Below are 140,051 nucleotides of genomic sequence, written 5' to 3' on the forward strand. Positions count from 1 at the left end.
TGTCTTAGCCATGACTGTCCACAAACCAACAGCAGAGAGCTTCTGTTTTCCACCTGTTGAGTTGATTAAAACAGCTGTTCCCAATGAATCAGGGTAATTAGGATGCTTTAGAACAGGTTGGACTATTTGAAATGGTATGGAACTTTGGATTTTCCCATAGACTGTGTCAGTTTGCAAAGGGTATGAATAATTTTAGACAAGCCATTTTTTTGTTCAAATGTAAATAAAAGCTGAGAAATATTTTTTTCCACAATGATGCCTCTTGTAAATCGTCTTATTATCTTTTGGGAGAAGCCTGTGTCTTTTCCGGTAAAAAAACAAAACAAAACAAAAACTTGCTGGTTAAATAAAATTAACTTTAAGTCAGAATTTGCCAGGGGTATGAATAACTTCGGGCTTGACTGTATCTATCTATCTATGTATGTGTGGGTGTATAAAAAATTATTTCGTAGTTGACACAACTTGCAGTTTCTGAATTAGTTCATTCAACTTACTATTTTAAGTTTTCACTGTCTGAACTAGAGTATTTGCCCCCTCAACTTAAAAAAACGTGTCTGTGTTTAATCAGTTCAACAGCAATATCACGTTCTGAACAACACTTAGAGAACTCGTGAAGACCGCATTGCAGAGAAGACGTTCGTCAGCCATCTTGATGAGTTTCTCCACAAAGATTGGAAATCTCAATCTACGAATTTGGTAACAAATATTTGCATTTAACGGTTTAATACGTGTAAAACGTATGTGGTCTAAGAAAAGTATAGATGATTGTACGTGTGCTATGTAACATATGTATATTATTTTATATATAAAATGGAAAATGCACTGGTGATTTTATTGACATTTTTTGTGATCAACACAATAAAATAAAGTTAGGGTGACCATATTTTATTTTAGTTTTTAAAAATGAGGAGGGTGGGGGGGGGGGTATCTACCACAGTTTTATCACAGGTAGAATGCAAAATGTTTCAATACAAGCTTTTCAGTCAAATGGAATTTATGCAATATTTCAAACTTTTAACCCACGGGAGAAAATCACCCGCCACAACAGTTTAAAATCAGCCCAGTTCCGTGAAAAAAAAAAAAAAAAATGCAGATTTGGCAACCCTAAATCCAACACGTGCTGTGCTGCATCCAACGCGATTTAAATACTCCGAACATTCATAGCGACTTTGTGATGTGACGAAAATTATATTTAATATTAGAATGTTTGCGGGAGTGGGATTAAGAAAACAGTCCCGCACAAGGCTTTAATACAAAAACGCACACAATGAATGGCGACTGTAGAAAGAAAAAGCCGAATCCCGGACGTTTTGGGCGATTAGGAATCCTGGCCAGACGCATTTTCAGTCCAAAAGAGTCCAAAAAGACGACATGTCCAGGGAAAAGAGGACGTATGGTCACCATAATAAAGTCCAAACATCAAAATGCAGGTGAAGCATCTGAAATCAGTAGCCTATGGTACAATTGTGTTCTTTTCTTTAAAATACATTGTATGCCAGTGTTTCCTTATGTGGCTTTTAACCAGAACTAAATTTGCGTTTCAAAAGATATTTAAAATATGTTAGGATGTTAAATATTTTTGAAAGTTTCCATTACCTAATGTATCAGGCTAAAAAGCATTTTACAGTGGCATAGCAGATATTAAGATTGTATCTTTTCCTTCAATTTGTTTGACCAGGTCTTCCCTCAAAACAGAATTAATGACTTGTTACTCAGTGTCTTAATTGTAAGACAAATGACCATGTGATACAATGCTAATTGATTGAAGACAGAAATTCAGTTTGGCTAATTGAATGGCTCAGGAAAAATCATTCAATCTAAAGTGTGTTGCGATCCTTGAAAACTCACTGAAGGTTAATTAGTTTTACCTTAGAATCAATAAAATAAAGTAGAAAGAAAAACCAACCGTATAACCTTTTGGTTATGTTCCTATTCACATGGTGCAACTCCAAAAATTTTAGATTTTATTTATTTTGGGTGATGTGATTCAGCGTTCTGTATGAGAGAATGTTTCAAACTTGATATTTGCAAAATCCTTGACTGTTAACTTTTAGCACAAAGCAACAAAAAACAAGCCAAAATGATTTCTTTCCAATATACAGGCCATTCGCCCCCAAACCAGACACTGAAACATCAGAAAATTGGTAGCAATTTCAAGCATTCCTTATTTGCTTTCAACCCAACTGCTAGCATGCAGTCTGCTGAGTGCATAAGAGATAAACCAGTGTCACAAAGTTAATTGCATTACTTAAAACTGTTGGCCTGGCGTTATCAGCTGGATGAACACATTTATGATGGATGTCGTCTTTGGACGTAATTCCAACATGGTGTGATAGTAATATAATAATGCTTCTTTGATTCTCACTAAAGTAAATATGCAGATTTCCACCACATTCAAATAAAGACATGTCATTTTGCTATCATTATAATGTTGAATAATTAGAGACAGTAGTAAAAAATAAATTCAAATCATTAGTGTGCACTTTCAGGATCATAAATAGCATTTAAGAAAAATGAAAAAGGTGCTGCTGCCACCTATTGTTCTATTATTGCACCCAGTTCCAAAATAATTACATTTCCTGCAAAAAAAGTGCAATATTGACATTGTAATGCTTTTTTGCTTTTGAAATTTTATGCTCTGGATGGTACTGTCAGTAAGGAGTCATTTGAATTTTTTGATGGGCTTTTTGCTTTTAATGACAGAATCACCGAGACCAGAAAGAAAAGTTGAGGAACAAAGAGGGGAAACAAGAACAACATGAAGTCTCCAAAACTGCATCCGTAAGAGGACAACTCCTTACATCAGGAGCATGTGCACTGTTCACTTTGTTATAAGGTATGACACTTACACATTCACAAACTGTTAGGAAGCCATTCTTTTTACTAGATATTTTGTTATGAAGATAACAAATAGATAACCTCCACTATTGGAAAAAGTGTAATGGTCAACATGAATTTTCTTTTTATTACTTTGAATTATTATTTATTTAGAAATCACTTATGTGGTACATCAAATTGAATCAGACTGTTGATAACAGACAAGTAAAGATTGCTTCAGGAAACATTACCATACAATATAACATTCAAAGAAAGAAGAATAATTATCTTCCTTTTTGCCCTGAAAGTAAATTCAAGATCTATATTTAGGGATGTATTATTGTGTATAAATATGTATTATTAATATAAAATATATTTATTTATTTATTTTTTTGTTCTTTCTTTCTTTCTTTCTTTTTTCCTTTCTTTTATTTTTAAGGACATAATTAATGACTCCATTTCTGGTAAAAATAGGTTACAAGATTGCATGCCTTATAAGCCAATCAAATTATAGCCTGTCATTAAATCACTTTTTGAGTTGTATAGGGTTGTTTGAACATTCAAATAAAATATAAATGAGCAGTGGCATAAACAGAATATGTCCTATTGCTAAATTGGTTCAGACCTCTCTAATAAACCAGCAATATTTTCATGTTTTCATCATAAACTCTGAAATTAATATTTAATGGAAAACGCATTGAAGATTAGCGACTTCATTAAGCGATTAAGCTGTTTCCTCAAAGTACTGAAGCATCTTCTCTACTGACATCAACCCCCCCTAAAAAAACACCCTCTTTGCTCCTTTCCAGTGTAGTGCTATGTTATGTTTTTTTTTTGGGGGGGGGGGGGGGGGTATTTTTCTAATTGGTTGCCATAGCAACCTGACCACCTGAACGATAGCATCATTCAAAAAATTGCAATCAACACACTCTATACAGTCAGCTAGTTCAAGTGTAGTGACTACACAAACACTCCCTTCCTTTAAACCACCCTGTCTAGAGGCCAGCTTGCCAAGGGCTTGTGTATAATCCCTCTTTCCAGTGAGCGTTCCCTGTTGTGCCTCCAGATTGTCAGGATTCCCACTGAGCTACACCCCTGGTCTTATCTGACACGTGGGATCAAGCTATGGATGGGTGTTGTCTGTGTGGTCATCAATAGATGGAACATTTCTGAATTGTTTCTGATGGAACAAATGCCAAGATCTGTCATGAAACTTTAGATTGGTTGTTAATGCAAACTGATATTTACAGTGTCAAACTACTTGGCACAAGCTGATTGGTTCATGTTGCATATGCAGCCATACGCTTGCTGAATTACATTTAAATGGCTGGTTAGTATTCACTAGAGCATTTCACAGCGTGCCTTTTAGAGTTACTCTGAAACCCTCCACCTTCCCCAGCTCCACCTGTATAGCTGCTATGGGTTATTATATATGACATTTTTGCTGAATTTTATGTTGCTTCTTGCATGTTTCACAACACTTTTATGAAAATCACGGACAGCTGAGTTCATAAGTTTACATACACCTTTGGTTCTTAATACTGTGTTGTTACCTGAATGATTCACAGCTGTTTTTTTTTTAGTTTATGAGTCCCTTGTTTGTCCTGAACAGTTAAACTGCTCGCTGTTCTTCAGAAAAATCCTTCAGGTCCCACAAATTATTTGTTATTTCAGCATTTTTGTGTATTTGAACCCTTTCCAGCAATGACTGTATGATTTTTGAGATCCATCTTTTCACACTGAGGATGTTTTAAATGCTCACTGATGCTCCAGAAGGAAAAAAATATGCATTAAGAGCCAGGGGTGTAAACTTTTGAACAGAATGAAGATTTTTCTTATTTTGCCTAAATAGAATTGTTTTTTTCATTTAGTACTGCCCTTCAGAAGCTACAGAAGATACTTACATGTTTCCCAGAAGACAAAATAATTTCCATTTACCCTGATCTTCAAATTCAAAGTTTTCACCCGCCGGCTCTTAACGGATTGTGTTTTCTTCTGGAGCATCAGTGAGTGTTTGAACCTTCTGTAATAGTTGCATATGAGTCCCTCAGTTGTCCTCAGTGTGAAAAGAAGGATGTCAAAAGCATACAGTCATTGTTGAAAAGGGTTTAAATACACAAAAATGCCGAAAAACCAAAGAATCTTTGGGACCTGAAGGATTTTTCTGAAAAACAGAGGCAGTTTAACTGTTCAGGGTGAACAAAGGACTCATGAACAACTAAAAAAACACACACACAAAAAAAAAAAAAACAACAACACAAAGCTGTGGATCATTCAGGTAATAACACAGTATTAAGAACCAAGCGTATGTAAACTTTTGAACGGGGTAATCTTTTTATAAATTCTACTATTATTTTCTCTTGTGGATTATATGTAAATGTCTTTCATGTGAAATATCTTATTCAGGTCAGTACTAAATAAAAAAATAACATTTTGTATGATCCCTCTTTTTGGTAAAATAATTAACATTTTGCAGATTCCGCAAGGTGTATGTAAACTTTTGACCTCAACTGTACCAACTTCTATAAAGCTAACCGATAATGTTAATGAAAGCAAATGTGAAATAAATATGCAAAGCATGCCATTTTAGTTTTCTTCTACACGTCTTTGTGCTCTTTTATAATGATGGGACTGTGTTCGAGTTTCGACTCATTTCGACTACCAGGTGAGCTAACGAGCAAGTTAACTAGAAAAGCCATACATATGGTGCTGGTTATGTGATGCAGAAATCAAAATGTATTAGTTTACAAATCATGCACTAAGGTAAAAGCATTTTGAGGTCATAACAACACCGTAGAAGGAATTGTGCTAAAGTACATCTTTACTAATCAATAATCTGTATTCATAATTTAAGTTAAAAGGAAATGTTGGTGTTTTACTGTTTCTGGTGTCCATTTCACCTGGAAACTGCAGTGAATTTAATTAGTTTGGAGTTTTGCAAAAATGTAGGCAAGCTTTATGTTGCTTTTTTACAGCTGATTTCAAATTGGTGATCATTTTCTGTATCTACATTGGTCTTAAATCAAATTAGCCAAATTAAAGTCGGTAAGTTAATCAACCTGTTCAGCAGTCCTGCCTCCATACAGTGATTCCGTGTCTTTCCGTGCCCCCGCTCTGTTTGTTTTCTCATCCCTGACCTGTACAGGGATCTCTCTTCACTTGGCTTGCTGCGGCTCCCAAACGCCCTCAGATCCAGCCATCTGACAGGGGTGAAGTGAGGGAGCCTGGGAAATATTGATGTTGAGACAACTTGGGAGGAGAACGTGAAGGTAGAAGAGAGCGAGACGATGGAATGGAGGAAAAAGGGAGAAGGGAGGTGGAAGGGGGGTCTTCCTGCAGACAGGCACTCCTCTAAGCAGCTTTTCCTCTGGAGGCAGGGTTGCATGAGGTCACAGAGGGATTACACTTTTGGCAAACAGGAGGGAGCTCCTCTCACTCAGGCTTTTGCAGCAGCCAAAGACTGCAACTCCCCCATGACTCGAACCCGGCTGTAATAAAGCCAAGGCCGGCTTGAACCTACAAACAAAAAAGCCAACAGCCTATCGATTGCCTGCCGCCAACTTTCACACGCCTGTGTCGAAAGGTCGCCTCGGCATAGACAAGCTCCGAGCAAGGCTGAGTAAAAAATCCCTTTACTGTTTCAAACTAGACACATCTTGGGTTTGAAGACTACATTTTTTAAATTTTAATCCCTGACCCTATTATACAATTATTCAGGAGGATTACGGCTACTCTCCTCTTAAAAATGGATCAGATGCGATTCTGTTTTCACTCTCTCGGCTCACTTGCAGAAATAGATACAGCCTTAAAATAAAATATGATTGCTGTATTCAAGTATCTGTATGACTAAATTAGCCAGTATCTGGCAGAGAGATACAGTGTGACCTCATCACCCTGGAGACCCACTTAATCAACTTTCCCTTTCCAGCAGAGGTCAAGCTAAGCAGAGGTTCTCGCTGGCCTCCAGCCCTGCTTTGATGTTAATTAAGATGCGATAGAACATGGAGAGGATTCATTAAAGCCAGAGTCAATCTAGTGGCACAAAGCTGCAACATGGTGGACTTAAACCACCTCCAAGGTGACATCCTCCAGAGTCGGACACACATCAAACCCCAGCTTGTTGTTACTCTTGGTAGAGCGACCCATAGTTCATTGGTGGCTAAACACGTGATCGGACATTCGCCATTCACCTGCAGGGGTGTTGAAAGCATAGCAGCACATGACCCACCTCGGTCACAGTGGCCACTTAGTAAGCGATAATATTCTGTCAGCTGGTCAAAGTTTGCCAAATAAATAAATATATATTGAGTGCATCAGTTGAGTTCTGGAAGTACAAATCCCATTCATATTCTCCATAGGCAAACTGATTTTAAATGATAACCTTTGTAGACAGATCTACTGTGAACTCCAAGGCTGTTAATCAATGGTACAAGCTATTGTTTAAAGGGATGGTTCGGAGTAGAATTGACTTCATTGCTATGCACTCCGAAGCCCATGTAAATACCCCATCCGAAGTTTTTTTTTACCTTAGTCAAACATTTATGGAGATATTAGAGTTTTTCGAATTGCTTGTTACAGGAGTGAATGGTACATGTGATGTATCTCGTAAATTGCACCACTAAACGTGCAAGTAATCTTACCAAACTTGTACAGTAGTGTAAATAGGTTATGTACTCACAAAACGCTGCATCGGAACATTTGTAAGTTCACCATGAGTGTTTTAAAAACACGTTTTAGCCGATCCCTACTAGTCTCAAAAACTACAAATGGCGACACGTCGACGTCACTTCCCTGGTTTGAAAAAAGCACGTAAAAGTCCTCCTACAAGTTGACATGCACACAGATGTAGTAGGAGGACTTTTACGTGCTTTTTTCAAACCAGGGAAGTGACGTCGACCTGTAGTTTCTGAGACTAGTAGTTCTCGGGTAAAACGTGTTTTTAAAACACTCATGGTGGACTTACAAATGTTCTGATGCAGCGTTTTGTGAGTACATAACCTATTTACACTACTGTACAAGTTTGGTAAGATTACTTGCACGTTTAGTGGTGCAATTTACGAGATACATCACATGTACCATTCACTCCTGTAACAAGCAATTCGAAAAACTCTAATATCTCCATAAATGTTCGACTAAGGTAAAAAAAAACTCCGGATGGAGTATTTAGATGGGCTTCGGAGTGCATAGCAATGAAGTCAATTCTACTCCGAACCATCCCTTTAAGCCATCAATTTGCATTTTTTTAACCTATTTTATTAAAGAGTAGGTCATATGGGTTTTCGAAAAATATATTTTTTGCAGTTTGTAAGGTGGCTATCCTTCAATGTAAACGGTCTGAAAAGTTGTTAATCAAAAAATGCATTATACACAAAGATATAGTCTCTCAAAAGAAAGGGTCAACTCAGAATTTTATCTTTGTTGGCTTCTAATCTTCTTTATTTGGACTAACAAGCATTTCTGAACCACAACCTCACTGCTGAAAAAAAAAAAAATGCTAAAACCAGCCTAGGCTGGTTGGCTGGTCTTAACTGGTTTAGGCTGGAAGTAGCTGGTTTTAGACCAGCTTGGCCAGGCTGGGAAATGGAGCAAAACCCCTCTAAAACCAGCCTGCTGACCAGCTATGACCAGCTAAAACCAGCCAACCAGCCTAGGCTGGTTTCAGCTGTTTTTTTCAGCAGGGCTATAAGTACGGTTTGTACGTTATGTGTACATTTTCAAGTGAGTGCTTAAAATATCTATTGTGCTAATATGTAAGGGTTAAAAAAAATGTTTTATGTCATTATTTTAAGAACGTATTGGTGCACTATATTATTTTTTATGTAAAGGTGCTTAGGGTTGTCAGGTTTATTAAAAATCATGTTCCGGGGTGTAAAATACACCGCGTTCCAAATTATTATGCAAATGATATCTTACTCTGGTTTTCATAATTAGTCAATGCAAATGACAGTCAGTATAATTTTTAAGTCATCAACCATTAGGGTATAATTCGAATTTTATTGAACAAACCTCCTAATGATAACAGTATTTATTTCAAAAATAAAAAACTGAAAATGCACTGTTCCACATTATTATGCACAACAGAGTTAAAACATTGTATAGGTTGTAAAGAACTGAAAATGGGCATTTGCTGAATTTGCAGCATTAGGTGGTCATATTTACTGAAATCAAAAGCTATTTCAATCAAAAACATCCTAACTGGGCAAGTTACATCTTACCATAGGACCCCTTCTTTGATATCGCTATCACAATTCTTGCATCCATTGAATTTGTGAGTTTTTGGAGAGTTTCTGATTGAGTTTGTTTGCAGGATGCCAGAATAGCCTCCCAGAGCTGCTGTTTTGATGTGAACTGCCTCCCACCCTCATAGATCTTTTGCTTGAGGATGCTCCAAAGGTTCTCAATCTGGTTGAGGTCAGGGGAGGATGGTGGCCACACCATGAGTTTCTCATCTTTTATGCCCATAGCAGCCAATGACACAGAGGTATTATTTGCAGCATGAGATGGTGCATTGTCATGCATGAAGATGATTTTGCTACGGAAGGCACAGTTCTTCTTTTTGTACCATGAAAGAAAGTGGTCAGTCAAAAACTCGACATACTTTGCCGAGGTCATTTTAATACCTTTAGGGATCCTAAAGGGGCCAACCAGCTCTCTCCCTATGATTCCGGCCAAAAACGCCACCTCCTTGTTGTGGTCGCAGCCTTGTTGGGACATGTTCCATCCACTACTCCATCCATCTGGACCATCCAAAGATGCACAACACTCATCAGTAAACAAGACTGTTTGAAAATGAGTCTTCATGTATGTCTGGGCCCACTGCAACCGTTTCTGCTTGTGAGCATTGGTTAGGAGTGGCCGAATAGTAGGTTTATGCACAACTGCAAGCCTCTGGAGGATCCTACACCTTGATGTTCGCGGGACTCCAGAGGCACCAGCAGCTTCAAAAACCTGTTTGCTACTTTGTAATGGCATTTTAGTAGCTGCTCTCTTAATCTGATGAATTTGTCTGGCAGAAACCTTCCTTATTCTGCCTTTACCTGCACGAACCTGTCTGTGCTCTGAATCAGCCTCAAATCTCTTCACAGTACAATGATCACGCTTACGTTTTCGTGAAATATCTAATGTTTTCATACCTTGTCCAAAGCATTGCACTATTTGACGCTTTTCGGCAGCAGAGAGACCTTTTTCTTTCCCATATTGCTTGAAACCTGTGGCCTGCTTAATAATGTGGAACATCCTTCTTAAGTACTTTTCCTTTAATTGGGCTCATTTGGCAAACTATTTATCACAGGTGTCTGAGATTCATTTCAGTGATCCAAAGAGCCATGAGACACAATACCATCCATGAGTTTAATTGAAAAACAAAAAACTGTGTGTTTATGACACTTACATACAATTTGCATAATAATTTGGAACGCGGTGTACACGCTTTTTGTCGGGGTTCCCCTGGATAAATTTGCATTCCTAGGGGTTAAATTTGACGTTATTAGGGTGCTTCAACCCGCAACATCAAAAACCAGCTGCGGACTTGGCAACACAGATGGTGGCGCTCGCTAACTTGCTCAAGTACTCCTCTCTCTGCCAATCACAACAGGCTTGGCCAGCTGACAAATCAGAGCAGAGTAGGCTTATGGAAGGGAGGGGTTTACAGATATTATGGTCAAATCTGATTTCAAAATCATTGACAAATGGCTTTATGTATAAATGCAGATACCTTACCTTAGATGCATTTGAACCTGCTGTTGTCGGGACTCCAACACAATATTAGGAAACTTTGAAAAACCATACGACCTGCCTTTTAACATTCCAGGTAATTCCTGGTGAAAACCATATTACCTGTTAGAGAATCTGAAACAAGAAAATTGCACAGTGTATAAACTGTAGTAATTTTTAATCTAATTTTTGTCCTTTTGTCAATTTTGCTTCAAAAGTTTGAAATGCTGTGATTAACTTGATTGGTTGGTATGTTTATAGTTTATAACACTAACACCCAAAAATGAAAATTCTCTCATTAATTAATTACTCACCGTCATTTTGGCCAAACCCGTAAGACCTTCGTTCATCTTTGGAACACAAATTAAGATATTTTTTTATAAAATCCAACAGCTTTCTGTCCTTGCATAGACAGCAACGCAACTGAAACGTTAAAGGCCCAGTAAGGTGGTAAAGACATTGTTAAAATTGTCCATGTGACATCAACGGTTAAACCTTATTTTTTTGTATTCAACAATTTCTTCTACGTGTCAGTCTTCATGAATGCAAGGAACGCGTGGAAGCGAAGTTTTTTTGTTTTCTTTTCACACAAAAAGTATTCCCGTAGCTTTATAAAATTAAGATTAAACCACTGATGTCACATGGACTATTTTAATAATGTCCTTAATCCTTTTATGGGTCTTGAACATGTCAGTTGCATTGCTGTCTATGCAGGGTCAGAAAGCTCATGGATTTCATCAAATATATATTTTTCTGTGTTCGAAGATGAACATAGGTCTTGCAGTTTTGGAATGACACGAGGGTGACTAATTAATGACAGAATTTTCATTTTTGGGTGAACTATTTCTTTAAACCCCTACGGGAAAAATAGCTCCGGAACCAAAGTAGCTGAAAATGTGGGCGGCACTGATGTACTCTATAAGACCCTATATCAACCTTTTACAGTTCATTATGCAGACTTTTTCTCTTTGCATTTGTGCTATTCATTTTTCAAATGGAATTTAGACCCTAACTGAACCTCCTGACAGAATGGCTCGTAATAAATCAATCAAACCTCTGGCTGTATACATGGATGTAGGGGAGGAAATCCATACAGATTGCCTGCCTCCACCAGCATTACGGAACAAGCCTGAGAGGGAGAGATGCCGTCCAAGGTGCTCCATAGCTCCAGGGCTAACAGTGATGAATGGAGCTCTTAATGTCGGCAAACACTTTATCTCTGCTTCATCTGTTTTCATTAGGCAGGACCAACCTTTGGCTTGGACGGAGCGCTCTAGCACTCCCAGGACTGCTGAAGGCAAAACTAAGGTGGAGAGCGCTTCGCTTTTTTAGGCACAGGCAACCTCTCTTTTGGATGCCAAAGGGTTAGAGTCATGAGCCTGCTGTAATCAGGAATGCAGGAAGGTTTTGAGACCTAAGATGAGGTCTAAGAGGCATCTGAGAGATATTTACACTGATCAGCCACAACATTAAAACCACTGACAGATGAAGTTAATAACATTGATTATATCGTTATAATAGCAGCTTGTCAATGGCTGGAATTTATTAGGCAGCAAGTGAACAGTCAGTTCTTGAATTTCAGTGTTGAAAGCAGGACAAATGAGCAAGTGAAATGAGCAGTGCCTTGCTAAAGTATTCATACCCCATCTTTTTTTCACATTTAATCTTATGCCTTTTTGTTAAACTGCTTTGAATGACTTTTTCCCACATCAATATACACTCCATACACAATGTGAAAGCAAAAAACTGGTTTTCAACATTTTTGAAAATTTATTACAAATAAAAAACTTAAATGATTCCATTGCATAAGTATTCATACCCTTATCTGGGACACTTGAAATTGAGCTCAGCAGCATTCATATTGCTTGCAGATGTTACTACACTTTGAGTGAAGTTACCCTGTGGCAAATTCAATTGAAATGGGTATGACTTGGAAAGGCACACACATCTTAATAAAAGGTCTAATAGCTGAAAATGCATATTAGAGCAAAAACTAAGCCCCGAGGTTAAAAAAAAAATGCCTGTAGAGCTCAGAGACAGGATTGCATCAAGCCACACATCTGGGGAAGAGTTCAGAAAAAAATATGCTGCATTGAAGGTTCACAAAAGCATGTAGTCTCGATTACCCTTAATGGAAGAAGTTTGAAACAACCTCAACTCTTCCTAGAGCTGGCCTCCTGGCCAAAGTGAGCAATTGATGGAGAAGGGCCTTGGTTAGACTGGTGATCATAAAGCTTGGTCACTCTAGTTGAGCTCCATGGTCATATATGCAGATGGGAGAAACTTACAGAAGGACAAACATCACTGCAACACTCCACTGATATGGGCTTTATGGTGGTGTGGCAAGACTAAATTCTTTCAGTGAAGACACATGAAACACACTTGAAATTTACACCCAAAGGACCCCTCAGACTGTGAGAAACAAAATTCTATGGTCTTGAGTCTGTAAAGGTGTTTCAGCTAAGTACTGAGTTAAGGGTATGAATACTAATGCAATGTACTTAATTCTAGTTTTTTTTTTTTTGGTAATAAATGCATTAAGTTGTGACAATTCCACTTTTGCTTTGTCATTGTAGTGTATGGAGTGTAGACTGATGTGGGGAAAAATTATTTAAAACAGTTTAGCACAAGGCAGCAACATAACAAAACGTAAAAAGAATGAAAGGGTATAAATACTTTCGCAAGGCACTGTACAACTGGGTTAGAGCATTTCCAAAACAGTCCTTTGGGGTATTTTCAGTAAGCACTTGGTAGACCCTACCAAGAGTGAACTGACGTCAAGACTCGTTAATGCACTTGAGGAGTGAAGTCTAGCCATCGGGTTTGATCATGCGGAAGAACTACCGTAGCTCAGATTGCTTTAAAACATAATGCTGGCTATGATAGAAGGGTGTCAGAACATTGTGCATTGCAGTTAGCTGTGTATGGGGTTGTGTAGCCGCAGAATGCTCACAATGACCCCTGTCCATTGGCGGAAGCGCCTACAACGGGAATGTGAGTGTTAGAACTGGACTATTAAGCAATGGAAGAAGGTTGCCTGATCTGATGAATCATTTCTTTTAGGTCAGGTGGATGGCCAAGTGTGTGGGTTTTGTTTGTTACCTGGGGAAGAGATAGCAGCAGGTTGCACCATGCAGGTTTCATAAAGGTAATTTTAAGCCTTTAAAAAAAAAAAAAAAAAAAAAACTTTTAAAGACCAAGAAAGAAATTGTAAAGAATAAGTTGAAGGGAAAATTTAAATGGTTAGTTCACCCAAAAATGAAAATTAGCCCATGGTTTACTCTCCCTCAAGGCATCCTAGGTGTATATGACTTTCTTCTTTTATATGAATCCTTACAGAGTTTTATTAAAAAAAAAGTCCTGGCTCTTCCAAGCTTTATAATGGCAGTGGGTGGGTGTTTTTGTTCAACAGTCCAAAAGTCGAATAAAGCGCATCCATCCATAATAAAAAGTGCCTCAAATGGCTCCAGGGGTGAATAAAGGTCTCCTGTAGTGAATCAATGTGTTTTTGTAAGCAAAATATCCATATTTAAAACTTTATAAACACTTTTCACTAGCTTGTGATAACTCGAATGTGAGCAAGCTGTTCCGGGCAGATGACATAGAATGTAGAAAAATGACAAATGCGGAAGTGTAGAGGACAGAGCAAAACAAAACAAAACACCAGTCACGAATTAGAAGTGCAAAGCGAGGATTTGTAAAGAAAAATCTCTGAGAATTTCGATATAAGCCAAGAGGAGACTGGTTTTCATTTGCTAAAGTAAAGAAACTGCTTATTTTGCGCCTGTAAACAAATGTCGGTTCTCGCAGGACTAGCATATTCTCACCGGACAGTTATCAGAAGTTAGAGAAAAGTGTTTATAATGTTTTAAATATTGATATTTTTCTTACAAAAACACATTTGCTACAGGAGACCTTTATTCACCCCTGGAGCCACTTGAGGCACTTTTTATTATGGTTATTATGGATGGATGCACTTTATTCAACTTCTTTTGAACACCTGCTCACTGCCATTATAAAGCTTGGAAGAGCCAGGACATTTTTTAATATAACTCCGATTGGATTTGTCTAAAAGAAGAAAGTCATATAAACCTAGGATGACTTGAGGGAGAGTAATTCGTGGGCCAATGTTAATTAATTTTGGGTGAACTATGCCTTTAAAGAATAAATTGAAGGAAACACAATGCATCAATATGAAACCTTGGGTCCTGGCATTCATGTGGATGTTACTTTTGACACGTACCACCTACCTAAAGATTGTTGAACTGCCACATTATGACAGTAGTGTTCCCTACTGGCAGTGGCTTCTTTCAGCAGGATAATGCACCCTGCCACACTACAAAATAGTTCAGAATTGGTTTGAGAACATGACAAAGAGTTCAGTGTGTTGCCTTGGCCTCCAAATTCCCCAGATCTCAATCCGATTGAGCATCTATGGGCAGGAGTAGGCAGGTCAGGGTTTAGATCAGGGGAGCCCAGACTCGGTCCTGGAGGGCTGGTGTCCTGCAGAGTTTAGCTCTCACTTGCCTAAACACACCTGCCGGGAAGTTTCTAGTATGTCTAGTAAGCACTTGATTAGCTGGTTCAGGTGTGTCTAATTGGGGTTGGAGCTAAACTCTGCAGGACACCGGCCCTCCAGGACAGAGTTTTGGCACCCCTGGTTTAGATCCAACTCTGAAAAAAACTCTTCTGTCTGTAGGCTTAGTAATCCTACAGACTTTTTTTTTTCTTATGTGGTAGAAATGGGCTTCCATACAAATCCCAACCAGAGATTATCTTACTATAGGGTGATGAGAGGGTCTGTATTGCTTACTATTGGAGAAAGCGTAACGGCTACCTTGGATCACATGTCCCTTATAACAATCACATTGCAGCCTTGACGTCATTGAATTTCAGTCAGAGTTGTGCAACACTCAGTCGACGTTTACGGATACCATAGGAATGAGTGCCGTAAGCTGAATCCCCACCTGTCGCGAAAAGTCAGTGAAAACAGCCTTTTTTTTTTTCGCAGTAAACTTTAACAATAGTTCAATCCAGTAAGTATTTTTAGTGTAAAACATGTTGAAGATTAGCCGACAGGCTGTCGATTCATAAAATAATAAGCCGTTTTCTCTAACAAGATGTTTATTGAGCATAGTACAGCCTCTTCTCCATTGACATCCATAAAAAAAATTGACTCTTTCCCACATACTGCCAGACTGGAAGAGTTAGGTTTAGCTGTTCCGCTTTTTGTCTCGAAAAGTCAGTGACTTCTCTTATAAAACAGCCTTTTTTTTTCGTGTTAAACTCTTAACAATAGTTCAATCCAAAAGTATTGTTTAGTGTAAAACATGTTGAAGATTAGGACATAGGCTGTCGATTCATAATGATTAGCCGTTTTCTCTAAGCTGTTTATTTAGCATAGTACAGCCTCTTCTCCATTGACATCCATTAAAAAAACGGCCTTTGGACTCCTTTCCCACATACTGCCAGACCAGAAGGGTTAGCTTTTGCAGTTCTGCTTTTTGTCTCGAAAAAGTCAATGACTTCTCTTATAAAAAAGCCTTTTTTGTGGTAAACTCTAATAGTTCAATCCAAAAGTATTGTTTAGCAGATAGGCTGTGGATTTATAAATTAATAAGACATTTTCTCTAAAAAGTTGTTTATTCAGCATAGTACAGCCCCTTCTCAATTGACATCCATTAAAAAAAAAAAAAAAAACGGCCTCTGGTCTCCTTTCCCACGTACTCCCAGACCGGAATGGTTAGCTTTAGCTGTTACGCTTTTTGTTGTGAAAAGTCAGTGACTTTTCTTATAAAACAGCTTTTTTTTTTTTTTTTTTTTGTGGTAAACTCTAACAATAGTTCAATCCAAAAGTTTTGTTTAGTGTAAAACATGTTGAAGATTAGCAGATAGGCTGTCGACTCATAAAATGATACACCGTTTTCTCTAAAAAGCTGTTTATTCAGCATAGTACAGCCTCTTCTCCATTGACATCCTTAAAAAAAAACGGCCTCTGGTCTCCTTTCCCAAAGTACTGCCAGACTGGAAGGGTTAGCTTTAGCTGTTACACTTTTTTGACTAATGATTGCAGGCTTGGTTTCTAGTGGCTTTGTCCCAGCTTACCTGGTAGAGACACCTTGGACTTATGCCACTTCCTGTGTTGTCATTTATTTTGTGCCTCTTTAACTTCTTTTGTACCTGAATACAACAAATGCAGGTTATGAACGTTGGGGGCATTAAAGTAAACCATGCACCGATAAAACAGACAACAAGACCTTTAAGATAATATGTGATGTAAGCTTTACTTTCAAATCCTGTTACATTTAGAACTGGCAATTTGAACATAAAGAATGCAAAACCAATAAAACCAAAATACAAAACGAAATAAAAAGTACAAATGATCTAATTACCAGTTATTGTCACAAACAACCCTGTACAGCCTTAAGAATGAAGTAATAAAAAAGCTTTATACAGCACATAACAAGTTTACTGGGTGCCAAATAAGAAAGAAAACAAAGTGATACTTGAGCCTTATTGAGTTGTAGAGTACAGCAAGAGATAAAGCAAACAGATTGTGCAGAATAACCCGCAAAGCTAAATGCAAAACGAGTTGGTCTTTTTTTTTCCGGACCCAAAAAACAAACAAAAAAGTAAGTGCTACAAACTAGAGATCAAGAGCAATTTCATGCATCTTTTGAAGTGCTAAAAAGGTAGTCAGTCTTGTTTGATGCGCAATGACGCTAAAAAAAAAAAAAAAAAAAATGCTGCTCCTTGCGATTAGGCAAACAGAACGCTAAGTATTAAGTATTTATAAATACTGGTATTGGAACAGAGAGCGATCCCTGTTGCGCTCCTCTTGCCCACACAACTGAGCATGAAAGAGCAGCAGCCATGTTCTTCTACATGATGAATACATGGTGTTCCAAGGCAGACGGACAAAGGATGTTGCCCGATGGACATTCCGTTTGAATTCATTCTATCAAAATGGGTCCTGAGGATCAGTTTCACTTCAACTCAGGCTCTCGGGCCACTCCTTGCCACCAAGTGGCACTAGAGCATAAAAGATAATGGGTTGAGCAGGAGCTTTATTAACAAGCAAAGAAGCTCCACTTAAAATACAACATACCACTAGACTGCATGCTGGGCATCTACATGAAGAAAATTAAATGATACTATGAGAGCAAAAAATACAAGTATAAGATAAGGATACTGTGCGGGGCCAAGAAACTGTCTACCATCTTTTAATGGCCTGCATTTCATTTATAAACTGGCCTTAAATACAGACTTTTTTGTTTTTTTTTCATCCGAATCCTCTCAATGGGCAAGTTAGAGGAGAACAAACTGAAGAAGAATTCTCTCTTTGCAATTCAAGGTTGACCTATCAAAGTAATGCTGCTACTTTTTTCCTTTTAAAACATCTAAGGTCAGCTGCATTTGAAAACTTTTGTGTGCCTGACGCGAATGATCTTAACAGGCCATGTTTTTATCCTTTTTCCCATGAATAAAGGCAGGAGAGCATTGTACATCTACGATGGACAACGTTCAAATTATTGATCAGATCTTGTTGGCTTGACGAAAAAAGAACAGTTATGTCAAAGACTAGCATATTTTAGGACCTCAAGTTTGAGCTTTGCACATGTTTTCTCTCTTTTAAGTAGAATTGGTTTATTTAGACCAACATATTGGCTATGCTAACTAATCAGCCAATATTTGGCCATATAGAGCTTATGGGTATCAGCTGATGTGTGTTTGGTTACTAAAACCAAACACATGCTAAGTTACTCTTTTAGCACCAATTAAAGTATATCCTATATTCTTAAAATAAATCCGTCTATCCAACTAATCAAAGTGCTCATCTGTTACAGTTCATCTGTTTTGAACATGAATTAAACTGTATTTGTATTTCAGAGCTTGCCAACATTATGGGCAGAAAAGCCTATGGATGTTTTCCATTTGAGAGCGATACTTTGTTTAGAAAAGTGCAATTTTTACAGCACTGTGCAAAACCGCTGTTAGAAATTTAGCCTGGCCCTTTGGCGTCCAGGGTTGATTTTAAACTCAGCCGTCCGCATTACACATGCCATACGATCCATCAAAACAGAGCAGTCTGCTGTTTGGCAAATACCTACAGGAAAAAGGCTTAGAATTTGTGTTTTCAACCATCGTAGCAGACGGGGGGAAAAAAAACAACAACAACACTAAATAAACAATTACTTAAGTAGCATTGAGGCTGTTTGACGAGGCAGTCGAAATAATTGGCATCAGGAACGTTTTCTATTGGGTGTAAGTGCTTTTGTTTGAAACATTTCAATTTTAAGTGCAATTAAAACTCAAAACACCGAAAGGGGAACATAGAATTATGGTACCATGTTTGCCCACCAATGGAAAGCCATGCTTCCAAAGATCCTACTTAAAATAATGGCTGCCTCCACATTGCACTTGAGAGCCATTTTCCAATGGGGTTCTCATAATAGCTTGTTAGTACAGGATATATATTTGTATATATATATTTGTATTTTACATTTCAAAGGCTCTTTCAAATGAAAAGTAATAATAATAATAATAATAATAAAAAACAACTAGAAGAACAAAAATTTTAAGACACAGAAGGCCACCGAGATACCATTGTTTTTCCATGATCTCACTTACCACAGTCCAGCTACCTCTGTATCACTTTAACATTAACCAACAGAAAGTACATTCATTCAAGTCATTTTGGAACAGGTTTTTTTTTTACACACAAAATTACAAAAAAGCTCCAAAAAGCACCATTGAATCGGCCTTAGTGACAGAATAATTGGGTCTTTCCCAAAAAACCTGTCACCTCATACATCTTGTTAAACGTACAGGTGCGCATTATATACGTTAGCTATGCACAGGGCGCTTGACTGATCACTTCTATCTCATGCCTACCGGATACGGCCCACCTCGGTTAGCTATGGCACAATTTGTAGCGACCAAAAGATATTGAAGGGCTGCATCGTGAGTTGACGACCACTGCGGTAGTGGTAATGATTGCTTTTGCCATTAGCGTGCCCTGAATGGCTTGTATTAAGAGAAATGCCATCAGCTGCGCCTCGCAGGTCTCGTAAAGGGCCTTATGCTTGTTGCTGAGGCGAGATTAAAATTTGCCGATGGTCTCGCCATTCAGCAGAACCAGTCAACGCCAACAGGCGTGGGGGGGAGAAGAGAAAAGAAAGACTACAAAACTATGTACAGCTTGATAAATTAACAAGTGCGTGGTCTGAGGCTTTGCTTTGGAAACGAGAATCGAAAGATAGCAATCCGTTTCATTGGTTTTTGTCGTGCCATATACTGATACGGAGCCCCTAAATGACTTCAAAAAACAATTGCAACACATAGCGAACATGCTTTCGGATTCCTGACAAAATGCACAAAAAAGCTTAGCGCTTGCGAGCTAATATGTTTCCTTTCGCCCATCAAAACGAATATAAAACTTGTAATAGATAAAGCACTGTTGTCGGATCTTCCGGGTCATTCACAATTCGTAGAGGAAAACAACTGTTGTAAGACCTCTTAGAAAAGAGCAACGGTTGGATTGCGATAGAACAGAAATCGAAATGCCTTGAGCGTGAACAGCTTTTCCTCTGATAAACAGATGGTTTACTATCGTTACTACTTCTTAGGGCAGCATTTTAACCTGCCTGTGGAACAACAGTTAGTGGCTTCGGTGACTGATGGTATGGGAGAAGAAGAAGAAGAAGAAGGGACGAGGATGGTCAAATGGTCTTAGCTCTCTCTGTCAATCCCAGGTATGCCAGGAAGGAGTGTTTGAGTGACGTGGGAGAGGGTGGCGAGGAGTTTGAGGGCGAGGGGCTGTGGAATGTGAAGCGGCGGGCCGTAAAGAGCGTGGTGAGGGGGATGAGGTGAGCCAGGTCACAGTTCCTGTACTGTTCCAAGTAGCGAGCCGCCAGTGTGGAGAACGTGCCGTTGGCCGAGAGGTAGCGCGTGGTTGGGGTGCCGTCTTGCTGCTTGCTGGTGATCGACAGGGCGACGGACTGCAAGGCTTGAGAGGCGGACAGGTTCATGAGCGGACTGGTGCTCCCGCTGTCCCCGCTCCCGCTGCTGCTCCCACCTCGCTCCAAAAGGCCCGGACGTGGCGTGCCTGGCCGAGCCTCACCTTCCTCGGCGCTCCCCTCCCCGCCTTGGTGCTTTTTAACGTGGCGGCTGTAGACGAACGGGTGAGTGGTGGTGAACGGGCACTGGGCGCAGCCGAAGGTCTGTCTCGGCGCGTGCTTGAGCCGCTTGTGGAGGTTGAGATTGTCCTTGCGTTTGCAGCTGTAGCTGCAGCGGTCGCAGTGGAAAGGCCGCTCGCCGGTGTGCACGCGCACGTGCTCGATGAGCTTGTTGGCTGTTTTGGAGAGGTAGCCGCACTGCTCGCACTTGTAGTGGTTGCCCAGGCGGTGAGCGCGCGTGTGCCTTTCCAGCTCTGCCTGATTGGCCCACACGGCTTGGCAGATGCGGCAGCGATACTCCATCTTGTAGTGCGTCTTCAGGTGGCCCTCCATTGCGGCTGGCCTGTTGGTGGAGTAGATGCAGAGAGGGCACCTGGTCAAAGAGACAGGAGGAGTAGGGTGTAGGACACAGAGGTGGAAGACATTTAATAATGCGCCTCCCAGATGAGAAAACACACTCTGTTGTCTTAAATGAAATGAAGAACACGCAGAAATGGACAAAGGGAAGGGATGAAGGAGGCATTTAGTGTGTCTTACCCTCTGTCGTGTATAGAAGCTACAGTTTGTGTGTTTACACTGCCACATGTGAGAAAGTGTGTGTGTGTGTGTGTGTGTGTGTGTGTGTGTGTGTCTGTGTGTGTGTGTGTGTGTGTGTGTGTGTGTGTGTGTGTGTGTGTGTGTGTGTGTGTGTGTGTGTGTGTGTGTGCGAATGGCTGTGTGGTTGCGGACAGGTTGGAACGGGAATCAGATGAAGGTAAATGAATAAATGAGTGGCACTTACATTTAAATAGCACCTTTCATCTGCTCAGGGCCCCAAAGCGCTTCACAAACCCTGCAGAACAGAATGACCTCAGAAAGCACACTGTGAAGGGCGCCTCTCTACCTCAACACTGAACTAGAGCGCTGTGAAATTCTCTTGCCCTGACTAAAAAAAAACAGCTGGGAAGCCATAATACAGCAAGAGTCCCATCAGCTGACAGTAAGCTCTAAAATTATTTGGGCACTACTGTGCTTTTACGTTTTGAATCTGTATTGTGCAAAGACTCTGAAGTTTGTCTAAATGACAATAAGTTCATAATTTGTAAATATTTGGTTGACCCCCCTAGCAGACACTGCACCCAGTCTTGGTTTTAGGTAAAAAGTTTACTTGAGAAACAATATGATGCTAGATTCTATCTAAGATTGGTTTTCAAAATGTTTTACTTTAAGTTTAAAAAGTTTTGGCACCCCATTGCCATTTTTTGGTTACATGTTTGCAGTATAAATCTATGGAAGCCTGTGAGATATAAACTCACAATTCTGACTTTTTTTCCCAGATTTAAGATCAAAACTTGCAATTGCAAGTTATAAAGTCAGAATTGCGTGATAAAAACTCACAATTGTGAGTTATAAAGTCAGAACTGCAAGATATAAACTCACAATTCAGACTTTTTTTCTAAGAGTTGCATGATATAAACTCAATTGTGAGAAATAAAGTAAGAATTGTGAGATAAATGCTCGCAATTCTGACTTTTTTCTTGCAAATGCAAGTTAATATCTCTTTATTATATCTATTATATATTTTTTCTTAGAATTGCGTGATACAAAATCAACTTTTTTCCCAGATTTAAGATCTAAACTTGCAATTGCAATTTATAAAGTCAGAACTGCATGATATAAATTCACAAGATAAATAAAGGAAATTTGCAATTCTGACTTTCCTTGCAAATGCGAGTTTATATCTCACAATTCTGACTTTTTACCCAGAATTAAGATGTAAACTTGCAATAGCAAGTTATGAAATCAGAATTGCAAGATATAAACTCACAACTCTGGCTTTTTTTCAGAGTTTCCTGACATAAACTTAATTGTGAGAAATAAAGATTTGCATTTCTCGCAAATGCAAGTTCATATCCTGCAATTTTGCCTTTTTTTTGCAATTTTTTTTTTCTCAGAATTGTAAAATATAAACTCACAATTGCGAGTTATAAAGTGAGGGGAAAAATGACTGATATGTTTTTAGAATTGCAGGTTTTGTTCTTACAATCCTGACTTAACCTGCAGTTGTGTGTTCTAAAGTCACAATTGCAAGATATACAATTGTGAGTTTATTTATCAGAATTGTGAGTTTATATCTCAAAATTCTTACTTTATAACTCGCAATTGCTAGTTTATATCTCACTACTCTGAGAAAAAGTCAGAATTGTGAGCTTGTATCATGCATTTCTGAGGAAAAAAATCTGAATAACTTTTTTTTTTTATTCAGTGGCAAAAACAGGCTTCCATATAATTCTAAAACACTGTTCTGCAAATTTTGTGCATGTAACTAGTAGGCAGTAAATTAAGTAAATGATACAGTTGTTCAACATAAACAACTTGTCTTTTTTCGTTTTTTATTACTTCTAAGTTTTTACCATCAAATGAATATAGAGAAAAGCATTAAAAGTATGTGTTTAGTAGCTGCTCGTGATTAAAAGCGAACCGTTTAATCTGAAAAACATGAGTCATGTTGAGGACTCGTATAGAAAAAAAAAATCTCTTTAATATCATAGCGATGTAATCTTCTGGCATGTCTCAGAACCGTTTGAGACTGGATTGATACAAGGTTGCTACAACTGCTTCAAGAAACCGCAAATGAATATTCCATCGCGTTATGAAAAAGCAACCTCGGAGGAGTAACGTTTTCCTATGGGGTATATTTACTGCTGCTTTTCTTGGTTACATCTTATATGGGATTATGTAAATAGCATAGAATTAGCAGAGAATCCCCAGAGACTATATGTCTAAGATAAGGACACTTAAGTACAGGTATTTATATACAAAAATATACAGTCCAGTTCCAAACTATGACACCTTGTATGGAATATTCATAAGCAGACATTAATCCAGCCAACTGGAACCCTGCTGTGGGAGAAAGATCCCGTGAAAAAAAAAACATGCAGTGATTTGTAAGCAGTCAGCTGCTATACATATACTGTAACATTAATGCCGACCACACACACTTAAACCTCAGAGTCATTGAACCATTACAGATTCAAAATGTAAGAACACATAGTCAAAACAGGAATTGTTTAAGATACTGACCAAGAAACACTCTGCACAAATGCATTATTGTTTGCTCAAATCCTGGGAATACAAAATATTATGTAATTGTTTTTCCAGTGTTTTTATATTTTATATAAGAGCTAACAAATAAAAAGAGAATAATAAACCATAGATTACATGCTGAGTCCCTTTCAAATAAGTTCCCATCTGATACATATGATGGTACATACGTACCATCTTTTTAAAGTTTTAATGAAAAATTTGGAATAGAAAATTCTCTTGTTCTGCTTAGACCCCAAGTAAAATACTGTTAGTTAAGTATTGCTACTGATCTTAGTTGATTTCCTCCTTTACCTGTGGTAATGGCTAAGCGCTCTAATGAATGATAACTACAAACTATCAAATGTGACTAGCATGGGAAAGCATAGCCATAAATGACAAGATGAGGCAATGAAATCTGAAAAACATGACCTTAAGACATGAATTATGTATGTCAAACAACTAGACAAATACAACAGAAAATATCAAAGACTGGACTTTGTGTTAAGTTTCAAAAGAAAAAGAAAAAAAAAGCCCCAAAACAAAAAAAGATCTTAACTTGGGGGGTCAGTGTGTCTTGTGAGTGTTTGGGAATCGAGTGTCTATTTGCTTTCAGATGAGTATTCATTGTGTTTAAATGTGTTGTTGTAACTGTGGTGGCGGTTATGACAGGCTGAGAAAGAACAGTGTGAACTGTAGCCTAATGGTCTTGGCAGTGGAGCTGCTCAACAGATGGACAAGTGCTGACTGGCTTGTTGTGATTTCTTCAGATATATTTTCACATGCGGGCCCAGACCTTTTGCTGTAATGTCTACCACAGGCTTTTCAAAGGAAGGGGCTCGTTCCTGAAAGTGCCTGAGATTTGTGAGCGCACCTGGGTAGAATTAGTCTCCCTTACTGTAAATAACAATTGTTAAGTGGAATTATGGAGAGCCCTATTTGCCTAAACATTGATAAGTAAAAAAGGAAAAGGTCTAAGGTCTGATTTTTTTCTTCTCTCGTTATTGGCGGCAGACATTGTCACATGGAGCATTTTAATGATGTTCTTACTACCTTTCTGTGCTTTGACCATGGTAGGCTGTCTAAAGGAGGGTCAGAAAGCTCTATCTTAATGTGTGAAGATGAAAGAAGGTCTTACAGGTTTGGAACGACAAGAGGGTGAGAAATTAATAACAGAATTGTAACTTTAAAAAGCTTGTATGATATTCAATTCTTAAAAGCTTCAAAAAGTATGGAAAAGAACAATAAATGTGGTCTATATGACTCATGTGCTATTTTCTTCTATAGTCTTCCAAAGCTATGTAAGGAACAGACCAAGTTTGTTATTCACAGAATAGGACAGAGAAATTTCTCTTCAAAAAAGCTGTTGAGAACTTGAGAACTGCTACAATTTTTTGTGAAGCAGTTTTGTGAAGCAGATAAACCGATTCTTTGACAAGATTTAGACTTTGAGAACTACTTCTCTCATTAACTCATATTAGGAAAGCTCATCTCCAATGAATAATCACTAAAATTATGATCTGTTCCTTACAAAAAATAACATATGTCTACCAAAGACTAGAACTATAATGCATGTTGAATAGACAACTTTTTTGCATTCTTTTTGAAACCTGGAAGCGTCCATTTATGAGATTTTATGCTTCTGTTGAACACAAAATTATATATTTTGAAGAATGTTGGTAAGCAAACAGTTGACAGCATCCATTGGCTTCCACAGTATGGAAAAAAGTACTATTGAATTCAATGGTTATCGTCACCTGTTTGGTTACCAACATTCTTCAAAATATGTGACCTTGGACCACAAAACCAGTCATAAGGCTAGTTTTTTTTTTAATTGGGCTTTATAAGTCATCTATTGATGTATGATTTGTTAAGATAGGACAATATTTGGCTGAGATAAAACTATTTGAAAATCTAAAGGTGCACAACAAATCAAAATATTGAGAAAAATGCAAATTTGTCCACTTAATTTGTCCAAATGAAGTTCTTAACAATGCATATTACTAATCAAAAAATAAATTTGGATATATTTATGGTAAGAAATTTACAAAATATCTTCATGGAACATGATCTTTACTTAAAATCCTAATGATTTTTGGCATAAAAGAAAAATCGATAATTTTGACCCATACGATGTATTTTTGGCTATTGCTACAATATACCTGTGTTACTTAAGACTGATTTTATGGTCCAGGGTCACTATTCTTTCATGCTCAACAAAGAAAGAAAGAAACTCATTCAGCTTTGGAACAACTTAAGGGAGAGTGAATGACGTCAGAAATTTCATTACTCCTTAAAGGAAACAAAGTAGTGTTGGGCGATATGCACAATTTTCATATCGTCCTATCGTCAGCCGGTGAGATCGCCGATACACGATACTATCGTGCTAATTTATTTAATGATATGTAAATATGTCAATATGTAATAAATTCCTTATTCGTTTTGTAAGGGTAGTGCATGGGACTTGTGACACAGTTGTGCGTGTACAGAGCGCTGACGGTAGTTCTGTTGGAGAGGTTCAAGTTTACTTTCGGTTTCATTCTCTGCTATCTTCAGTGAGTGGTGAATGTGCGTGCTTGAATGCAAATGAATGTATCTTTCTGTACCCATCATATTGCGATAATGTTACAGCTGTATGTCTGATCTTTATCATCAGTTCATGTTGTAGTTCAGTTCATATAGAAAGTGGAGAAGCAATGTGCGTGTAATTTACGTGCATGTTTAGCGCCATTTTATCGCATCTTAATTCTAGTTAAGGCATATAGGTGTTACTGAGGTGAATGTTTATGTTTACTATATACAGACGGATTCTCATATATCGTATTTAATTCAGCCTAAACCACATTTTACTACCTCTGTTATCCTAATGACTGTCTACACTTAATCTGTGTACACTGTATGATGAATAAATCTCTTACCCATTTTCACTGCACGTTTATACCACGGCAAGTTTCTGAGGCATCCTAAAACCGACTCTCCGCGCTGCATCGCTAAAGTTAGGTGCCTTTTTGACCCATAATAATAATAATCGTCTTACTATCGTCAAAGGCATTAGCAACAGGCGATATCTTTGACTATCGTCGATACACGATACTATCGTCTATCGGCACAACCCTAAAACAAAATACAAAAGACCAAAATAACAACTTTATTCAACAATTTCTCGTCTTTCATGTCAGTGTTCACTGTGCATCACGACATATGCGTGTGCATTCCTACATCAGAATGCATGCGTCATGGTACTCTCCTAACCGTGTGGTGAAAACTGGCATTGTTATCAGAAATTGTTGAATAAAGTCATTATTTTTGTTTTCTTTGCGCACAAAAAGTTTTCTCATAGCTTTGTAAAATTACGGTTGAACCACTGATGTCACATGGACTATTTTAACAATGTCCTTGCTACCTTTCTGGGCCTTGAAAGTGTCAGTTGCGTTTCTGTATATGCAAGCTCTCGGATTTCATCAAAACTATTTTAATTTGTGTTCTGAAAATGAACAAAGGTCTTACGGGTTTGGAACGACATGAGGGTGAATAACTAATGACAGAATTTACATTTTTGGGTGAACTATCCCTTTAATTGCTCACTTGTTCCTTTAGTTCCTTTGGTAAATTCAAATCTCTGACTCAGTGGAGTTGTGTGCTCATATATGTTTCAGGCACATTCAGGAACTCTCTGTCTAGATCATGCTTCTACTGTATGCAGCTCCACAGAGAGGTTACCCTGAAGCACTGATCGATGAACTTAACTCATTTATTTTGTGAATCCAGCCTGATCCTCGACCAATGCTCCGGGATAGACTCTGTTTAAAACATGGGCTGTGTCCTGTCTGAAGGGGTAGGGGCTGAGGTAGGGTGGGGGCGGGTTTTGTGAGGTTGTGGGGAGGCACGTGCTGTACTTGCTTTCCTTACTTGAGCCCTCCAGCGGGGACGGTGTGGCACTTCTTGTGCTCCAGGAGCTGCTCGGGTGTCTTCATGAACTTGTGGCAGACGTCGCACTCGAACATGCGCGTGATCAGGTGGATCTGTAGGTGCCGCTCGTACATAGGTCGTGTTTTACACACAAAGTTGCAGAAGACGCATTCAAAGCCTAAGGATTAGGTCAGAAAGAAAGAGAAAAATGTCGTTATCATCTTTATATATTATGTTGTTTTGCATGGGTTGGTTATAAGGAACTGGATTGTCAAAAATTAGACATTTAATTATATAGCTCAATGATTCTTTTAAATACTACTATATACACTACCAGTCTTTTTGGACAGTAAGATTTTTTTATGTTTTTTAAAGAAGTCTCTTTTGCTCACCAAGCCTGCTTATTTAATACAAAGTACAGTAAAATCAGTAATATTGTGAAATATTCAGCTTTGAAATTCAGCTTTGAAATCACAGGAATAAATTACATTTTAAAACATATTCAAATAGAAAACAGTTATTTTAAATAGTAAAAGTATTTCAAAATTGTACTGTTTTTGCTGTATGTTGGACCAAATCAATGCAGGCTTGGTGAGCAATAGAGACTTCTTTAAAAAACAGTAAAAATCTACTGTCCTTTGATGAATAGAAAGTTCAAAAATACATTTTTCTGGTAACAATGCAAAACTCTCTATGGTCACCTTCGATCAATTTAATACATCCTTGCTAAATAAAACTATAAATTTATTTTAAAAAAATACAATTTTTAAAAAACTTTTATAGAGTACTACATAAAAGCCTCACCTTTCTCTGCTTTTTCCTCTGTTCCTAGGCCTGAGCTTGATTGACTGCCGACAGAAGAAGGCGGGGCCAAAAGGCTTTTTAGTTCTTCGTTACCTTGGGCAACATCTCCACCTTCAGAGCTGTTGAGGGAGTCGCTGAGGGCTGAGAGAGAGGAGGAAGTGCTCTTGGTCTCACTGAGAGGGCTTCTAGAATTGAGACCTGTGTGGGTTAAAAAAAAAAGAAAGAAAGAGAGATATTATGGGTCACTTCCTGAATATAAGACAAACTCCGTATTTGAATGACATGATGGTATCAAAGACTCGGCTTAGCTTAAGCCATCAGAGAATTAGGTGGGAGCATCTCTCAGCGCTCAAGGTTTGATAATGAATTCTGTAATGAGTAAAGCAAAAGGCAGAAAAATCCTCCAATTGATCGAAATCCACCCAGTGAGCCGGGCTGGAATATGTATGCCTAGAGCAGTGCAATATTAAGCCTTAAAAGTCGGGAGGCGGGCTCTCTTCCCTAAGAGGCACTCTTGCGGGTTTAGCCTGACTTCTGTATCCAAGCAGCCAGAACACTCAAGCCTGCGCTCTTATTGATCTACGCTGTGCCTGAGAGCGGCAGGGAAGGGGGGCTGCCTAGGTCAGGGCTGCCACAGCTAAGATGGCGGGAGCATCTCAGGCCACGGCTCTCCCCTAGGGCTCTCAGAGCTCACGAAATGGCCGATACCAGCTCACACGCGCGCTTCGCTCACATGTTAAGACTGCCGTTTCTTTGAAAGAACGCATGCGGAATACAGAGTAGGTGGTCATGTTTAATCTTTTGTCAGCTGCAATGACATCTTTGAATACAGATGTGCTGTGTGACTCGTATGCGATATGAAGAGCAGGACTTCATCTCTGCGAGTGAACTTGACGGCCTCTATGAGGCTACTGTATGCGGTGGAGGTTGGACGAAATAGCAGGATGAATTAACGTCCAGCTTTAGCCGAACACCTGCAGTGTAAAGCAAAGCGCGTGTGTTGGAGAGAACAGCTGCCAGGCGGGCACCCTGGTGACAGCCACAACTCTCAGCCACCTTCCTAAGCAGGAGACAAAGAAGTGCGGGCTGGTAGGCGCTGACCTGAGGTCAGCCAATCTGCAGCAAGGGGTGTCTCTGGCAGGGCGCTAAATCGCAGTTGACAAACCAACTTGTTCTTTTGCTGTCACTCTCTGAGCTCACTGTTTTGCTGAAAGTGGACTCGAGCTCCGTGGCGTGAGGGTGAGTGTGGGAGACATGGCGGTGTTGGGCTACTTGGATGGTTAGTTGTGAGCGACTAGGGCTATCGATTTTTCAGCCTCCTTGGGTCTAATAACACAAGGCCTCGCAGTTAAATATAAACTCACACACCCACTCAAATGTGAACCCTCAGTCAGTTCCTCGACCGACTAAAAATGAACCCCACGCAGAACCTGAAGATTGAGGTGTTTGTCTATAATAACTCTGGTGAGTTTGTGTGTCAACAACATCCACCCAGTGATTCAGACCTTAAAGGGATAGTCCACCCAAAAATGAAAATTCTGTCATTAATTACTCACCATCATGTTGTTCCAAACCTGTAAGACCTTTGTTAATATTCGGAACACAAATTACGATGAAATCCAAGAGCTTTCTGACACTGCATAGACAGCAAAACAACTACCATGTTTAAGGGCTAGAAAGGTAGTAAGGACATCTAGGGCCGTCACAATTCCTTGATTCAATTCGAGTACTTAATTTTAAAAAAATCCTTGATTGATGTTGTGTAAAAAGTCTGGCAAAATATTGTAAGTGGCGCATTCCATGTACAAGAATCCATGAAACGCATTATTAGACCATTTTCCAAGGCTGCATGATATATTAAACCCATTTAAAAATCATAATGCTTAGAGCAGCTCTGTTCACATTAAATGTTGCTCCACACAAAGTTATCATTTAATTACATGTGTGGTGTGTCTCAAACTCCATCTTTGTATATTGTTGAGTTTGGGTCTATTATACTGTTCATCTGGGAACGCAACATCCGCCATTTCATCAGATCTATAGGGTAAATCATTTATAAACTTATGCAAACACAGGAGAATACTTCAATGCCTTTTTAAATATGCAAACTGTTCATTGCAATTTTAAAATAAAAGTTTAAAGGTGCCATAAAATGCATTGAAACAATATTTTAAATTGTTCTCTGATATCTACATAGAAGGTATATGGCATAGGAAAGGGCAAAAAATCTCCAGAAATGGTCAATTTACAACCCTAGGATTTGTCCCTAGAATGAAATGGTATGTTATTGCCTTATTTGGAAGGTTTGTGAATATTAATGATGAGCTCTGCTCTGATTGGCTGTTTCACAGAGCTGCTCATCTCAATAGCTTGCACATGGAGGAAATATGGATTGGGCTATGCAAATGTTGGGGGCGTAACTATTAACGATCGTGACTATTGCGTAATAGTCTGTGTTATGTTGGAATTGACCTATTTTTCAGTGTCTTCAGTGTCAGTCTTTTGCAAACACCAGAATTATATAAGAAGGAGGAAATGGTGGTGTTTGAGACTCATGGTATGTCATGTCCATGTCCATGTACTGAACTGCTATTATTCAACTATGCCAAGGTAAATACGGTTTTCCATTCTATGGCACCTTTAAACCCTTGCTTGTAGTTTACATGTTTTGATGTCCACATATTCAAGAAATTACAGTGGCTGTAGCATTTCTGTTGTAAAGAGTTGGCAAGCTATTAAAGATTAAGTGGACATTTTAATTAATGTTGTTTGGTCAATATTAAACAAGAATTAGATCAAGCAGTAAAGTACAGTACTTCGATTATGGTTAATCGTCAGAATAATCTACTGATTGATTGTATACTTGATTACCAATATAATTGTTAGTGACAGCCCTAAGGACATCATTGAAATAGTCCATGTGACATCAGTGGTTCAACTGTAATGTTTTGAAGCTATGAGAATAATTTCTGTATGCAAAGAAAACAAAAATAACTACTGTATTCAACTATTTCTTCTCGTGGTAGTTGCGTTGCTGTCTAAAAGCTCTCGGATTTCATCAAAAATATCTTCATTTGTGTTCTGAAGGTGAACAAAGGTCTTACAGGTTAGGAACGTCATGAGGGCAAGCAATTAATGACAGAATTTTCATTTTTGGGTGAACTATCCCTTTAATGGTGTAATTTCTACATCACCAGTGCCACCAAATGGAACTTAAAAAAAAAAAATACACTTATTAAACAAGTCGACATTGTGTTTGCGACTTTTCAGACCCCTTTAGCAAAAATTACCTAGTGACACACATCTAGCAAATCTGACAAAAATCTGACAAATCTGATTTCTTTGACAAGCCAGTTACCTTACCTAGTTTTCAAGACTCATTTACTCATTTACTTCACGCCATGTTCATTGTTTGGTCAATGGGATGCCCTGCCTCAACTCAACTTCTTGCAAGCTGACATGCAGACTTTAAGATTATTTATGCTAAAAGGCCATAACCTTGTAAAACAGAGTAAATATAAATACAATAGAATATATAATGTAATATAAAATGCTCCTGACAGTCCAGGTCTAAAGAGTACACTCAAGTTGTGCGACCAAAATATAGTTCCATTGGCAATAGTTGGGAAAATGCTTGCGGTTGTGCATTTTGCGAGGTGGCAATAATTAATTATCTCTAATTACGCAATCTGTACACACTAATTACATTAATCACAACAACGAATAAACAAATAAATAAACCATTTATTGTGAGTCCGACAACACACTGAAAACAGTTGGGTGTGTCCCATTCAAAATTTGTCATTTGTCTACTAAAAATAATTCTAGTTCCAAGTTTTGAGTTCCAAACTCTTTCGTTTTAGAAAATCATGACTCAAGCATTTTTTTAGTCTGGAGTTCTGCACTCAGAACTCACCTAATTACAACTTCAGCAGAAGCAGTTTGAGTTTCAAAAGAAAAATGCAAATATTATGATGGACTTGCGCCAAGGTTGACCAAGTGTTTAAAACAAGATCAGAAGGTATGTTAGGCATCGGCTAAAAAGACCAGGCTGGTTTGTACTGGTTAGATGCTAGTCTAGCTGGAGAACCAGCACTGGCTTGATGTACCCACAAAATTTAACCAGCTTGGAAAAGCTGGTTGACCAAGATAGTCATGCTAGTTGAACTAGTTAAGTGCACACACTAGCATCTAGGGGCCGGATTTACTAAACAGGGAAAAATTAGCATTAGAGCCATTGCTCAAAAACCCAAGATTTCAACATGTAATGTGTTAAATGTAAGAACAGTGAAGTGAGATCTTACCTGTGTGTCCTGCACTGATGTGAGCCTTCATCTCAGCCTCGTCCACTCCCACATACTCACAGGTGCTACAGCAAAGAGAGAACATCCACTGCTCTTTGTCTACATGAAGAGACATATGACTGACAAACTGAGCATTCAACTCTGTCTGAAAGCCGCAGACGTGGCAGCTGTAGTAGTAGGGGCAGTTTTTGAGCTCTGGGCCTTCGTTGGTAACAGCAGTAACGATCTGCTCGGCATCTGTGTTCACCAGTTTGACCGAGTGGATTGTGAGGTGCTGGTTGAGGTTGGCTCGGCACTTAGCCGCGTACGGACACAAATGACACTTATATTTCCTTTCTTCTGCGGAGACAAACAAGAAAGCATTTAGAAAGCAAACAAACAACATATACTCTTTTGTCAATAGATGATGTTTAGAAGGTGTCCCGTCTCCTATTCTGAGATCTTGCCTACTCTTGAGGCTTGTTGTTCCCACTGGACTTTGTATTTATATATTTATTTATTTTGTAGCCCAGACTGAGATGTATTTGAATGGACTGTGATCAGACGGCTCATTGATGCTCCTCAGGGACCTGCGGGACGCGATTGTTCAAGGATCAGGCAAGGCTGGTCATGGTTGTGCTGTGCTCCAGGGGAGCTTAGCGCTTGGGGAGACTTCTTTACAGCTTAGTAATTACTTAGGTACTTTTCCCACCAGGACTAATCAGTAGCCTAATCTCTTTAAAAGAAGGGTAATCTAGTCCAGTGAACCTTATTTACTTACTTAGGGAATTACTCGTCCTAATGACAACATACAACGTTGTTGGACATGTATGTGTACATGTGAAAATATAACATTCTACAAAGCTTGTTGTTTTCATTAACACTGTCTAACTGTTGTTTGTGAGCCAGCAGTCCTTAACCTGGTCTTTGTTTCCTCAGTCGCAATTCCGAAGTTCAGAACTTCAGAAGTTTTCTTCTCCATATAGTGCACTTCAAAGGTGACCAATGGGGTGACTGTTACAAGTACTTTAATTTTTTTAGAAAATGACTGATGGTTTCTCTAGATAAGATCCTTATTTTTCGTCTGGGATTGTGTAGAGCCCTTTGAAGCTGCACTGAAACTGCAATTTGGACCTTCAACCCTCATTTCAACCCCATTGAAGTCCACTATATGGAGAAAAATCATGGAATGTTTTCTTCAAAAACCTTACCCAAGTAATTTAAATGGGACATCGGATGCAAAATTTACTTTTACATGGTGTTCCGATATAAATGTGTCACAACCATGCTACAATGATAAAAAAAAAAAAAAAAAAAAATCCATTCATATTTTTTTAAATCCCCTCAAAAAAAAAAATTTTTGATTTTCTGAGCAGTATGACATGATACTGCTCAGGCTCCGCCCACGACCACTGACGGACTGTCCCGTATTTGCATATTTCCACTCTCAGCCAGTTGTCAGCGTTGTCCGCCATTTTCAAAACAAACAATGTCTCGTAAGCAATGCAGGTGTTTTGTATTTGGATGTAAAAGTGAACATAAGAGTCTTAATTTTCTTCCGCCACTGAGGACGCAGTGAACTAGTTTTGTTTTTGATGGTAATGTGTCATCGAATACATCTAAATTTGTCTGCACAAATCATTTTACTTTAGACTGCTTTCTAAAAGAGGGACAATTCAAGGCAGGTTTTGTTATGAAGTTAAAACTCAAGGATGGATCAGTACTCATTTTTCGTGATCCAGCTGCACCTCCAGAAGAAGCAAGTTCCAGACTTTATATTTTTTTTACGATTATTTGCAAATCGCCTTTCCTCTTCCTCTAAAAAGACAGGGGTGGGGTGAGCAGAGCTTATTAGCATTTAAAGAGACATACACTGAAATGGCTTGCTGTGAACAGAGCTGTTTTTGACAAGGTAAAAAGGGTGTTATTTTACATGAACATTGAGGAATTTTAACCAAAGTATGTTGCAGACATTTCATGAAGATCTTAGAATCATACCAACGTGGAAAATAGGCATCTGATGTCCCTTTTAACATTGTAGTTGTGATAACTTGTGATAACGTATGTATAAATGAAATACTATAATGGTCGATGGTCGACTGGTTTTTGTGAGCATGTATTCTCACCTGTATGTAGGGAGAGATGTCTGGATAGAGTCTGTTGGCGACCAAACACTTTGCCACAAACAGGGCAGGGAAAGAGCTGTTCGTTGAGTCTCCATTGGGCGAGTCCATTTCCTGGCTCACTACACACCTTCTCTGGATCTGGACACATTAGAAATCAGATATTATACAACAGTTAGTTCTGATTCTCTAATCTAGTCCAACAGCAATGGAATGTTTCACTGTTTGTATCGCTCTACTTGTCACTTTTCAGTGCTTCAGACCAGACTATTGCTCTTGTGACAGTTCTTAAGGAATAGTTCACCCAAACAAACCAAAAAACCCTGTCATCACCCACCCTCATGATGTTTCAAACCCGTAAGACCTTCATTCATCTTCAAAACACAAATTAAGATATTTTAGTGTTTGTGATTTAATTCCGAAGATGAACGAAGGTCTTACTGGTTTGGAACAACATGAGGCCGAGTAATTAATGACGGAATTTTCATTTTTGGGTGAACTATCCTTTTAAGTGATTCACATTTTCTCTCATTCCAGTTTGAAATCTTGAAATATTATAGCTAAAAATTCTTCGTGTGATTGCTCTAGACATCCTTGAGATCACAATTACATTTACTTCCTTAGATGAATTTGTCTGAGTTCTTGACATATCATATTCTTGTGAGACATGAGGACTACTAATTGCAGGTACAACCGGGAAACCAAGAGACACGGAGGTTGGGAAGAGGTCAGTGTGTGTTCTGTCCCTGTGTTGGATAATATGTTGATGAGTCTATACATCCAGATCAGGGAGCCAACAAGGTGTTTTTTATCTTGACATTGGACTGTGTGCTCCTTTTTCACCTTTCATTAGAAGAGCGAGAGAGGGGGAGAAAGAGAGAGAGAGAGAGAGAGAGAGAGAGAGAGAGAGACAGCATGCCACACAAGTGGAGGAGACCGGCTGAATTAACCTTCTGATGAAGGTGGTTGGCTCGGCATCAAATTAAAATGCAGCGCCACGCCTTTTCTCTCTCCGGAAGGAGGCAGAGAGAGATAAATAAATGAATAGATAAATAAATATATAAACCGAAGAGAAATTCCGTCATCATGCAACACAGCCCCTTCAAATAGATGTCTGGTGCAATATGAACGCCTGGCCATAATTCTGTAGAAAACAAGAGGCAGAGAAGTTGCCAAATGTTAAGCAATGTTTCTTTACGAGCCAAAACGGAACAGAAATATGTATACTTATTAAACAACCCCCAAATAAAAGCCTGCGGTTTAAAACTGAAAGGGTCTTTAATCATGTCAAGGCATTCAGAGATGCATGTTTTGGGTTTGTAGGTCATATCAATGACTTGAGTTTTTTTTTTTTTTTTTTCTTGTGCATGTACCGATGCATTCTGATCCGTTCAATAAACATTCAAGGGGCTTTTTGGATATGCAGCGGGTGTGTGCCCGTCCCTTTGGACTTGTGGTTTGCTCATAAATAGGCACATTTTTTTTACAAATGCTGTCATAAGCAATGCAGCCTCAGGATTGATGGGGGCATGGCAAGGAAAAGGGGGGCAAGTGGTTAGGGAGAAACAGCATTTTTTTGGCATATCAGAGAGGATTTAATGGTGGCAATTAAAGAGCAGATGCACTGGCCTTGGACGCAAGACCTGAAGGACATTTTCATGAGGCTGCTCGTATCTTCTGCCAGAGACAAAACGCAAAAGTCCTGACGGGAATAGTGTCTCAAAGTGGCCCAGTGGGAGGGGTTGTCTGACTTGACGGCACGCTTCCTCAAGGAGTCATAGGGAACGATGCTAAAAGTGCCCCTTTACTCCTCACACTGATCTTGGATGGAAGACGCTTCTAAGTTAAATATATACGTCTACAGGGCAATCTAATGTCAGGGTGTCAATTTCATTGTTATCATGCACAGAGATGCCAAGGTTTTTATTGGTCCTAAAGCACCCGTTAAAACTAATGTAAGCCATCTATCCTGTGGTAAGTTCTCAAATCCATCATTATTTTAAGAGACATAAGGATAAGTGATGTCTTGCTTGCCTGCTCGTTTTTACTGCTGATGTATTACTTACTTCAGAAAAACGAGGCACATTACTTCGGTTTTAAGCCAACGGGGAAAAAGTAGGGAAATTATGACCCAGAAGAAAGGTTTATTGCTCAGACGCTACTCTTTTATAGATCAATGGAGTTCTCGGCTATGTTTTAAATAAGTAACAACTTTTTCTCAGATTTTTCTTTAAAATTCCTTAGGTGAAATAAAAACAAACTACACTATCGTTCTGTTCGCATTCCAGAATAAACATTCCCTGAGCATTTTACTCACCCCTATCTCATCCAAGATGTTCATGTCTTTCTTTCTTCAGTTAAAAAGAAATAAAGGTTTTTGAGGAAAACATTTCAGGATTTTTCTCCAAATAGTGGCCTTCAATGGTGGCCAATAGTAGTAGACATAAAAGTGACATAAAAGGCCATCCGCCACTTTGACAGATTACACTGAGGGTGATCTATTGTAACTTGTAACTGTAATTCCAACCCCTGTCCAGTTGGTGGTGAGTGCGCTCCTGTGTGGCAGAGCACGGGATCCAGAACAAAAATGAAACTGTCACAAATCTTTTGCTATGCGTTTGATTACACACAGGCCAGTTTAAGCTATAGCAATCTATCACACCACATTGAAAAGCATCAAAACGTCAGCGCCGATAGCCTTATGGGCAGCGCGTCAACATACAGCGCCGTTGCGCTCCGGGCGTCCCGTGTTCGAATCCCGACTCCAGGATCTTTCCCGATCCCGCCCCCCATCTCTCTCCCACTTTGCCGTCTGATCTGTCCTATTGTAATAAAGGCAAAAAAATAAATCTTTTTGAAAAAAAAAAATTTTTTTAATTCATTTAAAAAAAGCATCAAAACTGTATTTATTGCTTGAATTTCATAATGAAATGGACAGAATTTTTTATATCAAAAGTAATAAAGCACAGAGCTTAGATATCTTAAGATATCTTAAAATTAATTTAAATATTGTTCTATAACTGTTTAATTTCATTATTAATATGCTAAATGAAATTATAAAAGCACAGCCTCTCTCCTGTTCTGTGATTGATTGCTTCAGACTCAGCGCAGCAAGCCTCATCGCACTGATTAATACAGACTGAATGGCGGCTCAAAACTTCCAAACGCTGTACGCAAACTAATGTTACGTCTCTCGGCTGCATGCATGAAGCAAACCGTGGCGTTAATGTAAAGGTAAAAATGATTAGTGTAATAATAACGAACTTGCGCGTGCCTAATGTATAACACTCGCGTATATCAGAGTCGTACATTAGGCACGCGTAAGTTCGCTATTGATTCACAAACTATGCGCGCTCTCGGGGCTCTGATCCCTATCATATTTTTGTGTGAAATTTCACAACATTTGCCTAGTTGTCCTAATTATTGTCCTGTGAGTGTTTTATAATGAATGCTCACCCATAGAAGAGGAGTGAGGCTCGGTGTTTATGAGCATCAGGCGCGCACTGACAGAGTTCACTGATCCCGTCTTCGTCGAACCTTCACATCGATGTGTTTCAACAGATTTAGAATGTATTTGCTGTATTTTGAATTCATGTATTAATTTTTTATTCAGTCAGTCAAGTTCAAAGGGATAGGTTTAGTGGTCTTTTGGTATCTCCCTGTTGTATGGCAGGTGCACTTATTTAAGAAAAAGTACTCTGAAGTTGCAAAGAATGTCTGAAGTATATATATATACATACATACATACATTTTTTTTAAAAGTTAGAATTGAGCAGAGGGTTTCTTTTAAAGATTATAAGGTACATTTGAAGTTTTAATTTAAAGTTTGTTTGAATTTTGAGTTTTTTTTATAACATGCAGTAGAAGAATAATAAGGCAAAACAAATGTTTTGGTTAATTAAAAAGGTTTAAAAATGAATACTTTTCATGTCAGGCATAGGGGGGCCTTGCAAAATTGACCGGAGAAGGAGGGGGGCCGCGGAGTAAAAAAGGTTGGGAACCCCTGCTCTACACGATCACAGCCGAGGAATAAGGGTCTTATGGAGTTAAAGAGTATAGTTAAAGGTTGTATCAGCGATTTCTAGCCTAAAACATAAAGTGTCAATTTCAGCTGACCTTTCTTCACGATCCGCTCGCTGCTTGCCCCATAAATTGTCTGTGAAAAAACCGCGTCTCTCTGGTCAGCCTAGGGTCCGAGATATGCCAAAAAAACAATCGGCACTACCAACCTTTCCACAGATAAACAAACAGTGTTCCAACCAATCAGCGTCAGGGGTTTGGTGTTGTTTGGTGTTATTTTTTTTTTTACAAAATGACAGATCATTTTGCTAGAGTAGACCCTTATCCCTCAGCTGGGATCGTGTAGAGCCCTTTCAAGCTGCATTGAAACTTGGACCTTCAAGCCGTTGGTTCCCATCAAAGTCCACTATATGGAGAAAAATCTTGGAATGTTTTCCTCAAAATCCTTAGTTTCTTTTCGAAGAAGAAAGAAAGATAAGAACATCCTGGATGACATGAGTAAATTATCAAGAAATATTTATTCTGGATGTGAACTAATCGTTTAATGTTAATATTATATTAGATCATTTGGGCTTAAATGAATCTAATGAGACAAAAATCATGTCACAAAATCATGTCGGTGGAGAAAACAGGTGAAAGCGGGACACTCTGAAAAAAAAAAAAAAGAGCATGCCAGTGTGTAATTTTTTTGGCATTCCATAAAAAAAGCAGGACGTTAGACATCCCAGTTTGCAGGAAGTGCAAAAAAGCGCTATTTGTACAGTTATGATTGAAAAACTCTCTCTGCCTCCCTACACTGGTGTTTGCGATTCATTTGCCAAAAATGAGAAAATGCAAGATAAACAAGTTAAAGATGAATTTGACTGACAGCTTTATTTAGTTTCACCACGTTTAACCATGATAATCATGTAGGGGAATTCTGATATTGTCACAGCAAATCTCTACAGTAACAACAGAGAATCTTGCCCTCATTTGACTTAAAGGGTTAGTTCACCCAAAAAATAAAAATTCTGTCATTAATTTCTCACTCTCATGTGGTTCCAAACCCGTAAGACCTTCAGAACAAAATTAAGATATTTTTGATAAAAATTCAAGAACTCTCTAACCCTCCATAGACAGCAAGGGTACATCAACAAAATAGTCCATGTTGAAAAACAATTGGTTCAATCATAATTTTATCAAGCTACGATAATACTTTTTGTGCGCAAAGAAAACAAAAAACAACTACTGATGTCACTGTGTACTTTTTTGCCGATGTTCTTGGTACCTTTCTGGGCCTTGAACGTGGTAGTACTGTTGCTGTCTATGGAGGGTCAGAGAGCTCTTATAAAAAATCTTTGTGTTCTGAAGATGAACAAAGGTCTTACGGGATTGGAACGAGGGTGAATAGTTAATGACAGAATTTTCATTTTTGGGTGAACTAACCAATCAAAGGAAAGTTCAAAATCAATCTATCAATCAGTAAAAACCTTCAAGTTGTTCCAAATTTAGAAAATCAGCAGAGGTCACAGATATTTTTCAGAATATCTTTTTTTGTGTTCCACAAATGAAAGAAAATAATACAGGTTTGGATCAACATGAGGATGAGTAAATTACACCAGAATTATCATTTCTGTGCAAAACTATTTCTTTATCCCCAAGCACGGTCACCTTATACCACTGACACCTTTAAGCGCCTGTTGATATCAGACTTCATATTATTGGCTGATGTTTTGACCATATTTGAATCTTAAAGACTCAACTTGATTAGTAGTGCCACACTACCAGCATGAATTAGCATCGCTAAAGCGCATAATTAAACAAGGGTGCCATGTGTGTGCCGTCTCCCAGCCGTCCCCCGCGTTGACCTGCGCTGCATAAGAGCTTTAATTAAAACTACGGTGGGTGTTTTGCCCTCTGCTTCAATCTATGAGCGAGTTTAGAAAAGGCAACACACAATCAGACACAGAGCCCTGAATCAGCCTCGTCACCCCGGGGCCCACGGTTCCACTGAGTCACAGCGCTCATCCGAACCTGTGCGTCTGACTCACGTCCCACCGAGCGGCAGTGCGGCGCGATGTGGTGCTGACAGTTCTGGTGTGACACAGAGCCTAGGGACTGCCAGGGAAAAGATGGCACCTTCCCACAATGCCTCAGTGGGGGGACGAGAGCGAACGAATGCCTGTGCAACGCTTATCACTCTCACCTAATACCTTCGTTTTCTCAATACTGATACATATTTCTCAGTCTCTCTCTCTGTTGAAAAGACTGCCATTGCTGGGAACCAATATATGTTCTGTGCAGTTTAATAGATACTTCTGTCATCATTTTTTTTCTACTGAAAACAAAAAAGATACACTACTGTTTAAAATGTTGGGGTCAGTAAGATTTTTAGGTTTTTTTTGAAAGAAATTAAGTTTTATTTTATTTATTTTTTAATTGATCATTTAAAATGTTACTAACATTTCCTATTTTAAATAAATGCTCTTTCCTTTTCTTAAAAAAAAAAAAAATCCTAAAATCTTAAAATAATTCCACAAAATAATTGAAGTAGCTCAGCTGATTTCAACACTGATAATAATTTTTTTTTACGCATATTAGACTGATTTTTTAAGGATCATATGACACGGAAGACTGATTGTAATTGCTTTGCCATCACAGAAATACATTTTAAAATAAATACAAATATAAAACAGCAATTTAAAACTGTAAACACATTTTTACAATATTATCTTTTCTGTATTTTTGATCAAATAAATGCAGCCTTGGTAAGCATAAGATACTTCAGAAATAAAATGTATAAAAGAAAACAGTTATTTGTAATTACAAACATATTTTAACAAAATTGTTATTATTATTATTTTGTATTTTTGATAAAAGAAATGCTGCTTTGGCAAAAAAAAAAAAAAAAAAAAAAAAAAAAAAAATATATATATATATATATATATATATATATATATATATATATATATATATAAATGTTTACAATTCGAAATAACAGTTTTCTTTATATATATATAAAATGTATATATAAAATAATAATAATAATAAAAATGTTTATAATAACTGTTTATATATATATATATATATATATATATATATATATATATATAATAAAACAGTTATTTTATTATTATTTTATTTAGTATTTTTGATAAAATAGATGCAACTTTGTTAAGATAAGAGACTTCAAAACTAATATATATATATATATATATATATAAATATAAATAAAAATATAAATAAATATATATAAAAAGAAAACAGTTATTTCAAATTGTAAACATTTTAAATTACAAACATATTTTAATAATATTGTTATTATTATTATTTTGTATTTTTGATCAAATAAATGCAACTTTGGTAAATCAATTTATAAGGCTTTTATTCTTACCAAAGCTATAATAATTATATTCTATAATAACTGTTTTATTATATATATATATATATATATAATAAAACAGTTATTATAGAATATAATTATTATAGCTTTGGTAAGAATAAAAGCCTTCAGAAATAAATTTTAAATATATATAAACATAGAAAACAGTTATTTTAAATTGTAAACATTTGTACAATATTATTTTTTTCTGTATTTTTCATTAAATAAAAGCAGCCTTGATAAGCATAAGAGGCTTTCAAAAACATTTTTGAATGGTAGTGTAATTAAAAATAAAAAAATAAAAAAAATGTGTCCATACAATAAAGTCAATTGTTTTTTGGACTCCACTGACTTTAATAGAACAGTCTAAAAAGTTATGAAAAGTATAATATTCCAGGTGAGTTAATGACATAATTTGTAGTTTTACTAAAACTATTTACTTCCTTGTTCAGTCAGCTGGATACAGGTTAACTATCCAGCAGACACAGCTACATTTGGGGTCAAAATATACAGAATTCATGACTCTGCAATAAAAAATAAGGCAATCCTGACACTTAATTGAGACACTAGAGCATCTACATCAATGCCTTGAAGTGGTTAATGGTTTAATTAATGTTATTAGAGAGAGAAGAGTCAGCCTCCGCAGTGATGCTGAAGATGACTCGGGGCAAGAGGCAAGGATAGAAGAGGAGTGTCACACACACACACACACACACACACACACACACTGAACACACAAAGGATGACACAGATCCAATAAGTATACTCATGCAATTAAGTGAAAAATACAAAAGTAAGATGTAAAAGCAGACAATGCCATTCATCTGATGCAGCCAAGAGCAACATAAAGGAAATTTTCACAGAAATGATCAAATTGGCCATACAGACACACACACAAACAAACACTGATTCAGTTTATCTTTTTGGCATCAATACAAAACTATTTTAGAGCAATTCATTATTTTTCAACCACTGATTGTGCTGTTAAAAATAAAAAATTAGAGCTCTTTGTCTTAACTAAGGAGTGGGAGTTACTACCCACACCAGGTCAGAAGATGTTAGACACTTAGCATTGAAGTGCCAAAAACATGAAGCAAGAGACAGACTTTGAAAGAGAAAGAGAGAAAGAGATGAAAAGGTAGACAAGGGTCATGGCCGGCTCTTATGTGATTTGTGTACGTCCGCTTTGTGTCTGTGCGCAAGAACGAACGCATGTCTGAGTGTGTAGTGAATTAACTTTCACGCACCCTGGACACGAAAAACCCAATCATTTTTTCATTAACTGGTGTAGGGAATCGGGCCAGGCGAGCGCAAACTAATTACCCTTTGCCAGAGGGGCCAGTAGAGGGAGGCAGGGAGTGCCAGCTGCCCAGTGCAGCGGTCTCAAAGCTGGGTGGGAGCACGAGGGGCCTCTGTAGCCTCGCATTAGATGAGAGGGGCAGCTTGTATGCATAGATCTATGTAGATGTGAGCAGGGTCCAAAATGAACACCAAATCCGCATAAAAATGACTTGTACCATTGAAAGGAACATAATACAGTGTCTACAACGAATTGTACAAAGTGTCATCTGACCATCAGTGACGTCAGAGACATACGAGTGTCTAATAAACACAGATGTTGCAATTCCTCATGTGTTCATTTTTTTTCTCCCGCAGAAATGTATGTGGGATATTCCTCACATTAAAGCGCTAAACTATATGTTAGGAGCAAATGTCATATCAAGTGATGTTTTTTTTTTAAAGGGGACATCAGATGCAAAATGTACTTTTACCTGGTGTTTGCATATACATGTCTTAGCAGTGTAAAAACATAAAAAAACAATTCACTTATTTTTTTATCGCAAAAACAAACCTAAACAGTCAACGTTATCAAGCCGTTTAGATTTTCTGAGCAGTATGATGTCGTACTGCTCAGGCCCCGCCCACAACTGTTGGCAGACTGTCCTGTATTAGCATATTTCCGCCCTCAGCTGTGCGCTGGATTAGTTTTGTTTTTGATGGAAAAGCGCTATGGAATACACAAAAAAACAGAGCAGTAGCTCATTATCATTTAAAGAGACATGGACTGAAACCAGCTCGCTGTGAACAGAGCTGTTTTTGACAAGGTAAAAGGGGTGTTGTTTTACATCACCACTGAGGAATTTTAATCAAAGTATGTTGAAGACATTTCACAAAGACCCTAAAGTATCAAACCAACTTGTAAAATGTTCATCCAATGTCCCCTTTAAATAGTACAAATAATGAAATATACAGTTTCTTGAACGGTAACTTACTCTGCATTAGCAGGTGTGACATAATGCCAATTTTGGATGCTGAATGTGAGTAAGTAAAAGGTCTGAGCTGGTGAAAAGGAGGTAGTCCTACCTTGCTGGGCAACCCTGCTTGAAGATCCGGCTTCAGCTGGGGAAGAGCTCTTGGAGCGCGTGCTGAAAGGTGATTGTCTAAAGCGGTCATCTAGGAAGGGGCTGGAAAATCATAAGCTACTATTAGATTGGATAAATGTGATTTCATTCAATTCTGGCAGTGTAATAGTTGCACAACAGTAAACCTACCTGTGTATACCGAATGATGCATTGTCTTTGTTTTCGTTAGCTTTACTTACTTTTTCTGAAAAAGAAAAACACAATTAAGTTAAAAATAGGCTTGTTTTTGTGTTGTACTTTGAAAATTCATATGCCACCAGTAGGTGTAAATAAGGCAACTTTTTGTTAGTAGAACTATTCATTAAAGGGTTAGTTCACTCAAAAATGAAAATTAGCCCATTATTTACTCACCCTCAAGGCATCCTAGGTGCATATGGCGTCCTTCTTTCAGATGAATCCACTTGGCAGTAGGTTGGTGTTTCTTTTTTTAACAGTCCAAAACAAGTCCAATAAAGCGCATCCAACCGTAATAAAAAGTACAGTCTTTAAAACATATTAATCACTTTAATCAAGCTTGCGCTAACTGTTGTACACGGAATCCGTTCCGGCGATTGATGTAGCACATTACATCATTGTAGGACACGTTGCACATGCACCTATGAGTCTTGTGAAAACCAACGTTTGTTTACAGGAGCAAAGGAAGAAAAGTTTCCTTACTTTAGCAAAGGAAGACCAGTTTCCTCTTGGCTTGTATCAAACTTCTCCAACATTTTTCTTTACAAATCCTCTTTTGTACTTCTAATTTGTGACTGTTGTTTTGTTTTGCTCTCTCCACTTTGCGTCCACGTTTGTCACTTCGTTAGTCATCGGCGCATGTGCAACTTTCTTAGTACAACAGTAAGCGCAAGCTGAAGAATTTTTACGTTTTAAATATGGATATTTTTCTTACAAAAATGCGTTGATTCACCACAGGAGGCCTTTATTTTTTTCCCCCGGAGCCGTGTGAGGCACTTTTTTATTAAGGATGCATGCACTTTATTGGACTTGTTTTGGACTGTTGATAGTAATATTCGCCCACTGCCATTAAAAAGCTTGGAAGAGCAGGGACAATTTTAATATAACTCCAACTGCATTCGTCTGAAAGAAGGAAGTACACCTAGGATGCCTTTAGGGTTGAGTAAATAATGGGCTATTTTTTTATTTTTGTGTGAACTAACCCTTTAATAAAGCTGACCATTAATTCATCCCTGATAAAAAGACAATCATTGCTGGTCTCCATGTTTCATTTTTGGGTATGATTTAGATGGTGGTATAAGAGAATGCAGTTTTTCTGGTAATGCAAGATGTAGTTTTACAAAAATTGTCATAGAACTGTTTTTCGCCATTTAAAATTCATTCGTCAAACAATAATAAAACTATTTTTTAGTAATAAAATTAACCAGTTTCAGTTAATAAAACGATTGTGCTTGTACACCAGCATAAACCAGCCAGGATGGAATTACCAGAATTTAATTCTTGCTTTCCAGTAAAAATATAAACATGAAATTGTTGGCATGGCTGTGATTCAGCTCTGATATACAGTATTAAATTTACATAAAATATAACATAATTAGATTTTGCCCTTAGCCAAATCTATTCACTCTGGAACAAATAATAGATTAATGAGACCAAAGACTGCTCTTTAGATTTACCCAAAAGAAATTATATCTTATGTTTAACCACTATAGAGACATCAGAGCCAGTGGAAATTTTCAGAAGATCTGGCCAGGGTAAGGCTGCTCTCGGCGGGTTCACAAGCACTGAACTTCCACTGATGCCCTGGAGCTCACATGTCCACTTCCAGAATGAACATTTTTGGATAATTTACTCACCAAATGTTCATTTCTTTCTTTCTTCAGTCGCAAAGAAATTAAGTTTTTTGAGAAAAACATTCCAGGATCTTTATCCATTTAGTGGACTTCAATGGAGCTCAACAGATTGAAGGTTAAAAATGCAGTTTCAATGCAGCTTCAAAGGGCTCTACAAGATCTCAGCTAATAAATAAGGGTCTTATCTAGCAAAACGATGTTGTGCTAGCTCTGCGATGCACATGCATACTCTGTGCACCCCGGTTCAAAACAGTTAGGGTAGGTCGAAAAACTTCAAAATCGTATGGCACTGTCGGTGGAAGTACCGACCCAGACCCAAAAAAAGGTAAAACAACGATGACGGACGATTTAGAAAAAATAAGGCTGGAGTTTTTTGACCTACCCTAATTGTTTTGAACCAGAGTGCATAGAGTACACATGCGCATCACAGAGCTAGCACATGACAAGCATTTGAGGTTAAAAAGTATTTTTAAGGAAATAACTGATCATGTTACTAGATAAGACCCTTATTCCTCGGCTGGGATTGTGTAGAGCCTTTTGAAGCTGCATTGAAACTGCATTTTTATCCTTTAATCCGTTGAGCACCATTGAAGTCCACTATATGGAGAAAAAATCCTGTAATGTTTTCCTCAAAAAACTTAATTTCTTTGCGACTGAATAAAGAAAGACATAAACATCTTTGATGACACAGGGGGGTGAGCAAATTATCAGGAAATTTCAATTTGAAGTGGACTAATCCTTTAATAATATTAAACAGTTTTACTCAAGTAAATTTCTGTTAGATATTTCTACTGGAAAAACAGGACAAAAATACTAAATAAAGGAAATAATTCTGCCATGCATGCTGATTTAAGACAGTCTTTTCAGCAGGGATTGCAGTGGTTAGATTTTTTTTCAACCATGTTTTGCCATACTGCTTTTAAAATCTCAAAAAACAGAGGGCAAAAGAGAACAGTGTCTTGTGTCTGTCTGTCTATCTGCCTGTCTTTCTCTCTTCTGGTGGTCTGGTAATGACCTTGCTCCCTGGGTGGCACTTCCTAAGCCCCCTCTCCCTGACACCCTCTCGGTCACACAGCTCACAGAGGATGGAAGGGCTCTCTGCGTTGCCATGACGATGCTGCACAGGAGCAAGAGGGAGAGAAAGAGAGAAAGAGAGAGAGAAAGAGAGAGACAAGGGAAGTGTGTGCAACCGAGTGTGCTTGAGCCAGAATGTTTGAGAACAATCTGAGGGAGTCGAGGGTTGAGGGGTTATACATACACACTGTGCAGCTACACACCACTCCCATGGGGTAGGGGGGGGAGGTGGGTGGGTGCGAATGGTGTGCGTGTGAGGTTCGTGTATAGACATATATACATGTGTGTGTGGGGGGAGGTTTTTTATGATCGGCTTCCGAGGTGCTAGATGGCATTTAAAGAGAGCCGTAGCTGGCAGCGAGGAGCGCTGGGGGCAGGTTTGTCTCTGCTAATCCTCAGAACGCTCTTGGAAGAAAAGCTCAATCCTGCCATCATTTAACACCACAAATATCCCTCTACTCTCTAGTGTGTCAGTGCAGCAATCAGAGAAGACGATGAAGAACAAAACCTGAAGACTGTTGCTGCGGAGAGCTTTTTTTTTTTAAAACGACAGTCCGCCTTTTGTTTCTTCTGTCATAGAGACTTACCAGACAATTTGAAAAGCAGCTCGGAGGCCATTTTGACAGATATGTCCTGGGAGAAGAGGTCATTTTGGGGGCGGGGCAAAGGATCTGGGAGGTTGACCATTGATTCCTTCTTCTCACATGCCCCTGAAGTGCTGAAGCCCAGTAGATGGGAGGAGGGAGGGGCCAATTCTAGGGGCGGATCCACTTCCATAGGCTCCGCCTTCACTATGACGTTCTGGTGGCAAGCTTCTTTGTTATTCTCTGAAAATGCAAATTAAAGTGAATGTTAATTCATTTGGAAATCTCTATTATAAGATTGATTCTAATTAGCAGTGCACGCTAAGGATAGAGATTTCAACAAACTTCTAAACCTAAATGTTAAACTTCTGCTTCAGGCAAAGATTTCAAGTAATGAAAGCTTTTTGCAGAAGTGGCCATTGCCATAAGTATATTTGGTAACTGTCTCGATGGTTTAAACATGTCTGACTCAAGACTAAAGTGGTGTCATTTGTTTATGTGATAGTCAGTGGCAGTCCTGAGGCAAAATTGGCATAAGGTGCTCGGATGCCTCTGGATTCTTCTTGGAAAAAGTTACTGCTCTGAATAAAAGTGAAACAGAGCAGCACAATCCCTTTGTAATTGCCACAGATCTGCCACAGGGGATATTTAATTTGTTTAGTTTTTTTTACGTTAAAAAAGTAATTCTGTTTATAATCCTTATTTTTACATATTATAATTGATGTAATGTAAGTGTAATCTATTGGAGTATTTACATGTACCCTTTTTATAACCTACTGATTATGCTTTTTATTCAGTTTTTTTTACCAAGCCTGGAAATAAATTACTTTAAATTATTACTTTAAATTCTTTCTTTCGTTCTCTCTTTCTTTTTATCTATCTACCACTGCTTAAAAGTTTTGGATCGGTATGATTCATTTTTTTTTTTAAATAAGTCTCTTATGCTCACCAAGGTTACATTTATTCAATCAAGAATACAGTAAAAAGAGTAATATTGTGAAATATTATTACTGATATGATTTCTTTGTGAATATATTTAAAGTGCCCCTATTATGGATTTGAAAAAAAATGACCTTTCATGCAGTGTGTAACACAGCTCTACGTGAATAAAAACATCCTGCAAAGTTAAATCTGAAAGTGCACCATGTATAAAGTCATTGTTTCTTAAAAGAAAGAGTCAACGTTGAATGACTCTGACTCTGAGGATGAAATCCCAAGCTGTTTTATATTGACGTCAACATGAAATATTAGCATATTGCCTGCCCACTTGTTGCGCACACAGACCTGGGAAAACTTCAACCTCCCCTACCTCAAACACTGTAGCTGATTCTTGTGGATAGCATCATGTCAAGACGACGCTGTGAGAGTAATTCCGTTAGGGTACAGTTAGGGTATGTCAAAAAACTCCATCCCAAATTCATCCCTACATTACAGTAGAAGTACCAACCCATTTTTACAAAGTGAATGTGCAAGGAGGGTCAAACACACTATACAAAGAAGTGTAAAACGTCGATGTAGGATGATTTTGAGGAGAAAATGAGATGGGAGTTTTTTTCGACATACCCTAACTGTCTTGAACTGGAGTGCACAGAGTACACATGTGCATCACAGAGCTAGACAAGTCGGGCATTTGTGGTTAAAAAGTGTATAAATATTATTTATTTTTAAGAAAATGACTGATAGTTTAGCTAGATAAGACCCTTATTTTTCGGCTGGGATCGTTTAGAGCCCTTTGAAGGTTTTTAACCTTCAATCTGTTGAGCACCATTGAAGAAAGAATGGAGAAAAAAGCTGAAATGTTTTCTTCAAAAAACTTAATTTCTTTGTGACTGAAGGAAGACATAAAGACAAGAATATCTTGGATGACATGAAAGTAAATTATCATATTTTTTTTTTCAGAAAATTTGAGTTATCCTTTAAAAATTGCTGCTCTCATGTACTCTGTAGCATGCAAAATGTGTATTTAGTTGTGTGTGTGTTGTGTTCGCTCCACGCAGCTTGTAAGTCTCTGGCTAACCGGCTGTTCACTCGCAAATGTGTCGATGAATGGTGAATGTTTGTAGTTGGAGTTATGATAAAAAATAAAGCAATACATTGGTGTACAAACTGCAGTGCTTTATCAATACGTTTCTGCGTTGGGCTAACGCATATACCATGGCTGTTTGGGTGTTTAATGTAATGATGATTAGCGTTTTGTTTTCGATATGCGCTGCACACAGTCGACCAATCACAACAGAATGGGTCATAGGACCAATCACCGCAGATTAGCATCACGCAAAGGAGGGGTTTGGAAAAATTAATCGTTAAGCGAATCGTGTTGGAGTTGTTGAGCAAATAATGTAAAAATAAATGCGTATTATAAAAAAATGAAAGTGTTTTTTAACATTGCATGTAAGTCAACCTGTTGTTGGGGACTCCCAAAACCAAAATATGAACCTTTCATAATCCACTTTAAAATTGTCATTTGTTTCTGTGATGCAAAGCTGAATTTTCAGCAGCCATTACTCCAGTCTTCAGTGTCACATGACCCTTTAAAAAGCATTCTAATATGCTGATTTGCTTTTTTTAACATTAAAACATTAAAAAAGCCTTTACCGTCACTTTTGATCAATTTCATGTAATGTTACTGAACAGAAAAAAAATCGTATTGACCCAAAAGTGTTGAATGGTAGTGGGTATCCTATTTTTATATGTGACCCTGGACCACAAAACCAGTCTTAAGTCGCTGGGGTATATTTGTAGCAATAGCCAATAATACATTGCATGGGTCAAAATTTTGGATTTTTCTTTTATGCCAAAAATCATTAGGAAATTAAGTAAAGATCATGTTCCATGAAGATTTTTTGTAAAATTCCTACTGTAAATATATCAAAATGTAATGTTTGATTTGTAATATGCATTGTTAAGAACCTAATTTGGACAACTTTAAAGGTGATTTTCTCAGTATTTAGATTTTTTCTGCACCCTCAGATCCTGATTTTCAAATAGATGTATCTCGGTCAAATATTGTCATATCCTAACAACAATAGAAAGCTTATTTATTGTGCTTTCATATAATGTATAAACCTCAGTTTTGTAAAATTTAACCTTATGACTGGTTTTGTGGTCTAGGGTCACATATTTAGAGTACTTCATGTATATTACATAACAATAATCAATAATAAATATAAGTAGCAATCGCATTCTAATGACCTGGAAATCACCCATATTTTCCGCAATGTACAAAACCAAGCAGCAGATTTTGTAACCCATAAGCCCCCCCGGTCAAAGGAAGCACAAACGTTAACACACTGTCATGTGCAACATATTTAAATTTGAGCCTTGTTGACTCATTTCGGTTTTAAACTGCTACAGAGACAAGGGCATCATTGAGATAAGGCTTTTACCAAAGGCGGTTAAAGCTGAAGCAGATGTCTATAATTTGGCTTAAAAAAGGGAGTTTGAAATCTGGTCAAAATGACTCAGAATGTTTTTTTTTTCTTACTCACTGCTCTAGGCCAAGCCAAAGTCACAAAGAAAGAGTATAAAAACGAAAGACCTCTTCCCAATACAAACATTTCCTAGTCCATGTCTTAAAAAAAGTAGACCAGAAGATCTAATTTGTGCCAATCGTACAAATGCCAAACTTTGGCACGAATTAAGCCACATACCTGGCGAGTTTATGTTTCGTTTTTTGTGCATTTGCAGTTATAAAGTGCTGTGGTGTAAAGCAAAACAAAACAATAAGAGTTGAACTTGACAGTACGTTAAGAAACTTCTAAAAGTTTCAAGAACTTTCTACGGTTAGCCTAAGCGCCACGACAAGACAAAAAAGACAGACAGTCAGTGAGCTCATAGGAACGCCACAGTTCTTTTAATGAAAACCAGCTCTTGTAAACTCACTCAGCCTTTCTGATATAGAAAAACAAAGGTCTGCTCCCTAGTTTAGATTGGAGGAAAAAAAGAAGGGGAGAAAAACGTTTAGCCTGTTCCTCTTATCAGATCAGACGTCTGACAGTATGTACAGCTGAGCGGTAGATGGCATATGTTTCTCAGGGGTGACCACGCTTGATCAGACAGCTGGGGAGGGAGGCCAAGGGGGCGTAATCATATGAATTTAGTCTGGCCGGAGACGAGGGAGCAAGAGATTGTGGGTAGGCCGGGTGACCTCCACCCCTCCCGTTAACAGCGAGCGTTATTGGGCAGGGTCTGTTGGAGTGTTGTTGTCTGGCTCTGACCTAGATTGTGTGTGAGTACAGTGTATGTTTACAGTGTCTGAGTGTGTGCGTGTGTGTGTGTGTGTGTGTGGGGGGGGGGTCAGTAGTGTGCCCAGGTGTCAGGAGCTGGAGGAGGCAATGGCACACGGGGACACTGACAACCACTAGCCCCGTTAATCCCTTAATAAAGTGCCTGGAGCCAGATTGAGGGACGGGGTCATTTAGGGGACACACAGTCTCACAACACACACTCACAGAGCAATGCACTCTCGCCTTGGGTTCAGTGACGTCAGTAACTGCTTTCAAATGCATTTGTACACACGTATGTAAAAAAAAAAAAGAGTGATGTACAGTGCGGGTCACTATGAGGAAGAGAGCGCAACCCTAATCAGCAGTGTTTTGAAAGCATCTAAAATAGCCAGTGTGTTAGATATGCAAATTATCATGAGTAAATAAATGTGCAAATACAGAAAGGAAAATACAAACAAACACACTGAAAGTGCAGGGAGGTTAAACCGAGGCTGACCAGTGGCAACTATCTGTTTAGCCATCTGGTCTATTAAAGATTCCTGCCTGTTAAACCTCTCGTGAGCTCTGAGAGTTGTACACCAGTGCAGATTTACGGCAAACAAATAGAAAACATAGGCAAAGCGAAGCTGTGGCTTAGTGATTGACGCATGTGCTACAGACAAGCTTTCAAGCTTTGGTGCTCATGTGGGAAATGCATGTTCGATGTGCATTGTGTCCTGACTTTCACTATTTCTTACCAGTGAGCATGTTTACATGCACACCAATATGCTGATAACTATCCAAAATCAGCTTATAACATTGGATTACATGTGAATCAATAACCCAATAATGCTAGAAACTGCATTTTTTTTGCCCAGCCTTACTTATTTGAACCAGAATATACAGAAGATGAACTAAGAGAGACGCGTGCGTCGTGATGCTCTCATGAACGCTTGTCGAAGACTGACATGGAAGAGAAGAAAATGTTGAACAAAGTTATTTTTGTTTTCTTTGTGCACAAACAGTATTCTCGTAGTTTTATAACATTACGGTTGAACCACTGATGGCACATGGATTATTTAACAATGTCCTTACTAACTTTCTGGGCCTTGAAAGTAGTAGTTGCGTTGGAACAACTTGAGACTGAGTAATTATTAAATTTTCCTTTTTGGGTGAACTATCCTTTTAAAATGGAAGCCCATTTCTGCCTTGGAAGAAAGAAAAAGTTGAAATCATGACAAACTTAAGTCATAATTACAAGACAAAAAGTCGAAATTATGACTTAAAAAACTGAAATGATGACTTACGTCATGATTATAAGATAAAAGTCATAATTACAAGATAAAAAGTCAAAATTATGACGTATAAAGTCAAAATGATGACTTAAGCCATAATTACTAGATAAAAAGTCGAAATGATGACACATAAAGGCAAAATTATGACTTTTGTGTCAATTACGAGATAAAGTCAAAATTATGACTTCAATTATGACTTACTTAAGATAAAAAGTCGAAATTACGAGATAAAAAGTAAAAATTATGACTTATAAAGTCGAAATCACTCGATACCTAAGTATAAAGTCGAAATTATGAAGTTAAAATTATGACTTAAGTCATAATTACGAGATAAAAAGTCAAAATTATGACATATAAAGTTTAAGTTAAAAAGATAAGTCAATTATGACTTTAAAAAATTGAAATTATGACTTTACAAGTTGAAATTATGACTTAAGTTGAAATTGACTTAATGACTAAAAAAAACACATTTGTCACAGGATAATGCTCTAATGATAAATGGGACATTCTAAAACAAATGAACTTGGCTTAAAACAGTTTGGAGGACCAAGTTCAATACACACCTTATTAATAAAGCATATACCATTTACAGACAAGCAGAATATACCCCAGAATATGAAAGCAACGCGCTAAATTCCATGCTAAGCGTTTTCTTAGAGTGGAACGTGGCTTATGGAAGAAGATGGTGAAATGAATAAAAATGAACAAGACCAAATCTGGTATACAGTTTATTATATATATATATATATATATATATATATATATATATATATATATATATATATATATATATATATATGTGTGTGTGTGTGTGTGTGTGTGTGTGTATGTATGTACCTGGTATTCATCACGTTGTGGGGACCAAATGTCCCCACAAGGATAGGAATACCAGTAGATTTTGACCTTGTGGGGACATTTCTCAGGTCCCCATGAGGAAACAGGCTTATAAATCATGCACAATGAGTTTTTTTGATGAAGTAAAAGTGTGCACAATCTCCTGTGAGGGCTAGGTTTAGGTGTAGGGTAGGTGTAGGGCGATAGAAAGTACGGTTTGTACAGTATAAAAACCATTACGCCTATGGAATGTCCCCATAAAACATGTAAACCAGTGTGTGTGTGTGTGTGTGTGTGTGTACAGCCAAGCAGATGTGGCCTGAATATGAATAGATTTTGTAGGAGGAAAGCATTCATATTCTGGGTTCATCCGCTTAATAAATAATTTTTGTTTAACATGTCTTTATTGAGTTTTCACATTTTTAGGACAAAAACGTTTCAATCCCCAACCAAACCCCAGGCAGGCATACAGAAATACAAAATAGTAAGTTACAAAATTAGCTAGATTCTTCCTACATATAAAACTTCACACATCTAATGCATCTTCAATATTTCCACTTTTAAGAAAATTCAGAAACACCTCCCAGATGTTCGAAAATTCAGATGATTTCTTCTTTGTTATACATGTAAGCTTTTCAAGAGCCAAACAAGATGACAGGTTTCTCAGCCATAGTCCAAGAGAGGGGCAATCAGCCTTTTTCCAATATAAAGCAATAGACCGTCTGGCTTGCAGTAAACACAAATCCACCATTTTTTTTCTCTTTTACAGACAAGGAACAATTTTCTGCATATAAATTCAATACACATAACAGAGGACATCTCGTGACTTGAGAAGAAGTAAATTGAGAAATGCATTGGGTCACCCCATCCCAAAATTTCTGAATCTCCTCACATTCCCAAACACAGTGAAAAAATGTACCAGGGAATTTATTGCATTTAAAACAAAGATCTGGGATATTTGGGTTAAATTTATTTAATCTTACAGGGGTTATATAGGTCCTCATTATCCAATTATATTGTAAAAGTCTAAGACGAGTATTTATGGTTTGTGTTTGCGACTTTAAGCAAATTGTACTCCACTCTTCTAATGAGATACTGTATCGCTTTTTACATCCTGAATCCAAGCTTGTCTTTTATTTTCACAGCTTTCTTTATTATTTTCTCTTAATATTTCATATAACTGAGTAATCCATCCTTTATTGTTGCAGTTTTGTAATGTCAGCTGTTCTAATGTTGACATTGGGGGAATTTTACCCAAATTCTTTGAATAGGAGAAAATAAAACTTCTAAGTTGCAAATATTTAAAAAACTGTTTCTGGGGTATGTGAAATTTTGCTACAAGTTTATCAAATGACATCAAGATATCATCTTCATATAAATCTGACAATCTAGAGACACCCTTATTCATCCATAATTTAAAAATAAATAATTTTTAATAATCTGAATACTAGTAATTAATATGCTTTAGAATGTGCAGTTTATCATTAGACCACTTTCCTGTGACAAATGTTTATAAAGTCATTAAGTCAATTTCAACTTGTAAAGTCATAATTTCAACTTTTTATCTCATAGTTTTTACTTTTTAAGTCATAATTTTTACTTTTTAAGTAATAATTTCAATTTTTATCTTGTAATTATGACTTGTCATAATTTAGATTTTTTTTAATCTCGTAATTATGACTTAGGTATGTCATAATTTCGACTTTTTATCTTGTAACTACGACTTTTAAAGTAATAATTTTGATTTATTAAGTCATAATTTCGACTTTTATCTCATAAGTATGACTTAAGTATGTCATAATTTCGACTTTTTAAAGCATTATTTTTTTTCTTACATGGCGGAAATGGCCTTCCATACTTTAAGATGGTTCAGCACAAAGGTAAACAGAGATAATAACTCCAGTGTATGAACAACTGTAAATTAAAAAGATTTGATTATTCAAATTCTGTAGTATTAATAGTAATGCTACTGTCATAACCAGTGGACCTGAAAAACTGTACTGTGTTTCATTTAATTTGTAATTTACTTCTTTGTTCTTATTTTTTAAAACAAAGAAATTAACAAAAAATGTCTATTTTGTGATGTAAATTGTTATCATGAAATAACATTTTTAATATTACCCACCTTTACAATCAACATCAAGATTTTAGATGAAAATTACCATTCTTTTTTAGTCACCTTTTTGCTTTCACTCTTCATTGTAAATAGTCTTCCGTTGTGACGGATTAATTTTTAAAAGCGTAAATATTACATGCAGTTTCTCAATTAATTTGGGTTCAAACAAACTGCATGTATAATAAAAGTTATCTATAAAATTAGGAAAACTAGAAAATTGCTGCTAAAAATAGCTTCAGACAGCGTAAAGCATGTCACACCGCACGACGTGCCAGCTTGACAAAAGAATGTCATGTCAACTACCTATAATTATATTATGTGACTGCATTCACCCACCAGTATTTCTACGTCAAACATTTAAGAGGCGTCATATAAGAAGCTGCTGAAGGCTGGTGACAAAGACAAGCGCTGCAAACTTCACCCTCATTTAGACAATAAAGGCATGAATCAACCATCGTTCCCACCGCATCCGCTTGGCATACTAAACAATCTGACAGCCTTAGAGCATTAGTCATTCAACACATGCAAACCCCACTTGTCACATGCACTTTGATGCACTGTACAGTAGCCTGAGAATGTGAATTTGGAGGTGAGAAAGTGAGAGAGAGAGAGGAAGAGGGAGAAAGGAAACCGATGCACAGAAAAGATGCAAATAGGAAAGAGGAGGGGGAAGGAGAAAAATGAGGAAGAGAAAATAAAGACATTTTTATATATTTATTAAAATATTAATTCATTTTATTATTTAATATTTATTTTATTTTTAATTGTGTATACTGTATATTAATAGTATATAGATTTTTTAATAAAAAAAGATTCAAATAAGATTTTAACGTAAAAAAAGACATGCATCAGAGGGGCAGACACATTGGAGGAAAAGCTAAGGTGAAGAGGAAGAAAAAAAAGAGAGGGTGAGATGGAGGTGGATGAGAACGATAGAGAACGAGGTTGTCATTCTGCACTACGTCTCCTCTGGCCCGACGGAAAGGATGACCCGCTTAGACACGAGGTGAAGAGTTCAGCCGCTTCAAAGAGGTCCAGAGCAACCGCAGCCCACAAAGAGACAAGGGAGAGCTGATCCCAGACCAGCGGCCGAACAGCCTCTCAATAATTCATCACATCATGATGCAATGCTCACCTCAGTTGGAGAGCGGAAGCGAGAGAGAATCAGTGCTCCACATGCCCCTGAAGAGGCTACTGGAGGGATGCTGGGTTGTGTGTGATGCAGGAAATGGTCAAATGGCTGTGCAGGCTTCACAGTGGTTTCATTTCATGGGGAGGAGTATCTGCACTCTAGATTGGTGAAAAGGCTGTCTTTTTGCAGTTGTAAAATACACGTGGGGAAAATCGGGGATGGGTGAGGATGGTCTACTTGCCCAAAATCCTTGTTTGGGAGTTTTCTTCCTTTTTTGGTTTGTATATTTTCAACAGGCATGGCAATGAATTGAAAAATTTGAGCTTTCTGAGAAGGTTAGTGTGATAGTGTGCTAGTTTTTTACATTAAATCCTTCTTTAGAGTGCCCCTTATTATGCCATTTCCAATATTGCCTTTCATACAGTGTATAATATAGCTTTATAATATAGCATAATGTGAATGTAAATTATCTGCATAAGTTGTAAAGCCGAAAGAGCATGATAAATAAAGCTATTGTCTCTCAAAATATAAAAAATCAACTTTGTACATCCAAAATGAGTTTTGACCAATCACAACAGACTGGGCCATCTGACCAATCAGAGCTGAGTAGGCTCATGGAAAGGAGGGGTTTAGAGAGACTGAATCTTTGAACTGCTTTGAATGAATTGTTTGAGAATCGTTGGAAACTGAGGTGATATTAAATGCATATTTTGAGAAAACCAAAGCGTTTTTTGATCTTGCATGGTCTATTTGCCCAACATCCTTGTTTGGGGGCTTTCTTCCTTTTTTGGTTTGGATATTTTCAACAGGAATGGCGATGGATTGAGAAATGCAAGCTCTTGTTTGAAAATTTGTATGTTAAAATCTTCTTTAAAGTGCCCCTATTATGCCATTTCCAATACTGCCTTTCATGCAATGTGTAATGTAGCTGTATGTGAATGTCAACAATCTGCAAAGTTGTAAAGACGAAAGTGCATGGTAAGTTGTTTCTCAAAATAAGAAAAATCGACTCTGTACAGCTAAAACAAGTCATTAGTAATTCGAATACCACTTTCGTGACATGGGTACCACATCTGCATAATGCCCGCCTATGTTCTACGTTGTCCGGTCGTGAACAATTTGACCCATTCTCAAACAAGTAACTTTACTGACGACTGCTTCTGTAATATCGGGGAGTTCATCGCGGGATTCACATAACACTTGCTCTTGAAAGATGGCTCAGTAAACAGTTTATTTACCAGGCTTTAGCCAATTAGATCACCTTATGCAAATACCCTGGTGCTGACACTATCCAATCGCGTTCATGCAACACCAGAAAACTAATGTGATTTGCTTTTGTCACTCTGATGGTCGCGTCAACAGCAAGCTTTAGACACGAACTCCATCAAGCATTGACGCCGACACCCTGTGAGAATGTATGTAAAAGATGTTTATATTTTGTATCGAGCATTCAAAATACAGAACTATGCCAATGGGCGTATCGTTTCTGACAGGCGCTGTGACCAATCAGAGCAGAGAGACTGAATCTTAGAACTGCTTTGATTTGATATTAAATGCACGTATTGTGGGAAACTCCCAAAACAACATTAGGAACCCTAAAAATGGCATAATAGGGGAACTTTAAGACATTGCGTCATTAAATTAATCTTTTTTTTTTACAGCTGAAAGGAAGTCAAATACACTTAGGTTGGCTTGAAGCTGTCTAAATCATTGAGTAATTTTAATTTTTAGGTTACTTACCCCACCCTCAAAAATGCCATTTTACTGACGACTGCTTCTCTGATTTCGGAATTCATTGTGGGATTCACAAAACGCTTATTCTTGAAAGATGGCTCAGTACCCAGTTTATTTGACTCAGCTGGCTCCACTAAATCACAACTTGTAAGTATGATGAATAATAGATGTTTATATTTTTTATTGAACATTCAAAATATGGAATTATGGCAATGGGTGTACCATTTTCGACAAGCACTATACGCGGTAGACCAATCACAACAGACTGAATTGAGAAATGCTCTAATCTCAGGAAGTTCATCTCAAGATTCACAAAACACTGTTCTTGAAAGATAGCTCAGTAAACGGTTTATTTAAACCACCTGGTTCCACTGAATCACAGCATGTAAGTATGATTCGAGTGACGTCAAGCATTGCCCAACTGAATTGTGGGTTCGTTGTGTCAGCAGAAGTTGAAACTATTCAATTTAAGTCCCAAAACAGGCGTCAGCCAATCAGATCGCCTTATGCAAATACCCTGCTGCAGATGCTAACCAATTGCATTCATGCAACACCAGAAAACTATGTGACTGGCTGTTATATTTTGTATCGAGCATTCAAAATAAAGAATTCTGGCAATGGGCGTATCGTTTCAACATGTGCTGTACGTGGTAGACCGATCACAACAGACTGGGCCATCTGGCCAATCAGAGCAGAGTAGGCTCACGGAAAGGAGGGGTTTCGAGAGACTGAATCTTAGAACCGCTTCCAATAATTAGTTTGAGAAGTTGGAAAATGAGGTGATATTAAATGCATATTTTGAGAAAACTAAAGCGTTTAAAGCATTTACAATTATTGTAGGAGACTCCCAAGACAATATTAGGAACCTTAAAAATGGCATAATGGGGCACTTTAACTTTAACTTTTGTAATGAATCCACAATCAACAAATCCAACCTTCATCAACATAATTGCTGTGGCACTTACAATGTTCCTGTTATTATTCGTAATCCATGGGTTCATTTTTCGAGAGAACTATTATGGGCTAAATCTAGCCCATTTGTAAAGAATATCTGTCAGTTACTCTGTTGAAGGGTTATTAAATGTTCTTGCATTCAAACTGTGCCATTTCTTAATAATTATTGCACTATGCACACATGCAAATGAATGTCTTTGGCCAATGCTTCACATTTCTGAGCTTCACCTAAAAAATACAGGACTTCCTCAAGTCCAGAGGGTTGTGTTCCAAGTATTTCCATTCAGGTGATGATTATTAATGATTTCAGGGACAATAAGCAACATACTCATAACGCCATATTCTGATTCATATAATTATTTCTGACAAATAATGCTGCTGCCTCAACGCTTGACTGGTCTTTGCAGTACAAGAGCCCTTGAAAAGCTTATTTATAGGTTTTGCACTCAAATTCCAAATTGCTAATACTTAATAAATAAATATATTTATTAATTTAAAGCGATGCAATCGTAAAACCTCTCCAGTCTGTTTAGAAGTACTTGAACTTCTAAAACAGGCTGCTCACCAGGTCACAGACTTTGAGGGCAAATGTTAATACCTCTCCTTTTTGTCGATGGCCTCAGTTTTGGCCATTTCTTAATATTGCACAGGAATAAAATAGACATATAAGTGCGTTCAGACCATCATCTATTCACATGGTAATAAAATAACTTAAAGGGATAGTTCACCCAAAAATTTAAGTTACCCCAGCCATTCACTGCCATTATAAAGCTTGGAATATTTTTTAAATATAATTCAGGTTGTATTTGTCTGAAAACAGAAACAGAAAACAGTCATACACCTAGGATGGCTTGAAGGTGAGTAAATCATGGGGTCATTTTCATTTTTAGGTAAACTATCCCTTTAAGTATACAAATACATTTTTTTTAAGTGCAAATGTTCAGGGTCATGCTCTGTACCACCTAAAGGAATTCCACCATCTGAGAACCACTGCACTAGTCAGTAAGAAGTTTTTCATATTCCTTTTCACTGAAAAAAAATTGTCATTGCTCTTCTATTGAAGGCCATCCACTGTCAAAACTAATTTCTTGAGTAATCAGTTCTAAATTTCAAACTAATTTCTGCTCATTGGAGTTAGATTCTGAGGTGGGATTTTTGAGGTCACGGCCACCCAGAGGTCTGCCGCAGCATCTCTGGCTGGCATGGCTCATGTTGTCTTACTGCTGAGCTATGTGATGATGCCTCTAATTGGCTTTGGGTATAACAGAAAAAGACCAAGAACCTGGCAGAGAAGAGGGAGAGATGACCAGGTCAAGAAACAATCCCCCTGAGAAAAAGCTGCAATTGGATGTATCTCTATCTGTAGGGACAAACACAGGTTGCGCTGTGGAGGATGAGAGGATGGCAGTCCTCTCTTAGGTCCTGTGTGCCCCCTGGTGCAGCGCCGCATCAGGGTCCATCTGTTGAAGCCCAGGAACCATCAGTGCGGAGGGACTAACACAGCAGTGGTAATTAGCCCCAGGATGCAAACAGCTACCATCAAACAGATGTGGGGGAAGTCGACACATTGTTAACTGGTTTGATGGGGGGTGGGTGGGGGAGGTGACCTACTTTAAATTGTGTGATGCAACACCTCAAAACGGGAAAGCTGCTATCCCCACCATGAAACAAACTTACTGATGTCTTGTCAATGCTTAAGACCAAATCGCTACAAGCCAACCAGAGCCAGTGGTCAGGTATATCATTTTTCGGTAACTTTCACACAATGGTACCATGAACTTGGTACCATTAATCACATGGGCAATCCCTCGGGAGCAACCTGGAGATAAGTGTTGTGAAGGTACATAAACTGATGCAGTTGTATTTCTGTGGAAGGACTAGTGTAAACAACAATTTGGAGTTGAGTATACGCAGGACCGGTGCGTAGTGATTTTTTTAAAGCTTTATCAAACACAAGTTTAACAAGTATAAAAACGTATAAAATCTCTAAATGGGACAGGCCGAAAGGTTCTAACTCAATCTGATATAATTACATCATCCACACAAGGTGCAGCTGATTGGTTTCTTTTCGTATCTTTAGCCAATGAATATGCTGCTCAACATTTAAGTACTTGGCCGTAGCAATTGCAGCACGCTTCAGAAACCCTCCACCTTCCCCAGCTCCACCTGTATAGATCTGCTATGGGGTGATTTCATGTATGTTATATATGGGGGTTATTTCATTTATGTTATATGTTGAGCAGCTGTATTTCCAACATGCTCACAACAGCATGCTATGTTTTGGTTACCTAAACATTCAATGGAGCAAGGGAAACATTACAAATATCTTAAAGAGATAGTAGGAGAGTTCACCCCAAAATGAAAAATATGTCATATTTAAATACTCACCTGTAAGATGTTTGTTCATTTTAGGCACACAAATTAAGATATTTTTGATGAAATTTTGAGAGCTTTCTGACAAAGCAATAAACAGGCAACTGACACGTTCCAAGGTCCAGAAATCTAGTAAGAACTAGGGCTGCCCTCGACTACAGGTTTTTCTGGTCGACTAGTAGTCGTTAATTTTAAGCATTAGTTGACTATTAGTCACATGTTTAATAATAAAACCATATACATCATAATAATAAGCCTTTAAATTCCTACATAGTCTAATAAGCGTTCAAGCGCTAAAAAAGCTTGCCACAGCACACCGGAAGATATAATAATAATGAATGTGTCACTGAAAAACAACAAGGAGACTGAATTAATGTTTTAATAATTAAAAAAAAATAGTGTTTTCTGTTTTTAAACTTAAGTTTAACTCGTCATCTCCGCAGTAGTGATTTTTCATATGCGTTACGTAATCTGAGAATATTTGTTTTCTATTTTAATTGGTCCATTTAAAAGTACAAATTTCACTCTCTATAGATATATTATTCATGTCTGTGAGGCAAGTATACACAAAGTTTCGCCCTCAAGTTCACAGAGACCCAGACAGCAGAAAGTGCATTCTGTTTGCTTAAATTTTTTTACAAAAGTGCAATGTTTCGTTGTTATTCTGAGTACACACAAATACAAAGAGTCTTTACAGGTCCGAAAGATGTATTGCTTTTATCTGCATGACCAAAAATGAATTTGCAAGTGACCGCATCAACAGTAAGCATTCTGCTATTCATATTCCACACTCGCACAGACACTTCAATAGCGCACATTTTTCTAAAATTACTACTACTTACATCTTTCAGATGAAAAGCCACAGTTTAACTGTTAGTCGACTATTAGGGGGTGGCCCTAGTAAGAACATCGATAAAATAGTCCATGTAACATCTGTGGTTCAACCGTAATGTTATGAAGCTACAAGAATTAGTAGCTTCATACATTCTTAAGATTATAATTGAACCACTGATGTCACAGGGACTATTTTATCTATGTCCTTACTACTTACTTACTTACTTACTTACTTATTTTCTGGGCAAATAAAACGTTTCAGTTACAGGGTCAAAAATATCTTACGAGTTTGGAACGACATGAAGGTGAGTAATTAATGACAGAATTTTCATTCTTAGGTGAACTAGCCAATTTTTGAAGATGAATCAAAGTCTTATGGGTTTGGAATGACATAAGTGGGACAGAATTGACATTTTTGAATAAATGTCTTCCCCTTAAAATAATTGCCATGTGGGAATGATGTAATACAATGTGGCCACAATTTAACTAAAACAAAATAACAAATTATTTGTGGGAACAAGTTCTCAATTTATGGCCACTAACTTGTTTTTCTTTCCTTCTGTCATGTGCAGGGCTCTATAATGTGCAGGATTTCAACAGGATTGACTGACAGTTATGGCAGATAAACTGTTCGACTGTGCCAGGCAAGTTAGTAAGAATAATTATTATTGCATGTTAATAATGTGTTATAGCTAACATCATCTTGACTTGAACTTCATTGCTAAAGTGCACAGTCAGTGTAGAAACTGGTTTCATATGGACAACATCCACTGAACAGGAACCATTAATGTCATACCCGAGAAGCTAAAAGTAAAGTTCTACTTCTTCTCGCTGCCGTTTCAGCCGATATTCTGCATCGCCGCCTGCTGTTCTTAAAAACAACGCAATGGTGAGCATGTCAAGTATAAACACTGAGCGCAGTGAGTTTGCATACACAGCCTGCGGAGGTTCACACAACAGTGCCAAACGTCACTATAAACAACCACTATGGTACACAACCCACATTGCATGTCATGTAAAGCCATGTTAGAAGGCCTTAAGAAGAGCGAGAGGGTTGTCAAGACATCCCCGGTCAGCAGGGCAGTGCGCAGTGAGCATATGAGGCAGACGAAGATGACCTTCCCTCAAATGACCTCTCAAGACTGCACCACTGCATCACACACACAAGACCACAGACGATGTCATTGTTTCCATGGCACTGATCCCCAGCCTGCAACTAGCAGAGCGCGGCTCTTTAGATCCACTTGGTTGCATGTCTGCACGCCGCGGTGGCCGCGCTGAGACGGATCTGCGAGGCCATGTCGTGTAAAACTGCTTCAGCTTGACAACAAACAGGCTAATTGGTCCCTGTTCCTGGCCTCTGGAGACGGAGGGAGAGAGAGAGGCTGAAGAAACACATCCTGGAGGTGGGGTGAGCGGGAAAGAGGCTCTCGCTCGTAGTAGCACATGGAGAGTTTTGATGTGGGAAGTCACGGAGACCTCTCATTGAGCTTTACGCACACACATAACACTCAACAACAACGTGAGTGAAGCGTACTTGGTCCTTTTCTCGCGTCTTTCCGTACTCGTATACGCAAGGACTTGGTTCTCCAGTTCATGCGCACACTTTCACTCACTCTCTGGGGAAACGTGACCTGGGGCTGTGCAGTCAGGAAGCACACGTGTTAAAACCAGCTCTCTCTTAGTGCGGCTGAGTCACGCTGAAGTGTAAGGCATCATGGGGAGGGAGCAGCAGCAGCTGGTGTGTGGTGCCCGTCAAATACGCTGCTTTAGAGTGAATCACTCCCTATCATCCTCTATAATGGACTACTCTAGATCTTGCTCTCTCTGCCTTCCACAAGTACTTTTCTCACTCATTTTCTGTTTGTCTGTCTCTTTCTTCAGCTCTTTTATTACCTTGCAAGCACATCTAAAATCCCACCTGTGATCTTAAAATTATTTTCTCAAGACTGGATGCATAAAGGACTGTGGCATTACACAAAAAGGAAAATGTGGTTATTTTATCGCAGTTACTTTAAAATGGATTAATTACTTTGCTTTAAATGTAGTGTTTTTCAAAGTACAAAGTTCAAAGTATACTTCAGCCATCCACATTCCGTTATGTAATTTTCTTCAGTAAGGTCCGCGGACACAAACGTCTGCGTGGAACCCAATTTTTCTGTCTGCGCAGATGGTGCGCATACAACAGCACTTTCACAAGAAGAATGTTTCTAAGACAGGAGAGTCCACTAGGTGTCAAACTCGTCCATTCGCGCTCATCCGTGGTTGAATACACTTTCAAAAGCTGCGCAGACACAGCTGTGCGCGAGGCGGAGCAGAACGCAGAAAATTAAACCTGTCACTTAAACAGTCACCACAATTAGCAAATTACCAAATGGACAAAATCAAGTCCTGTCTATTTTTCTTATTGGTTCACTTTGTTTCTTGTAGTTTCACATAGGGCTGGGCGATTTATCGAAATGTAATCGAAACCGAAACTGACGTAATTTTCCCTTGTTGGTTATTCAGTTTTTAATCCAGTTAATACTTTTCATTAAAAACATACTACCAAGTGTGTAGTCGGCACTTTACGAACGTGTATGACTGTTGTGCTTTTTCTTTTTCAGCGTTTCGAACGTAAGTGGTGTGTTTTAGGGTGTACTCACACTTGTAGTTTAGTTTGTTTGGTTCATTTGGTCCGGATAAAAAAGGGAAATGATACATTTGGTCCTGGTGCGCTTAGCGTTCACACTGGCATTTTTGACAGCAAACCTAAAGATACCGAACCTAAAGGCATAGTGATACGTCCACAACCTGATTGGTCTGGTTGAATGACATGTATTTTGTGATAGAACTCATCGAACACTTAAACAAAAGGAAAAGGTGCATGTGATGCATATGATTTTATTTTCACCACCTGCGAGCTCACAAAGAGCTCATAAAAGGCACTTTACCTCCTCTTGCTCCACGTTGGCTCTCTGCTCATTTTGTTTTGGATACACCGCTTGGTCCCTCGTGAAATCATGACGCAAAGCATTGCTTCTTGTCATTACTTTCTGTTTTTGGTTTGTTTAGAACTATTTGGTCCGTGTTGCGTTTATATTTCATTCGAACCGCACCAGAGTTTGTTTGGAAGTGGACCAAACATGACAATTGTGAACACTTAGACACTGTGTCAAGTTAACAGAATTTAAACTTTAACATGAAGGGCTGCTCAATAATATCAGTTCCAAAACAGTGGACCAATCAGAAGACCATGGAGGCAGGGCAAGGGTTGCAAGCTTTTGCTTACAGTAGCAGGTTGGCATGGCAAATTTTGAATGGCGGAGTAGGCATTCTGCGCTGCCTTTTTTTAAAACCACGTTTTAGGCACAAAGACATGTTCTGCGTGAATGGCCAGTAAGAATAGAGCTGCACATATGACCTAAAATCAAAATCTCGATTAATTGAACATTTAACCTCGATTACGATTAATGGCCAAATATTTTTTATTTGTTATTTTATTATTATTATGTTTTTTTCCCCCCTCTCTTAGTTACAGATTTTAATCTGAGTGATGATCACAGTTGTTCTTTTAACACCACTCACGTGTGAGAACTGCAAAAGACACAAGTGCAACAGTCATACACGTCCGTATAATGCCAACTACACACACGGTAGTATGTTTTTAATGGGAAAGTATTACCAGCATTAAAAAAAACGGAATAACTGACATGAGAAAATTACGTTGGTTAGAGGTTCTGAATTTCGGTTTAAAAATTTTGGGGACTCATATGCAACTATTACAGAAGGTTCAAACACTCACTGATGCTTCAGAATGAAAAACGATGCATTAAGAGCCAGGGGTGTAAAGCTTTGAATGGAATTTAGTACTGCTATTCAGAAGCTACAGAAGTTCTTACATGTTTCCCAGAAGACTAAATGAGTTCAATTTACCCTGAACTTCAAATACAAAAAGTTTTATCCCCCGGTTCTTAATGCATTGTTTTTATTCCTGAAGCATCAGTGAGCATTTGAACCTTCTGTTGCGTATAATTGTCTTAGTTGTCCTCAGTGTGAAAAGATCACATAGTCATTGTTGGAAAGGGTTCACGTACACAAAAATGCTGAAAAAGCTAATAATTTGTAGGGTGACTGTGACTGTGTAGCCTCCATTGCTTCCATCCAAACCATGTGCCGTGCCGTCATGGTTTCGTTTCTGTGTTCAGACGGTTCGTAGCTCGGCTTCCGCTGTGTGATAGCTTCATGAGGGGACCAAAATTTATGACATGTCAGAAATACATCCACCAATCGGATTGCTACTTAGGAGAGATTAATTGCATCTCAGTTCCCCCTACACGTTTCACGACAAACAACGCACGACAAAGGTGAAAGAGTCACATGAGTTGGCTCAAAATCTGTGAAAAATTTCAGTGTATGCATGTCCTTACACAAGTTCAAGTCTGGTTTGCAACACTACCATGTTCGGCCACCTTTTCCCCATAATTTCCTACCCTCTCTTTACTTTCTTATCAATAACGCATTTTTTCCACAAATAAAGTTACATCTTTGTGGTGGCGAGTCCATTTCAACCGCACTTAAACACAAAAGTGTACACAAAGTGTATGTGACACAGAATACTTTTTAGACCTGAACTTTTTCAGTCTCCTTGCATTGTAGAGTTCAAATAAAGATTGGACCAGCGGCCCAAAACAGCAATCAATGGGTTTATTTTGGCAGAGGACTGCCCAGGATAAAAAGCACATTGACTGAACAACATGAAAAGGAATTGACCCTTTTCCTTCTGCCCAGAACACATGACTGAGTGGAATGGACAGCAGCAGGTCAGAGCGACAGAGGAAGTGCAAAAGAAAGACGGAGTGAAATGGCAAAAGAAAGAAAGACAGAGCGAAGACAACAATTGAGAGACGAACTTGACCGCTGGATTTTTTGATGACTTGACAGTGTTTTACATAATGTATAGACATACTTCTGATGTAAATATATCAACTTTAGCTTATTCCATAACCTTAGTAGTACTGTTGCATTAAGGGTCTTCTAAATATGACCTTAGCAATGTGTCAAAAAAAAAAGAAAGCAACTCTCTCGCAGACACCCACTCACTCAATCCTCTGGCCTTTGAGTTTCCTCAACAGCATTCATGAATTCAAGTCTGAAAATACACACACACACACACACACACACACACACACACCACACACACACACACACACACACACACACGAGTACATGCACCAAAATACATCTGCTGACCTGAGAGCTTCATAAGCAGTTCAGAGGCCACTTTGACGTTGATGTCCTGGCTGAGTAGGCTGCTCTTGCCCAACATCGGGCTCCCCTCCTCTCGTGGCTTGGTGGACCCTGGGGGTCCTTCTTGGCAGAAGCTATAGCTTGGTCCCCTCTGAGAGCTCAGGGGCTCTTCCGCCTGGGGCTCCTCCTTGACACAGAATGGACCCTTTAGGGCCTCCTTCTGGTTCGCTGCTGTGGGGCAAGAAAAAGAGAAACAAGAGTTTTGAGAACTGTCCTGAAGCCCATGTTTTTTGTTGACGGCAAGGTTTTAGGGTATGTAACTATATGATGTCTTCATAAGCCGTATGATAGCTTAAAAAGTTAGGGACTGACTAAAAATGTGTTTTGCTAAAAAAATAAAACCATATGGTTTGGAATAATAGATAATGACAGAAATGTCCTTTTCAGGTAAACTCTTTAAAAAAGGTATTCAAACATGGATATGGTTTGATAGTTAAGTCTCTGCATCAATGCAAAGGATGATTTCAAAAGTTTTACTTCTAGTAATAATTATTTGTTTAGTGGTCTAGCTTTGGCTCCATGTTAAAAAAAGGAAACCTTTTGAGACGACAAGATAAATAGATTGAGAAGCAATTGGCTAAATTGTCTTTTCAAATTTGGTGGACATGATGAGCCTTCTGGTCTAGACTGAAAGCCCAGCGGAAACAATTTCACAGGCCGTTTTATGGAAAATATGAACCATGTTCTTTCTGAAATCATATAACAGTGTGAACATCTAAGAGTGTTTATGCTGACTGTCTGTAATTAGACAGAAAATGATTGGTGCTGATGTATTTCTGCCCAATTCAGATGAGATTAAAACACATTTCTTTTCTCACTCAATATGCTGTAAAAGTGGGCCATTTCTAATCAGGCTTTAATGAATAATTAATATTAAGACATGGAGCCCCTTCTTATCAGTGCCAGGAACAGAACACAGGCCACTGGTTCTTTCTGACACAAACACATGCTTGTTTTTCTATGGTGGTGATGACTTCTGTTGTTTTTAAACTTATCTAATAGTATTTTCTTTCCCCTAAGATATTGTTTAATGAATAGGTGAATTTTTCTTCCATGCCAAATACATGGCCTACCATTAAAAAGTTTTTTGGTAACACCTTACAATAAGGTTCATTAGTTAACTATTTTGTTAACATGAACTAAAAATGACCAGCACTCTTACAGCATTTATTAATCTTAGTAATGCTAATTTCAGCCTTAACTAAACATTAACTTACTTAACATTATTAAAAATCAAAAGTTGTGCTTGTTAACATTAGTTAATGCATTGGGAATTAATATGAACTAACAATAAACAACTGTATTTGTATTAACTTACATTGACAAAGATGAATTAATACTGCAATAAATGTATTGCTCATTGTTCATTCATGTTAGTTAATACATTAATAACATTAACTAATGGAACCTTATTGTAAGTGTTACCATTTTTTAGCAGTCTTTCATATTCACATATGCAACATTTATTTAATCAGAAGTACAGTAAAACAGTAATATTGTGAAATTGAATGATACTGAATAAAAGTATGAATTTCTATCAAGATTTTTGAACAGTAGTTTGCATAAGGTAACAATTGAGTTTGGGGGAAAAACAGAATGAAATTCACACAGCTATTATGCAAAATAAAGGTACAATCAAACAGTCAAGTGAGTTGAAGTGAAAGGTTACAGTAAAAAATGTATAGTGCACAGAAAAAGGTAAAAGTGCACAATGGATCAGACCGAACACCTTGTGTTCTTTTGAATTTGAAATCTGACCAGGTTTCTGTTTTAGATTTTAATTAAAAAATGATTTAGTAAGTTCATTAAACCGTTCTCCTTGTGGACAGTGTTGGCTGGTACCCACAATGCAGGTGATTTCAGCTTTTAATAAGCTTTTAGGAACATTTGTTCCCTACAATATAGGTAAAACCTGAAATATGGACCTTTTTCTTATTGCTTACCAACATGATGTAACCACACAAAGATGAATGACGTGAAACTGACATTTCCTGACAAATCCTACACAATACCTTAAATTATAAATCAAGCTTACAGTTGTGAATCAGGGTAAGCTAAGGAGGCCATTTCAAAAAAACTTTTTATTCTTTTTTTTTTTACTTACTCAATAATTGATTTTTGTTCATTTTTAACCATTTAGGCTTTTTTTTTTACTCAAAATGTCATAACTTGATCTTCTGGTGAAACAACTTTCATTACTTGTTTCATTGGGACTTTAAGTAAATGTGAAGAATGTGAAGATGCATTTTTACAGTTCTTTAAGAGAAGAAGGAAAAAGGAAAATTCTGTCATTAATTACTGTCATTACTTTTGATCAAATCGGAGAGCTTTCTAACCCTGCATAGACAGCAAAACAACTGACACATTCAAGGCCCAGAAAGTTAGTAACCCAGAACATTGTTAAAATAGTCTGTAAAATCAATAGTTCAGCCGTAATTTTATGAAGCTACGAGAATAGTTTTTGTGCGAAAATACTTGAACGTTTCAGTTGTGTTGGTGTCTATGGAGGGTCAGAAAGCTCTCAGATTTCATCAAATATATCTTAATTTGTGTTGTAGATGAACAAAGGTCTTACAGGTTTGGAATGACATAAGAGTAATTAATGACAGAATTAAAATTTTTTGGGTGAACTATTCCTTTACCATCCCTTCGTCCCTTGTACATTTGTTGTACTTTTCATTCACCATTGTAGTGTAGTTTTCCCATTAATGGTGACTTCTGCTTCTGAAATCCGTGTAAATGTGAAAAGGTTCTCCTTCTGAAGACTTTCAGTTGGTCCCTATAATCTAGCTGATTTCAGGCTTTACTATTATTGGGACATTCTATGGAAGCCCGTTTCCGCCACTGAATAAAAAAAATATAAACGGTTATTGCGACTTTTTATCTCACAATTCTGACTTTTTTTCTCGCAACTGCGAATTAACATCTCACTAATTGTAATTCTTTTTTTCTCAGAATCGCATCATATAAACTCACAATTGTGAGTTATAAAGTCAGAATTGAAAGATATAAAGTCAGAATTGCGGGATATAATCTCACAATTGAGAGAAATAATGTAAGAATTGCAGAATATAAACTCGCAATTCTGATGTTTTTTTCTCGCAATTACAGGTTTGTATCTTGCAATTCTCAGCAATTTTTCTCAGAATTGTGAAATACAAATTTGCAATTGCGAGTTATAAAGTCAGAATTGTGAGATATAAAGTCAGAATTGCGGAATATAATCTCACAATTGTGAGAAATAAAGTCAGAATTGCGGAATATAATCTCACAATTGCGAGAAATAAAGTCAGAATTGCGAGAAACTTTTTACGTAATTTAGTAGTTTATGTAATTGTGGCTTTATTTCTCAGAATTGCAACTTTATATCTCGCAATTCTGACTTTTTATCTCACAATTCGGACTTTTTTTCTCACAATTGTGTCATATATTGCGAGTTTTTCTCGCAATTGCGAGTTTATAACACATAATTGCGACATTTTTTCTCAGAATTGCGTCATATAAACTCGCAATTCTGACTTTTTTTTTCTCAGAATTGTAAAATATAAACTCAGAATTCATGTTGCGATATAAACTCGCAATTCAAATTTTTTTCTCACAATTGCAAGTTTGTATCTTGCAATTCTGACTTTTTTTTTCTCAGAATTGTAAAATATAAACTCAGAATTCATGTTGCGATATAAACTCGCAATTCAAATTTTTTTCTCACAATTGCAAGTTTGTATCTTGCAATTCTGACTTTTTTCTCTCAGAATTGTGAGATATAAACTCACAATTACGAGCTAAAAAATGTCCCGTTCTGGGGAGAAAAAAAGACTGATATCTCACAATTCGGACTTTTTTTCTCAGAATTGTCAAATAAACACAATTCAGACTTTTTTCTTAGAATCTTGAGATATAAACTCGCAATTACGAGTTATAAAGTCCCGTTCTGAGGAGAAAAAAGACTGATATCTCACAATTTTGACTTTTTTTTCTTGCAATTGCGATTTTACATCTCACAATTCTGACTTTTTCTCAGAACTGTGAGATATAAACTCACAATTGTGCGTTATAAAGTCAGAATTGCGAGATATAAAGTCAGAATTGCGGGATATAATCTCAAAATCGCGAGAAATAAAGTCAGAATTGCAAGGTATAAACTCGCAATTCTGAAAAAATAAAGAATTTACTTTTATATTTATAGTTTATATCTCGCAATACTGAGAAAAAAAGTCCGATACTGAGATAAGAAGTCCTAATAACCTTTTTTTATTCAGTGGCGGAAACAGGCTTCCATACATTCACTCCAAACACACCTTTTTCATGTTTTAAAATCTTTCATTAACACACACCGTAGGCCTACATGCTTTGACACACATTCACAATGTCAAAATTGTTCTACCTATCGCTGATCTCCATATCACACTTCATCTCCTGTTCTGTCTTTTCCACGCAAGTGCCTGCTCATCCTCTTCCCTCCCTCCCTTTCTCACCGTTCCTCCTTTCATCTCTCTTACAGATCAGCAGTGATCACTCACCCCTCCTGTGTTTACCACACTCCCCTCAGCAGTCATCTGATCTCCCCACCACCCCAAATCCGAGAACATACACCATCCACAACGCCGCTGACTCTTCTCATCAATCTACGCGAGCTGACCACCGCCTCACTCCGATGACTCTGATTAATGGTGATGCGCATCCTCGACAGCATCGAAGGTACAGTCAGGTTAGGGGACAGGACACGACTTAGAGCTAAAGATCGTCGGGAGCCATTGGGAGAGTTTATGACCTTCACGTGGAGAGTGCAGGCGGTGAACGAGGTGGCGGCGGGGGTGGTGTATGTGGTGGCACCGGCTGGAAATGTCACCAGTCAGATGTCAGCGGACGGACTTAGCGTGGTCCGGTCAGCACCTGGAAGGGCATCCTCTAATTAAGAGCGTGTCGGGTCGCGTGTCCTATCAGACAGGGACAGGGCGTGCGGCACACGCACACAAGCGCCCTCTCTTTCGAAGACATGCAGAAAAGTACAAGCTGGAGACGTGAGCGCCGAAATACAAAGTCACACCACTCTGGTGACCTTTCGGTTTGCAGCTAAAAATAGAGCAAAATTTCCATTCGAATTCATGTTACAGAGAGCGCTGAATAATTTATCAGCTTAATCCGCCAGCCAAGTTTGTTTTTTCTTCCTCATAAGGCATGAATGTCTTCAAAATACCAAAATTAAGCTCGACGAAAATGAGCACTTTCTGTTTACTGACTGTTTTATTAGACTTTCATAAAGGAGTAATCCCAAGTGCCTATCTTGATCTTTCAAATTCCGGCCTGTCATCAAATCATCTTTGCCATAAATTTTTCTACTTTGGAGGTCTCATGTGGCAGCTGCCATCTTTCTAGCTCCATTCACACAGTCAGTGTACGGGATTGGCAGAATTTTTACAAACAAACAGGTGTGACTCTTAAAGTCCCCCTGAAATCAAAATTAAAGTTTTTTGGCTTTTAGTATGAATATATTAGCCTTAAGGTTATCTATAAGCTAGTGTGCTGCAAAACAAAGACAAAATTCGCATTTACAAGATATGGGCATTCAAAACTTACAGTCTCGTCACTTCCGCCAATATGAATCAAGGATTTGGATGATATCACCGTGCACTTCAGTTTCTCATCAAACGTTCTGTCCAATCAAATGCTCTCTAGAGTCCGTAATGTCCCGCCCCCTACACAGAGACGCATTAACCCGGAGCAGATCACATGCGCTCATATGTACGGACGGCATGTATTAAATTACACAGCCTCAGCATGATTATGATCACTATTTCGTTTTAGCAAGTTTCATATTGAATCTGTGGGGTAATTTATTAGTCTGTGGCTGTCATAAGCTTACAAATGCGGCTTTACCGAGCTCAACGGCTCTTGCCCGAGCAGATATTAATGGAACGCTATTGGCTATTCAAAATTAGTGGGCGGGGCTGGGCGATATGTTTTTGTTTCAGTTAAAAGTACATCACCACATAGAATAACGCTGCGTGTTTCAAGGCACTTCAGTGGACCTTTAAACTGTTTAACTTCCAGTTCATTAGCCGCTGTAGGGAAATAATGAGAACTATAACAAAGTGCAGTAAATGGTAAAGCTATTTGCACTTCTGCTCCTAAGTTAAAAATTTAGGAGCACAGTCAAAATTTTAGGAGCACCTTCTAATCAATAATGAAAAAATCTGATAAAAAATGTGCCTTCTAATCATTAAAAAAATCCCATATTAAACGTATGTCATCTTTTATGTCAATTTCTTTTAAAAAATATTGCAATATTTTAAAATTTCTAAATAAAACAACAGAATAAGAACAAGTAGACTAAGAATAAGATACCAACCAAAAGAAAAAAGTATTAACAAAATTTATTTGTACTAGAAGTGGTACAGAGGAACACAAAAGTGGCTTGTAGGTATATTTACATATGTTTAATGAGGCTCAGAGGAGACATGAGTGCAATCAAATTTATAAATTCTTGTTGAGATTAATGTTTTAATATAAAATTTTGAATACAGAAATATTAAATGATTTAAATAACTGAAAAGATACTTTAAAAGTGCAACTTAATCTGCCAGGTGGCGGCAAGTCACTCATTTAATTACTGAATCATTTCATTCATTTGATTCTTTTAAACGACTGATTCATTCAGGAATAAAGCAAGTGACTGTCTTTATGAATGGGAAATTAAATCATTGATTCACTAGATTTGTTTAAAAATGCAGGTTCATTTCTAAATGAAACAACGCTGTGATTGAATGGAGATGCACAGCGGCTCAGTTGTGACTTGTTTCATAATAATAATTGATAATAATATTTTTTATTACAATATAAAGAGCGATAATCTTCATCGATGATTTTTGTCACAATATTGCAGCCCAATGACCTCCTGTTTTTTGCATGTATTATTTAAATAGGCTACAGTTTTAAACAGTTTGTTATTGATAACAGTTTAAAATGTTGATTAATGCAATTAGGCAAATTAAGTATTTGACATTAAGGACAACATACAGTACTATGGTGGGTATAATAATAAGGTGATTGTAAAAATTGCCCTCATAAATGTAAAAACAATTTTTCCAGGGGGGCAAATATTGCCCCTTAATGAAAAGTACATTTAGTACATTTCTGCCCTTTGTTGGGATATATATCAGGTACAGTACATGACAAATTTTCTCAAGGAAAAAAATATTTCTTCCCACTAATGCTGTAAAATATACATGAGAGTCAGTTGGTTAAAATGAGCTGATTTGTAAACAAACACAAATTGCACTCAATGAAGATTTTATAAAACTAACTTTATAATTGCATAATTATATTTCTACTTTACTATTTAGAGTCTACTTATCTACTTATCCTCTCTAGAGTCCCTTTTTTTATGAGTTTATGGTCACCAAATATGTTTTTTCTGAGGTAAATGTGACTTTACGTGATTTATTTATAAGCTGTTATACAGTATCAACGTATTTCCATTGTTGAAACACTGATTAGAGCGATACTTGAGAGAGGATATGGATTTTGGCAAGTTTAACTATTTCTTTTAACATACCTTTGATTGTTTATTTATGTTTCCATCTTGCTAAAACTGATGTACAAATGCACAGATGTGTGCTTTGTGCTTTGTGAGGTGCTAAAGCAACTGTCACTCTACATTATACAGCACCAAAATTGCATTTATTGTTTGAATATTGTAATAAAATAGATAGAATTTGAATTCTGAGACTTTGTTTCCTATCAAAAGTAACAGCACAAAGCTTATTGCGATTTATTGGATGGAAGGCGTGCTACAATGTTCCATTCATTGACTGACAACAGGCTAGACTAATCGATTCTTGGGATTTAAGAATCAATAGTGGTTCACAAAAATAAGAATTGATTAAAATCGAGAAATCAATATTTTTTACTCACCCCTAACTAATATCAATATTCATTAATAACCAGAGATATTAAACTAAATGATATGCATTACGGAGACATGATGATGAAAAATCCCAGCAGGCACTGGGTGTCAATATAACGTCAGATTGACGTTGAACCCCAATGTCGGACAGACATTGCATTTCGGTTGAGAATAAAATACGTCAGTATTTGACGTCAGTGTTTGATGAGTATATGTTGGAATTTGGGTACACAATCTAAAAAGAACAAAATATCAACGTTGGCTGACGTCGAAATTAGACATTAACGTTGACAAAACTGACATTGAATTTTGGTCACCCAACATTACAACCGAAATTTAGCCATAGATCAACATCTTACGATGTTGTGTGCCTGCTGGGATGACTGATGATTCACTCAAACGTACCATAAAAAAGGAACTTACGACCTCAACAAAATGAATTTAAGACTTTAAATGAATTTAGTTTTTTTTTTTTTATGGCATTAAATTTTGAAAAGTGATTTCCAAGACATTTTAATACTTTTTAACATTTAAGTGAATCACTTTGATTATAGAATATGGTTGTCTCTTTCATTTATATCACTAAAATGTGTGAACATAACCACATTTAGGGCTCTGAACAGCACTGACAATCATATTCAGCTTCTGTCTGAATGCAGCCTCTCTCTCGCTGTCTCAACTCTCTCTCTCTTGCTGTGACTGGAGTGAAGCCCCCGGTCAGTGTTACATCAACACTGGGGCTATCTGTGCTCTCGCCGGTGAGGCTGTCATCTGCCGTTGCTGTCACCTGGCCTCGGTTTTTTTGCCTCCTCCTCTCTGTGGGCTGATTCTTTTCTCTGCTGGGCGCTTGTCCAGTACCCTGTCACCTCTCACTCTGTTGCGGCTGCCCACTATTGGACCACTTCATTAGCTTTCCACCTCTGTCATGCAGCTCTGCTCCCAGCTCTGACAATTGGTCAGCGCTCCCGCCGAGGATGGCTTAACGTGGCAGGTTAAGGGGGCAACAACAGCCAACAGTCCGCTACGGTAGGAAGGCTTTGCTACATGAAGCAGCAGCGGTGCAGCTACACATCACTGGACGCTGGATGCAGCAGGGGTCACTTGCGAGTGCAAGCGCAGCATGGTGGATGTGGGAAATGGCTGGCAAACCTCAGTGCTGCGAGGACTACAAGGAACAAATGAATGAAGAGTGTGCAAAAACAATGCTGATGGAGAAAACACTCCAGCTTCTGTTCGCTTCTTGGATTCGCCAATTTTAGCACCTCCCACAATTGTACAAGGCAATTATTCGCCTGTGACCAGAGTCACACCCAGTGTCACTTTCCCTGAGAGCAAGAGGCAACGTGTGAACTGTCATTATTGAATTAGGTCCAGCAAGCATGTGCAGGAGCCTGCATTTCAAAGCATTTCCCCAGCTTTCATCTTCAAATCAAAATGTGTATCGCAACTGGATGGCTGACAGTCGTGTCAGCGTGGAGGAAAATCAAAGCGGATTGGTCTGAAACTCAGAGGAGAACCAGGCAGTCCAAAGAAATGATAGGCCAATTATGTCAGAGGTCGGTGAGAGTTCACCTCATGTGTGCGTGAGCATGTGTGTGTTTTGCCTGGGGAACTCTAAAAGCACTAGTCTGCTATTTTACACTTCATTCTGTCTCTAGTTCTCTAATTCCCTTCCCATTTAACTTTTTTTTTTGTTTGTTTCTCTCTCCCTCATGTACCCCAAGTGGGAGTATGGCAACAACAGATGACACTACTTAGGAAATTTGGAGTATGTGCACAAATACTTTGCTGGTGTTCACTGGTGCAAAACAAGTTGCAGCCCTAGTAAAAACAAAACAAACAAAAGAATTTGCAAATTCTTAGCTGGTGTTGTAGCAGTATGAATCAATTTACATAAAAAGCCACATATATACATATGTGATCCTGGACCACAAAAATGGGTCAGTTTTTTTGTTTAATTGAGATTTATACACCATCTGAAAGCTGATAAATAAGCTTTCCATTGATTTATGGTTTGTTAGGATAGGGCAATATTTGGCTGAGATACAGCTATTTAAATATCTGGAATCAAAAAAATCTAAATATTGAGAAAATCGCCTTTAAAGTTCTTAGCAATGCATATTACTAATCAAAATTCAAGTTTTGATATATATATATATATATATATATATATATATATATATATATATACGTTAGAAAATTTACAAAATATCTTCATGGAACATGATCTTTATTTAATATCCTAATTATTTTTGGCATAAAAGAAAAATCGATCATTTTGACCCATAAAATGTATTTTTGGCTATTGCTACAAATAAACCTGTGCTACTTACGACTAGTTTTGTGGTCCAGGGTCACATATACTCACATGCAATACATACACACACACACAAACACACACACACACGCGTGTGTGTGTGTTTTAAATAATGTACATACACTGCCGTTCTAAAGTTTGCAATCAGTAAGATTTTTATTCAAAAGAAGTTTTTTTTGCTCACCAAGATTGTTTATTTGATCAAAAATACAGCAAAAACTGTAATATTGTGAAAAATTATTACAATTTAAAACTACTGTTTTCTATTTTAATATACTTTAAAATATAATTTATTCCTGTGATGCAAAGCTGAATTTTCAGCATCAATACTCCAGTCTTCAGTGTCACATGATCCTTCAGAAATCATTCTAATATGCTGATTTATTATCAGTGTTGGAAACTGTTGTGCTGCTTTTCAGGATTCTTTGATGAATAAAAAACCTAAAAGAATAGCATTTGTTAAAAAAAAAAATCAAAAAAGAAGGGAAATTTTTTTTTTTATATAAATTCAATATTGAATAAATAATGTTATTTTAAACTTTTTATTCCTTAAAGAATAGTTAAAAAATATCACAGGCTCCAAAAAAAATTTAGTTCAGTACAACAGTTTCCAACATGGATAATCAGTATATTAGAATGATTTCTAAAGGATCCATGCACCCCTCTCTCTCCTAATTTGCTTTCTGTCAATTTTTGTACTCTACGGTCCCAGTTAGGCAAAACATGGCAATATTAAATATAAAATATATATCTATTGTAAATGATGAAGAAATGCAAAAGCACAAACAAATTCAAACTTGATTTCATGACGGAAACGTACCTTTGGGAACTTTTTCGCATGACACGAAATACATAACGGCTATGAACGTTTCACTTTTAATGTCCATTGAGCGGCGATATAACGAAATAACGTACCATCTGTACTACACCTAAACTTACCCGATAGTATGAACAAAAGTGATTGTGACATAAAAACGCAATTGCAAGCATGCACTCTTAGCTTGTTTTTCGATATCTCATTTTTCAGCTCTTTCATGAGCCATTCCGCGTCCTAAGTCTAATTCCGTGCTGGCTGAGCTACTGAGCAAGCTTGTTACATCCGGAAAGCGAAACATATGGAGCTGTAATCATAACTGTGTATGAAAACCATTATGTGCATTAAACAGCACAACTTGGGTCATGCGGATTTCCTGCAGTAGCTCTGTAACCGCCATTTTTCATTGTTTTTTTGCTTAACTGTAAAGTGATGCCACTCAGATCCGACTAATCAATAATGACATTTGAACAGTTTTTAACATCACACGTAGTCTCAAAAACCAAATGTTCATGCTACAAAACACTGAGCCGAAGTCTTCAAATTAAAATGTATTATTAAAAGGCAGTGAAGATGTTAGAAAAGCACTGCTCTGATAGCTGTAAAGCACTGCTTTAAAGAGGATGACTTAGGAGACGCAACTTCTCAGAGACGGTTTCAGCATCCTGACAGTTTCAGCACAGCACATGAGAAGTGGTGTCACTTAGATCATCCCTGTTAAAGCACCACTGCACAAATTATTAAAGGTAAAGCTGAAATTTACAAAAAATAAATCAAAGGTTAGTTTCTGGAGTGGAGCACATCTCCTACTTGGAACATCTTGCCTCAGTTTAGTAGGACTTGGACCACAAAACCAGTCATAAGGTAAAATTTTACAAAACTGAGATATATTCATCATATGAAAGCTCAATAAATAAGCTTTCTATTGATGTATGGTTTGTTAGGATAGGACGATATTTGGCCGAGATACATCTATTTGAAAATCTGGAATCTAAGGGTGCAAAAAATCTAAATACTGAGAAAATCACCTTTAAAGTTGTCCAAATTAAGTTCTTAACAATGCATATTACTAATCAAAAATTACATTTGGTTAGGTTTACAGTAGGAATTTTACAAAAAAATCTTCATGGAACATGATCTTTACTTAATTTCCTAATGATTTTTGACATAAAAGAAAAATCAATAATTTTGACCCATACTATGTATTTTTGGCTATTGCTACAAATATACCCCAGCGACTTAAGACTGGTTTTGTGGTCCAGGGTCACATATATTAACTCCAGTCTGCATTGTTGAGGAGTCAGTCTAGTCCTCTGGGACTTAAACACGTTTATTTAGGAGTCCAGGAACACAGTGCCATAGGTGACAAGGGGGCGGCAGCACACCGAACGCAGACTCTGCACGTTCCACCAAGACGGAGATGAAGTTAACTAAGCTGGAACAGTCCCTCTGCATCCAGGCAAGAGGTCACACGATGGAGCTGAGGGCGCTAATCATTTCCAATTACAGATTCCTTTTTAATTATGAATTATGCATGAATTTTTAATTAATCTAATGTTCCGAAGGTTTTCCTTTTTTTCTGTTCCGAGATCTCAATCTAATTACTCTGCATTAAGCGAGGGAGCAGCGACCCTGTTGCCGACCTTCTAGGTAACCCTTGGTCAGCCCTTTCGCATCAATCTCGCTGCTGTCTCACAATTACCTATACTTTCGGCTACAACAACACGTATTTAATGGTCTAAAGTTTGGAGTTTGATTACATTAACAAGTGTAATTGTGAGTTTTCTACTTTAACAGCTACATTTTCCTTTTGCCCCATCAAAATGAATAAATGATACACTCTATATTAGCATAAGCATTAACTGATTATGATATTGTCTGTAATACTTGACTAATTAGGGTTAATTCACAATTACTTCAGTCTACAGTGTCACATGATCCTTCAAAAATCATTCTGACTAGGGATTCATACTAGGGATGTAACGATAGTATCAATATCGCTGTATCGCGATAGCAAAACTGTCTCGATATTATCGTTGTCGCATGACAATATAAAAAGATATAGGCCTTTGGGCAAAAAGTGTAGATTTTTTAAATATTCTAACATAAAAGGTCTTTAAAGATGTGTTTTGGGCCATTATGCTTTGGCACAGTATCTGTCAAACCTAAAAGACAATATGGCTTATTCCCTTCAAAGCAAAGCGCACACTTCATTCAGGCGATCAGCTCGTGATCCGGTGTTTTTCGCACCTCAGAACTGCTCAGTTCACAGTGAGCTCATTTATTGCATGTGCTGTGAGTTTATTGCATGTTTGGGAATGCAACGGCCACCAGTTATGCTTTCATTTTTGTGACAGAAGATTACAGCATTTTACTAGATTTGCTGTGAGACGCGTTTTTGTAAGCATGTTTTCATTGAAGCTAGAGTTCTCCATTGTTTTACAATATATGGCTAATACTGTGATATGAATAACAATAATATAAATGTTTTATTATTATTATATTGTTATTTGTTTGGCTTCTAAAACACCAGTGTGAATGTAATTTAGACTGAGACAGTATATCACAACTAACAGAATATTGAGTCCCCTTTAAAGTTCAGGTACAAGTCAATTCAAGACTTTTTTTCTGACTTAGTTAAGAACATGGGTTGGAGCTCTTAATTTTGAACTCTCAAAGTGCATTAGATAGAATAATTTAACTTTAAAATGTATTTTAAAAAAATAAAAAATTAAACATTGCAATAAATATCGTATCGTGAACTTCATATTGCAATATTATTGTATTGTGTAATTGTGTATTGTATAATTTATTTATTAAATCTTGCTGATCCTAAACTTTGAAATGGTAGTTTAAATAAACATTATATGATTGCTATTCATTTTATAATGATTATAATGGTTGTTCATTTTAGATCAGATATCTAAGGCATTAACAAATCTAAATGTAAAATTTAACCATATTGTCTTCTTTTAATTTGGGGAAACATTAATAAGCAATCATATATTAATAAACAATCATAAATATTAAGTCTTCACTTTTTTTATTAAGTGTAAGAAGTTTTAAGAATTTGCCATTTATTTCAAAATAATAACTGAAGGCAGCAACAATTAAAAAACAAATATGTATTATTTATGAACTGAAGTTCAGCCTTTCTTTTTCATAATATACTTAATTTTGAATCATCAGAGCTCGGTAAACACTCATCACAGATGCGGAGATGTACCTTTAATTACAACAAGCTGATTGCTCACTAAAAAAACATACAGATCATGTTTTCAGACCATTTGAAGTTTGATTTTGACTTAACAAAGTGGTTATATCTAAGTGTGTGAGCTGTCTGCTTACTTTTTTTATTAGTCTTCCCATTAATACCATTATATTGTTCATTCAGACTGATTCACGAAAGCGGAACGTGCACGAACACAAGAGGCAAGGTTCATCACATGAACCAATCACAGCCATACATACCAGTCATATCCAATCAAATCGTGATGGAGGCATTGCCTCTCCCATTCATTCTTAATTACCCCCCCACTAAACTCACTGCATGCTTTAGGGGGTCTGCTAAAACTCAATGAGCTCAGGGAGACAAGAAAGATGCAGACTCCTGCTGTAACTAACTTTGCCGTTGAACAGTTTTGCTTTAGAAAAAAGAGTGATTTATTCACTTTGTCATATTTTGTAATATTTGCATTGTTTTATTGTTATACCATGAGTTTTTTCTCATCCAATTTTTTGAGGAGGCACTGCCTCCCTTGCCTCCTCTGAAAAAAATGCCCCTGGTTAATTGCTAAAGCCAAGTATCCTCTGTTTCAAGAAAAATGCCTTCAGCAGCCTTACATATGTATTTTAAAATCTGTTAAAAACCATCAGAACTAAAAAAAAAAAAAAAAAAAAAAAAAACAGGATCGGGTATCAAGATGGTATAGTACAGCTATAATAAACAGGCTCTCCATGGTAGAGCAGTATCTGAGGTTAAGAATTAATCATGCAGATACAGTCCTGCAGGATCTTGGCTTTGGGTTCCCATCCAGCAAGCCGAATTCAACTGCCTTTGCCAACATATAATTATATTAGCAATTCATTCATCCTAAATGCAAGGAATTATGGATAAATCAAGCTGGTTTACATAATCAAGCATCTAATTCCATTGCATTGTAGCTTTAACTGAAATCTCTTACCTGAGAGCTTTATAAGGAGGTCCGTAGCCGTCTTGGTGGTGATATCTGGGCTGAAGAGTGAGGCAGCTGTAGGGCCAGGCCCTGGTGGACTGGATTTAAACCCAGGCAGATCCAGAGAACTGCTGCTGCTGCTAGGTCGCTCCCTACACAAGGTAAAGGGAGACATCACAGACACATCCCTCTCCTGGGGTTCCTCCTTGATCTGGACGTGGTTCGAGGGTTCTGCAGGGGAGGCCAGCAAACGGCCGTCGGGTTGGCTCACAGTGGGAGACGTGGAAGCATCTGTGTTCATGACCTGATCGCCAGCGACTCCACCGTCCCCCATGAGCAAGCCCTCGCCCTCCTCGGTGTCTGTGCCGGGTTCTTCTTTGACTTTGAGGTCGGGACGGGGGAAGTGCTGATGGCAACGCATGTGCAGCTTGAGGCTAAAGTGGCGGGAGGATGTGAAGGGGCAGAGCTCGCATTGGAAAGTCTCTCCTCGGTCTTGGTGCTGATGGACCTGAGATGAGCAACAGAAGAAATTAGAAAAAACTGGAAAAGCTGAGCAGGAAGCATATCAAAAATGAATACTCATCCTCTGTATTAAAGGCGAAGTTCACTTCCAGAACGGAAATTTACATAATGTACTCACCCCCTTTTCATCCAAGAAGTTCATGTCTATCTTTCTTCAGTCGTAAAGAAATTATGTTTTTTGAGGAAAACAGTTCAGGATTTTTCTTCATATAGTGGACTTTAATGGTGCCTCTGTTTTTTCTGGTTCAAGACAGTTATTAGGTATGTCGAAAAACTCCCATCTCATTCTCTCCCTCAACTTCAAAATCATCCTACATTGCTGTTTTACCTTTTTTTTGTTAAGGGTGTTTGATCTTCTTTGCATGTTCACTTTGCAAACACTGAGTTGGTACTTCTGCAGCGATGTAGGACGATTTTGAAATGATTTTTGAAGTTGAAGGAGAAAATAAGATTGGAGTTTATCGACATACCCTTACCATCTTGAACTGGAAAAAACTGGTTCAGGCAGAGCAAGACAAGACGAGCGATTGAGGTTAAAAAGTATATAAATTGTAAAAAAATAAATAAAAAAAAAAAAAAAAAAAACAGATCGTTTTACTAGATAAGACCCTTTTTCCTCAGCTGGGATAGTTTACAATCGCATATGGGATCATTTGAAGCTGAATTTAAACTGCATTTTGGAAGTTCAAACTCGGGGCACCATAGAAGTCCACTATATGGAGAAAAATCCTGAAATGTTTTCCTCAAAAAACAATTTCTTAACGACTGTGAAGAAAGAAAGTCATGAACATCTTGGATGACAAGGGGGTGAGTACATTATCTGTTCAGGAAGTGAACTTCTCCTTTAATTAATTAAAGTGACAGTGAGTGTAAATGTGTATACATTTACAATTATTTAAATATTTCTGTGGGCTGTAATGATGTTATGGTTTACAATGGTTAACAATTTACTGACTTCTAAAGCCAGTTTTTAAAATGTCTATTCAATGTTTTCATTTGCCACAATAATATATTACTTGTGAATTACCTTAATTTAGAGGCTTTTTTCCTGCAAAATGTTTATACATGTGATTAAATGCGATTAGTTTTAATTATTTGGTATACCATGTAATTCATTTGATTAAAAATATGAATTGACAGCCCTAATAATTTTGCATCATAAAAAATCTGCATCTAGAGATGTTAGGATAATTGATTTGTCATGATTTATGGCACAAGCATTTCTCCTCTCAGCGATTGAAGTCACCTTCATGTGGGACTTGAGATTGTCTTTACGAGCACAGCGAAAGGGACAAAGGGGACACTGGTGACTTTTTAAGCCTGTGTGGATCACCATATGTCTCTTCCAGTAGCTCTTTCTCTTGATGACCAGACCACACACTGGGCACTGAAAGGGCTTCCCTCCATCCTCAGGAGAACCTGCAAGAAATAAATAAATAAAATAAATAAAATGCATATAGACCATACTTGTATTTTATAAATGTTTTTGTTTAGCCTGGAAAAAATCCAGACCCTAATCTATTAAGATTAAGGGTCTGGCATCGAGCAATGTAAAGGACCTAACTCGAGGGGCGGCACCAAGCATGCATTTGAAACTCTTACTGCACGCAATTGGATAACGCCACGACCAATCACAACAATACACACACAGCGGAGCTAACTGATAGATTAAACTCTTGCCGTATCCAGTCGGCAAAACAGCAAAAACGTCCTTCTTGCAAAGGAACGATTCGAGCGCGGTTTTCTGTTCCTCTTTTATATGAAAAACCAAGTCTAACTCATTCATTGTAGCGGACAAAGCCGTTTCAAACAACTGGTGTTCATCTGTATCCATCTTTCAATGTTTATTAAATGATTCCGGACGTCGCAGCGCTGTCGTCATCTGTCGTCAATGTGATGATGCCACATTATTAGGTAGGCTAAATATCCTTTCTCTCTTGTCAACCGTGCATCTATTCGTGTGAATGAGATAAAAATTGTGAGCTATGATTACACCGATCAATGCCAAAGACTCCTCACAAAGGAAGCCAAACACAAGGATGTTTTTAGTAAGCCGATTATTGTTGTTGGCTCCATATCCGGTGTCCATTAGGGCTTAATTGGTCTTATTAGAAGCTGGCATGATTGCATTACAAATTCTACGAGGGCCTGTCAGGATGGCTTCATAAGTATTCCAGTCGTGTTCCTCGAAAAACATCTGGTAATCAGTGTTTGGTGAAATTACCGCGCTCAGGCATTCATTGACCCGGGGTGTAAAACTTCGAGACTGCCTATTTGCAACAATAAACCACCATCTGTGGCTCAACCTCTCCCGGCGAGATCACTGTGGAAACTGCTCGTGAGGTAAAAAGACTGAAGGTCTTCGGTATCAAGGGAAAGGAATGAGAGCCGTTAGCCGGTTTTTCAATTTTAATGTCCAGTTGGTATTGTTTCATTACCAGGCAAATACTCTTCCTGTGACCGTCGTATAGATCTCACAATCACCAAAACAAGCCAGGTGAAACTCAATTATGATTTTAATAGAGGTGTTCTTATTTAGTATTTAAACTTTACACTTAAAAATCTGTCATATTATACCCGTTTACAACGTATTTATCTCTCTGTGTCTGCTGCTCAATTCGGTCAATCCATTTCCAAGTCACAGAAGTCTGCGAATTAGCAAAAGATCAGCCATATCTCAGCCGCTCAACCCGGGCCTGTGCTGAATGGAAACTCTGATGGTTGTGCCGGCTCTGGAGCCTGACCTAAATTCCGGGGGAATCTGCTGAGATGGTCTCCGACTGTTCGGGCTATGGGGAGCACACACACTGCCGGCCTCCGTTTGGCAGGCTGCACATCCGCGGGAGATGAGCTGGGTCTGGGAACGTGCCGCCAACTCCAGCAAACCCCCACTGTGCTAACAGACCTTTCCCAGATTCTCCAGCCAACCTCTTGCAGACGAAGCATGACCTTATGGCACTACTAAATCACTACACAGTGCATTCTTCAGCGGTGTAATAATCAAACATTTAGGCACTGTTACCTTAAAAAAAGTTAACGTTAAGAAATTATTCTAATATAAAAAAATTAAATCAAGGCAGATTAATGACTGTGTTGAAACATGACAAGTTCTACTTATTTACTAATGTATTTATTTTTATACCATTTTCTATGTAGTTATTTTTTATCTTTTTCATCTGTATCAATAGTTAACATTTGATGTAATTTAAACATGAATATATTTATACCTTTGCAATAAGTCAGTGATCCACAGTTCACCCAAAAATGAAAATTCTGTCATTAATTACTCACCCTCATGTTGTTCCAAACCTGTAAGACGTTCCTTCATGTTTGGAACAAAAATTAAGATATTTTTGATGAAATCCGAGAGCTTTCTGACCTTGTTTGACAGCAACGTAACTTCCACGGTCAAGGCCCAGAAAGGTTGTAAGTACAGTTAAAATAGTCCATGTGATGAGAATACTTTTTTTGCAATAGAAAACAATAATAATGACTCAAATTCAACAATTTCTTCTCTTCTATGTCAGTCTTTGACACGCGTTCAGAAGAGTACCACAACACATGAACATGGTACACTCTTAAAAATAAAGGTGCTTTAAAAGGTTCTTCACAGCGATGCCATAGAAGAACCTTTTTTTTTTCATTTTTTGTGAAACAGAAAGGTTCTTCAGATGTTAAAGGTTCTTATGGAACCATTATTTAGACAAAAAAGGTTCTTCTATGGCATCGTGTAGCACCTTTATTTTTAAGAGTGTAGGTGAGTTTCTGTCTATGCACGCAGGGTCAGAAAGCTCTCAGATTTCATCAAAAACATCTGTGTGTTTGTGTTCTAAAGATGAACGATGGTCTTACGGTTTTGGAAAGACATTAGGGTGAGTAATTAATGATGTTTTCATTTTTGGGTAAACTATCTCTTTAAGAACATGGCTGTGCTGCTGCAAGCGTCACATCACAAAGTGCAATGCCAACGAAAGGCAGGCCACCACTGGACTCTGGAGCAATGGAAACGTGTTTTGTGGAGTGACGAATAACACTTCTTTGTTTGGCAGTCTGATAGATGAGTATGGCAATTTGACAGATGCCAGGTGCATGTTACCTGCCTGTCTACATTGTGCCAACTGTAAAGTTTGGTGGAGCAGGGATAATGATATGGGGATGTTTTTTCAGGCGTTAGGCTAGGCTCCGTACTCCAGTGAAGGGATGTCTTAATGCTTCAGCATACCAAAACATTTCGGACAATGCTATGCTTCTAACTTTGTTGGACAGTTCAGGGAAGGCTCTTTTCTATTCCAGCTTGACTATGCCCCATTGCACAAAGCAAGGTCCATATAGACTTGGCTGGATGAGTTTGGTGTGGAAGAACTTCAGTGGTTCGCACAGAGCCCTGACCTCAACCCCATCAAACACCTTTGGGACAAACTGGTGGATAAACAGAGTTTGCGAGCCAGGCCTTCTCGTCCAACATCAATTCCTGACCTCACAATTGCTTTACTAGATAAATGGACAAAATTTCCCACAGAAACACTCCAAAATCTTGTGGAAAGCCTTCCCATAATATAACTGTAAAGAGGGAATTGACTTCATATCCTTGTCTATGCATGTAGAATGCAATGTCATTAAAGTCCCTTTTGGTGCAATTGTTAGGTGTCCCAAAACATGGAAAAGAAGGAAAAGGATGAAAGAAAAGTGCTTGGAAGAAAAGTTGAACTACCCTGGTTATTCTGGGACAGAAAGCACTGAGCAACTGTGTGTTTCTGACAGCTTCCTGGAGCTTCCATTACTGCACATGCAGATGCAAGAAACTGGTCTGCATTTAAAGTATTAGTTCATTCCTGAATTAAAATATCCTGATAATGTACTCACCCCTATGTCATCCGATGTTCATGTCTTTCTTTCTTCAGTCGGAATTAAATTAGGTTTTTGATAGGGCTGAACGATATGGACAAAATTTCATATCTCGATTTTCATGCCAGATATCTCGATATCGATACGATACGATATGACTACGGGTTCGGTGAAAACCAAGCATTTCTCAGAAAAAAAAAAAAAACATTAAAATACAAAAAAATTTGGAAAGTGTAGTTTTATTTTTAAGAACTCACTGCCAGTCATCAACATTAACATAAATTACCAAAAAAATAATCCGCATTTGGACGTCGACTCGTAGGCCTACGGCATAACGGTACTGAACGCGTCAGCAATCAAACTTTGCTTTGGCTTATTTTGGGATGACTGAGAAGTCCCCAGTGTTTCTCTCATTGTCGTGCACTCTTCATGCAGCACCCGATGGTGTTGTTTCAGGTGGTGAAACATGTTTGTTGTGCTACCTTGCTTACGCCTGTTTCACACATACTCCGTATACAGTGTGTATGCAGTCCGTGTGCGTTACGTATGCGGTGCAGAAGCAGCACGGACTGGTTTTGCTTTCACACAGGACGCGTTTGCAGTCCGTTCCTGATCCGCGGCTGTTTACCATTTATCCGTTATTTTGATTTCAAATACAAACGTGCTTAAGCATTGGGATCCTCTTTTATTGCAGTACAGTAATACAATCGTTCATAGACATATTCACGTTTAAACTCAATAAGTTAAACGTATTATTCAATGCACTTGACTTCTAGATTTATATATTAAGTTGCTAAAGCAAGTTGCAACACATTTAGACAGCATAGGTATAGCTTCCTTTTCTTATTAAAATTGGGCTATCACAAATATTTTAAATTAAAACTTATCACAGACAGAAACAGTCGGCTTTCGTGCCTTTCGCATTAAATCGTTATTAAAAACAATTTCTTAAAGAACTTTTCTACCTGGACAAATGCATTATGTTGCCTTGTTTATTTAAAAGTGCACTTTTCCTAGTTTTAAACCTAGCCAAAAAGCCACGTGTTGACTGTAAAACACAGTAGACTTCATTTATATGCATTTATGGTATAATCACCACATTTCCGTGTCAATCCATGTTCATTTTTACAGCTAACAATGCGCTGTCACTTTAATCCACTGCTGCAAACGCACCGCTTCTGGGACGTACTGCCGGACAGCAAACGCGTGCAGTGTGAACGCTCTAATCCGTTAACATGGGTGCGGAAAAAAATACGCAACGCATATGCACTGCAGACGGAGTATGTGTGAAACAGGCGTAGTCGCAATTTTTGTTAAGCACGACCTGCAAAACACGTCATATTTATGATTTATGTTTTGGCACCAAGTCAGATTCTGCACTACCACCGGCCGCATTATCTCCCGCACTCATTTTCTTTCTTTTTAATTTCTCCGCTGTCTCTGTAGTGTGTGCGCGCTGTCTTTAGCGGTGCATTCAAGGGCACTCGTAAAACTGATGTTCGTTGTGTGACTGCCAGAGTAGTATGCAGGGCGGGGCGAGCGCGGAGAGGGGAAATCTATATCGTCTATATCGTTGCTTTTTTCGATAGTAATATCTTGAAAGTTCATATCTAGATATAGATACGATAACGATATATCGTTCAGCCCTAGTTTTTGAGGAAAACATTCCAGGATTTTTCTCTATACAGTGGACTTCAATGGGGATCAATGGGTTGAAGGTAGGGGTGTAATTGGGTATCGTAATTGTTGCATACATCACTTGATGAAGTCTAGTAAGTTAGGTTAAACTAGTGCCGGTACGCATTTAAGAGTGCGTTCTTAGCATGATTCAGCCTATTAAAATGCATTTAGAATGATCACCAAATTTAAGATATGGGGACAGAAAATGTATATATTTGCATCATTTCATATAGTTAATATCACACAAAGAGTGTTGTTGTTGTTTTTTTCTTCAAATGGCAGCATGATTACAAATGTGATATTGATTTTATACAACGGTTCAATAAACAAGAATTTAATATTAAGAGACTTATGTTTTAGACACCGAATTTCCTGTTTTTGCTCTAGTTGTTAACAAAAATTATTCCAAACATAGCTACAGCACTGTTTCACATCTCTGAGCAACTTTTAGGAAAAAATGGCTTTATAAAGGTATTGAAAAAGATTAATTTCTATTACTGCTGTGAACCACACATATAATATGAAGAATATCCAAAAATTCAGGAGTCAGCTCTTCATGGTAGTCCTTAACATACCAGCACAATAACACACTCAGCAAAATAATGTCTAATTATAGTTATTGATTAAATCCCAGAAAATATCAAGATATCATTTGTTGTCAATATTGCACACACCTAGTTGACGGTCCAAATTGCAGTTTTAATGCAGTTTCAAAGGACTCTACACGATCCCAGCTAATGAATACAGGTCTTATCTAGCAAAACGATCGGTCATTTTCCAAAAAAAAAAGTTCTATACTTTTTAACCACAAATGCTCATCTTGCTCTAGCTCTGCATCCACGACTTTAAGCATTACGTAGTCGCATATGAAAAATCATGTGTGACGTAGGTGGAACTACCAACCCAGTGTTTACAAAGCAAACGTGCAAAGACTAAGTCAAATGCCCTTTACAAAAAAAAACAAAAAAAACAGAGTACACAGATGAAGAAATAACCACAAGTGAAGTGAGCCTTCCAACTTGATGCACATTGCAGACGTAATACAAGATCTGCATTTGCGGTTAAAACTATAGATTTTATTTATTTATATTAGAAAATGACCGATTGTTTCACTAGATAAGAACTTATTCCTCAGCTGGGATCATGTAGAGCTCTTTGAAGCTGTATTGAAACTGCAGTTTGAACCTTCAACCCGCAGTTTGGACCTTCAACCAATTAATCCCCATTGAATTCCACTATATGGAAAAAATCCTGGAATGTTTTCCTAAAAAAACTTCATTTATTTCAACTGAAGAAAGAAAGACATGAACATCTTGGACAATATAGCGGTGATCAAATGATCAGGAAATGTTTATTAGGAGGTCGTCATATATATCTATTTTTTTGACACAATAATTAAAGAATCTAAATTTTAAATAGTATGATTTTATTTTTTTTTAGCGTTTAAAATTTTTTAAATTTAAACCAGCTGGCAATTTCTCCTCCAAAGCACAAAAACAAAAAAAGCCATGCATTTATTTTAGGGAACAAACTGTTACCTGCTTGACTGCTGGGCTTGGCCCTTCCCTTGGGGATTGTTGGCAGCAGAAGATCCATGGTCTGGGTTGGGGTGGGCACCTTCTGGTTCCTGTCTAACAGGGGCTTGACATCTTCGGAGGCTCCCAGTACTAATGCCGGCTCTTTCTTATCAGCTAGAAGGTTCCCCGCTGCTCGTGCGGCCACCTCCTTTAGCAGAGCTGCTGAGGAGGTCATGGAAACCAGAGAGAGAAAGGAGCCAGCTGAGGGTTGATGCTCAGATGAGCCCACCTGCTGCTGACTTCTTTCAGACACTTTCTTTGAGAGGGCAGCAAGCGTAGAGCTGGCCGACTGCGGACTGAAGGGTGAAGCGAACGGTTCAAAGCGCACCGCGTCATCAGAACGAGTGCCCAGGGCTGCCATTGATGAGGAGGTGACCGAAGAGGACGAGGAGGAGGAAGAGGAGGATGAGGACGCCGAGGTGGAGGAGGCCACCGCGCTCTTGTCTTGGAGCACGGCGTTGGCGGCCGCCTTTAACTTTTGGATAGCTGAGTCTGGCGACAGACTGCTGCCACTGGGAGCCGAGCAACTAGTCGACGGCCATTTATCTGCAACGCCTACCCATACAAAGCCACTGCTGCCTGAGTTAGGCCCATTGCTGGGGCCATATGGGTCACAGGGCTCCTGCTTGACAGTTGCTACAGACGCGGGTGATGCAGAGTTCGAGTTGCCACTGTTGTTGCTGCTGCTGTTAGCCAACCTCCTCGCCAGGGCACTCAGCTGCTGTGCGTGATGCGAAGATGGGGATAGTACCAAGCTGACCGGGGGCGACTCTTGTCCTCTGCCCGTTCCACGCCCCGTCAGGTCCCCTCCCTCCAGCTTCAGCGAGCCAGCCTCCAGGAGACGCCGCAGGTTGCTGCTGAGGGGCTTGCCCAGGGCCTGGCTGGAATCTCCGTAAAGAGAGGACACCTCAGAGGACAGCATGTCCTGGGTCGAGAGGACCCCACTGTCCAGCCCCAGCAGCTCCAGGGAAGCCCGCTGAACTGGCGTAGGGCAGCCGAGGGAGCTCTCGGCTGAGGTGTCGTGGTCCGGTCGGGGAACATTGTCCGGGGAAACCCGCAGCTCATCTTGCACATCACCGTAGGATGATTCAGAGGGGCTGTCGGAAGTATTCCCAAACCAGCTGTCCTCCTCTACTGAGCCACCCTCTGGCCCTCCATCCTCTACCGTGTCCACATCTGTGAAACAGGAAAAAACATGATTTATCCAAATGCTTTTCTAGTAATTGACAACATTTCATTATCTTCTGTTGTATTCTAGAAAACAAGCACCTTATTAACAACTATATATGGGTTGTTGACGTGACATGGCATTTTCACTGTCCCACAAGATGAAAATGAATAAAACTAATATTGTTGTTATTTAAAATTCAGTAAATCGTTAAACATTTCTTTGTCCTACATGGAACAGTTGTTATAAAAGCTGCAGTGTTTTTTGTTTGATTTTTTTTTTTTTTTTTTTGTGCCAAATGTCAAAATTTTCCTATGGTGTGACTGTCTCGAGCATGGTTCAATAAGTTACAACTTTTATAAATTAAAAAGAAAAGCAAGAAAATGTAAATAATAATAAATACCTTCAGCATAATTGTCTATTTTAGTAAACAGCAATCATTCATTCATCCATATATTTCTGAAAGCGTAGGAACTTGATTAATTTTGTCTCTGAAAACCATGTCCTCTGGTATGACTCCATATCCTGATTTTAAATCAGCTAATTCCAGAAAAAAATAATAATAAGTTGAAGGACCCCATTCATGATCATTTTACTGCCATGACATGTGCACTTGGTAAATTTTTGTCTCAGAATCTCAGAAAACTTTTTTGGAACCACTACAAAAATGTTATGCTTTGTTGTCTTCTGGTGTGACGCCCCTAAATTATATTTTTTAATTCAAAACTGTGAAAATTATGCAATGTGTCTTGCTAACCACTAATGACAGGTTAGCTCGGAATAGCAGGGTCATTAATTGACACAAAAATCGAAAATGTAGGACAGGGGTGCCCAACCCTGTTCCTGGAGATCTACCTTCCTGCAGTTCAGCTCAAACCCTGAACAAACACAACTGAACCAACTAATTAGGATCTGAAGGAGCACTTGATAATTACAGACAGGTGTGTTTGATCAGGGTTGGAACTAAACTCTGCAGAAAGGTTGAAGGAGAGAAATTCGTGGAAGAGAGAGGACACGGAAGTTTTAAAAAAATTATTCAAATCTTAATGAACATAGTTCATATTTAGTGGTACCACACATGCAGCAGGGCTAGAGTTTTAGTAACATACTGATTGACTAAGAGACTGAATTTTGTAGATGTTGATATTGTTTGTATCAAAATTAAACCTTCTTTCTACTTTGATATGTTCAAAATTAAATAGAAATATTTGAATAACTACCATTTCTGTCCTTTAGTGTGACATAATGTCCAATGGTGTGACACACATGAACAAACCACAGATTTGTTTTTATCTCAAAATTTCTTAAAAAACAGTGGAGTATTGCAATAGGGGAGATATAAATATCACTCATCTTAAAATGGTATAATTTCAGCATTTCTGAAAAGATGACAGCAAAGTTTGTCTTGTTATTGTCCAACAAGTTATGAAGAATAAAAATATCTTAATTATAATTTTATATTAAATAAATAACACCATATCAAAAAAGTGTCTAACAGTGAAGATAAATCTCTCTCATGCTATTTGTATGTCATTAAGAGTTTTTTTTTTCTTTATTTTTGCTATGTCACACTACAGGACAAATTTAAGTACAGTTCAGTAAAAAAGTAAAAAGAAAAATGACAAAGGTAGGGACCCTTTGTATAGGGATGCAACGATACCATTTTTTCAAAACCGATCCGATCCGATACCAAAAATTCTGAGTATCGGCCGATACCGATACCTGGCCGATATCAGTGGGGGTATTTTACCTTCAAAACTAAAGAATGTATACAGGTCACTTTGTCATTAAGATTTATTTGTTTTAGGTAAAGAAATAAATACCAAATCTGCTTGCACATTGTTGGATAAAAAAGGGGGGGAAAGAGATACATGCATGAGTGCAATCAAATTCATAAATTCATATTAACATTAATGTTTTAAAAATAACATTTTGAAAACAGAAATATTAGAGATATAAATAACTGAACAGATCTGCCAGCAGATGGCGGCAAGACACTGAATTAATTACTGAATCATTTCATTCATTTGATTCGTTCGAACGGATGGTTCATTCAGGAATAAAGCAAGTGACTCTCTGTTTGAATGGGAAATTTAATCATTTCACTAGATTCGTTTAAAAACGCACGTTCATGCATAAACGAAACCCCGCTGTGTTTGAATGGAGATGCGCAGCGGCTCAGCTGTGACTTGTTTCAGATTACTTTTGATGACGAAATAGAGCAAAATCAGGCAATAGTGTTATAGTCAGACAATGCAAGTCATTTAATAATAACTTCTTATTTATTTAACTGCTGTATTAAACAATATCTCATTTACAAAGTATTTACAAAGAAACTATTAAAAGCTGTCACTCGGTTTGCAAAGTCCTTGTGTTCTTTTGCGTGATGCTTTTGAAGACGCTTGATTATTGTGGTGTTGTAATTCGAAACACTACTTCCACCTCTTGAAACTTTGGCTTTGCAAATATTACAATTTGCAGTGCTACTAGCTGCTGTATCAAGAGTAAAATATTTCCAAATCAGGGACATGTTTACCGCTCTGAGGTAGCCTTTGCATGTGAAAGATCCCTCTGAACTCGCCTCTCACATTCACGTCACATGTGGTTGTGTAAGCAGCGCTACGCATTTTAAATGTATTTTACTTTTAAGGCAATGTTTTAAAATAATTGTGTTCTTGTATGATTTATTATAGTTTTTACAGTAGACTATTATTTCTTGCTATTTATTTAATCAAACTCTGGTAACGTATCGAATTTGGATCGGTCACGCATCACCGATATCCGATCCATTCAAAAAGCTTGGATCGGCGTCGATACCGATCCAGAGTATCGGATCGATGCAACCCTACCTTTATATTTTACTTCACTTTCTGACATACTTCACACTAAATAAATATATTAATTTCTTCTTCAAAATTGGTCTTTTGCAAAAAAATAAGCATTTTTTACTTTCTATCTGTCAACTACCCATATGCAATGGCATGATTATTAATAAATGCTGGAGGAAAAATTTGTTATGACAAAATGCTGACAGGATTGTCCTTACGGCCATTGATTGACCTTTTCCAACTGACTTTTCTCATTAGGACTAAAATGGACGGTTTGAAAAAAATATGCTCTGAAAAGATAAGCGATTTAATACAATCGAGAGTTGTCCTGGAGAGAATCTGACGCATCCCTCACAAGGCACAGTGGAATAACTTGCTTTCCATTCTTTTTTCAACCATGTTTTTTTTTTTTTCCAAGGGTCTAAAAGAGTGTAGTAAAAGGGTTACCATGGTGACAGGCCCTTCCGGGAGGCTAGACAGCAAAGATTAGGGTAATGGAGGTTACAGAACTGGATTAATATTCATGAGCTTGCCAATACCACAAGGGAGCCAATAAGGATAGGGTTAAGGTCACCAAGGGTCATTAATATACACTTCATGTATCAATATTCATAAGCAAAACATTACAGCTTGCCAGACAAGGGCGAACAAAGAATGTGAATATTCCTGATACATATTAACAAACCCTCCACAAGAGCATGTCAGGAAGCAACAAGCCTAGATGAGGGAGGATGTCAAAACTTATCAAGTGAGGGTTTTTTGTGTCCGTTCACTTGACCAAATTAAATCCTCACACCTCGGCGAGAGTGCGAGAGAACAAGACCTAGAGACAGCAGGAAAAAAAAAAAGGCCGGGGACTTGTGACATCGGAATATGATCTGTAAAAAAATTCATTTGAGCATCTTTTCTTCGCCTTTTGCTCGCACACATAAAGGCTGGTCTCACCTTGCCGACCCCAACATAAGCCTGGCGAGTAAGCTCTCTGTTTACAGGGAAAAGGAAAAGCCGTTGCCTGGCAACGGTATCCCGTCGACCCGTAGGGATCATTACAGTCAACACACATCTGGCCAGCACTGCTTACTTTGGTCCAAAGGGGTGGCAACCGCCACGACCCTGTGCGACCATGCACCATGATACCGACAATGCAGCAGAGCTAGTGCTGCACGATATACCGCTACTAAAAAAGGTATCACAATACCCTGTTTTTGAAAACAGTACGATTCCGCATTTTACTAGTACCGGTACTTTAAAAATGCATTTTGATAAGAGCCATATTAACACTGTTTGTCTAGGGCCCTATGATTAAAGCGATGCGGAAAACGCGGACGGAATCGCAAGATCATAAAAACGGAATTTACTGAATAAAGCAGAATATGGAAATTGCCTATTAAAAATCAATCCTGCGTGTCTCTGTATGAATGAATGGACGCGCAGTTTATTACACACATACTGAAGTGCACGTTACTTTGCTGTGTTTTCAGCCTCTGCCGCAGAGTTGCCAGGTTTTCACAACAAAACCCGCCCAATTGCTACTCAAAACTAGCCCAAAAGTAACCCTATCGCGTTTTGAAGGGGGTTCCCCATTAAAAATCACTTTCCGGTGGGTAAAATACATGTTTTTTTTCCCCTGGTAAAATTAGCATTCCAGGGCTAAATATTACGTTATTGGGGTCGCTTCAACCTGCAGGAAAACCGTGGACTTGGCAACACTGCTCTGCCTCAATATATTAGTACATGAACACAAACATAATCTCTAGAATGGCTGTGAGAGTCAATTCATGAGCATTTTACCGTTACTTTTGAAACCATTGTGACACCATATACAAACAAAAACGTAAGGGCAGGTAAGTTTGGTATGTCTTATATATAAATTGATAAAATCTAATTAATCTTTAAAAATGAATTAGACATGCTTTTAATTAATTAAAATTTTATGAAACTATTAAAACGGAATCCAGGAAAAAGATTGACAGAATTTGATCAAAATAAAACTGAATTTGAGAAAAATAATAAATCATAGGGCTTTCATGATTTCAGTTCTGTCATGACAACTGTCGGAAAAGTTTAGCATGGTAATGGATATGACAATGTTAATGTATTTGGTCTTGGCAGAACAGATCTGCTACGCTGCTGCTGCTGAATTGCTGCTGCTGTTGGTTATTGCTGTAGTTGTAAGATTATTGCTGCTGCTGCTGCTGCTGCTGCAAGCAAGTACAGAAACTTGCTACTGCCGAGCATATGGCGATACCGTGCTGTGAGCATTTAAGACATACTGTTGCTGTACAAATAGCATAAAATAACCCGTTGCAGATCTATACAGGTGGAGCTGGGGAAGGTGGAAGGTTTCAGAGGAACTGGTACCCAAGTAAATGCTAGCAGCCATTTAAATAGCTGCAAACTGCAAGCTAATTGGTTGTGTATGTAGCATGAACCAATCAGCTTGTGCCAAGTTGTAATATCATCTTTTATGTTAACAACTCATCAGCCTGCGCCATCTAGAGTTTCATGGCAGAACTAGGCATTTAATTACACATCTAGAAAAAAATAAAATGGAAAAAACAGAATACAGAAAAGTTAAAACGAAACAAAAAAAAAACTGGGGGGAGGGGGGGGATGGAATTTGGGAATAAAACAGATTTCACAGGGCCCTATTTATTTAATGTGTTTCTTTGTATTATTGTATTTGTTCTTTAGTTTGTTACTTGCACCTGTATGTTCTTAATATTAATAACAAAGATAAAATAACAAAAAAAGACTACATAAATTGTTATTGTGAAATAAAATTACTATATCATGAAATAAGATTTGGCTTTGTCCTTTTAGCTAACTTATCAAAGTTGCAAAAATATCTACATACTAGATAGGCTCAGTAGTTGCTCACCTCGGTCCCGTGTAGTGAAACTGGCATGTGATTTTTAGTATTTTATTATTTTTTTAAAGACGGATGAAATGCTTTTTTTTTTAAAATAGATCAAATAACTATAACATCCATTTGGATCATATTATTCAATTACTTCAACTGTGATTCTATGTGTTAGTTGTATCGAGATATTTTAGTAAGGTATCATCAAAGTCAAAATTTTAGTATCGTGACAACACTAAGCAGAGCATGCTTCATAACTCGAAAATGAAAGAAAATACCCGACACACACACCTCGATGTGAATTCCCGTACCTCATCGTTAAGGTTCGAGCGTTTGATGCACATCGCCAGGGCGTTTCACTGACCGAGCTCTCGGTCACCTGAGCAAAACAAAAGTATGTGAGGCATGACCCATTTCCATGTGACACCAGGGAGGACGGGCAGTAATGGCCATAATGTTGTTAGTGAGAAATGGCTAGATTGCTGACCAGAGGTCTCAGAGGCAGTGGCAGAAACTCGGGCTGAACCCTGCTCTCGCCACGCTAGGTTAAGCTAGGTTGTGCTACGCCCCGCCACTCTTGTTCCTAGCTACACTGGAGAGGCAGACACAGGCAAGCCACTCCGTGGGCGGCCTGACATTTCCCAAGGTCACGGCTCGGGCCCCAGTTCCGCATGGCTTTGTCTGAAACAACCCCCTGCCTCTAAAACGCACACACGCGCATACGCACTCGCATGTGGCTTGAAAAATGGGAACAAAACCCTGGTAGTTAGCCGCAACGGCAACAATGCTATCGCATAGCAACAAGCTTGACAGTTCGGGACAGGGGACAAGATACTGGCCGTCTGCCTTTGAGAGGTTCGTTTAATGGCATAATGGTGAGCATGACTTTGTGTGGCCAGAAAAACAGCTGCGGGAGGCACTGTGGTCCAGATCTGTTATCAGTCACTCTCACTGAGACTTGGTGCTCGTCTCTCTTGAGGCTAAACTGCGCTTATGATTGTGTGCTGCTGCGGACATGACCCTACAACCCTCCAACCACAAGTGCTAAATGCAAATCGTAACCTCTGCAAAACATTAAAAAAGAGAAGAGTGTTACATACAGGCACTGAGATTAACTTTTTAGCCTGCCAGATTTCTCATAGCCAATGAATGATTGTGTTCTCTAGAGTTTAAAATAGAAGTGTTTTGAAAACTAATGGTTAAGATATACATGCAACAATGTAATCTGCATCTAGCTTTGTCATGTTATAAAAAAAGATAAATAAACAGTTTGTCCACTGTTGATAAGCTGCATAGATGTTTAAAATCATGTGTTTATGATTTTAAAAAAAATATTCAGACATTAGATATAATTTTTAATATTTTTACTAGTGGGTTCAGGACACTAAAGTTAATTTATGTAAGTGAGGATAGCAAAATAAATTAAACTGTGACATATTATACCCCCCAAAAATCTCTATACAGTGGACTACCAGTAAAATTGATCAAAATTTGGGACCAAAGATTTGATTTGACACTTTGAACTGACCATGTTTTGTTACATACCTTTCCATCAAAATTATCTGACATTATCAAGATAAATTTGTTCAGACACAGTTTAACTCTTGAGTTCTTGTCATATTTTAGCGAATAAACTGTGATAATGTGACACATTTTGAAGGTGTCTGAATGCACTTTGGTTTGACTGTAACTGTAATCACAGTTCCTGAGAATAAATGTGTAATTAAATTACATTTACTTGACTATGAAAATGTTAACGATTCCAAAGGGGGTTACATTTGAATATTTTCACACACATACAGATTTGATTGATTTCTTTCCCAAATTGAATTGACTGCTCTAAAATATGAGACACCAATGTTTCAGGAGTTTAGGAGACAGAATAGGACACATGCTTATTTGATAACTGGTTTATTTCCTATTTGGGTTTATGTATATGCTTTATTTTTTAAGACTAGCTTCGCTTTTTTTCAAGGCATTGTTGTATGCCAGTGTCTATGCAGAGATTTGATTTCAAAAACAGTACCAAAGCAGTTAAACTATTTCTTGCTATGATTTTAAATCTGCATTTAACCTCAGAATGATCTCAGAGTGAAAAGAAGCTGAAGTGTGATTTTGTGGTGGCTGTGCTTTAAAATTAAATTATTATAATCTTAGTTCAAGTGATGAAGGATTTTGAGAAGTCTGACAGTAACCAGTGTTGAGTACAACTGTAAGGTTAACCCTGCCTGCTTTAAATGTTTGAAAAATGATTAACAGTTCAAAACATTCGTTAGAAATGTAGAAAAGTAATCAAAAAGTAATTAGTTACATTATTTTATTAAAGTAATTGAAATAGTTAAACTATTTATTACATTTTAAATAAGGTAATTTACCTTGTAATTAATCTGCAACCTATTACATTTCCGAAGTAACCTTCCTAACACTGTTTATAGATAACAAAGAAAACTAATTCTGTGTAAGTGTTAACAGGAATGTTCTGTAGAAAACTTGCTCTTAAAATGCTCCGTAATTATCGATCATATAGATAAAAGTAACACATCTTTCGAATCTGTAGAGACTCTACGTTTATTTGTGCGCACTCACAATAACGAAACGTTGCACTTTTGTAAAATAAAGAAATCAAACAGGATGCGTTTTCTGCCATCTTGGTCTCTGTGAACTTGAGCACGAAACTTCGAAACTATATCTATAGAGAGTGAAATGGCTATTAATTCAAATAGAAAACTAATATTCTCAGATTATGCAATCCATATGAAACATGCATACAGGTGCATCCACTACTGGGGAGATGACCAGTCAGTGTTGCCAACTTCATCTCTCAAGCCGAAAAACAACAAAAAAACACTAGTTTATCAATAAATTATTAAAGTGTTAAGGCAGTCTCCTTGCTGTTTTTTCCCTGACACATTCATAATTATTAATATGTTGGTCGGTGCACTGTGGCAAGCTTTTTTTGTGTGTGCACTTGAGTGCTTATTAGGCTATGTAGGCAATTAAAGGCTCATTATTATGTTTTATATGGTTTGTTAATAAACATGCGACTAATAGTCGACTAATGGTTAAAATGAATGACTACTTTGTCGAGGGCAGCCCTAGTTTCCACAGAAATATTAAGCAGCACAACTGTTTTTGATAATATTATGAAATGTTTTTTTAAACTACAAAACAGCATATTAGAATGATTTCTGAAGAGTAACAACAAATGAAAATTACAAAAAAACGCCAACATAGTAACATATTTTAAAATGTTATTTTACACTGTAATACTACTGTATTTACTGTACTGTGCTACTGTATTTTTGGTGAGTTTTCTTTCAAAAACATTCAAAATATCTTACTGACTTCTAACTTTTGAAAAGTAGTGTACTGCATCCACCAAAAAGTTCAAAGAAATCGTAAGAATTTCTGCTTGTTTTTGCACTAAAATACAATACATGTTTAGAATTAAATGAGTGTCTATAAACAATTACCAAATATTCATTCTTGAGTGAACCATTTCGTATATGTATAAATTAGTATTTTTAGCATTGCTGTCCAATGAATTATGTTCAGAGTATTTGTCCTTCGTATTACAATTAGACTTGGAAAACATCTTAAGGACCTTGTTAATTCTGTTTTGTTCTTTGCCAGAGTACATGGATCTAGTGTAATTGTAGCCTATATTTCTCTGGATTCATTTGAGCAACAGCCGTTGGCAGCTATACAGTTAATGCCACAACATCTCAGCTGTGAGATGCAATAAGCCACAAGGCCGAGGAGGAGGCTGGGAGGGTTCTCTATTAGGGCCAGCAGCCACATGACTTGCGTAAGGTTGCCTACCAATACACTGAGGCTATTCTGCGACTCAGTCGGGCATAAAAATCGGCCGGCCTGACCCAGAGGTCGCAGAAAGGGCACAGAAAGGCTGTGCTGGGTGGGAGGGTGGCTGCTTCAGCAGAGTGAAGGAGAGAGGGAGAGGCCATTAGTCGATTAAGCCAGGGTGGAGCCATCAATATTCCACTGATGCCAATGAAAAGACACACTCGCGCAGTCTCGCATGAAAGGCTCGGGTCGAATAGCTTTAACTCTATCAGAGATATTGCAGTGCCTCACAGCAAGCGCTGCTATCGAATGTTACTGGCTAACTAACCACCACTTTGGCATCTATAGTTTCCCAGCATTCTCTGTGGATTGCAGAAGCAAGTGCCGGTGGCGTTCGAGGGGTGGGGGGCTGGCTTTTGGAGGGGAGATAAAAAGTGGTGGCGGTAATTAAGTGTCCGACTGGGCCCTGGCGGGGGTTGCCACGGCCGCAGGCAATGCTAATGAGCCCGTCCGCCGGTCAGTGCTACCTTATTAGCCGCCGGCCGACAATATGGTGGGAAGGACGCGCTGCCACCGCCACCAGCCACACGTCGTCACAAGTGACTAACGCAGAACCAGAGGTGGGAAGCAATTCTGTTAATTAGGGGGCCCTCAGGATGACCAGTCTATGCCTTGAAGAAAACGGGCAATCGGTCAAAGCAAAACTACGATTCTGCAAATACAGTCGTGTATTGATATGTCGTGATTCACTTTCTTGCAAATTTGCATTATCCTTTAGGTTCTCGTCTTGATCCTTGTTCATTCATATCTTTTCCTACAGTTCAATTAATGAAAAAGCAGGAAGTCTGAATTAGCATAAACTGGCAACCGGTGTTTCTCAGTGCGGTCTGAGGCACTTCTATGGTAATGGACAAAAGTGAAGGGAACCGCATGAGAGAGATTAACACTGACACCACAGATTACAACTCTCTCTCACTGAAACGCTGAGTCTCTCTCTGAGTCACAATTCAGTCACGATATCATGAAACATCACAATGTAATAAATCGTGACAAGAGTGTGCTGTAATGTATATCCAACCCTAGTATCTTAAAGGCACAGTTCACTCAAAATTGAAAATTCTGTCATTAATACTCAACTACATGTCATTCCAAACCCGTAAGACCTTTGTTTATCTTCACAACATCAATTAAGATATTTTTGATGAAATCCGAGAGCCTTCTGAGACTGCATAGACAGCAACTGAACTATTACGTTTAAGGCCCAGAAAGGTAGTAAGGATATGGTTAAAATAGTCCATGTGACATCAGTAGTTCAACCGTAATGTTAAGAAGCTACAAGAATACTTTTAGCGTGCAAAGAAAACAAAAATAATGACTTTATCCAAAAATTTCTTCACTTCTTCAGATGTTATATGGACTATTTTAACAATGTCCATACTTCTTTTCTGTGCCTTGAACGTGTCAGTTGCATTGCTGTCTATGCAGGGTCAGAAAGCTCTTGGATTTCATCAAAAATAACTTAATTTGTGTTCTGAAGATGAACACAAGGTCTTACGGGTTTGGAACAACACGAGGGTGAGTAAATACCGAACCAGAACCGGCTTTACTGATGAGATACGCATGACAATCGCATGCGATTTATTGCACAGCCCTAGTAAATAATGACTGAATTTTCATTCTTGGGTGAACTATTCCTTTAATTCTGAAATTCAAAACAATATTCTTACCTAATGTACTGTCAAAATGAATTTTCACTAAATCAAAATGACCAATTAATATTCGCCAACAAAAGAATTTCTCCTGCAAATCAGTTTTTTAGAAGAGAAGTCTTTTCAGCCATTAGGTCTATTACTATTGACTAAACTGGTTATCAGATGTGATCTAAATTTTGGAAAATGCACAATGCAAAATAAATAAAAATAAAAAGATGTAAGCAAAAGCATAGCATGCTTTGCATTTTAGAGCATAGCACTTTAAAGAATTAAAAATGATTTACTGAAAAAACTGTACGAATGTATGAATGTGTGAATGTTTGTATGAATATAGAGGAGTGCGGGGCACAAACTAACATGGGGTTAACTGTAACACACGTGGTTTAAATATGTCCACACATGCTAACATAACCAAATTTATGGTGTTTACTAGTTGCCATATCAACACTATAGAGAAAAAAAAGCATGCCAAAATTCTAAAATCTTTTGAAGGTATCGCTGAATATTTATTTTACCATAGCAAAATTTCTGGTTAAAGTAAGATTTTCATTTCAGTTTTTACTATTAATTTAAAATTAGGCAAATCTGCTATTATTTTACTATTATTGTACTACACTAAATAAAGGTGCTTTAAAAGGTTCTTCACAGCAATGCAATAAAAGAAACATTTTTGGTTCCACAAAGAACATTTCAGTCAAAGGTTCTTTAAAGAACCATCTCTTTCTTACCTTTTTATAATCTTAAGAACTTCTATCGCCACAAAGAACCTTTTGTGAAACAGAAAGGTTCTTCAGATGTTATAGGTTCTTTATGGAACCAGTTAGACAAAAAGGTTCTTCTATAGCACCTTTATTTTTAAGAGTATAGACAAGTGTGAAATTAATGCAGATAAAAAAAATTACACTCTGAACCCCAAGTGGACTTACACAAACTGAGAAAGTCAAAAAGTGTTAGGTTGTGCCTCGCGCTCCCCTACTCCGTAGGTGTATATTATGTGTGAGTTAGTGAAAGTACAAAGGGGTCGGGGTTGACAAGCACCAATCACCTCACAATATCACACATTAGATGTGGTCAAATTAAGGTGCTGTCACATGTTTTGCGTAAGGGTGAAACATTTCTCGACATAGATTTTGCAGGTTTTTCACACAAATTCACGTGACCAATATATGAATGTTCGTTGCTTTGAAAGTGATTTCTGTTTTAGCGGTGCTCTGTGTAACACTACACTATTGACAGCAGACAATGTACCTTTTGTGTCAGCGAAATTTTGCTGAACTGCTTCTTTCATTATCACATTATTTGTCTAATAATAAGTGAAGTGCTCCCACACAGCTATCATTTTCTGGCCATGAATTGCAGATTCGGTCATAATTGCTGATTCCTTAAAAATTCTAATTGTAGACATTTTAAGGCAAATGACTTACGTTTAAACTAACCGTAAAAGCTTTACTTGCAACACTCGAGTAAAACACATCAACAAACTGATTATATTTTATGCTTGTATACTACACAAATCAGTGGCCTACGGTATTCCACATTAGCACAGGCCTTCATCAGCATGTATTAGCAAAGCATACTACATATTACCATCTGTGTGTTTTCCGCATGGCCTCAGCGGTCTGTGGGCATGTTGGGCAGGGTGCCAGAGGTGAAACAGGAAGGAGATGTGTTCTTGGAAGAGATTGAGACAGTGTTGGCTTCCAGACCTCTGAAATTCCTCTTTGTAGATGAAGCGCCCTTTTGCACTCTTGTTTATTTCCCCCAACTTCCATTTATAGAGACCAAAAAAAAAAAAGAAAGAAAAGGCAGCGCCTGGACTAGTAATCTCAGATGTACCATCAAAAAGTTGGTTCATAATCAGCCGTGAGATGCTAACTAATGGGATCCACCGTACACTGATGTTTCTATAAGGGCATAAAAGTGGGGCATGGAGCCCAAAGATTTTACATTTCCAGCGAAAACAAGTCAAATGGATGGTTCGCTGTGCCCACAAAGTCACAAAAACATAAGATAATAAGTAAGGCTCTGTGTACACACCACGGGGACAGGAAGCAGGGGTGGATTCAGCTAGGTGCTATGACGCTAACACCACAATATGCTGTTTCTACAGCATTACTGCCGCCTACTCAGATAGACAGCATGCACACAGGTTAGAGCTGACAGGGAAACTCTCCAACTACTGTAAATCACACTTTGTCCCAGTAGCTCAGGCGAGGGATGCAGCCAAGCTTGACTAGCCAGCCACCCAGAAAGACAGAGAGAGAGAGAGAGAGAGAGAGAGAGAGAGAATATGAGGGGGTGTGTGAGAGAGTGGAGGAGGTATGTGTGCGGCTGGGGGGGTTGAAGAAAAAGGGATGGCTTTTTTACAGTGATACCGGGTTGACAGCAGCTTGGCAGTGGCGCCCACGGCACTGCCTGCTTGGATCCAAGCCTGTCACTCAAGACAAGGGCACTAATCAGGATTGGTCCCGGTTTCTTCCTGAAGAATGGGGGTGGCAGTTTTGCAGCCATTAGAGCTGGAGAGGAGAGTGGGGGATAGAGCGGTGGCACAGCAGGAGAGGCTAACCTCATTTACATGCAGGTCCTGGAGGAGAGGGAGCTGATTCCTTTTCCAATCTCCATGTTAAACTGTGGCCGGGGCGGCCGATGGTTAGCGGCGCATTGTTCGCTCCTAGTGCTCTTTGTCACGCCGATAACCATCTCGCTTTTGCGAAGGTAAAGGCGTACGAGCGAGATAACGCCGACGGCACCCACGTATGACTGCAAACGTGCCGTGTCAGAGGAGTAAACGGGAATAGTTGTTCACCTCTCCCCTTTCGTTCGCTTCACGTCAGTGTAACCAGGTGCTTCTAATTCAACCCTACAGTATCTGGGTGACAAATGATTGCAAAAAATATGATCACTATGACAACCGTAACTGTGCCTTTGGAGAGCACGTCGAGCCAACATTTTGCGCCTAACCTTAGTGCTTCGTTTAAGAGTCTCTGCATAGACAACGACTAAATGACTACAAGGGTAAAGTGTGCCCGCTGAAATACGAGTGTGACTTACAGCTGTGCAGCGAGGAAGGAAAAAACAGTCCACTGTGCACGGCAAACGGGGACGTCTTTATCGAGAGTGTTTGGGATCATCTATAAAACCATAATAAAGATATGCATGAAGATCTTCAGCTGAGCAAACAGCTTATTGTCTGAATCAACAATTCACTCAAACTACAACACAGCCAAACAACAGTGGCGCATATAATAAGGCTAACTATAACTGATAAATGCCATATTATAAATATTAGATTATCAAAAGATACCAACTAAAAGACAATGACCTGAAATGGAATAAGTTGAAGTATTAAAATAGTAAAGCTTAATAGAAATATTACAAACACATGACACATGACACATACAAACAAATGACTAAAACTGAATTTAAAATATAATAATACATACTATGATATTACTTAAATAATACAAGAAACACTAAAACACACACACAAATAGGGTTGCAGGGATAATTATGGCTAATAGCTGGTAAATGTCCAATATAAAATTTTGCATAAATAAAAAAAAAAATGACTAAACACTAAAACCAACAATTAAAGGTTAATTTTTATGTACAGAAGGGATTTCCAAGGATTTTTGTCAGTCAAACCTCTTTGACCAAAATATTTACTTGTGCCCCCTGAGAAGTTAATGTTTCAAGAATATAACAACACATTATCACATTTTTATGATTTATGAAGTTTTCATCAACTTACAATGACTTACAGTAGGGGAAACAGTAATGTACAGAAAAACAGATATTCATTATGAGATTTGCTAAAGATTATATTTAGCTGTGTTTTTAAGATTAACTTTAAGTAAAAAAAGGTCATCTAAGTGTAAAAAAAAGAATAATTATAATAAATAGCATGCACAACTCAATATACAATATAAAAAAAATCTTTTTGAAATAAAATATAAATATTAGATGAAAAACGTAAAAAAAAACTTTAAACTTTTAATCTTTAAAATTTAAGATTAACTTTAAGTAAGCGTTAGATGGCAGAAAAGGTTGTCTAAGTATAAAAAATAGCATGCCCAATATATAATATGGGCCAATATTGATACGTTTTAAAAAATCTCTTTGAAATAAAATGTAAATATTAGATGAAAAATTGTATAATGTTGCCTTGGCAACTAAGTGAAATAAAATAAGTTTAAGTTTAAGTTCTAAAATGACTAACACTTAAAAACAGTGAATTAAAGCTTAATAGACATTAAAAACACATAACAAAATGACTAAAACTTAAACTAAAAATTTATTTAGCCCCCCACCAACATACAGGTAGACTACCCAGACCAATACTAAACAGCAACCGACCTCGTCGTAACAACTAAACATGAATGCCGGAGCTTTGCATCAAGGTCGGGAGTAATCAAACATACTGTGAAGTCATCTGCAAATGCGAAGGACATTTTTTACACGAGGGGCTGAGCAGGTCTCAGACACTCACCTACGTTTTAAGCCTCGTAAATCAGCATAAGACATAGTGACAATAGCTTTCACAGAGATGACTTCACATCATGAATATAATATCTCGCCTTTGTAAAGCAGCCAAACACCTCTACACTTGCCGATGATATACCGTTTCCCTTGGAGGCTGTCAATACCTCAGGGTGCCACTACTCTGTGTCTGTTTCCTTCCTGGCACTTTTAATCTTCTCAACTATAAAACAGCCCCGTCTCCAGAAAAACCCTTGGAGCACAGCTGCTAGTCCGCTAGTTAAACTCATTAACATGCTTATGTTCTCCGCACTGGACAGTGTAGTCTATCTTAGAGACGTGATGGAGGCGAAGCAAGCTTTGTGCTTGGAGAATACCCAAATTTCAAACCCTCACATCTACTTTTTCTTGGGAATTGGGGGAAATCGAATTTGGCTTGGTTTCGATTATATATTAAGACGCTTTTCGCATTTAACCTAGGCGTACTGAGCTCAGTGGAAACCCGACAAGCGTACAAATATAATCCGTTTTGAAACTGCAATGTCCCAATGTCTCTTGATGCTAATGATGACAATGATAGTAATTACCATCATTATTATTGTTGTGTAATTACTATGATTATGATCGCCGCATAATTGTGAGAGTAAATTGTCTAGTTGAGTCAAACTTGGCATATTTGGCGCTATTTTGTTGGTGTGGAATCAGCCTCCCCAATCACAACACGAAAAAAAAAAAAACATCAAGTAGCCATAATGACAACAGAACTGATTGGGACTGGGGACAATCTATTAAAGCTGAACGCACTTAATAATAGTAGCCATCTGGAGTCCATTTCAAGGTGGAGAAAGAAAACAAAAACAATCCCATCCATTCTACTTAACTTCGCTTGGTTTGAAAAGAAACTGGTGTAACCAACCGGATGACTTTAAGGAACTTTTAATCAAAAGGTCAAAATTTTGGCTGCCAATGAATGAAAATAATCAATGACTAAAAACAGCAAAAAGGCTGTTTATAGTCTGTATGCACTGTGTGATTCAAAATGAATAAATTGCACTGTATTCTGTGTGTTCTACTGCACGTGGAGCACGCGTGGGCCTCAAACTCAGCGCAGCATGTGTGCACTTCACACAAAGTAAGGAGAAATGTATTAAAACTATTGTCAGCAAGATGAAATAAAGACTTCAGAGTCTTTAAAACTTCTTCAAAACAAAACGTTTCTGTGTCAGTGAAGAAATAAGACAAAAATATATTGCTATCATTAAATGTGACCCTGAACCAAAATTACAGATTTTTTCTTTAATGCCAAAAATCATTAGGACTTTATTAAGTAAAGATCATGTTCCATGAAGATATTTTGGAATGTTTCTACCATAAATATGTGACCCTGGACCACAAAACCAGTCATAAGGTTAAATTTGACAAAACTGAGATTTATACATCATATGAAAGCTCAATAAATAAGCTTTCCATTGATGTATGGTTTGTTAGGATAGGATAATATTTGGCCGAGATACAGCTATTTGAAATCAGAAATCTGAGGATGCAAAAAAAAATCAAAAAGACTGAGAAAATCACCTTTAAATTTGTCCAAATTAGGTTCTTAACAATGCATATTACAAATCAAAAATTACATTTTGATATGTTTACAGTAGGAATTTTACAAAAAATCTTCATGGAACATGAACTTTACTTAATTTCTTAATGATTTTTGGCATAAAAGAAAAATCAAAAATTTTGACCCATGCAATGTATTTTTGGCTATTGCTACAAATATACCCCAGCGACTTAAGACTGGTTTTGTGGTCCAGGGTCACATATATCAAAGCTTAATTTTTGATTAGTAATATGCATAGCTAAAAACTTCATTTGGACAACTTTAAAGGCGATTTTCTCATTTTTTTGCCCCCTCAGATTCCAGATTTTCAAATAATTGTATCTCGACTAGAGATGCTCCGATCAGCATTTTTGGGGCCGATCACAGATTACCGATCACCAAGATCATGATCTGCCGATTGCCGATCACTGCCGATCACAGAATGGCAGGGGAATGGGAATCTTTATCTATAATCTAGCAGAATTTGCACCATTTGTAGAAATGAAATTAACTCTAAATGAACTATATTGAAAAAAAAAAAACAGTAGAAATAGGCTACAGTCAAGATTTTGAAGAACCACCAAGTTAGGGTTGTAGACGATAGTATAGTGTATCAACGATAGTTAGAGATATCTCCAGTTGCTGATGCCTTCCCTGCTGAAAAAAACAGCATATGCTGGTTAGGTATGTTTTGGTGCTGGGATGCTGGTTTAAGCTGGTTTATGCATATATTGCAGCATAAACCAGCAAAGGACCAGCATTAACCAGCAAAAGAACCAGCAAAGGACCAGCATAAACCAGCTAAAACCAGCATCCCAGCACCAAAACATACCTAACCAGCAGGGTTTGACGATAGCAAGACGATTATTATTATTATCCGTGAAAAAAGGCGCCTTACTTTAGAGATGCAGTGCAGAGAGTCGGTTCTTGGATGCTTCAGAAACTTGCCGTGATATAAACACACGCATAGAGTAGCCACGTCGCCTTAACGCGCCGCATGGAAAAGAGATTTATTTATATTAAAGTGCACCTCGCACTAGACTAGGCTACACTAGTTAGTGATGAAGTTCTTTGATAATGTAAATGTTCTTTGCTTGTTATTTGTAGCTGCTTTTTAAGATGATGTAAGGATTATATTATCCATTGCAGTCATTAGGATAAAGGTAGTAAAATGTGGTTTAGGCTGAATTAAATATGATATAGCAGAATCCGTCTGCATATAGGAAACAAACATTCACCTCAGTAACATCTATATGCGTTCATTAGAATTACGATGCGATAAAATGGCGCTAAACATACGCACGTGAATTACACGCGCACCGCTTCTCCTCATTCTATATGAACTGAACTACAACATGAACTGATGACAACAATCAGACATACAGCGGTAACATTATTGCAATATGACGGATATAGAAAGATACATTCATTTACATTCAAGCACGCACATTTACCGCTCACTGAAGATAGCAGAGAATGAAACCGAAAGCAAACTTAAACTTCTCCGCCAAAACTAGTCAGCGCTCTGTAAACGCACAACTTAGTCACATGCCCAATAACAAGACTACCCTTACAAAACTAATAAAGAATTTAGTACTCATGTTGCATGTTGCCACTGGTAAGCTCCGCTCTGCTGTTGTTTACCTGTGCGCCGTGCATGCACGTGTGAAAAAGTCCCGCGAGTAATTTACGTCAAGCGATCGGCTTTTTTGATCGGCGCTTTTGGGGTTCACCGATCAAGCTATTTTTAACCAATATCGGCCGATCATGATCGGTGGCCGATCAATCGGAGCATCACTAATCTCGACCAAATATTGTCCAATCCTAACAAACATACATCAATGGAAAGCGTAATTAAAAAAAAAATACCCTTATGACTGGTTTTGTGGTCCAGGGTCACATATAGTAAAGTATACAATTCAAAATATACATTTGCAATGCCATAAAAGTTTATTATTATTAGAAATTTTAATGTTATAAGTAATACATTTCTCCCAGTATTAAACGAAAACATTGTTTTGATATGTACTGATACTGTTTTTAGATTTTGGGCTATTTGGCTTGTCACAATGTGTTGTTTCAAATTAGTCAAATAAAAAAATCCAAAATAGTGTTTATGTTATTGCATTTGATCAATTTGCATCTGTAGATTTGAATTACAATACACAATTTAAAAGATATAAAAGATTTTTTTCAAAATGGGTCTACTTCAGCAGCACTTACGGTACATTTACAGTACACCAATATTTGCAGTTATATTCCTATATATATTCTGAAGGTTTTTACAAAGGGCTATGTTTAAACTTCAACATTTAAACATACAACATTTAACTCCTGAATTAATTATTCATGGTGATTTCTTTTCCCTTTTCTGGCTGTTGACAGTATTTTCTGATATAAAGAGATATCCAAATTTTCCTGAGTAAAAACTCCAGGCTTTACTGTTACATGATCCTTCAGAAATAATTTAAATATGTTGATTTGCAGCTCAAGAAACATTTCTTATTATTATCAGTTGAAAATAGTTGTAATTCGTAATATTTTTGTACAAATCAAATTTTTCATGATTCTTTAATGTAACGTTAAAATAAATAAATGAATATTTAAAGCATTTACTTTTTTTACTTTACTTTTTTATATCAATTTGATGCATCCTTGCTGTATAAAGGTATTAATTTCTTTTTTTTAAATGACCCCAATCTTTTAAACAGTAGACTAATGTACACTACGTTTTGAACAGTAAATACATTTACTAGTTACAATTACTGTTTTCTATTTGAATATATTTTAAAATGTAATTTATTACTGTGATTTCCTGAGTAAAAACCTCAAATATGTCAAATAAAATCAAACAAGAAAATTATAAAATAATTATTCATTTTTTTTTTTTTTTTTTTTGCTGTTGACAGTATTGTCTGATTTATAAAGAGATATAAAGAGATATCCAAAATTTCCTCTGTAAAGATCTTAAACTCAAATACGGCAAATAAATCATACAAGAATTTTATAACTTGTTTTATTTTTAATATACTTATACATTGTGATTTTTCTGGCTGTTGCCAGTATTTTCTGATTTAGTGACAAATACAGAATTTCGTCTGTAAAAACCTCAAATATGTCAAATAAATCAAACAAGAATTTTATAACTTGCCTTTATCTAAATTTTACATTTCTGTTCAGGAAATTAGTGCATACTTAATTGCAGTTATTAATGTAATGAATAAACTGGGATGTACAATGATGTCCATTAGTTAAATTTTTACCCTATTGAAGTCACTTGTCTGTAATATAATATAATATAATATAACAAACGAGATGCAAAATACATACCGCCATGTCTGTTTTCTTACAAGTTACAAGTGCTCACCGTTTTACCGCCTCTAGTGTTCATTTCTGTTGGAAAACGCAGTGATATGAACTTTTTGGTATGCATTTCGAGGCTTGCGAAAAAGTTCCTACAGGTACATTTTTGTCATGAGATCTGAATATGATTTTTCCATGGCTCTATAGTGGTTAGGCACATGGCTCCAAAAATGTGTGGTCTTGAACAACAATGAGCAAGACGGCAGCAAGCAGGTCGAGTACAGAGGAGTCACACGCCAGCCAAGCAACTGCCATTGAGATGAATGGGAATTCTAACGTATAGCTTTCTCCAGGTATTACTGACCTCCTCACTTCCAAGGCCTCCTCTAAAAAATGACGATTCAAATGCAGTTTTAAAAACTGACAGCGGCTTGCCTGTTCTCATTCCCTGTCAAGTGAACAGACTGCTCTTTGATTCTGCCCAGTAAGCCTCATCTCATCTTAAGACAGACCCAGAGTACTGACTCATAAATCAAATCGCAGTTTGGCATAGCTCTGCAGTCCGGGCCTGCGTCAGACCTGTCTGTTCGATCCCTTGTGCGGTGTGGCCCAGTGTTAGCAGCCTGTTAAAGGTCTGTCCTGGAGGGGATGGATGCACTTGTGTGGTACAACAACACAGGAAAGCGCCTGGAGCTCTCCAGCAGCTCCCCCCACCCTTTCCCCAGCTGAACCAGCGAGCTGTTCCTTATGAACCACTGCCAACTGAATGCCTGCTATGAGCTGGTTATTACTCAGTGCTGGGCCGCCACTAGCCAAAGGGCTGCTCTCCGAGCTGTAGATCTCCATGTTGTGACTTGTCAACATGCGGAAAATCGTTACCCAGCTCAGGCACTTTTATTCCATACAGGATTTGATTGAGACTTGGGTGGGTGAAACATTGTGTTCAGACTTTTTTTTTTTCATTGAGGCTGTAGTGCCTTATGAAACATATGGACACAAGGTGTGTCCTATAATTACCTACAGGCTTAAAAAGATCTATGGACAGGTTAAGAGCACATCAGTAAGGGTTTTTTCTCTCACATTTTTAAGATATTTTAAAATGTCATTTATTCATTTTCATGACAAATTTGAATTTTAAGCAGCCATGACTCCAGGCTTTATTGTTACATGATCCTTTAGAAATCATTTTAATATGCTGATTTGCTGCTCAGTAAACATTTCTTATTATTATAGCTGAAAATAATTGTGCTTCTTAATATTTTAGTGAAAACCATGTTTTTCATAATTCTTTAATGTAAAGTTTAAAAAAATAAATATTTAAAGAATTTACTTTTACTTTACTTTTTTATCAATTTGATGCATCCTTGCTGTATAAAGGTATTAATTTATTTTTTAAAAAGACCGCAAACTTTTGAATAGTAGACTAATGTACACTACAAGTCAGACGATTTTAACAGTAAGATTTTTTAAAAATACTTTCACTAGTTACAATTACTGTTTTCTATTTGAATAAATTTTAAAATGTAATTTATTCCTGTAATTTCAAAGCTGAATTTGAGCATCATTACTCCTGTAACATGATCCTTCAGAAATCATTCTAATATTCTGATTTATTTATTCTAACATTTATTACTATTATTATGTTGAATTTTTTTTCAGGTTTTTTGATGAATAGAAAGTTCAGAAGAACAGCATTTATCTGAAATCAAAATCTTTCGTAACATTATAAATGTCTTTACCATCACTACTGATTAATTTCAAGCATCCTTGCTAAAAAAAAAAAAGTGTTAATTTCTATCATTTCCTTCCCAAAAAAACAAAAAAGAAATTAAACTGATTTCAAGCTTTTGAATGGTATAGTGTAGAATGTTACAAAAGCTTTTTATTTTGGATAAATGCTGATCTTTGGATCTTTCTATGCATCAAAGAATCCTGAAAAAAATGTACTCAACTGTTTTAAATATTGATAATAATAATAATAATCAGCAAAATCAGCATACTAGAATGATTTCCGAAGGATCGTGTGATACTGAAGACTGGAGTAATGATGCTGAAAATTTAGCTTTGGTCACATTAATAAATTGCTTTTTAAAATATACTCAGATAGAAAGCAGTTATTTTAAATAGTAAAAAATATTTTACAATTTTACTGTTTTGCTGTATTTTGGATCAAATAAATGCAGGCTTGGTGAGCAGAAGAGAATTCTTTAAAAATCTTACAGTTCAAAAACTTTTGACTGGTGTACATTCACACTTATAATTTTAAAAACAAAAGCATGTCAAATAAATATCATAGTTTGAATAAATATCACAATTTTAAATTTTATTACAATTTTTCATACATAATTTAATTGAATTTAAAAGAAGGACATTTTACAATAACAGCTGGATAATAATAATAATATTAATAGCTGTATTGTAATTATACAGTAAATATGATCACCCAAGAAACACCAATGGCTTGTAATTTTAAACTCATTTTTACTGACGCTACCAAGACAATCCAAACCATTCTTAGAATTGTGTCAAAACCTCATCTGTATTGTCACTTAGATCCTTTACCTGTCTAAAAACTTTAAAAAGCAAATGTTTATGTTTGCAAGGTGTGAAAAAGCATATGAACAAAACCCGTTAAGACAGAGCGCAGTCTCAACAGAGCAAGCAATCCTTCCTGTGCTTACTGTTGAGTCCTGAGCTTGGCTTCAAGACTGTTTGTCTGATTCAGTGCTTTCATAGGCGAAAGCCTGCTTCGTGGCTTGTCATTTTAAAGATGCACCTTCTTTAATAATGCATTACACATAGTCCGTTACAATCATCGAGACGTACAAAAATTGTCTTAATTATGTCACCGCAGTGCCTTTGACTGAGCACTCACAGCTAGACTACACCTGTGATGAAAGCCAGGCGATCCAGCTAGCCAAATTAATCTAAATGTTCTGGTTCAGTATGCCTGGCTGAAGCCCCTTTCTGTGTAAGCACTTGTTCAGGAGAGCATCCACCACCCTTCCCCTGCCCTTTAATTCATTTCTGAGAGGAAAGCCTGTGTATCATTATTCGCTTGAGCTCAAATGGGCAGACACCGGTGAGAGAGCCTGATCAAGTTGGTGGGGCAGGGGGAAGAAAGAAGAGGAGGAGGAGGACGAGGAGGAGGAGGAGGGGGTATTCTTGGCAGATTTTTCCCTACAAATCAGATGCCAAGAGCGAAATGGAAACCTCCCCTCATTTTCCTTTCCCCTTAATCCAATGTTTTCAAGCCCAAGCCCAGCCAAGGTCATTATAATCATAGATGAGTGGAAAGGAGCCAGTGACCCACCATTACGGTAAGGTGGAGAGCCACCCAGTCGCACACACACTCTGCCGTCGGACTGTAATGGAGAGGCCAAATCCGCGCAATGCTCCAATTCCTCCATTTGCAAATGCAGATAACCTTAAAGATCATGTGTGTATAATGGAAACGGCCGGCTCCCATAGGGAGACATTTTAGCTGATGGCAAAGGTCAGGGTGAAAGAATGATACGGGCTATGTACTTGCACAAAATGGAGGTCTGAGAGTGAGACAAAGAACAGCAGAAAAGGAGAAAAAGAGCTAACCTCAGTCGACCTCTACACCTCAGAGTGGAAATCTGAGGAAAACAGCTTAACGAGGCAGGAACATTTTAACCTAGGCTCCCTTTTCGCGATTAATTTACTGGAAGTTTGCTGAACTGTGACCTGCGGTTTCAACGAAATGTATGAATTCTGGAAAAAGGAGTGTGCAACAGTGTTATAAAGGCCGCGGTTTTGTAATCCCAGTGGTTTTCACTGTAGCACTAAAGCCAAAGGTCATATTTAACTGTCAAGAAGATCATCTGACTGTATCAAGGCCTTAATGCCCTCTTGCACGTCTTGACCCGTGCACGCCGTGACGCAAGCGCTCCTGAACTTAGCTATGTATTCTCGAGAAAAGGAAGTGAAAGATACACTTGCAAACGGATACGCCATAGCCTTTAGCAGATGCCTGGCACATTACTTTTTGCAAACAAACAGTTGCAGCACACAAGTTCCACCATCCTGGACTAGTATTTTTAACTTTTCAAGGCAGTATATAGTCATCAAGAGAAGATGAGACTAATTTAGATCAACAATTGTGCTTGTCATCTGCCTCTCCACTCACAGGTGTTAAAGCACACTGACCACAAACAGAACGTAATGAAATGTGACATCACTCCTCCACGGCTGCATGAGAGGGCTGTGTGGAGCGCCACCAAACTTCAGACGAGCTTTTGCTGAGTGGGTGATTTTGATACGGTGGTGGGACAAATGGCACCGGACATGATGTAGCTCATAAACAAACATGACTGAAAGTTATTCAAGTTATGAAAATGATCAATTAGTCACTACCATAATACTTTTTATGTTTAGTTATGCTTGCTTAATAGGTTTAGTTATAATCCTTTATCATTATAATATTGTGGTTTATATACCATATCCTGAGTTTGGTTACACTTTATTTTACAATGTCTTGTTACGTTGTAATTATACATTTAATTACTGAGTAATAATAGTTAACTATATGTACTTACTATATGTGACCATGGACCACAAAACCAGTCTAGGACAGGTATATTTGTAGCAATAGCCAAAATACATTGTATGGGTTAAAATGATCCATTTTTCTTTTATGGCAAAAATCATTAAGATATAAAGTAAATGTTTTGTGAAGATATTTTGTGAATTTCCTACCGTAAATGTATCAAATCTTAATTTTTGATTAGTAATATGCATTGCTAAGAACTTCATTTGGACAAAACTTAGACGTTTTTGCACCCTCAGATTCCTGATTTTCCAATCTCGGCCAAATATTGTCCTATTCTAGCAAACCATACATCAAGTCAAGGGAATGCTTATTTATTCAGCTTTCAGATGATGTATAAATCTCAGTTTCAAAACATTGACCCTTATGACTGGTTTTGTGGTCCAGGGTCACATGTTTAGGGTTAGGATAAGGGTTTGGTATGGGGTTAGTTGTATAATTTATTGTTGTTACTATAGTACATAAATGTAACAAGTACACCATCAAATAAAGTTTAAGTGTGTTTCTATTGAGAAATGTTTTCCTCACTGTTGAATTTAGTGAAACATCCAAATAATTTAACCAAAAATCTATCACTCCATACAACTGCCTTTTATATTTTGTTATACTTCAAAACAATTGACTAAATCCACCAAAAAAGTTGAATTGCTTTCAACTCTTAACTGCATTACGGATGAATCGAGTTCAAAGCGAGTAGAAATGACTGTGTCAAGTTCAGTGGATGTAAACAAACACGTTTGGCATTGTACAGTGCAGCGAAAACACAAGCAAAAAATTCCAGAGAGCAGCGGCAGACAGTGTGTCAGACTTTCAAAAAAGTCCCAAAAGGCGCCGTTTCGCTTTTGAACGACCACACGCACAAAGATGCATTATGAGCGCTTGCTTTCGTGCACTTAAAGCGCCACCGTGCCACATTTCGCCAATTCCTCTGATCGATGTTTTCCACACTCTACACCGTGTCCCCTCTAGCGGCCGGCACACGCAAGTGCAGCCGTTATTAGCGAGCTGATAAAAGCACAATGTTAACATCCAGCTACACAGGGTCAAATGAACAAATTTCGCGATTAGTAATTCCAAGCGCAAACCGTGCAAAGCAGCGGAAGGCGTAAGATTTGAGTCGGCCGAGCGAGAGACAGCGAGAGCGAAACGCGTTTCGCCTTTTGTGCGTTATTGATCGCAGATTGTCTGCAATGAATGGCTGCATGAGGAAGGAAAAAACCCTGAACTTCAGGTGACCGACCATGGCTTTGACACAGGCAGCCTGCAGACATGAACCCCACTGAACTGGGAGGGGTGGAAGAAAATACCTCAGCTTAAAAAAATCCCGCTCGACAAACGCAAGAAAAAGTCTCGCACACACAGACACACACGCACACAGTCGACCGCGGAAGGCGGAAAGTTGTACGAACGTGTTTTCGGACGCGTTTTCAAGTTGCGGGCTGCTGCTCGATAGCGCCGGAGCTAAGTAAAGGCAGGGGCACGGATGGAAGGCTGAGTCTGGCTCTCAGTCTGATCCGACTGACCCTTCATTTTATTGCGGCCAGATCCTCAGATCCTCCCCTTTCCCTTCCGCGCGTCTCTGCCTCGCTCGCACGGACACATATAAGAAAAGACGCGCGGCCATAAGCGCCAAATAAGCGGCGATAACGCGAGCTTTACTGGCCGCAACCTTTAGGCGGAACGGGACCTTTATCGATTATCTGCAATTAAAGGCACCGCTAGTGCGCTCGCTCCGCTAGCCCCCTCATCGCCAACATGGCTGCCTAGCACAGACCTAAAAAAGGAGAAATAACCTCCGCCGTGCCTTTGTCTGTTTCACCTCTTTAACCCTAAACTACTGCGCAAAACACACGGAGACGCGCTAAAATCGCGGCGAACGAGAAAACGACTTACGTGAAGGCAGGCGCTTGGGTTGCTCCTGTTTCCTCCTTGGCATTTTCCCCCTTTTATCACATTCTCCTTCTGGTTTAGGGATAAGAAGAAAAAAGGTCTTTTCCCATTGAAATTTTGCGAGGGAGCCTGATGGCAGGGACTTGTCGTGCACCTGGCTGTCCTCGGTTAAGTGTATTGTTGGGAACAGGGAAGAGTAGAGGAGGAGGTGCTGTTGTTGTTGCCGTGTCTTGACTATGGCTGCTCTCTGTAAGTGTGTGTCTCCGAGCCCCTAACTAACACTAATGCAGGGATCAAAGGGCAGCAACAGCAGAGCACACACACTCACACACACACTCGCGCGCACACGCACACACACACACACTCACTCGCTCGCTCGCTCGCTCACAGAGAGAGGAGCTCGCCCGACAGAGCAACGAGAAAGGGACAAGGTGCCCCCAAGCTTTCAGGGTGTATACTTGACTGACCACGAACGATTTTTTTTATATTCATATAGAAAATGGATTCTGACTAATGCATATTTAAATAGCTTGTGGGGGGAAAAATTCACAAAAAACGTTTTGTTTTGTTTTTTGACAATGTAAATAAAGATAAAGATGCAATAGGTTTAAAATTAATTAAAAAATGTACAATCATAAAATTATGTATTTTTCATAAATGCTTTTTATAAATGTTTAAATGAATCTGAGTTATCACAAACCCTCAAATCACTGCAATTCATTTTAATGATGGATGTAATGATGTAAATTTTTATAAATGTGTGGTTGAATCTGAGTTTACAGAAACAACCAAATCAGTACAGTTCCTTTGAAGTCTGATGTAATGCTACAAATTTAGAATTAAATTTACAGTAACACTTTACAATAAGGTCTGTCTATTAGTTAACATGAACTAAAAATGAAAAATACTTGTAAAGCATTTGTCAATATTCATTTAATTAATATTAATTTCAATCATTGGTAACACTTTATTTTAATGTGTCCTTGTTACACATTACATGTACTTACTATTATAATAACAATTAATTATAAATAATTACATTAAGTAACCCTAAGTCAAACCCTAACCATATAGTATGTAGTTTATTAATAGTACATAAATGCATAATTACAGTGTAACAAGAACACATTAAAGTAAAAAAACAACATTTACTAAGTTGTATCTATTAATGTTATTTAATCAACCTGAACTAATAATGAAGAGTTGTTGTTTTTTTAACTAATGTTAATTAATGATTAATAAATACTGTAATGTATTGTTCATTGGTAATTAATTGGTAACATTAACTAATGGGACCTAATTTACAATTATTTATCAGATGTTCTCATTTGATGATTATTATTATTATATTTCAGTTTATAAATGTTGAATGTCCCTGATTCTGAGTTTCTGTACAGTTAATTTTGTAATATACACAAATAGGTTATTGTGTAACACTATACAGTAATGCTGCATTAGTTAACATTTGTTAATGCATTATTAAAATCAAAAGTTGTATCTTTTAATATTATTCAGTGGACTTGAGCTAACATGAAATGATAATGAACAGTTGTATTATTATTTTTATTAACATGAAAAAAGATTAATAAATACTCTTAATGTACTGCATATAGGAATGTCTTGCATATGCATGTTTTGTGAGAAAAATCTGTCAAGTAACACAAATAAAAGCTTAAATTTACTTTTTAATTTTTTAATTTATTTATTTTAATGACAGTTTTTTGAATGGTATCAACCATAATGTGACTTTAAATCATAATGTGATTAACAAATCCCCCTCCACACCCCCTACACAAGCACACACACACACACACACACACACAATATTCTGTTCTATGCATAGCACTGAAGCAGCCGGCTGTTCCCCACTCAGGGCTGGACTCCAGCAGGCTGCATGCTGTTGGACAAGTTCGTTCTTTCACACCTCTTTGGTGTTAGGAGGACTGTATCCTCCCTCATGCCATGCTGCCATCCTCCTCGCAACCATCCACACGTGCAGCTCGTTACCGTGGCAATTAGCACAGGCTCAAATTAGACCACTTCGCCTCTGCACAGGTGACTGACACACACTTTGTAGCTTGCTCATTAGAATATGGCTGCCTCGCCATTCCTCTCTCTCACTGTCACCCCTTCAAGTCTACAGAGAGGCTGTTGAACTGTACGCTTATGGACACCGGTGGTAGCGTTTACGTGTGTACCATAGTAAAAACTTGTGTTTTGCTTATTTAGGAATCTCAATATTTGCTGGTCCAGCTCATTCGCTTATATCTTGCGCCAGTGTATTTGATGTGTGATATTAGGAAACTCGTTTTATGGTAATCTCACAAAATCTCCCCTGCATGTGTGTGCGCTGCTTGTTATTGTTTAAGATTAGTTTAGTCTCCATGGCGAGGTCACGGTCTGTTCTGTAACCCCGCCGATGCCAGGCAGCTGAGGTAATGCGTGCAAGCAGACAAGCTGCTGATAGTAGTCATGGCAACAGCAGCATGACCTCACACTTGGTAGCAACCTAAAGGTCACCTAACAGACATCATGTTTTGATGGGCACTGTATCAACTGAACCTGACAGTGACAAACATCTGCGAAAGAAAGGAGACCGTTTCCATTGACATATCTGTTTCCATTTGATACTTTAACCCTTTCATTCTCACTGCAGCGTTGCCTTACAAATTACTCACAGACCTCAATTTAATCCACATGTATCTGATTCAATTTCATCCACGCTTTGTATCAACAGAAATGTTCAAATATTTTCCTTATACTGTAATATTATCCTTACATTGTAATAATTTGCAAGTTGTAACTGCTGTTTGTTGTGTCTGTATAACTGAATACATGTATTATATGGGCAATATCACACAGCTATGAGTGTGATATTGTGTTTATTCAACAGGATGAGTGTGTAAATACATAAGATACAACAGCGGAGTGTCTTTAAAAACCCTATTTTGTATTAACTACTAATTTCTACCATGGATTAAAATCTCAATTTGACAGTTTAACAGATGAGCCCAATACAAAAATGTCACTTTACAACTAGTAATGAAGTCACGTTGAGTTCCTTCATTGAAAGCTTATGTTATTACTGTATCGAAAGCTCACTGTATTATATAGAGTATTATGAGAAAGAGAGATGGACTGAGGGAGTGTGATTACCTGCATCTGATACAGCGTTCATTCTTCAGCTCAATCTCATATTCACAATAAAACATTAGTTTGAATGTCCACTAAGGAAAGCGATATCTTTGTTGTATCCTTTCATCAGTTAAAGGGGTCATATAATGTTGCTTAAAAAGAACATTATTTTGTGTGTTTGGTGTAATGCAATGCGTTTATGCAGTTTGAGGTTCAAAAAACACATTATTTTCCACATACTGTACACTATTGTTGTTCCTCTTTGCCTTACCTTTCTGAAACACGTAGATTTTTTTACAAAGCTCATAACTGTGAAAAGGGCGGTGTGCTTTGATAAGGCGGCTTTTCGGTGCATTGTGATTGGCTGAAAACCTCAAGAACGTGACGGAAATGTTACGCCCCTTACCATGTTGTGATGTCGTTTTAGGCATTGTGTTGCATCGCGTAAACATAACACCATGTCTGCATTTGTGATCGTGAAAACAACAAACAACAAGCACTACTCTACACTGCTCAAAACTTGCCAGTAGCAAATTCTTTAAATATGAAAATGTACTTACAGGCTGTGAGTCAAAAGTGCCAGACTATCCTTGCAAAGTTGGAATTGCCCCACTTTATAGTGTGCACAGTTGGCATTGTAGGCTACTCTCCTAGGTTCAGGAAACAGTCCTCCATAAAATGCGCTGCGCACACTTGAATATTTGCGTTGCACTGTTCTGCAACAGTGTTGTAAATATAACTCAGCCATGGTTTTTTAGTTGTGTACTTTTGGAAGGCCAAACATGGTGGTGGCTGCAATAATACTACAGCTAGAATAAAAGTTATGCCTTCTTTCTATGCATATTCATTTGAGCGATATTATGCAAATCTTTCCACACAGTGATGTAGATTTGTGGGGGCATGTTTGAATGAGCTATTTTAGGAAGGCATGGCTGCGTCTTAACTTTTATAAAGAATATCTCTTTAGGTTTCAGGCTTTTTAAGGAAAACATGAAATCGCATCACATGACCCCTTTAAAGGTGATTTCCGATGACAGCGCTTCTCTATGCATTTCTTGGCCGTGTCTTTAAAGTGTTGTTGAAAGTAACAATAAATATCTTCTTTACAAACCTGTTTCAATTTCTTTCAATCTAAATGTCTTTCACTCATAAAAAGCCTCCTGTTGCCATCTAATGGTGGAACAATGTAACTAAAATCACCATCACAAACACACACAAACACTGTTTCCCAATACTAAATATCCTACTATTATTAAATACTACTATTATTTATATAAAATATTATTTATTGAATAACAACATTTAATACACAACAACAACCATCATGAAAGTTGCTAGGAAATTCAGTCAAAAGTACAAAGGCAGCGCTCTCATCTGTAGCATTGGAATAATAGATTAATGAGACCAAAGACTGCCCTTTAGATTTCCCAAAACTAAATCTATCTCATGTTTAACCACTAAAGAGACATCAGAGCCAGTGGCAAATTCCAGAAGATCTGGCCGAGGTAAAACTGATCTCTACAAGCTCATGAGCACTGAATGCCCGCTGACGCCCTGGATCTCAAATCTCTGAAAAATGTATGCTGTCTAAACCATGAAAAAAAGTGTGGAAGCTGTTAAATCATATAGAGAAGGGCTTATTAAGCAAGAAAGCACACAATAGTTTGACAAACTGGTTTAGTTTGGCCAGTCACAAACGCCTTTTGTTCCTCAGGTTTTTGCACTCTTGATTTGTTATAACTTTTGTCAGTCTATAGTTCTCCAAATGTTTTTTCCCATTAGTACAATCCAAAACATGACAGTAATTGACCGTTTTTAGCAGCAATAATCAGCTAAATTTGTGAGTTCCATTCGTTTCAGTGGCATTATTTACGTTCAATGCCGCCAATATGGCCGACTGATGACGCGTCATGAAAACACTTATTTATAAAATTATGGTGGATTTGGGCATCCCCCATGACACTCGCTGTGAGAAATACGGCAAGCAGAGCGATACAAACGGTGAAACGAAGCGTTCCCATATCACTTGAATATCAGACTTCTCTCAGCCAATCGGATTCAAGGACCAGAGAGATCTGTTGTATAAAGCTGTATATTACTGCCATATGCACTGTAAAATAATTATTAGAGTAGTTTTACGAAAATAGGAAAGACTATTTCAGTTTTTCTACTTCATAATTTCAATTTCATTTAATAACTTTGTTATCATTTGAGTTATCAACTTTCTGGAGTTTCTACTTAGTAATTGCAACATTCAAACAAGTATTTTCTGTAAATGCTTTAAAACATGGTGAAAGGTGCTTTAAATTAGCTTTAATTGAAATGAATGTAACAGCTACATTTACATGAAACTCACTTACATTTTCATCTGCGATGCAGTTTGTTTCATATGAATGCTATTTTGCTATTAAACATGCAAAATTACTTAGAAAAAAATATATAATAGTTAGCCCCACACTGTCAATCTCATTATATTTCTTGTGCGGTATTGATAATTGTTCTGCTGGTCTTTGAAAGCAACTCGTTTTGTCTGTTGGCATTATTACTACTTATTAAAATGGCTCCCCTGCAGCAGTGCAGGCTGTTAGCGAGCTAAATGAATTTCAGGTGCTTCAGTAGCGGATAAAGGAGGTTGGATAAAGAGGTATATCTCTCCCTGAGGCCAGGCATAGTGGTGTGGGTTACCTCTTTTTCAACTCGTTGCAGCCTCTTCCTCTTTGTTAGGATGTTGCAAGATTGTGTTAGGAACACTGAGTGGAGCAGGTCATTAGAGGACTAGTGACATGACAGGATTGTGTGACGGGTGAGAGAGGAAGCTTGAATAACACAGCTCGAATAGTGTAAATAGCACTTTTAACTACTAGGGTGGTTACTAAAAATGATTCTCTTTGCCCTCTGCACTGTATATCTGTACGCTTATGATGCCATAAAATAAGTGTTGCTTTAAACATTTCACCTTAATGTAATCACTGTATATTTTTGGATGTGATGACCTGTGCTTCATGGCAGCAGGGACATTTTTGCACCATTAGAAGGTGTTAATTTAAACCTTGCTTGATACACAGAAACCTTGGTTCATTTAAAGATCGTCATAATGAAACAATAATGGATTTGGTCAGCCATTCCTTAACCATTTCAAACCAACACTCTTAAAAATAAAGGTTATTCACGATGCCAGAAGAACCTTTTTCGTCTAAATGGTTCCATAAAGAACCTTTAACATCTGAAGAACCTTTCTGTTTCACAAAAGGTTCTTTGTGGGGAAAGAAGGTTCTTCAGATTATAAAAAGGTAAGATAGAGATGGACCCTTTGATTGAATGGTTCTTTGGGGAACCAAAAATGGTTCTTCTATGGCATCGCTGTGAAGAACCTTTTAAAGCACCTTTATTATTAAGAGTGCAGAACAGTTAAATACACTAGAATATAGAATAGAATTTAAAGTGAATTTAAAAGCCATTATAACCGTTTTTGATGTATGGAAAATAGCATTAAACTGTAGCAAAATTATTCAACCTCAGAGTGTCTTATGTAATTTTTTTTTTATAATATTCTGGCTAGCAATTGAGCTGTGTACTGTGTACTGAATGTGAGTTTCTGTACGATACATTTTGTAAGATATACAAATAGGTTATTCACATACTGGATTCTACCTGGATTCCTACTGATTCGTACTGACATGGCTGATTTCGCACCCATGAAAACAACAGTAAGTGTGACCGAACCTAAGGCCCGACTCAGCCATATTTAAACATGAAAATGTGACTTCTGTCAAAGTGTTTACACGCTTTTTAAAAACCTAGCTTTGCTTAATTGTGAAACCTCATTATCACAGAATTTTTTTCTCGTTTTTTTTTTTTTTTTTTTTTTGCAGGGTTGCGTTCAAAATACTCTTGACTCTAATATCTGAGAGGGCACGTGCTTATGGGTTTTCTATTATTGCCACATGGGACACGGGGTCTTTCGCACATATCTAACACCAGTAAGCACTTCTTGTATTGAAGTTCTTTCTAATTAGCCTATGAAGACGGTATACCATTGACTACAATTTAACAAAAGTTGCGTGTGAGATATGGCGCAGCTGTAGGTCACTGTCTTAAGTTTCAAGATAAAGAATTGTTGGTGCGTTCTGACTCAAACTGCCTTTGAAATAGAGAGAATATTACAGTGGAAAGCTGGTGCCAGCGTCGTCCCCGGCATGCCACCTGTCCCCCTTCCCTCTCTTCTCACTCCCTCTTCCAGCTGTGTGACAGAAGCAGGTGGCTGCCCCTGCACTTGCTCTCTGACCTTTTGCACTGGAAGGGATACCTCACAAAAAAGGCGACTTTTCCTTGTCCTGCAGACCATATTTATAAATGTTGACTAGTCTTGACTCAACTTGTTCCAATTTGGGATTTAAAGGGTAACTTCACCCAAAAAACTTCTGTCATTAACTACACACCCTTATGTCATTCCTTTAAAGGAACACTCCACTTTTTTGGAAATAGGCTCATTCTCCAACCCCCCCCCCCCGAGTTAATAAGTTGAGTTTTACCGTTTTGAAATCCATTCAGCCGTTCTCCTGTTCTGGCGATATCACATTTAGCATAGCTTAGCATAAATCATTGAATCCTATTAGACCAATAGCATCACGTTCAAAAATTACCAACGAGTTTCCATATTTGTCCTATTTAAAACTTGACTCTTCTGTAGTTATATCGTGTACTAAGACCGGTGGAAATGCAAAGCTTTTTTAGGCTGATAAATTTTCTAGGCTGATAAGATTAGGAACTACACTCCCTTTCCGGCGTAATAGTCAAGGAAGTTTGCTGCCATAATATGGCCGAAGCAGGAGCAGTAATACCATGCAGCACATGTGCAAATGCTAAACTAGCTGGGAACTCATTTTTGATAATATCCGCCTGCTTCTGCCATATTACGGCAGCAAACTTCCTTGACTATTACGCCGGATTGGAAGTGTAGTTCCTTATCTTATCAGCCTAGAAACTCGCAGCTTTGCATTTCCACCAGTCTTGGTACATGATATAACTACAGAAGAGTCAAGTTTTAAATACAACAAATATGGAAACTCGTTGGTCATTTTTGAATGCGATGCTATTGGTCTAATAGGATTCAATGATCTATGCTAAGCTATGCTAAACGTGATATCGCCAGAACAGGAGAACGGCTGAATGAATTTCAAAACGGTAAAAAATCAACTTATTAACTCGGGGGGAGTTAGAGAATGAGCCTATTTCCAAAAAAAGTGGAGTGTTCTTTTAAGAAACCTATACAATTTTCATTAATCTTTGGAACACAAATAAAGATATTTTTCATAATCTTGCTTCATTTTTGTCCCAAATCCACGCAACCAAAATATTCAAGCTTCAAAACCGGGATGCGACGATAAATCGATTTTGAATTTTTCAGATTTTTGTTCAACACACACATAGAGAACATTAAATATGGTAAACGGAAGCTGAAATGTGCTTGCTTGACCAAGCACATAGTCAAAAATGATAAGAAAATATAAAAATAAATCTTCATTTGTATTTTGGAAATAAACATGTGACCCTGGACCACAAAACCAGTCATAAGGGTCATTTTAAAATAATTTTCCAACTCACCTAGTGTTAAAAAGTTGAGTTCCGTTTACGAATCCATTCAGCCAGGTCTGGCTGTATCAATTTTAGCATAGCTTAGCATAGATCATTGAATCTGATTAGACCGTTAGTGTCTCGCTCAAAAACGACCAAAGAGTTTTAGTATTTTTCCTATGTAAAACTTGACTCGTAGCTATATTGTGTACTAAGACCGACGTAAAATGAAAAGTTGAAAAAGAGTTTTTCTAGGCCAATATGGCTAGGACCTATACTCTCATTCCGGCGTAATAATCAAGGAACTTTGCTGCCGTACCATGGGTGCAGCAGGCACAATGATATTACGCAGCGCCTAATAGGCTAACTTAGTTATGACAAAATGAATGCCGGTCACGTTGGAAGTTACCTAGCTGGGGACTATTTTCAGGCGCTGAGTAATACCAAAGTCCCTTTAAGGCAAGTCATGTCACTCGGCGGCCATCTTTGAAACGCCTCTCGGGCATTCAAGTGCAGCTCCTATCTGTTTGAATGAGGAAACATCAAATTCTCCAAAACTGTTAAACAAGCTTACGATTAAATTTCATATTTTAAATCTCCAGCGAAATCCAACAAGAACTGCCTCATAAATATGGTTCCTTGAGCTCCAATAGCGTTAAAAAATGCTTATTTTTCCTGCTAAATGAGCCAGTGTGCATGCGCAGTACTGAGTGCACGTCTTAGAGCGCCGATCGTTTCTATAGCAATTGGGACTTCTTACGGCAGCTGCAGTGACGCGCTGACTTTACTAATCAACGATTGGCTCTTTCATTAAGAAGGCGGGGCTCCGCGGCCATAATGAGCGTTGCATTTTCCCCATTCAAAACTATACAAGTGACATTTCTTGGGTATTCTATAGTCTTTGGTAATACCATTGCGCCTGATTATTACGCCGGAATGAGAATATAGCTCCTGGCCATATTGGCCTAGAAAATCGCAACTTTTCTTTTTCCGTCGGTCTTAGTACACACGTAACTACAGAAGAGTCAAGTTTTAAATAGGAAAAATATTGAAACTCTTTGGACAACATTAAAGGCGATTTTCTCAATAGTTGGATTTTTTTTCACTCTCAGATTTCAGATTTTCAAATATGTGTATCTCAGATGTATAAATCTATATATATATATATATTTTTTTTTTAATTACCCTTATGACTGGTTTTGTGGTCCAGGGTCACATGTTTATTTTCAAAACACAAATGAAGATTTATTGAAATATTTTTTACTATGTGCTTGGTCAAGCAAGCACATGTCAGCTTCCGTTTACAATATTTGATGTTCTCTATGTGTGTGTGTTGAACAAAAATCTGAAAAATTCAAAATCAATTTATTACTTCACCACTGTTTTGAAGCTTGAATATTTTGGTTGTGTGGATTTAGAGGGACAAAAATGAAGCAAGAATATAAAAAAATATCTTCATTTGTTCTAAAAAGTTAAATGAAAATCTTACAGGTTCGAAAAAAGTAAAACTAAACTGTTCAAAAATAGTGGCGCATTCTTTAAGGTTTTGTGGTCCAGGGTCACATATGCTTATGGGCTTATAATAGCATGAGAGTGAGTAAATGATGACAGTTTTAATTTCTGGCTGATCTATAAGTGAACTTTAAGTACTTGATGGCTGATGACCCCAAAGAATGACATGAGTCTTCAAGAGCAGAGCTCCTCTTCTCCTCCTCTCCTGAAAAGTATGACAGACTCAGCAACTTTTCTTGACCTTTGACACTTAGCTACCTCAGTCCTCTAGCATATTGCATGCTGGTGCTAAGAGTCAAAAGAGATGACCTTTTTATTCATGTTGACAGGTTGACAGAGCATTTAGAGCAAGACAGGGTCATTGTCTTTAAATAGCTGAACCTGCAAGATCAGCTATTGATGAAATATTAAATGATATATATGGACAATGTCATCAGGTAATTTGTTTTTGAATAATATTTCTTTACTATTATAGAAATAGTCATTCTAATCAGATTCTAATACATTTCTCTGTGGATTCACCAGCACATGGATGTTACTAAGTTAATATCACAGTACTGTCCATCTCAAAAAGACCTTTTCATTTAGTCTAAGGCCTTCCTTTGACCTATTCCTGTTGCTCTTTAAAGCTCTGTGACCAAGAATAATTTCATAAAAGACAATTAGTTTGAAGTCATTTATTGTACCTGGGAGTGTGTGACCCTTGAATACTTTAATTGCTTTAATTATTTGATTACTGTGCCGCATTTCATGCTTCTTTTGTCTTGAAAGATTTTTCAGTTGTTAGCCCCTCAGCCGAAGAAGTCATTTTACCTCAGCCCAAAAATCACCACCGATAACATGTGGCAAACATTGTATGTTTGTGCATTTAGTGTATCTATCAAGCAGTAATACACTAATTTAATTATTATTTTATAGGATATGTGTATTTACAAATATCTCTGTAAAGATGTGTCTTTAAAATAAACAGTGTTCACAATGGAAAGCCATTTGAAAGAATGAATGTGGGAATTTGCTTATTAAAATTTACATTAGTATGAATTGTAATTACATAAAGCTACATTATAACATTTTGGAAATGTGGATTACAAACATAGATAATGTAACCCTTACCAGTGTTGGGGGTAATTAATTACAAATAATTGAGTTATGTAATCAGATTACTTTTTTCCAAGTAACTAGTAAAGTAACGCACTACCTTTTTCATTTACAAGAAAATATCCTAGTTACTTTTTCAAATAAGTAACACAAGTTACTTTGTTTTCCCGGAAATACAGTTATGTGCGCTGTGTAAACATGATGTTACTGTAGTTTGAATTCAAATGCAAACTCAGAATATGACGCAAACCTGCAATAATTAAAGGGATAGTTCACCCAAAAATGAAAATTTGATGTTTATCTGCTTACCCCCAATGCATCCAAGATGTAGGTGACTTTGTTTCCTCAGAAAAACACAAACGAAGATTTTTAATGAAAACCGGTGCAGTCTGCCAGCCTTATCATGGACGTGGATGGGCACCAAACCTTTAAAAGTAAACAAAAACATGCACAGACAACTCCAAATTACACCCCGCCGCTCGTGACGATACATTGATGTCCTAAGACACGAAACGATCGGTTTTTGCAAGAAACAGAACAGTATTTATATAATTTTTTACCTTTGATACACAGCCACGTCCATCTGTCATGAGCACGAGTTTGGCATCAGTCACGTCACATGTGCACGCGCTTCTGGCGTAGTATACGCAAATTTTCATTTTTGGGTGAAATATCCCTTTAAATATGTTAAATAACACAAATATCCTTTATGTATTTAATCCCATTTTAATAACCAATGTCTTTGCTGCTGGCCTTTGATGATCTAGTTTAACCATACTAATAAGCAATAATGCTTTTAAATAAGCTAACATTTGTGCTTCATTGTTTTTTTTATCGCTCAAGAGTGTTGAACTTTCCTGTCCTGCGTGACATGAGTTTACTTTTCCTTCAGCCTCCAGCTTTGGTGTGAAAGGACTTTTACATTTGCTAAAAATAGAACTTTTTTATATTAAAAACAAACAAGCAAGCCCTGCCCAGATTTAAAAAAGTAACACAAAAGTAACATATTGCATTAGATCCATACAAAGTAACTAAGTTATGTAATTAGTTACTTTTTTAGGGAGTAATGCAATATTGTAACGCATTACTTTTAAGTATAAGGGGTTAAGTATCTTTCCCCAACACTGACCCTTACAAAAAAGGATCAGACAATTATTTGAATCTAAGGAAATTGGTCATACTTATCTACATCTGTTTTGTATTTTTAATTCCTGATTTTTAAAAAGTCACCACTCACCACTGGTTCACAACCCAATTTTACTTTGGTAATGTTACATATTTCTGAGTAAAACTTCACATTCAGTGAGAAAATGATGCAGGACTTAAAAAAACAGTGTGGTGACCTCATCCAAAATGGAAAGTCATTTCAGAGGTGGAGCAAGTTATTTTGATGAACAATAACAACTTTAATTGTATGTTGAATTTTGGTTTAAAGAGTAAAAAAATGAAAATTCTGTCAATAATTCCTCACTGTCATGTCATTCCAAAGCTGTAAGACTTTTGTTCATCTTCAGAACTCAAATTAAGATATTTTTTGATGAAATCCGAGAGCTTTCTGACCCTGCATAGACAATGCAACTGACATGTTCAAGGCCTAGAAAGGTAGTAAGGACATTGTTAAAATAGTCCATGTGACATCAGTGGTTTAACCATAATTTTATGAAGCTATGAGAATATGTTTTATGCTCAAAGAAAACTAAAATAACAACTTTATTCATATAATTCTTTTCTTCCGTGTCTGTCTTCGGTGTGTGTTCATGACAGTAACACACTCACTTCAGTAACGCACTTACTTCAGTTCCTATCGCTTATTTCAGTCATTGAAATGTTTAGAAATTTCATCGGTTTGAACCAGTTTCAATCAATCTTGTTATTTTTATACATTCTGAATGCATTATTGGATGCTGTAAACCTCTCAGCTGTAGATCCACATCTATGATTAAGAAGCAGGGAACAATCTCAGCCCATGAAACACACAACATTGACATTTAGCAGTTGAATGCAGGCTCTCTACAGGTAATTATTTTAGCATTTGCTATCCTTGCATCCCTTTGGCTTTGCAGAGAATGTACTGCTGAAATGACATAAAATTAATAGTATTTGCAAAATAACCCTGGCATGACATTCTATCAAACAAACTAACATGCAGTGTTTTATAGTAATGCATCGCAATGCATATAGACTTGTTTGTGTCAGAGCATTTCTTCAAGTCTTTCATATTTGTCGGTGACCGTTCTTGTTTTGCATATGGGAAATACTATCGGTGGAGCCTATGGTGATTACAGTTCTCTTTTGATCCACACACTGTAACACGAGCCCTCGGCGCTTTTGTGTGGCTATGGCTTTGTCTCTGATGGGATTTCTGCCCTCTCTCCATTTCCCTTTGTTTCTTTCCTTTTCTCTCCCTCTCTTCTAGGCTCCTCCTCCTCTTCATAGGGCCCACCAATGAGAGACACTTCAGGTGCTGACCTTATCAGGTGGAGGTCAATGCCAGGTCAGGGATCTGTTGCTAGGCTACCATCAGATAAGTGGCGGGAAGACTGAGCGCTGGGTTGCGCTGTCATTCAGTGCTTGTCATGTAATCTCATTCATTTGCTGACAATTGCCTGAACGTCACAGAAGGTTATCGAGCCTGTCCTGTCATAATTAAACACATTAAAATATTAAACCAACAAAGCCAAGTGCTGGCAGCTCCTCTTGGCTTATGTGGTATCAAAGATGGCCAGCTGAACAGCATAAACATGAAGTTCCTAATTTAGATTTGGTTGTGCTGGATTTGTAATGCATACCATCTGAACCATGAAAATGAACTAGGCATGAAAACCAACCAGAAAACATGAGGGAATTGCACATGATATTCCACCAAGGAGGACAAATATTGCATCAGCAGATGGACACGCTATACTATAGACAATAAATGGTTTAAAACAAGATTTAAAGCAACAGTTCACACAAATATTACACTGCTAACCTTTCTGAATGACGCGGAAGAGAAGAAACTGTCGAATAGGGTCATTGTTTTTGGTTTTTGCACACAAAAAGCATTCTCGCAGCGTCATAAAACTACGATTGAACCACTGATGTTACATGGACTATTTTAACAATGTCTGGCCCTTGAATCTTATAATTACATTGCTGTCAATGCAGGGTCAGAAAGCTCTCAAATTTCATCAAAAATATCTTAATTTGTGTTCTGTAATTAATGACAGAATTTTCATTTTTAGTTAAAGAGGAGACACTGTAGGCAAAAACACTTTTTTCAGGCATCTGTCAAATTTGACAGTTTGGGCTTTTTGGTTTTTACATAAAGTGTTTTTGTCAGACTACCCTGCTGAAAAAAACAGTTAAAACCATTCTAGGCTGGTTGGCTGGTCTTACCTGGTTTAGGCTGGAAGTAGCTGGTTTTAGCTGGTCTCCCAGTCTGGCCAGGCTGGTTTTAGCTGGTGGTTTCCCAGCCTGACCAGCTAAGACCAGCCTGGCCAGGCTGGAAAATTGGCCAAAACCCCTCTAAAACCAGCCTGCTGACCAGCTATGACCAGCTAAAACCAGGCTGGTTGACCAGCTAAAACCAGCCTAGGTTTTTCACCAGGGTAGTGGAAAGAAAACATCCAAAGTCACTGTTAAGTGTTTTTTTTTTTATAGCACTTATTCTATCCTGAAGGTTTTCACAAAGGGATTTGTTCATATATATATATATAATTTGCTTGATTATATACAACATTTTATTCCCCTCAAAATTGTGAAAATATAGTGTTTTCTGTCTGTTCTAAGCATTTTCTGAATTATGGAGTGACAAAAATTAGATACCCAAAATTCCCTCTGTAAAATTTTTTAACTCTAATATGTAAAAAATTAAACAAGAGTTTTGAAACTGACTTCATCCGGTGTTTAGACTTTTGTACTAGAAATTAGCAAATTAGTGCGTATTTCATTAAATAATGCCTCATTTGCAAATTTAAACCTAAGATTTGAAAAAACTTGTAATACAAAAAAATGTTTGCAATTATCAGTGTAATCAATCAACTGGGTAAGCAAGGCAATAACTAGAAGTCATTTTTTTTACCCTATTCACCTGCAGTGTCTCACCTTAAACTAACCTTTTGATGTATCATTAAAGTTCATATTACCTAATAAATTTATCAATATGATTTATGAATGAATCGTTCAGACTCAATTAAATCAACCAATTCATTGAAATCAATCTGCTACTATTCGAGAGTAATCACAAATATATCAGTGAAAAATATTACTAGTTATACAAAGTTATCCTATCATTTTAAAAGATTTGGAATAAAATAGAGTACAGTTCACTTTCATCAAGATTTGATAGTGCTTTTTTCATCCCTTTGAATATATTTACTGTCTTTTCTAAATTTTTGTTGGTGTACACTCTTAAAAATAAAGGTGCTTCAAGCGATGCCATAGAAGAACCATTTTTAGTTCCACAAAGAACCATTCAGTTAAAGGTTGTATCAGCGATTTCTAGCCTAAAACATAAAGTGTCAATTTCAGCTTACCTTTCTTCACGATCCGCTCGCTGCCTGCCCCATAAATTGTCTGTGAAAAAGACGCGTCTCTCTGGTCAGCCTAGGGTCCGAGATATGCCAAAAAAACAATCGGCACTACCAACCTTTCCACACAAAAACAAACAGTGCTCCAACCAATCAGCGTCAGGGGTTTGGTGTTGTGGACTTTCGCTCCGCCCCCCTCACGTCCCAGCACCAGTAGGAAAGTCCACAACACCAAACCCCTGACGCTGATTGGTTGGAACACTGTTTGTGTATCTGTGGAATAGTTGATAGCGCCGATTGTTTTTTTGGCATATCTCGGACCCTAGGCTGACCAGAGAGACGCGGTTTTTTCACAGACAATTTATGGGGCAGGCAGCGAGCGGATCGTGAAGAAAGGTAAGCTGAAATCGACACTTTATGTTTTAGGCTAGAAATCGCTGATACAACCTTTAAAGGTTCTTTAAAGAACCATTTCTTGCTTACCTTTTTATAATCTGAAGAACCTTATTTGCCACAAAGAACCTTCTGTGAAACAGAAAGGTTCTTCAGATGTCAAAGCCATTTAGACAAAAAGGTTCTTCTATGGCATCGTGAAGCACCTTTATTTTTAAGAGTGTAGTTTGTTACATAAAAAAAAGGATGGGCTTGATATGACATGAGGATGTAAAATAAATAATGACAATTTTCGGTGAACTATTTCTAAAATGTTCCAACCTTGTCATTTTCAAAACTAATTTTCCTACGTTACTGTGGCATGTGGTATTGCAGGGACATCATGTTCACATCTAACCTCATGCAAATGATGACACACATCATATCATCTCCGTAGGTCTCTGTAGTCTCTCTGTAGGTCTTCACCATGACAGAGTCTTCTGTCACTGTCGCTCAAAGTCCGGCGGGTTAACGGCAGGTCAGAGGATTTGGTGATCAGTGGTTCAGTGAGCCGTGAGCCCTGCTGGACAAGCGCTTTGATAAGGGGACTGCTGCTTCTGTGCTTGCCCACTTCTGAAGCTTGGGTGAGACTGGCACGTTCTGAAAGGCTAAGTCTCAATGTCTGGGCACTTGCCAGCTGACATTCCACCGAGACAAGCTAAGGGAGAAAAAAAGAGAAAGAGAGAGACTGGGGCAGATTTATTGAGGCATCAGACTTGCCTCAGGAATGTTCTGTAAAACGCCATTCCTGCAAAGAGAATAAAGAAATTAATGTCAGACATTGAGCTGGGCTGTTTTCCTCTGTTACTTCCTGAAGCATTTCTCTTCTTCAGTATATGCGTCTATATCACCTTGTTGAATACATCGCTATACGACATAATTCAGGATCAAGCACAGCATGTCTTCCCATTCCGATGAATATTCAGTTAGCAAAGACCACTATTTGCCTGCCTCTGAGTCACAACTCCTCTGTGGTAGGGAACACTAGTGGTCAAAAGGCAGAGTGGGAGTTTGTGTATGTGTGTGTGTATGTGTGTGGTTGTGTTTATATGAGAAGGAGAGATAGAGAGTGAGAGAGAGACACAGAGAGAAGAGATCCTCACCCGAGGAGAGAGTGTAGGATTTGAAAGACTAGCTTCCTGGCAGCCGGGAGTTTTATCTCTTTTTTAGAACAACCACTGAGGTGTTTAGAAAGGAGAAACCGGCATACCATCGCTATGTTAGACTCACGGCTATAAAAGCAGAGATTTGTCTTTCTCCTCAGGGCCTAATGCTAGTAATAATTGTTTAAAAAATGTCACAAGAAGCAAGCATTCACATATTACTATCACAATTCCATCTCTTAAAGGGATAGTTCACCTACAAATGAAATTAATGTTCATGCCATGCCTATTTATGTTCATGGCATGCCCTTTTTCTTCTGTGATACTCAAAAGATGATATTTTATGAATGTTTGAAGGGAGGAGGAGGCAATGTGATTATTGCGATATGATTGGATATTACTGGTTTTGTTCGGCTGTGATTGGTTCATGCAACAAGTCCTGCCTCTTGTGTTCAGTCAGTCTGAATGAACAATATAATGGTGTTAATGGGAAGACTATTTAAAAAGTACATAGATATAACCACTTTGTTACGACTTAAAATGGCATGAAAACATAATCTGTGGGGGGTTTTAGTGAGTAATGAACTTGGTGAAATGTAAAGTAAATCTCTGTGACTGTGATCAATATTTAGGCTACCTTTGATGACTGATGATCCGAAAAATTAAAAAATAGTTAAAAGTATTAAAAACAATAGCTAAACATAAGTTCACAAATAAAATATATGGTTTAAATCATATTTTCCTTCAAAACATCTTCTTTAGTTGGATTAATAGTTTAGCTTTTATTTAGGTTTTTATTTTAATTATAGTTTATTTTTAATAATTATGTTTTGTGCTTATGCAATTTGAATTAGTTTTTTTTTTTTTTTTGCTTATTTAACTTTTGTTCAGTTTCAGTTTTTTTAATTTTATTTGTAATTTTAGTGCTTTAACTTCACTGCAGTTTGCATTTCTAATTTTCATTTAGGCTAACTTCTTCATCTTATATTTAAATTTAATTTCATTCAAGCATTTTTTCAATTAACAAAAATGTTTTTAACAGTTTAGGGTTTAGTTATCAATTTTTCGAGGGTTAATAAATGGTGATCCAATTTTCATTTTGGGGTGATTGGGATTGGGATCATTGTTCTCTGCTTTACAAATCCGGCAGTCCTTCTTCTATAAAGTACAGTAAAGGAGAAGTTCACTTCCAGAACAAAATCATCCATGATATTCATGTCTTTCTCTCTTCAGTTGTAAAGAAATTATGTTTTTTGAGGAAAACATTTCAGGATTTCTCTTCAGATAGTTGACTTCTATGGTGCCCCCGAGTTTGAACTTCCAAAATGCAGTTTAAGTGCAGCTTCAAATGGCTCTAAACATTTTCAGCTGAGGAATAAGTGTCTTATTTAGTGAAACGTTTGGTTATTTTCTAAAAAAAAAAAAAAAAGGTTACAATTGATATACTTTTTAACCTCAAATGTTCGTCTTTTCTAGCTCTGCGTAAGCTCTGTGTATTCCAGTTCAAGACAGTTAGGGTAGGTTGAAAAACTCCCATCTCATTTTGTCCTCCAACTTCAAAATCATCCTACATCGTCGTTATCTTTTTTTGTAAAGAGTGCTTCTTTGCATGTTCACTTTGTAAACACTGGGTTGGTAGTTCTGCAGCGATGTAGGATGATTTTAAAGTTGGACATACCCTAACTGTCTTGAACTGGAATGCACAGAGTT

The 140,051-nt window shown here is 37.7% G+C and overlaps 1 protein-coding gene across 2 annotated transcripts; it reads right to left on the reverse strand.

Moving 5' to 3' along the window:
- Positions 1-16,795: 16,795 nt before the first annotated feature.
- znf827 (zinc finger protein 827) lies at positions 16,796-121,321 on the reverse strand. Of its 2 annotated transcripts, XM_073842420.1 has the most exons (14): positions 120,980-121,321; positions 92,724-93,938; positions 85,907-86,079; positions 84,148-84,646; positions 68,870-69,097; positions 48,164-48,403; positions 44,824-44,878; positions 44,636-44,736; positions 34,894-35,031; positions 32,789-33,127; positions 28,485-28,682; positions 27,681-27,858; positions 21,490-21,540; positions 20,945-21,081 (listed from the first exon to the last, which is right to left on the reverse strand). In XM_073842420.1, exons 1-13 carry the CDS (start codon positions 121,020-121,022, stop codon positions 21,492-21,494), a joined length of 3,456 nt encoding a protein of 1,151 aa, XP_073698521.1. In that variant the 5' UTR covers positions 121,023-121,321; the 3' UTR covers positions 20,945-21,081; positions 21,490-21,491. The 2 variants fall into 2 exon arrangements, with proteins under 2 accessions (XP_073698520.1, XP_073698521.1); XM_073842419.1 differs by lacking the exon at positions 21,490-21,540 and having other exon boundaries at positions 16,796-21,081.
- Between the last annotated feature and the right edge of the window lie 18,730 nt (positions 121,322-140,051).

Source organism: Garra rufa, chromosome 6 (genome assembly GCF_049309525.1).
Source record: "Garra rufa chromosome 6, GarRuf1.0, whole genome shotgun sequence".
Lineage (NCBI taxonomy): Eukaryota > Metazoa > Chordata > Actinopteri > Cypriniformes > Cyprinidae > Garra > Garra rufa.

Excerpts from the sequence above, each read along its gene's own strand:
- znf827 (XM_073842419.1), bottom strand. The coding sequence starts at position 121,022 with ATGCCAAGGAGGAAACAGGAGCAACCCAAGCGCCTGCCTTCAC. Across the intron at positions 86,080-92,723 it reads CAAGCCCAGCAGTCAAGCAG|GTTCTCCTGAGGATGGAGGG; the intron begins GTAACAGTTTGT and ends TATTTCTTGCAG. Across the intron at positions 69,098-84,147 it reads CCTCCTTATAAAGCTCTCAG|CAGCGAACCAGAAGGAGGCC; the intron begins GTAAGAGATTTC and ends CTTGCCCCACAG.